Source organism: Oncorhynchus masou, chromosome 3 (genome assembly GCF_036934945.1).
Source record: "Oncorhynchus masou masou isolate Uvic2021 chromosome 3, UVic_Omas_1.1, whole genome shotgun sequence".
NCBI lineage: Eukaryota > Metazoa > Chordata > Actinopteri > Salmoniformes > Salmonidae > Oncorhynchus > Oncorhynchus masou.
The window spans coordinates 18,027,911-18,168,454 of NC_088214.1; the positions used below are offsets into that span (position 1 = coordinate 18,027,911).

The 140,544-nt window shown below is 42.4% G+C and overlaps 12 protein-coding genes and 1 pseudogene across 17 annotated transcripts; 9 read left to right on the forward strand and 4 right to left on the reverse strand.

The window, feature by feature from the left end:
- The first annotated feature begins 5,041 nt into the window (after positions 1 to 5,041).
- Positions 5,042 to 8,713, forward strand: LOC135511806 (zinc finger protein 3 homolog). 2 transcript variants are annotated; one of them, XM_064933284.1, is made up of 4 exons: positions 5,042 to 5,484; positions 5,576 to 5,697; positions 5,857 to 5,971; positions 6,173 to 8,713. In XM_064933284.1, exons 2-4 carry the CDS (start codon positions 5,587 to 5,589, stop codon positions 7,318 to 7,320), a joined length of 1,374 nt encoding a protein of 457 aa, XP_064789356.1. In that variant the 5' UTR covers positions 5,042 to 5,484; positions 5,576 to 5,586; the 3' UTR covers positions 7,321 to 8,713. The 2 variants fall into 2 exon arrangements, with proteins under 2 accessions (XP_064789356.1, XP_064789348.1); XM_064933276.1 differs by having other exon boundaries at positions 5,042 to 5,480.
- A 2,759-nt stretch (positions 8,714 to 11,472) lies between these two features.
- On the forward strand, positions 11,473 to 14,437 carry LOC135511825 (zinc finger and SCAN domain-containing protein 2-like). 2 transcript variants are annotated; one of them, XM_064933305.1, is made up of 4 exons: positions 11,473 to 12,268; positions 12,355 to 12,461; positions 12,534 to 12,648; positions 12,851 to 14,437. In XM_064933305.1, exons 1-4 carry the CDS (start codon positions 12,055 to 12,057, stop codon positions 13,984 to 13,986), a joined length of 1,572 nt encoding a protein of 523 aa, XP_064789377.1. In that variant the 5' UTR covers positions 11,473 to 12,054; the 3' UTR covers positions 13,987 to 14,437. The 2 variants fall into 2 exon arrangements, with proteins under 2 accessions (XP_064789377.1, XP_064789386.1); XM_064933314.1 differs by having other exon boundaries at positions 12,376 to 12,461.
- Positions 14,438 to 14,654: 217 nt separating this feature from the next.
- On the forward strand, positions 14,655 to 24,182 carry LOC135511797 (uncharacterized). Its single transcript, XM_064933263.1, is given in 15 exon segments — positions 14,655 to 14,725; positions 15,272 to 15,622; positions 15,704 to 15,806; positions 15,888 to 16,032; positions 16,251 to 16,333; positions 16,625 to 16,732; positions 18,450 to 18,568; positions 18,703 to 18,859; positions 19,078 to 19,175; positions 19,272 to 19,343; positions 19,537 to 20,499; positions 20,654 to 20,841; positions 20,943 to 21,619; positions 21,720 to 23,256; positions 23,258 to 24,182. Coding segments are annotated over 14 exon segments (4,803 nt in total). The 5' UTR covers positions 14,655 to 14,725; positions 15,272 to 15,534; the 3' UTR covers positions 23,723 to 24,182.
- Positions 24,183 to 30,070: 5,888 nt separating this feature from the next.
- LOC135511869 (zinc finger protein 160-like) lies at positions 30,071 to 34,872 on the forward strand. Its single transcript, XM_064933373.1, has 2 exons — positions 30,071 to 30,497; positions 33,229 to 34,872. Exons 1-2 carry the CDS (start codon positions 30,221 to 30,223, stop codon positions 34,275 to 34,277), a joined length of 1,326 nt encoding a protein of 441 aa, XP_064789445.1. The 5' UTR covers positions 30,071 to 30,220; the 3' UTR covers positions 34,278 to 34,872.
- Positions 34,873 to 44,195: 9,323 nt separating this feature from the next.
- LOC135511884 (zinc finger protein 160-like) lies at positions 44,196 to 49,472 on the forward strand. The gene is made up of 2 exons (XM_064933395.1): positions 44,196 to 44,631; positions 46,447 to 49,472. The coding sequence occupies exons 1-2, from the start codon at positions 44,355 to 44,357 to the stop codon at positions 47,475 to 47,477; spliced, it is 1,308 nt and encodes a 435-aa protein (XP_064789467.1). The 5' UTR covers positions 44,196 to 44,354; the 3' UTR covers positions 47,478 to 49,472.
- Positions 49,473 to 56,543: 7,071 nt separating this feature from the next.
- On the forward strand, positions 56,544 to 58,558 carry LOC135511877 (zinc finger protein 7-like). The gene is made up of 2 exons (XM_064933384.1): positions 56,544 to 57,239; positions 57,353 to 58,558. The coding sequence occupies exons 1-2, from the start codon at positions 56,981 to 56,983 to the stop codon at positions 58,399 to 58,401; spliced, it is 1,308 nt and encodes a 435-aa protein (XP_064789456.1). The 5' UTR covers positions 56,544 to 56,980; the 3' UTR covers positions 58,402 to 58,558.
- Positions 58,559 to 60,082: 1,524 nt separating this feature from the next.
- aldh9a1b (aldehyde dehydrogenase 9 family, member A1b) lies at positions 60,083 to 73,233 on the forward strand. The gene is made up of 12 exons (XM_064933337.1): positions 60,083 to 60,216; positions 60,429 to 60,643; positions 61,494 to 61,639; positions 61,892 to 62,021; positions 62,396 to 62,530; positions 62,733 to 62,929; positions 63,067 to 63,207; positions 63,342 to 63,530; positions 63,679 to 63,766; positions 72,079 to 72,220; positions 72,458 to 72,570; positions 72,793 to 73,233. The coding sequence occupies exons 2-12, from the start codon at positions 60,466 to 60,468 to the stop codon at positions 72,885 to 72,887; spliced, it is 1,554 nt and encodes a 517-aa protein (XP_064789409.1). The 5' UTR covers positions 60,083 to 60,216; positions 60,429 to 60,465; the 3' UTR covers positions 72,888 to 73,233.
- Positions 72,200 to 82,347, reverse strand: zte38 (zebrafish testis-expressed 38). Of its 2 annotated transcripts, none has more exons than XM_064933416.1 (12): positions 80,662 to 82,347; positions 80,271 to 80,415; positions 80,044 to 80,107; positions 79,880 to 79,916; positions 79,767 to 79,787; positions 79,613 to 79,639; positions 79,444 to 79,511; positions 79,215 to 79,363; positions 74,851 to 75,095; positions 74,626 to 74,674; positions 74,453 to 74,493; positions 72,200 to 72,258 (listed from the first exon to the last, which is right to left on the reverse strand). In XM_064933416.1, exons 1-12 carry the CDS (start codon positions 80,710 to 80,712, stop codon positions 72,214 to 72,216), a joined length of 942 nt encoding a protein of 313 aa, XP_064789488.1. In that variant the 5' UTR covers positions 80,713 to 82,347; the 3' UTR covers positions 72,200 to 72,213. The 2 variants fall into 2 exon arrangements, with proteins under 2 accessions (XP_064789488.1, XP_064789482.1); XM_064933410.1 differs by lacking the exon at positions 72,200 to 72,258 and adding an exon at positions 74,213 to 74,325.
- Positions 82,348 to 82,449: 102 nt separating this feature from the next.
- Positions 82,450 to 89,645, reverse strand: prdx1 (peroxiredoxin 1). 3 transcript variants are annotated; one of them, XM_064933445.1, is made up of 7 exons: positions 89,523 to 89,538; positions 88,508 to 88,554; positions 88,023 to 88,139; positions 87,630 to 87,783; positions 87,283 to 87,405; positions 86,879 to 87,009; positions 82,450 to 82,999 (listed from the first exon to the last, which is right to left on the reverse strand). In XM_064933445.1, exons 3-7 carry the CDS (start codon positions 88,126 to 88,128, stop codon positions 82,914 to 82,916), a joined length of 600 nt encoding a protein of 199 aa, XP_064789517.1. In that variant the 5' UTR covers positions 88,129 to 88,139; positions 88,508 to 88,554; positions 89,523 to 89,538; the 3' UTR covers positions 82,450 to 82,913. The 3 variants fall into 3 exon arrangements, with proteins under 3 accessions (XP_064789517.1, XP_064789509.1, XP_064789526.1); XM_064933437.1 differs by lacking the exon at positions 88,508 to 88,554 and having other exon boundaries at positions 89,523 to 89,645; XM_064933454.1 differs by lacking the exon at positions 88,508 to 88,554 and having other exon boundaries at positions 89,512 to 89,535.
- Positions 89,646 to 99,480: 9,835 nt separating this feature from the next.
- LOC135511951 (nuclear autoantigenic sperm protein-like) lies at positions 99,481 to 111,486 on the forward strand. Its single transcript, XM_064933489.1, has 14 exons — positions 99,481 to 99,588; positions 99,892 to 100,005; positions 100,118 to 100,198; positions 100,337 to 100,440; positions 100,662 to 100,886; positions 100,980 to 101,002; positions 101,098 to 101,189; positions 101,356 to 101,429; positions 101,555 to 101,743; positions 110,160 to 110,329; positions 110,479 to 110,544; positions 110,640 to 110,717; positions 110,797 to 110,909; positions 111,330 to 111,486. Exons 2-14 carry the CDS (start codon positions 99,899 to 99,901, stop codon positions 111,334 to 111,336), a joined length of 1,329 nt encoding a protein of 442 aa, XP_064789561.1. The 5' UTR covers positions 99,481 to 99,588; positions 99,892 to 99,898; the 3' UTR covers positions 111,337 to 111,486.
- A 771-nt stretch (positions 111,487 to 112,257) lies between these two features.
- LOC135511943 (vasculin-like protein 1) lies at positions 112,258 to 122,166 on the reverse strand. The gene is given in 12 exon segments (XM_064933477.1): positions 112,258 to 112,627; positions 114,822 to 114,924; positions 115,000 to 115,124; positions 115,349 to 115,507; positions 115,680 to 116,032; positions 116,168 to 116,243; positions 116,467 to 116,720; positions 116,723 to 116,803; positions 116,942 to 117,071; positions 118,820 to 118,934; positions 119,017 to 120,204; positions 121,509 to 122,166. Coding segments are annotated over 10 exon segments (1,488 nt in total). The 5' UTR covers positions 118,880 to 118,934; positions 119,017 to 120,204; positions 121,509 to 122,166; the 3' UTR covers positions 112,258 to 112,480.
- A 1,054-nt stretch (positions 122,167 to 123,220) lies between these two features.
- Positions 123,221 to 123,939, forward strand: LOC135506880 (transmembrane protein 69-like; annotated as a pseudogene).
- A 3,021-nt stretch (positions 123,940 to 126,960) lies between these two features.
- On the reverse strand, positions 126,961 to 135,549 carry ipp (intracisternal A particle-promoted polypeptide). Its single transcript, XM_064933467.1, has 10 exons — positions 135,465 to 135,549; positions 134,251 to 134,721; positions 133,935 to 134,146; positions 133,528 to 133,747; positions 133,174 to 133,329; positions 132,811 to 132,978; positions 132,504 to 132,641; positions 132,135 to 132,257; positions 131,778 to 131,998; positions 126,961 to 127,195 (listed from the first exon to the last, which is right to left on the reverse strand). Exons 2-10 carry the CDS (start codon positions 134,609 to 134,611, stop codon positions 126,971 to 126,973), a joined length of 1,824 nt encoding a protein of 607 aa, XP_064789539.1. The 5' UTR covers positions 134,612 to 134,721; positions 135,465 to 135,549; the 3' UTR covers positions 126,961 to 126,970.
- Between the last annotated feature and the right edge of the window lie 4,995 nt (positions 135,550 to 140,544).

Genomic DNA, 140,544 nt, shown 5'->3' on the forward strand with positions numbered 1-140,544 from the left:
GGCAACTGCTCGGCATCTGACCGTAAGGCGCTACAGAGCATAGCTATTTTTTATCTATGCATCTATTTATTTTGTATCTATGCATAGTCAATTTAACCCTACCTACATTTACAAAATAACTTGACTAACTTTACCCCCGCACTTTAACTCGGTACCGGTACCCCCTGTATATAGCCTCGTTACTGTTATTTTTGTGTTACTTTTTATTTTTACTTGACTATTTTTACTTTAGCTTATTTAGTAAATATTTTCTTAACTCTTTCTTTAACTGCATTGTTGGTTAAGGGCTTGTAAGTAAGCATTTCATGGTAAGGTAATAGCTGGTTTATTAGGAGCATTTGACAAATAAAATTTGATTTGATAACGTAAAGGCTGATGTTCTTCCTGGAGAGCAGAGGCCTAATGTCACCAGATCAAAGTGGGTTCAGGAAAGGAAGGGGAATGATGGATCCTTTACTGTGCCTAGAGTCAGTCATAGAGAAGGCACAGGCAAATAAGGAAGTGGTGGGAGCGGTTTTCTTTGATGTAGAGAAGGCCTATGATATGGAAGGAAGGCTTACTTATCAAACTGGGGGTTGGAGGAAGGGTTTTTAACTGGATAAAGGATTTTCTTTTTGGGCGATCAGTACAAGTGAGGGTGAGGATTTCTATGTCAGAAAGTTATGAGGTAGATAATGGTACCACCCCAGGGAACGGTCATTAGTCTTTTGTTCTCCATTATGATTGACGATGAATTCTCCCAGTTTTAGACCAGATATTCGGAGGTCATTGTTTGCGGATGACGGGGTGCTGGGGAAGAGAGGTTGAAATATTCCCCATACATTTTTATTATTTATTTCTGTAACCTTTATTTAACCAGGTAGGCTAGTTGAGAACAAGTTCTCATTTGCAACTGCGACCTGGCCAAGATAAAGCGTAGCAATTCAACACATACAACAACACAGAGTTACACATGGAATAAACAAAACAGACAGTCAATAATACAGTAGAACAAAAGAAAACAAAAAGTCTATATACAGTGAGTGCAAATGAGGTAAGTTAAGGAAATAAATAGGCCATGGTGGCAAAGTAAATTACAATATAGCAGTTAAACACTGGAATGGTAGATCGGCAGAAGATGAATGTGCAGGTAGACATACTGGGGTGCAAAGGAGCAAAATAAATAAACACCAGTATGGGGATGAGGTAGATAGATGGGCTGTTTACAGATGGGCTAGGTACAGGTGCAGTGATCTGTAAGCTGCTCTGACAGCTGGTGCTTAAAGCTAGTGAGGGAGATGTAAGTCTCCAGCTTCAGAGATTTTTGCAATTCGTTCCAGTCATGGGCAACAGAGAACTGGAAGGAAATACGACCAAAGGGGGAATTGGCTTTGGGGATGACCAGTGAGATATACCTGCTGGTGCGCGTGCTACGAGTGGGTGCTGCTATGGTGACCAGTGAGTTGAGATAAGGCGGGGCTTTACCTAGCAGAGACTTGTAGATAACCTGAGGCCAGTGGGTTTGGCGACGAGTATGAAGCGAGGGCCAACCAACCTAGCCTGGTTCCTCTCTAGGTTTCTTCCTAGGTTTTGGCCTTTCTAGGGAGTTTTTCCTAGCCACCGTGCTTCTACACCTGCATTGCTTGCTGTTTGGGGTTTTAGGCTGGGTTTCTGTACAGCACTTTGAGATATCAGCTGATGTACGAAGGGCTATATAAATACATTTGATTTGATTTTGATTTGATTTGAACCAACGAGAGTGTACAGGTCGCAATGGTGGGTAGTGTATGGGGCTTTGGTGACAAAACGGATGGCACTGTGATAGACTGCATCCAGTTTGTTGAGTAGAGTGTTGGAGGCTATTTTATAGATGACATCACCGAAGTCGAGGCCGACCGGTTTTATTGTGTCAAGAACTGCAACGCTGCTGGGTTTTTCATGCTCAACAGTTTCCATTGTGTATCAATAATGGTCCACCACCCAAAGGACATCCAGCGAACTTGATACAACTGTGAGAAGCATTGGAGTCAACATGGGCCAGCATCCCTGTGGAACGCTTTCAACACCTTATAGAGTCCATGCCCCGACGAATTGAAGCTGTTCTGAGGGCAAAAGGGGGTGCAACTCAATATTAGGAAGGTGTTCCTAATGTTTTGTACACTCAGTGAATTGCACTGTCAAGTTCCTCCCTGGACAATGGAAGTGTAGCATATGGATCAGAAGCTCAGACATCTTTGAAAAAGCTAGATGTAATCCAGGCTCAAGCTCTAAGAATATGTTGTGTAGCAATCAGGACCTCCCCGGTGGCAGCTCTGCAGGTAGAGTGGGGAGACATGGCCTTAAAGTTAAGACAACAACTAGCCTTGACATATTGGGTAAATCTACAAGGACTTAGGGTTACACATCCTACAAAAAAAGGTGCTCCTAGAGGGCTAGGAGCATGAACAAAATCTGAATACAAGTTTGGGGTGGATGGGTAATGGCATGGCGAGAGAGAGCCCCTCAGTGGTTCTTCCTGCTATCCCTTCCGGGTTGCTTAATGATATGCCTAGGGTTGCTTAAGAGGGTAAGAGCTGGTGAGAAAGGAGTAGATCCAGTAAATATTGTAAGTGAACATTTAAGAACACAGTACTATGCTGTCTTGAATATATTCACAGATGGATCTGAGCACCATAAAACAGGGAGGACAGGTGCAGCTTTTAGTGTTCCTGAGTTTAAGGTGGCAGTGACAAAAAGAGCAACTGATAATTTATCTGTTTACACAATGAAGTTGCTGGCCATACTATTGGCTGCAGAGTGGGTGGGGGAGGTGAGGCCAGACAGGGTAGTCATCTGCTCTGACTCCTGTGCAGCACTGATGACCTTAAATGCATTTGTGTCTCTGAGCAGACTAGATGTATTGTATGAGATTTTTCAGTGCTTGTATGGTGTGAGACAGATGGGGTAGTTGTGATGTTCCACTGTGAACCAGCTCATGTGGGAGCAGATGCCAAGTGGTTGATAGGAACAGTGGTTAATAACAAAATGCAAGAGTTGTGGAACAGGGATGGAAAGGGAAGACCTGTATAAGATCCAGGAAAAGGTGGAGGCAGGGAGGTCCTTAGGTCGAGAGAGAAGGGAGGAAAGTGTAATCACAAGGATTATAATGGGACACACAAGGCTCAACAGTACATTAAAACTGGTAAGAAAACTTCAGACTGGGAGGTGTGATCACTGTCAGCAGGAGATGGATACAGCGGAACACGTTCAATTTCAGTGCCAGTAATATGGGAGGGAAAGGGAGACATTTGTCTTAGATTTAATGAGTAATGGTGTTGAGTTTTTTTCCCTGTAGGTTTTTACTCTAATCCCAGTTGTAACTGATTTGATTCAGTTTATCAACCTGCTAATTATTAGAATCGGGTGCACTAGATTAGGGTTGGAGTGAAAACCTACAGGATGGTAGCTCTCCAGGATTGGGTTGCCCTGATTTAGACCCCTGTCTCTATTTCACACTCCAGTCCATTTGGTGGTAGTAATGCGCCTTAAAGTTTTTTGCCAACCACCATATAAAATCCACAGAAGAAAAAGATGAATGGAGTGCACCAGACAGAGTTCTGGAGGTAAAGTGTAAGTGAATGAGGGCTAGTTAAGTGAGGTGGAAAGTGTGGTGAAAATCTCGGAACCCGAGCTTGGCATCGATGGAAATAAAAAAGAATCTGGTCCAATAGAAGTAACATTTTTAGAGAATGTGTGGATGCCCTTTGGGCGGATCCATTTGTGGTTTCAGGGTGGGTGGGAAAGGAGTTGCAGTTGAATCCGTGAAGGTAACCTGTAGTGGACTTGTGATATTTGTTTGTGTTTCTTCTGGGCAGAGGGAGCAGGCGCTCCGTGTCAAATAACTTGGGTGAAGATATGTTTCTTGAAAGGAGTGATTTCTGGGGTAGATCGAGTCAGAGTAGTGCATTAGGTGTCATGCGGAGGCAGTGAAGTAAGTAGAGGTGGATGGGTCAAGGGAGAAGGATCCTGAGAGGATCCCTGAGAATAGTAAATCTATGCCAGCCAGTGGTGGAAAATTATTAAATTTTCATACTAGAGTAAATGTAAAGTAAATGCCTTAATAGAAAATGACTCAAGTAAAAGTGAAAGTCGCCCAGTAAAATACTACTTGAGTAAAAGTATTTGGTTTTAAATATACTTAAATATCAAAAGTAAATATAATTGCTAAAATATATTTAAGTATCAAAAGTAAAAGTATAAATCATTTCAACTTCCTTATATGAAGCAAACCAGACTGGACAATTTTCGTTTTTTTTTTTATTGACGGATAGCCAGGGCACGCTCCAACACTCACACATAATTTACAAACGAAGCATTTGTGTTTAGTGAGTCCTCCAGATCAGAGGCAATAGTGATGACCAGGGATGTTCTCTTTATAAGTTTGTGAATTGGACCATTTTCCTGTCAAAATGTAACAAGTACATTTGGGTGTATGTATGGAGTAAAAAGTACATTATTTTCTTTAGGAATGTAAAAGTAAAAGTTGCCAAAAATATGAATAGTAAAGTACAGATACACTAAAAAACTACTTAAGTAGTACTTTAAAGTATTTTTACTTAAGTACTTAACACTACTGATGCCAGCACAGAGCGATCGGCCAACGAGTGATATATCCTTCAGTAAGGTTGGCTTCTTAGCTTTCATAGCAATGGTTATCAACCTCATAAATAGAACGTAAATCACAGAAAATAGATGTTGTTGTGGCAGCTGCAGAGAAGTATTTGGGTATATGAGATTTGACTTCGGAAGACTTACAAGGTGTGTTGAGTGGTGGTGCACTGTCCTCCCAGGCCGCTGGCATGTTGCAGGAGCAGATAGGGTTAAAATAGTGGAATGGGGTAGTGGGTTTTTAGAATTAGTTGGATGGGTGTTTTTTTAAATGTTATATATTTTTTTTTATTTTTTTTTCCCCCTTTTCCAAATGTTTTCCCCTTTTCCAATATATTTATATTGTAGTCCATTTGGGGGCGGTAATGCAACATATTGGATACGAACCGCGCTTTAACACCGAATATGGTGACGAAGAAGAAGAAAACGGAAGCGCGATTGCGCACGCATCTCCGATTTGAGACATGGTGGCATTTATCAACATCGTTTGCCTTAAATAGATCTCTTACAAATGTCGAATTGGTCCAATATCAACATTTGCCATAGCGTGAGAACTGGAAATATACTGATTATTTATTGCTCATTGGCAAGCAAAAATTGTTTAAACATATTTACTTTGTCACGGCGAATAAATACTGGGCTGGACAGGATGGCGAGCTGCAATTTTCAGGAGCAGTTTGTATCCATTATGGAGGTATTGGCTAAAGCAGCTGTAGCAGAAATAAACAAACGTGTAGATGATAGCTGTGCTGTTATACGTTTGGAAATGACCCAAAGCCAGCGAGATATTGATGTACTGAAAAGAAAGTGTCAAATTATGGAGAGCGAGTTGAAGAAGACGCGTAGACGAAAGGGTAGGTGTGTTATTATTCATGGTAAATTTATTGAATATGCAAAATCCAAATGTGTGAATAGCCATAATATTTGACCAAATACAATTATTTTCTAGGTTTTTACTCCATGGCATCAGAGAGATCTCCATATCCAGTCAAGATTGTTTTGAACAAGCAGAGGAGTAGCTCACAGTGGAGAGACAGCGAGATGTCTGTTGAAGGGGACTCTCAACCCCATGTGTGATACATCACCTTTTACAATTACAGAGACCTGACATCTTGGATCAATTATGTTATTGGATTATCAGGAGAATTTACTGCTTTTGTGTGATTCATGAGCATGAAAAGGGTTAGATATGGTGTGTGTCCTGAGTAATAACCTCTTTCCCTGTTACAGCCTACTGATGTGGAGCAGAGAGTGGAGACTGAACCCATACTGATCAAAGATGAGGAGACAGCAGAGGACATGTGGAAGGCTGACCCTCAGGAAGAGCTCAGGATCACTGGAGAGGGTGGGTGCAACCATAAGGGGTACTGCTCTGTCTGTCTATGGAATACTGTGGATGTGGTGGTATGCACGTTCCAAATTACATTGGTGTTTTAGGTTCTGGCTTATAGAGTGCATGGACACAGTCAGTTCTAAAGCAGTCCTGTTTTGCCACTGTTAAGGGTCTTTTGTAATGTTGATTTTATGTTGATCCCCAAATCATTAGAGTCTGGTTCCAAGCCTCGGATACCACCATCCTTTGAGCAACGGCACTGTGGCGAGGACTTCATCACAGAACCCAATATATCTCCCAGAGACTCAGTGGAACATTACACCAATTCTGATTGTCCAGAGGAACCAGGAACACCCAGGCTCGCATCTACAGAGGTGTTCAGTACAGAGCAGCACCGGCCAGACGAGGACGACGACTCACTAGACCTAGTGATGGTGAAGGATGAGAAAGAGGAGGAGTTAGATCAGACCACGGCCCTGGCAGGACCTGACCAGTTTGTCATAGATGAGTCTGATGGGCAGCTGTGGACCTCTGTGGATCCAGGCAGAGACACTGACCCTGTCTGCCACCCAGATTTCTCCTTTCATTCCACAGAAGAGTACTCTCAGAATATCTCAATATTCCCATCTCATAGTGGGCTGCCATCTTTTCCTACTATGACAGATGAAGTTGGGCCATCGCTTCACTCTTCTATATGGAAACCACATGCTAACATGTTCAGTGCAGCAAAACACATGACCAGACATGTCAGGACATTGGCTGATGAGACTAGACAACAGATGCCAGAGGGACAGAGCAGTGAAAGGCTGAACTCAAATAATGATGGTAATAGTTTAGCTCTACAGTCAAGGCAGCATCAGTACAGGGCTTCAGAAGCAACAGTGAGATTGAGTGAGTGCATGACAGGGTCAAACATGGCCACCACCTCCACCTTCTCTGGATACAGCCTGAGTCGCAGTAGTTTTAACATGGTGAAGAGAATGAGGACTCAGTGGAGTTCTGGCAGCACCACCGAGAGGCGTTTCAGCTGCACCTTCTGTGGTAAGAGCTTCCCACGTTTCTGGCAGCTCAAAGAACACCTCCGGAGTCACACTGGAGAGAAACCGTACACCTGTGAACAGTGTGGCAGGAGTTTCACCAAGCAGTGCAACCTGATCAGACATGCTGTGGTCCATAGTGGAGAGAAGCCCTACAAGTGCACACAGTGTGGGAAATGCTTCACTCAGCGCTCCAGCATGAAGTCACATCAGAGAACTCACATAGACGATAGTCCAGTGTCTCAATATGTGGCACCCACATACCCTGGGGATCCACACACGTTTAATGTTGTCTCAGACCAGATGGAACAAATAGGAACATAATTGCATTATGCTTCGGAAACAATTTCAACGTCAATCAACCCTACTCGCTATCTTCTACACTATCTGATGTGCTTTCTTTTTGTATCTAATACCTCTACTGATACACTCCCTATGTATTTATTTGGACAGTGAAGCTACAACTTTTAATTTGGCTTTATACTCCAGGATTTTGGATTTGAGATCAAATGTTTTTCATGAGGCGACAGTACAGAATGTCACCTTTTATTTGAGGGTATTTTCATACATCTGTTTTACCATTTAGAAATGTAGGCCCTTTATGTATCTAGTTCCCCCATTTGAAGGTGGCATAAGTATTTGGACAATTTCACTTAGTGTATAAAAATCTGTCAGAAGTTTAGTACTTTGCCCCTTATTCTTAGCACCTAATGACTACATCAAACTTGTGACTCTACAAACTTGTTGGATGCATTTGCAGTTAGTTTTGTTTGTGTTCTGGATTACAGTGCGTCATTTTGGAGTCACTTTTATTGTAAATTAAGTATTGAATTTGTTTCTGAACCCTTCTACATTTTAAACCCTACCATGACTACGGGTAATCATAAATTGATCTTGAATAATGATGAGTGAGAAAGTTACAGAGATAAATATCATGCCCCCCAAAAAATGCTAACCTCCCTTGTTACTATTAATGGTGAAAGGTTAGCATGTTTTGGGGGCATGATCTTTGTACATCTGTCACTTTCTCACTTGTTATTCACAAATTCATTCATGATTATCTGTAATCATGGTAGCCACCACATGAATGTAGAAGTGTTCACATTCTATTCTTATTTACAATAAAAGTGACTCCAAAATGACACTACATTATTTACCATTAATTTCTATTGGGCACAAAATAATCTGAAACACAACTAAAACAAACTACAAATGAATCCAGCAAGTTTGTAGAGTCATGAGCTTGATGTAGTCATTGCGTGCTAGGAATATGGGCCAAATACTAAACTTTTGACTAAATTTAATACTAATGACACCTTCAAATGGGGGGGAGTAGATGCATTAAGTGCATTAATTTCTAAAATGTAAAACAAATGTATAAAAATACCCCCAAAGTAAAGGGTGACATTCTGTTATGTCGCCTCATAAGACATTTGATCTCAAATTCAAAATGCTGGATTATAGAGCCAAATGAAAAATATTTACTTCACTGTCCAAATAAATACGTCGGGAGTGTATATGCCTTAAAAACATTGAGAAGAACCTCTGAATGTTAATTAGCTATAACACATGTAGTATACAATAGTTATTGGAAATATGTAATGAAATTCAGTTTATTTGAAGTTTACATGAAACTGGTTTCATCGTCCATGTTCCCCAGCTATGTGTCAAACAAATATATCCCTTTTCCTTGATTAAATACCATACCACATCTTCAGACCGGTTTCATTAGGTTGTGTGGGTGAGAATCGAGATGACAATATTTGATGATGTATAAACCATTAGTTTTTATGAATGGTTGAAGAAAGTGTCTTAGAATTTTACGTTTCACCAGTGTGTCGTGCATTATGCATCTATAGCCTTTTAATGCATTAACAACCATGTGAGCCATTGCATTACAGTCTTTTCGCCTACATGTCGCCAAAGCTATTGAAAGAGACAAGAAGTTTTACGATCTGAATTATTTTAGATCATGAAACTAATTTCTTTAATCAATATATATAGTTACTCTACATGTAGTTCTCCGTAGGGTTTTCAGCAGTTAGCTTCGCCCATGACTGGCTCCTTGTGAACTACAATCCCGACTTTGTGTTTTAATGTTTAGGAACATCAATAATCATCACTTGCTAAACGGTTTTTGGAACATATGGACCTCATCTTTAATATCAGCGATAAGTAATCTTTCAAATCAAAAACAACCAGTTACTGTAGAAGATTATACAGATCCCATATGCTGTGTTCCTCCAGCCAACGAACTACACTTCCTCACCAGTTACGTTTACACACAGGAGTTCGGAGCACGATAGGTGGCTAATTAGCACAAGTGCTCGCCAATGTCTTCAGTCTGTCTTCTGTAAAAAGCGCTGTAACATGGCGATATGGCCGTGTAGAAACACTAACCGTAGTGCTATAAAGGTGTGTTGTAATTTGCCCTTTTTTTTGTGGAAAATTATTTATCGCTCATATGGAAGATACGTTTCTAATGTTTCCAAAACCGCTCCACAAGAGATGCGTGTTAACGTTCAGACCGAGCATCGGGGAGCTTAACAAAAGTCCCTACAGGAAGAAGATACTATTGTCAATGGGCGACGAAAAGTAGCTAGTTAGGTCTATGAATGGGCTACCCGAAATGCAGACAAGAATATACCAGGTATATACCGTTGAAATCGGAATTTACATACACCTTAGCCAAATACATTTAAACTACGCTTTTCACAATTCCTGACATTTAATCCTAGTTAAAAGTCCCTGTTTTCGGTCAGTTAGGATCACCACTTTATTATAAGAATGTGAAATGTCAGAATAATAGCACAGAGAAAAGTATTTATTTCAGCTTTTATTTATTAGGTCACATTCCCAGTGGGTCAGAAGTTTACAAACACTTAATTCGTATTTGGTAGCATTACCTTTAAATTGATTAACTTGGGTCAAACGTTTCAGGTAGCCTTCCACAAGCTTCCCACAATAAGTTGGGTGAATTTTGGCCCATTCCTCCTGACAGAGCTGGTGTAACTGAGTCAGGTATGTAGGCCTCCTTGCTTGCACACACTTTTTCAGTTCTGCCCACAAATTTTGTATAGGATTGAGGTCAGGGCTTTGTGATGGCCACTCCAATACCTTGACTTGGTTGTCTTTAAGCCATTTTGCCACAACTTTGGAAATATGCTTGGGGTCATTGTCCATTTGGAAGACCCATTTGCGACCAAGCTTTAACTTCCTGAGTGATGTCTTGAGATGTTGCTTCAATAAGTCCACATCATGTTCCATCCTCATGATGCCATCTATTTTGTGAAGTGCACCAGTCCCTCCTACAGCAAAGCACCCCCACAACATGATGCTGCCACACCGAGCTTCACGGTTGGGATGGTTTTCTTCGGCTTGCAAGCCTCCCCCTTTTTTCTCCAAACACAACGATGGTCATTATGGCCAAACAGTTCTATTTTTGTTTCATCAGACCAGAGGATATTCTCCAGAAAGTAGGAACTTTGTCCCCATGTGCAATTGCAAACCATAGTCTGGCTTTTTTATGGCGGTTTTGGAGCAGTGGCTTCTTCCTTGCTGAGTGGCCTTTCAGGTAATGTTGATATAGGACTCGTTTTACTGTGGATACAGATACTTTTGTACCTGTTTCCTCCAGCATCTTCACAAGGTCCTTTGCTGTTGTTCTGGGATTGATTTGCACTTTTGCACCAAAGTACGTTCATCTCTAGGAGACAGAACGAGTCTCCTGCCAGAGCAGTATGATGGCTGCGTGGTCCCATGGTGTTTATACTTGCGTACTATTGTTTGTACACATGAACGTGGTACCTTCAGGCATTTGGAAATTGCTCCCAAGGATGAACCAGGCTTGTGGAGGTCTACCATTTTTTTCTGAGGTCTTGGCTGATTTCTTATGATTTTCCCATGATGTCAAGCAAAGAGGCACTGAGTTTGAAGGTAGGCCTTGAAATACATCCACAGGTACACCTACAATTGACTCAAATGATGTCAATTAGCCTAACAGAAGCTTCTAAAGCCATGACATCATTTTCTGGAATTTTCCAAGCTGTTTAAAGGCACAGTCAACTTAGTGTATGTAAACTTCTGACCCACTGGAATTGTGATACAGTGAATTATAAGTGAAATAATCTGTATGTAAACAATTGTTGGAAAAATGACTTGTGTCATACACAAAGTAGATGTCCTAAACGACTTGCCAAAACTATAGTTTGTTAACAAGAAATGTGTGGAGTGGTTGAAAAACGAGTTCGAATAACTCCAACCTAAGTGTATGTAAACTTCCAACTTCAACTGTATACTGAACAAAAATATAAGCACAATGTGTTGAGTGTTAGTCCCATGTTTCATGAGCTGAAATAAAAGATCCCTGAAATGTTCCATATGCACAAAAAGCTTATTTTTCTCATATTTTGGGCACAAATTTGTTTACATCCCTGTTAGTTTCCATTTCTCGTTTGCCAAGTTAATCCATCCACTTGACAGGTGTAGCATATCAAGAAGCTGATTAAACAGCATGATCATTACACATCAAATCAAATTTATTTATATAGCCCTTCTTACATCAGCTGATATCTCAAAGTGTTGTACAGAAACCCAGCCTAAAACCCCAAACAGCAAGCAATGCAGGTGTAGAAGCACGGTGGCTCGGAAAAACTATCTAGAAAGGCCAAAACCTAGGAAGAAACATAGAGAGGAACCAGGCTATGAGGGGTGGCCAGTCCTCTTCTGGCTGTGCTGGGTGGAGATTATAACAGAACATGGACATCCGGCCTCATTACCTGCAGGATCGTCAGGGCCTGGCACCCACTATATTATTGATCAGTATACCTGCCTTGCCAGTGCTAATTCTACCAATTTTGTAGGGCTGTTGCAGTCTCATATTTACGGTAATAAATATTTACGTCACGAGTTGAACGGAAGTGCGATTGAAATTGCGCACGGATTTGTACATTGTTGCTATTTATCAAGGTCTAAGGATTGTTTTTGCACATTAGCTTGGAAATTGTAGACTATTGTCTTCAAACCGATAATACAAATCTGTAATTTGGGTATTACAAGATGGCCAGCTGCAGTTTTCAGTCGCAGTTGGTATCGATTATGGAGGTATTAGCTAAAGCCGCTGTAGCAGAAATAAACAATCGTGTAGATGATAGCTGTGCAGTTATACGTTTGGAAATGACCCAAAGCCAACGAGATATTGATGTACTGAAAAGAAAGTGTCGAATGATGGAGAGCGAGCTGAAGAAGACTCAAGGACGAGATAGGAGAAAAGGTAGTAATTTGATTGCATGAACAACTGAAGAAAATCCCAAATGTGTGAATAACCCTAATATTTCACTGAATACAATTATTTTCCAGTTCTTTACCCCATGTCAACAGAGAGATTGTCATATCCTGTCAAGATTGTTTTGAACAAGGAAAGGAGTAGCTCACAGTGGAGAGGCAGAGCGGACTCTCCGTGCCAGGTGTGATAAATCACCTTTTAAGTGTTAGACATGGTGTGTGCCCAGAGGAATAATTGCAGTTCCCTGTTACAGCCTACTGATGTGGAGCAGAGAGTGGAGACTGAACCCATACTGATCAAAGATGAGGAGACAGCAGAGGACGTGTGGAAGACTGACCCTCAGGAAGAGTTCAGGATCACTGGAGAGGGTGGGTGTGACCATAAGGGGGTACTGCTCTGTCTGTCTATGGAAGACTGTGGGTGTGGTGGTATGCACGTTCCAAATTACATTGGTGTTTTATGTTCTGGCATATAGAGTGCACGGACACAGTCAGTTCTAAAGCAGTCATGTTTTGCAACTGTTAAGGGCCTTTTGTAATGTTTATTTTATGTTTTTCCACAAATCTTTAGAGTCTGGTTCCAAGCCTGGGAAACCACCATCCTTTGAGCAACGGCACTGTGATGAGGACTTTATCACACAACCCAACATATCTTCCGAAGACTCAGTAAAACATTACCCAAATTCTGATCGTCCAGAGGAACCAGGAACACCCCGGCTCCCATCTACAGAGGTGTTCAGCACAGAGCAGCACTTGCCAGACGAGGACTCGCTAGAACTTGTGATGGTGAAAGATGAGAAAGAGGAGGAGCTGGATCAGACCACAAACCTGGCAGGGCCTGACCAGTTTGTCATGGATGAGTCTGATGGGCAGTTGTGGACCTCTGTGGATCCAGGCAGAGACACTGACCCTGATGGCCACCCAGATTTCTCCTTTCATTCCACAGAAAAGTACTCTCAGAATATCTCAATTTACCCATCTCATAGTGGACTGTCATCTGTTCCTACTATGACAGATGATGTAGCGCCATCACTTCACTCTTCTATAGGAAAACCACATGCTAACATGTTCAGTGCAGAAAAACACAGTAAAGGACATGTCAGAACATTGGCTGATGAGACTAGACAACAGATGCCAGAGGGACAGAGTAGTGAGATGCTGAACTCAAATAATGAAGGAAATAGTTTAGCTCTACAGTCAAGGCAGCATCAGTACAGGGCTTCAGAAGCAACAGTGAGATTGAGTGAGTGTATGACAGGGTCAAACATGGCCACCACCTCCACCTTCTCTGGATATAGCCTGAGTCGCAGTAGTTTTAACATGGTGAAGAGAATGAGGACTCAGTGGAGATCAGGTGGCACCACCGAGAGGCGTTTCAGCTGCACCTTCTGTGGTAAGAGCTTCCCACGTTTCTGGCAGCTAAAAGAACATCTCCGGAGTCACACCGGAGAGAAACCGTACACCTGTGAACAGTGTGGCAGGAGTTTCACCAAGCAATGCAACCTGATCAGACATGCTGTGGTCCACAGCGGAGAGAAGCCCTACAAGTGCACACAGTGTGGGAAATGCTTCACCCAGCGCTCTGGTATGAAGTCACATCAGAGAACTCACATAGGAGAGAGTCCAGTGTCTCAATACATGGCACCCACATACCCAGGGGATCCACACACAAGTTTAATGTTGTCTCAGACCAGATGGAACAAATAGTTCATCGTTACATAGTTTTTCTGGAACATTGTTTTGAGACAATTTGACAAGCTTTTCCTCCTAATTGATTTGTGAATTGGTTTTGATGTTTGACTGTTGACGGCTCTTCACTTTTATTTTAAACAACTAATTTACAACTGGTAACAATGTATTTTGTACTACAAAACTGTAAAAAAAACACGTTATTTTCAATAAAATGTATTTCATGAAAGAGTCAATCTGTGCTTTTAGATGAATAATATGTAGGAGCCATTTAGTCTGTATTGTCTAGGTAGTGTCTGACTATCTGGGATGTCACGTCTTGCCACAAGGGACAGTCTCATATCAGGTCAGGTTAATAACTCAATTCAACTTGATTTTCAGTTAGGTTTGGAAATTACTCTGCTGCCTTAAAATGTTGAGTTACTGTATGTCTTTTCAAAATGAGGCAATAAAATATGTTTCAGTGTAATAGGCTATATGTGTTTATACTGAAACATTTTGCATTGTCTAAACTGACCACTGTTTCTTAATAAAACTGGTCATCTGAATCAAAGATCATTAGATAAGAGAAATAGATTGGTAGTTTGAATGATTTACTCTTTCATTGATTTACCAATCAACAGAGGCAGAGCTAATGGAGGAGATATACAGAAAGAGAACGCGAGCGAGAAAGAGACTCAGGAAGTCGACAGGGGAAGTTTAGTGGTTTCTTGCGTCACTGCTTGCTGCTGCTTGGTTGTGCCGGTGCAGAGTGAAGGTAGGAACAGTCAACTTTTTATTACGCTTTTTTATTCTTGTTTTTACCTCAATGTCACCCGAAACTTGAGAGGAGTAGCAGTGACAGTGTGTTAGGGGTGGAATGGTAGGGGTCAGGGGGATGGAGAGGTAGGGTCAGGCTCAGAGGCTTCATGTTCTTCGACAGGCCTGCAGTCAGAACGACATACAATATAATTGACTTCCGCTGCAGTGAGAGGGCCACAATGGCTGCGAGAGGCAGGGAGGAGAAGGCCTTTATCGGTCACGGAGAACAGCCAGAGCCGGGGTTAGGGGTGTCAGTGTTCCATTAGCATAGGAAGACTAGGCGTTATTTACTTTAAGTCTCCCCAAATCACAGCACTGAGAGGGAGTCTAGGAGTATTGGGGTAAAGGGTGTGGCCTGTTTATTTTGTGAAGAAGACATTAAGGGGAAGTGAAGACTGATGCATGCTGTAGATTGTGAGCGATGCTCACAAATGATCACATTAAGTGTTGTGTTGGTGTACGTATATTGAGAAGATGATTTAGCTGGTTTCTTACTTTGCAGAGTGCCACAAAGACAGCATGACCGAGCACAATGCCTTAAAACACAGCTCATTATATCACAGTATATAGCACTGCACATCACAGAGTGGAACAATAACACTTAATGAAATGCAATGAAGAAAACACATTGTTGTATATTGTAAATGTATATGAGCACCTCATGGTCACGTTACCATTAACCAAGTTATACAGAAAATACATATATCAGACACACAAACACACAGGGCTGGATGTGCGAGAGGTTGCGGCAGGAGAAAAGAAGAGATGCGGAGACTCCGGAGAAAAGGAGGGAACAATGAGAAGGTGTTTGGCTGTGACCTGTTGGACCACTTGTCCACTACCTGTCAGGAGAGTAAGTCCCAAGTTTCCCCAGACAATTGACTAGAATATGTTAAATATTAGCTTGAAAACCATGGTCTTGTCTCCCTCTCAGTTCCCCAGGTGCTGCGAAGCTGCAGTGAATTCATTGAGGAGCATGGGGTGGTAGATGGGATCTACAGGCTATCTGGGGTGTCATCCAACACACAGAAACTAAGGTAAGTGTGGTGTGTGAGTTTGTGTGCTTGTGTTTGTGTGCCTGTGTACAGCAGTGAAATGTTGTGTTTGTCTCCAAACAGGGGTGAGTTTGACAGTGAGGGGACCCCGGATCTCAATAAGGATGTGTACCTGCAGGACATTCACTGTGTCAGCTCTGTCTGCAAGGCCTACTTCAGAGAATTACCCAATCCCCTCCTCACATACCAGCTCTATGACAAATATGCTGTGAGTACCTGTCTTGATAGTCATTCAGAGACATGGACAGACACCAGTGTTGCGTTCAGTAAGAACAAAAAGGAGAAAGCGTTTTGAAATTGATAATTCTTGTTTTATTAAGTTCGGATTAGAAAACATTTGCTCCCATTTCATACCTACTAAATGGGACCCAGAATAAAGATGGCATATGCCTTTTTGTATCAACCTCACACCTCTTTACCCATCAGGAAGCTGTGGCGATTCAGTTGGAGGAGGAGAGGCTGGTTAAGATTAAGGATGTGCTGAAAGAGTTACCCGCTCCCCATTACAAGTAAACCTCTACTATTTAACTCTCTTTCACTATAGATATAGAAAGTGTAAATGACTGCGGTATGTTTTCATATATTACATGGCCTGCAACCGTCTGTTTATAACTAGAGGTAAATTCTGCTTTTCTACATGCCATATCGCTTGAACTTACTAGTATATTTCAGGCTGTGCACTGCTTTTCTAGCCATGCATAGTTATTCTCAAACAGTTTCAAATGTTTTTAAACAGTTTTTAAATTAACTATCCCACTTCCATCTCTTTCTGCCCCTTCTCCCTCCCACTGGTTTCTCAGAACTCTGGAGTTCCTGATGCGCCACCTTGTCAAGATGGCTTCTCACTCCTCACACACCAATATGCATTCCCGGAACCTCGCCATTGTTTGGGCTCCGAACCTTCTCAGGTGTGTGGGTTTGTGTGTACACTACCATTCAAAAGTTTGAGGTCACTTAGAAATGTCCTTGTTTTTGAAAGAAAGCATGTTTTTTGTCCATTAAAATAACATAACATTGATCAGAAATACAGTATAGACATTGTTAATGTTGTAAATGACTATTGTAGCTGGAAACTGAAGATTTTTTATGGAATATCTCCATAGGAGAACAGGCCCATTATCAGCAACCATCACTCCTGTGTTCCAATGGCACGTTGCGTTAGCTAATCCAAGTTTATCATTTTAAAAGACTAATTGATCATTAGAAAACCCTTTTGCAATTATGTTAGCACAGCTGAAAACTGTTGTTCTGATTAAAGAAGCAATAAAACTGGCCTTTAGGCTAGTTGAGTATCTGAAGCATCAGCAGTTGTGGGTTCGATTACAGGCGCAAAATGGCCAGAAACAAAGTCCTTTCTTCTGAAACTCGTCAGTCTATTCTTGTTCTGAGAAATGAAGGCTATTCCATGTGAGAAATTGCCAAGAAACTGAAGATCTGGTACAACGCTGTGTACTACTCCCTCCACAGAACAGCGCAAACTGGCTCTAACCAGAATAGAAAGAGGAATGGGAGGCCCCGGTGCACAACTGAGCAAGAGGACAAGTACATTAGAGTGTCTAGTTTGAGATAAAGACACCTCACAAGTCCTCAACTGGCAGCTTCATTAAATAGTACCCGCAAAACACCAGTCTCCACGTCAACAGTGAAGAGGCGACTCCGGGATGCTGGCCTTCTAGGCAGAGTTGCAAAGAAAAAGCCATATCTCAGACTGACCAATAAAAAGAAAAGATTAAGATGGGCGAAAGAACACAGACAACGGACAGAGGAAGATTGTAAAAAAGTGTTATGGACAGACAAATCTAAGTTTGAGGTTTGAGGTGTTCGGATCACAAAGAAGAACATTTGTGAGATGCAGAAATAATGAAAAGATGCTGGAGGAGTGCTTGACGCCATCTGTCAAGCATGGTGGAGGCAATGTGATAGTCTGGGGGTGCTTTGGTGGTGGTAAAGTGGGAGATTTGTACAGGATAAAAGGGATCTTGAAGAAGGAAGGCTATCACTCCATTTTGCAACGCCATGCCATACCCTGTGGACGGTGCTTAATTGGAGCCAATTTCCTCCTACAACAGGACAAAGCACAGCTCCAAACTATGCAATAACTATTTAGGGAAGAAGCAGTCTATAATGGAGTGGCCAGCACAGTCACCGGATCTCAACCCTATTGAGCTGTAAGAGTAGCTTGACCGTATGGTACGTAAGAAGTGCCCATCAATCCAATCCAACTTGTGGGAGGTGCTTCAGGAAGCATGGGGTGAAATCTCTTCAGTTTACCTCAACAAATTGACAGCTAGAATGCCAAAGGTCTGCAAGGCTGTAATTGCTGCAAAGGGAGGATTCTTTGACGAAAGCAAAGTTTGAAGTACACAATTATTATTTCAATTAAAAATCATTATTTATAATCTTGTCAATTTATAATCTTGTCATTATTTATAATATTGTCTTGTCTATATTTCCTATTCATTTTGCAACTCATTTCATGTATGTTTTCATGGAAAACAAGGACATTTCTAAGTGACCCCAAAGTGTTGAATGGTAGTGTACATGAGAGAGAAAGACGTGAATATATAGTTAAAACAGGGTGTTTGCATTGTTCAATGTTGTTTAATCCTCTGAGTTTGTTTGCAGATCAAAGGACATTGAGGCGTCAGGGTTTAACGGTACAGCAGCCTTTATGGAGGTGAGGGTCCAATCTATCGTGGTGGAATTCATCCTCACCCACGTGCCCCAGCTGTTTCCTGATTCAGGTACATCACTTTTCCTCTCTCTCTTTCTCTCTCCCTGTCTCTCTCGCACTTTCTCTCTTTCTCAGCCATAGAGAATAGATACTCACTCACAACACTCATATCTCCTCCCTCTATTCTTCACCTCCTTATTAAAGGTATTACGGAGCGCCGGAAGTCACTCCCATCTCCCTCTATACACAATCCAGAGGAACCTTTCTTCCGGGCCATTCCATTCCAGTTAGGCAACATCAGCCCAGGGGACGGTCCCCCTGCCATGCGTTCCTACCACGCCATCATAGACGGGACAGACAAGTAAGCAAATTCACACAAAAAAAAAAAAAACATGGCCAGTTTATGCCAATTTATCATCAAGATAGTAGCAGTATAGTGGTTGAGGTTGGAAGAGGTTTAGTGTTTGTAATGGTAATGGATAGGTTAGTATTAGGGCATATAGTTTTTCCTACATGGCCATGTCACGTGGTGTAGAAAAATCCCGGCCAGAGTAACAGAAGTAACATTCTCTACTTCAGGAGGAAGGGATCTCTTAAGGGCAGGAAGTGGAAGTCCATCTTCAATTTAGGAGGCAGACTCCATGACCCGAGACGGAGGAACAAGAACTCGGCCAAAGGTGAGTGACACACTGATGTTATCTTTAATTCAATGCATGGCTTTGCAATGGTAATAATGATTATTTTGAGTTTGACAATCATCCTTCCATCTGTAGAAAAAGAGAGAACTGTCTTGAGGCCAGCAAAGAGCATGGATTCCCTGAGCTCTGTGCCCTATCCGCATGAAGGTGCATCTCCTTACTTGTTTACCCAGTCTTTATCTTATTGTATAGATGTTGGTGAATATGTTTTTATAATAATTAAATGAATGCATACTGGTAAGGCTAAGGAATCATTTATTTTCTGTGTTCAGTAGTACTATAGTCTTACAATTATGACAGTTTTGTGTAGACTAATGTGAATGTTTACAATACCTCTCAGGTTCCAGACAACGACCCCCTTCCACTGTGATGTCCCCCTTGGCTCAGCCCTCTCCCTGTACCCAGGGGGGTGCGGAGGGAGGGGCTTCCAGTAGTGGTGGTGATATGGGCAGCGGGTATGCTGTGACCTACCGGAGGGGTCAGGGGGCTAGTGTGAGTGTAGTGAGCGGAGGCGGGGGAACACAGGGCATATACAGTCGACTGGACAGTCACTGTGGTGGGGGCAACAGCACTGAGGCTCTGCAACCCCCATCCAGATCCCCAGGACTCTCCAGCAAAGCCGACCGGCGGGCAGGGATCCACATCTCCGGACCTTTCTCGGTCACAGTACCCCTTCACATCACATCAGGCCTGGCCTTTGGGGTGCTGCAGGGGGGTGGAGCGGACAGGGGCAACCATAGAGGAGGACAAGAGAGTGGAGATAAAGGAGAGGGCGGGGAGGGTGACAGACGGAAGGCAAGGGAGGGTGACAGACAGGAGGCAAGGGAGGGTGACAGACGGAAGGGAAGGGAGGGGGAGAGACAGAAGGCAAGGGAGGGTGACAGACAGGAGGCAAGGGAGGGTGACAGACAGGAGGCAAGGGAGGGTGACAGACAGGAGGCAAGGGAGGGTGACAGACAGGAGGCAAGGGAGGGTGACAGACAGGAGGCAAGGGAGGGTGACAGACAGGAGGGAGGGGAAGGGGAAAGGCACATCCGAGTAGAAGTTAAGAGGGAGGACAAGACTGACCTCGGCAAGAGAAGAGATGAAGAGGTAACAGGGGAGAGGAGAGGTGAGGCAGAGGAAGATAAAGTTGAAGAAAAATGGGGAAGAGGAGAAGAGGAGAGAGAAGAGGAAGTGAATGGGGACTGTGTATCTAAGCCATCAGAAGAGAGCATTGAAGAGAGTCAGGTTCAGGGTGAGGGTGGAGAAGGGGATGCAGAAAACCATGACAACGATGAGGATGAAGAGGGAGAATACATGGGTATGTCTAATCATTTATGTGTTTAAATAAACATAATTTGCGTAATAAGGGAAGTACAATAGTCATGGTAGTAGGTTTATAGATACCGGTTGGAGTGAAATTCACTTGGATAGGACATTTGTGTCAATCTGTAACATTTGCCTTTACTCCTCAGATATGAAATGCTCTGTGCAGACTGCCCTGGATGCCCCAGATATGTCAGGTGTCAAAAATGAAGTAGTTGCCATAGATTTGCCATTTCCTCTGATGGAGGAGGACGATGAACAAGACCAGGACTGTCCACTGGACTTTCAGGATACTTTTGGATTCCTTGACCTTATGGACAGCAGTGTCTCCAGCCAGGTGTGTATGTGTCTGTGTCTGTCTGTTTCTTTGTGTGTGTCTGTGTGTTTAATCATTTAGTTATGATCCTAACCTCTCTTTTCCATCCTCTCTCCTCCCAGATGTTCCAAGAGTTCTCGGTGGAGCCTCATCATGGGGATGATGAGTATGAAGACGAGGTGGAGCATAGATCCCCAGGACTCTCACATGACAGACCAGACCCTGTCACACGGCCACCTGTAGACGCACAGACACAAATACAGACACAAACGCCCATACACAGGCCTCTAAGCATAGATCAGTATGGGCGAGCCAACAAGTCAATGAGTCTGCCTTACATGTCCCGGCCCTTCCTGCCTGCTCTGTCTTCCTCCTCCTCATCTGAAGAAGAGGAGGATGAAGAAGGTGATGATTACGACAAAGAAGATGAGGAGGATGATGATGACATGTTCTGTAAAAGTCTACCATCTAGTTTGGTGTTCAACAGACTGACATGGAGTGGACCTCAGACTGACTTGGAGAACAGTTTGTCCCCAGCCCCTGTGCCCTCACAACCACTGGACGGTGCCTCTGATGACGGACCAATTCCTAGTTCTGAGGCCAGAATTCCCCCTGAGCACTTGGACATTGATTCCCCTGACTGCTGTCACCAATCAGTGGAGGTTTTGAGGTATAGCAAAGCTGAAGAAAAGAATAGTCTGGAAGCGATGAAACTGGTGGAGGAGGAGGATGCAGAACAGGATCGAGACAGCCAGGAGAAAAACCAGGCAGACACCCTGACCAATACTTGCACAGAAAGGTAAGCAGAGGCAGGTTATTTATAAAGTGAAGAACAGCAGATCAGGATAAATGTACTTGATAAATGTTACTTGTCATCATAGATCGCCTTCACTTTGCAGCACTGACATAGAAGAAAGTTGTCACTTGGTTGAAACCAGCATCATGGAGGAAGAGGAAACTCCAGATGACAATGAGAAGAGCCACGCTTCAGCATCCGCATCAACTGACTGTGAGGAGGCCTCACTGCAGACCACTAGAGTTCATCTGAAGCTCAAAGACGATGAAGAGGTCCTGAAGAGTCAATGTGCTGAAGAAGGTGTGATTTCAGAGGGTTATAATGGTGATACAGGGAGCGAAGCCGAGGCAGAAAACCCACAAGAGCATTTACTCACGGCCTGTCTTATTGTTTCCTGTGCTGAAGAGCCAGAGAACATAGTCAATGAGCGATCAGAGGAGGTTTCTAGAGATTCAGCTGGGGATGTAAAAGAGCATCCTGAAAAAAGTGCTAAGAGGGAGAGAGTGGGAGAGAAGGAAAACGGAGAGGAGAAGAAGGTAGAGGAAGTGATGGAGGAAAGAGATGATAGAAACGGGGGAGGATGGGACAAACAAGAGGGAGAAGAAACAGCATGTGAGAGCGAGGGAGATATGGGCAAAAGAGAGGAGAGAGAGGTATTAATGGAATTGGTAAAAACAGAAGAAAATGATGTGGGGGTTAGGGTGGGAGTGAAGGAGAAGGAACAAGGAGGAATGATTGAAGAAGAGGATGACAGGATAGCAGGTGATGAAAGGGAAGTAGGAGAAGAGGACACCAAGCCGGAAGAAGTCATTTATGAAGAGATGATGAGCATAGTAGTGAGGGATGACATGATGGAAAGTGGAGAGAGGAAGGATAGGGAAGGAGAGACTGAGGGAAGTACATTTATAGAAGAGGTGATAGAAACCAAAGAAGATGGAGAGATGATTGGAGTACAACAGAAAGAGATCATGAAAGAGATAGATGAGAGTAAGGCAAGTGAAGAGATGAATGCAAAAGAAGAGGTGAAGAAAGCGGTGGAAGGAGTGGATCCTATGGGAGAGACTGAGGAAGAGGCAGCTGAAGGAGTGGATACCATGGGAGAGACTGAGGAAGATGCAGCTGAAGGAGTGGATACCATGGGAGAGACTGAGGAAGAGGCAGCTGAAGGAGTGGATACCATGGGAGAGACTGAGGAAGACGCAGCTGAAGAGAGGGTGGAAGGTGTGGATACCATGGGAGAGACTGAGGAAGAGGCAGCTGAAGAGAGGGTAGAAAATATGTTGATTTATAATGAGAAACAGGACCTAGAGGCACAGCACGTTTTAGAGAGAAGACAAAGAGATATAGATCTTATAAAGGATGTTGTGGGAGAGGGATATGAGGAGGGAGAGAAAAAGATGGAAGTGGGAGATGTCATCTGGGAGGAAGAAGGAGATAGTATACGTGTGGTCCAATGGGAGACAGATGAGAAGAAGAAGAAAGGAGAGACGAAAGATCAACTAAAGACACCAACAATAGAGGAAAGAGAAGAAGAACTGAAAGAGATCCAGATAAACAACAACAAAAAATATGAGGGAGAAAACGAAGCGATGGATAGTAAAGTGGGGTCTGAAAAAGGGATAGGGAGAGTGCTGGTCGTGGTCTAAACAACAAACACCCCCTAAAGTGTATCAAGCCAGATCAGTGCCAGTGGTACCACCCAAGCCCCATCACTGCCGAATAACTGCACTGAACCTCAGACAACAGCAGCACCAGAGGGAGAGGAGAGAGACAGACAGTGGAAAGGGAAAGGTACACAGGACTCTGGGACAGCAAGATAAGGAGAGAAAGATGGAAGGAAAGCCAGAGCATGACAAAGTCAGCGAGACAGAACGAGGGTGGAATGAGGATGGGGAAGATGAGGGCACAGGCAAAAAGGAGGCACAGAGTGGGGGGGTGAGGGAGAGGAGGAGAGATGTGGATGAGGGGGGAGTGAAAGACATGATGAAGAACAGTCCAGTCAGTATGTGTTTTGATGAAGCTGTTGCCATGGGAATCAAGAGAGGGAGAGAGAAAGAGGGCAGTGAAAGGGAGAAAAAAAGAGAGAGAGGATATGAAGTACAATAAAGAGAAAGAGGTGGACATAAAAGCCAGTAAATGTTATAGTCATTGACTCTGTCTGGATGGTTAGTATACAAACGTGTCATTTACATATAGTTATATTTTCCATACTGCCTGTACGGCCTAGAACCCCGTCCCACTAATATTCAGGGCTACTCAGAAAACTGATCCCACGCAGACTCCCCCCCCCCAACTGTAAATGTCCTCCTTTTTTGTTGCTGTTTTCAACCTATTAAACTAACTTGCAATTTTAACTTGGTTTCAATCTACAAAGAGTTGTAAATTTACACCCAAGTATGTCAATCTCAGGTATCACATCTCATGCATAACCATAGGTATTGTGAGCAAGAAAATTGTAACTTCTTATGCGCAATGGCTCGAGATGTAATTATTTGTAACAATTCCATAAACCAATGCATTTTCTGTTTTTAATTCATTTTTGTGAATAAATTTATTCTGCAGACAAAAATAATTGTCTTATTTGTATTTTCAGAAATAATTTGACAAGTAGCTGTCCTTACTGATTTCACAGAAATATCACAATATAAGGACATAGGGGTGCTATACAGAAGATAACCCAATTTGGTAAAAGACCAAGTCCATATTATGGCACGAACAGCTCAAATAAGCAAAGAGAAACAACAGTCCATCATTACTTTAAGACATGAAGGTCAGTCGAACCGGAAAACTTCAAGAACTTTGAAAGTTTCTTCAAGTGCAGTTGCAAAAACCATCAAGCGCTATGATGAAACTGGCTCTCATGAGGACAGGAAAGGAAGACCCAGAGTTACCTCTGCTGCAGAGGATAAATTCATTAGAGTTAACTGCATCTCAGATTGCAGCCCAAATATATGCTTCACAGAGTTCAAGTAACAGACACATCTCAACATCAACTGTTCAGAGGAGACTGAGTGAATCAGGCCTTTGTGGTCAACTTGCTGCAAAGAAACCACTACTAAAGGACACCAATAAGAAGAAGGGACCTGCTTGGGCCAAGAAACACGAGCAATGGACATTAGACTGGTGGAAATCTGTCCTTTGGTCTGATAAGTCCAAATGTGAGTTTTTTTGTTTCAACCGCAGTGTCTTTGTGAGACATAGAGTAGGTGAACGGATGATCTCCACATGTGTGGTTCCCACCGTGAAGCATGGAGGAGGAGGTATGATAGTGTGGGGGTGCTTTTCTGGTGACACTGTCATGATTTATTTAGAATTCAAGGCACACTTAACCAGCATGGCTACCACAGCATTCTGCAGCGACACACCATCCCATCCGGCTTGTACTTAGTGGGACTATCATTTGTTCTTCAACAGGACAATGACCTAAAACACACCTCCAGGCTGTGTAAGGGCTATTTGACCAAGAAGGAGAGTGATGGAGTACTGCATCAGATGACCTGGCCTCCACAATCACCCAATCTCAACCCAATTGAGATGGTTTGGGATGAGTTGGTCCACAGAGTGAAGGAAAAGCAGCTAACAAGTGCTCAGCATATGTATGAACTCCTTCAAGACTGTTGGAAAAGCATTCCAGGTGAAGCTGATTGAGAGAATGCCAAGAGTGTGCAAAGCTGTCAAAAAGGCACAAGGTGGCTACTATTTTGATTTGTTTAACACTTTTTTGGTTACTACATGATTCCATATGTGTTATTTCATAGTTTTGATATCTTCACTATATTTCTACGATGTAGAAAATAGTATAAATAAAGAAAAACCCTTGAATGAATAGGTGTCCAAACTTTTGACTGGTATTGTATCTTATCACCAGTCTCAACATCAACAGTGAAGAGGCGTCTCCGGGATGCTGGCCTCCTAGGGAGAGTTCCTCTGTCCAGTGTCTGTGTTCTTTTTCCCATCTTAATCTTTTCTTTTTATTGGCCAGTCTGAGATATGGCTTTTTCTTTGCAACTCTGCCTAGAAGGCCAGCTTCCCGGAGTCGCCTCTTCACTGTCGATGTTGAGACTGGTGTGTTGCGGGTACTATTTAATGAAGCTGCCAGTTGAGGACTTGTGAGGCATCTGTTTCTCAAACTAGACACTCTATTGTACTTGTTCTCTTGCTCAGTTGTGCACCGGGGCCTCCCACTCCTCTTTCTATTCTGGTTAGAGCCAGTTTGCCCTGTTCTGTGAAGGGAGTAGTACACAGCATTGTACGAGATCTTCAGTTTCTTGGCAATTTCTCGCATGGAATAGTCTTTATTTCTCAGAACAAGAATAGACTGATGAGTTTCAGAAGAAAGTCCTTTGTTTCTGGCCATTTTGCTGCCTGTAATCAAACCCACAAATGCTGATGCTCCAGATACTCAACTAGTCTAAAGAAGGTCCGTTTTATTGCTTCTTTAATCAGAACAACAGTTTTCAGCTGTGCTAACATAATTGCAAAAGGGTTTTCTAATGATCAATTAGCCTTTTAAAATTATAATAAATCTGACGTTTACAGCTACAATAGTCATTTACAACATTAACAAGGTCTACACTGTATTTTGGATCAATTTGATGTTATTTTAATCAACAAAAAATGTGCTTTTCTTTGAAATACAAGGGCATTTCTAAGTAACCTCCAAACTTTTGAATGGTAGTGTGTATGTATTTTGTATTATTAGTCTTTTAAAAAATTCTCACAAACACTGCTGCTTGCCAGCTTCGACAAGCTGTACAATAGTAGAACTGATTATGTTATAAACATTTCACAGAGCCACTAGCACTACATATTCGTTTTTGTATAACAAGGGTGATTTTATTTGAAGAACAATGTCTAACATTGTTTCTTTCAGTACACAAATAGCTGCAATCATGGATGTGCTAGTAAAGGCAGCTGTTGCAGAAATAACCAAACTTGTAGACGAGGGCACCGTAGTGCTACGGCTTGAAATGTGCTGGAAAGTAAATGAGATGGAAGGCCTTCAAAATAGTTTGCAACTTATTTCTCTTAAATGTTTTGCACACATTTGTTTACATCCCTGTTAGTGAGCAGTTCTCCTTTACCAGGATAATCCATCCACCTAACAGGTTTGGCATTTCAATAAGCTGATTAAACAGCATGATTCTTACACAGGTGCACCTTATGCTGAGGACAATAAAAGACCACTCTAAAATGTGCAGTTTTGTCACACAACACAATGCCACAGATGTCTCAAGTTTTGAGGGAGTGTGCAATTGGCATGCTGACTGTAGGAATGTCCATCAGAGCTGTTGTCAAATAATTGAATGTTTATTTCTCTACCATAAGCTGCCTCCAACATAATTTTAGAGAATTTGTCAGTACGTCCAAGTGGCCTCACAAACGCAGACCACATGTACCCATCCAGCCAAGGACCTCCGCATCTGGCTTCTTCACCAGCTGATAAAACTGTGGGTTTGCACAACCCAAAAATTTCTGCATAAACTGTCAGAAACCGTCTCGGAGAAACTCATGTGCGTGCTCGTCGTCCTCTCCAGGGTCTTGACCTGACTGCAGTTTGGCATAGTAACCAACTTCAGTGGACAAATTCTTAACTGTGATGGTTACTGGGCATGCTGGAGATGTATGCTCTTCGCGGATAAATCCCGGTTTAAACTGGTTTTCTGATCCACGCCCCTACTTTACATTTTTTTAATCTGTGACTATCAGATGCATATTTGTATTCCCAGTTGCATGTTGCATTTATATTTTTGTTCAGTGTAGAAACATAAATCCCTCTACTTTCATATCACATCAAAATAATTTCACAAATGCAAAAAGAAATATACACCGTTTTAACCGGTTTTAACAATGTTTTTTGTTTTGTCTATATGAAAGATAACGTCCGTATGCATCCAAAACCATACTGCAAGTGATGCGTGTTAATGTTCAGACTGAGCGGAGCGGCTTTTAACAAAACTCCCCCCTGCAGAAGACGCCTTCGAACAATGACTTAAGTGTAATGTAATGGAACTGAGAGTCATGGTCAAGGCTGACTATGTGCAGAGCTTTTTGAAACATAAGCAATGGTGTGTATTCATAGATGCCAAGGGAAGCCAGGCTTCCCAAAAAATTGACCAAGAAAAAAAATAAAATGTATCTTTCATCACTCTGTTTTCATAATTTTCCTTCAATTCGTAGGAGGCTGAACATATGACCAAAAGTATGCTCGTCGAACATCTCATTCCAAAATCATGTGCATTAATATGGAGTTGGTCCCCTTTTGTTTTTATAACAGCCTCCACTCTTCTGGGAAGGCTTTCCAATAGACGTTGGAATATTGCTGCGGGGACTTGCTTCCATTCAGCCACAAGAGCATTAGTGAGGTCGGGCACTGATGTTGGCTGAGTAGGCCTGGCTCTCAGTCGGCATTCCAATTCATCACAAAGATGTCCAATGGAGTTGAGGTGAGGGCTCTGTGCAGGCCAGTGAAGAAATTCTAACACACCGATCTCGACAAACAATTTCTGTATGGTCCTCGCTTTGGGCACAGGGGAATTGTCATACTGAAATAGGAAAGGGCCTTCCCCAAACTGTTGCCACAAAGTTGGAAGCACCGAATCGTCTAGAATGTCATTGTATGCTGTCGCGTTAAGATTTCCCTTCACTGGAACTAAGGGACCTAGCCCGAACCATGAAAAACAACCCCAGAGCATTATTCCTCCTCCACCAAGCTTTACAGTTGGCAATATGCATTCGGGCAGGTAGCGTTCTCCTGACATCCACCAAACCCAGATTCATCTGTCAGACTGCCAGATGGTGAAGCGTGAATCATCACTCCAGAGAACGCTTTTCCACTGCTCCAGAGTCCAAAGGTGGCGAGCTTTACACCACTCCAGACGACATTTGGCATTGCGCATGGTGATCTTAGGCTTGTGTGTGGCTGCTCGGCCATGGAAACCTATTTCATGAAGCTCTCAACGAACAGTTCTTGTGCTGACATTGCTTCCAGAGGCAGTTTGGAACTCGGTAGTGAGTGTTTTAACTGAGGACAGACAATATTTCAGCACTCGGCGGTCCCGTTCTGTGAGCTTGTGTGGCCTATCACTTCCTAGTTGAGGCATTGTTGCTCCTAGACGTTTCCACTTCACAATAACAGCCCTTACAGTTGCCCGGGGCAGCTCTAGCAGGGCAGAAATTTGACAAACTGAGTTGTTGGAAAGGTGGCATCCTATGTCAGTGCCACGTTTTAAGTCACTGAGCTCTTCAGTAAGCCTATTCTACTGCCAATGTTTGTCTATAGAGATTGCATTGCTGTGTGTTTGATTTTATACACCTGTCAGCAACGGGAATTGCTGAAATAGACAAATCCACTAATTTGAAAGGGTGTCCACATACTTTTATATATATAGTGTATATTACCCATGTCCTTGTTCAGCCATGACTCAGAGAAGAAGAGTATATTACAATTCTTAATATCCCGTTGATAAGATAGTCTCGAATGGAGCTCGTCCAGTTTATTCTCCAGCGACCGCACATTCGCCAATAGAACAGAGGGTAGAAGCGGTTTATTAATTTGAAACCGTAGTCTCATCAGGGTGCCTGCGCGCCGGCCTCTATAGCACCGTCTTCGCCTGCTTCAAGTGTTGGGGATTATGGCCTGGTCCGGGATAATCAATATGTCTTTCACCTCCGACTCATTGAAATAGGAGTCCTCGTCTAAATCGAGGTTCTGATGTCCAGAAGCTCTTTTTGGTCATTGCGGAACGATGGTGGATGCACCAAAAACGATGGTGGAAGCACCAAAAACGATGGCGGAAGCACCAAAAAATACACAAAATTGCACAATTGGTCAGGAGACCGTAAAACAGACACCATTCCTTCCAGGGCCATTCTTCCATCTTCATACGGTATGCACATTCTGTTGGTTAACTTGAGTGTACTAGTCTGGAATGCATTAAAAGTCCGTTCATTTCCGTCTTTGGATTGAAGTCTCTGACTATTCATCTGATTATTAATTATACTGTGTGAATAAATCAGCCTGAGACTATAACCGTCCCACTAAGATTCAGGGCTACTCAGAAAACTCATCTCTCGCTTTCTATTCCTCTCTCGCACACGCTCTCTCCCTCAAATTACTTTTAATAAATCTGCAAAGAGTTGTCAATTTACACTCAAGTATGGAAATCTCAGGTATCACATCTCATGCATAACCATGGTGTTGTTAAGGATGAGCAAGCAAATGTAATAATTTATGAGCATTACCTAGAGATGTTTTGTGCCATTATTTATATAAATTCCATAAACCAATGCATTTTCTGTTTTTAATTCGTTTTTGTGAATACACTTCATAGGCATAGAACTAATTGTCTTTTTTGTGTTTTCTGATTCATTTCACAGAAATAGCCCCATATGTGGGCATTTATTGGAACGTTTACGGTTACCCTTTCTGTCGTCATTTCCGTTATTCGGCGTTTGGAAAGAGAACATATTTTTTCAGACAGTGCTACTTGCCAGCTTCGACAAGCTGTACAGTAGTAGAAACAATTATGTTATAAACATTTCACAGAGGCACAAGCATTGCATATTCGTTTGGTGTAACAACGGTGATTTTATTTGAAAACAATGTCTAACACTGTTTCTTTCAGTACACAAATAGCTGCAATCATGGATGTGCTATCAAAGGCAGCTGTCGCAGAAATAACCAAACTTGTAGACGAGGGCACCGTCGTGCTACGGCTTGAAATGTGTCGGAAAGAAAATGAGATAGAAGGCCTTCAAAATAGTTTACAGCTGATGGAAAGAGAATTGCGGAAAGCTCAAAGCGAAGTATCAGCACGAGTGGCAAATGACAGGCAATATGCTGAGGGAATTCGGGTTGGGAGTGGGACTCAACAAAAAGGTGAGGCGAGCTGACTCGACTTAGTGCTATCAAGTCAGCTTATTTTGTCACTGTTCACGGTTTGTTTGATACCTTATAATGGGTTCACAGCTTTGCAACCTATTGTTATTCTCATTTTTTTATAAAATCATTTATGCTTGAGTCAACTTTTTTCTCCCTAATTTGCCACATCGAAACAAAAATCCATGGTCTAAAGAAATGACACAATTGCCATATTATTATAACCAGCCTCACTTAAAACATATCTGTTGCCCCGTTAGACCTAGGATATTCCCTTAGAACACACCACCTTCATACAGTTACAACCAGAAGTGACGTATTCGTAGCTGGTTAGGAGCATAAACGTAAGAGGTTAAGAGAATTAAGTTAGGGTTAGCTAAAAATGCTCTCTTAACCTGCTACGGAAATTCACTTCCGGTCAAAGTTGGTGTGTTTTTAGGGAGTCCCTTTGAACTAGATACTTAGATTTTTTTAGGCAGATGTCATTCCTCGTGCTGAACAGAATTGCCTCAAGGACCCTTAAGGTCCTTCAGGATAGATTTTACAAAAAAAAAAAAAAGAAAAGTGTACTTCTCAAATAAAACAATGTATACATATAGGCCCAATATATATGTAGGCCCATGCTACATCTATTAACTAACCCGTAGCTTTTCTCAAACTACGTTAAGACATGGCTGAGTTATTGATAAAACAGGAAATTCGATTTTACTTGTTCATTTATGACCTTTTGTAAATCCACTCCACAAAGACTTTACCATGAATAACCATGTTAAGTTGGGCATTGATACTGTATTTTAAATAAGTAAACTAACAATTCACTTTTTTGATTATGCAACACTGATGCTTAATATAATCCTAAAAAAATGGACTTCTCATGATCTAAAAATCAGATTCACTCCAAATGTGGTCCTTGGACTAATCACAATAACCCCCCCCCCCCAAGTCAGTTTAGAACATTCTTATTTACAATGACGGTATACCCCGGCCAAACCCGGACGACGCTGGTCCAATTGCGCGCTGCCCTATGGGACTACCAATCCCAGCCGGATGTGGTTCAGCCTGGATTCGTACCAGGGACTGCAGTGTCGCATCTAGGACTGAGATGCAGTGCCTTAGACTGCTGTGCCACTCTACCAGTGATGGCCACACTACCAGTAGATGCATATTAGCACATATGCTAATATACTAATATGCATCAAAGGGTTTACTGGTACTCATTAAAGTCCTGTAGATCACTTCATTACTCCCTTTTTGTTTAGAAAGCTCTACTTTACAAGCTTCTGACTTAACTTCATTGTTAAAGTATAAAAACATGATACCAAACCTGTTCACAGGGTTGGTTAACTCTTGACATTCCTTGGGTCTCCACCAAACTAGGTAAATCCACTTTTAGTTTTAACGCTTGACATTTTTGGAATCACTTACAAAATTAATTACATTTGGATTCCCTGGTGCCACTAGAGCAGTTTAAAACCCTGATGATAAATTAGATCACTGAGGTGTGCAATTGTTTTGATTTACTTCAATAATTTGCGGGTGAAGTTTGACTTTCTAATGTAATGTTCTTGTTATTCTATCTTGTATCTTCCAGTTGTATCTTTTATGTTATGTCCTCAGGGAACCATTTGAAAATAACCCTGGTCTCAATTGGGCGCCCCTGATTAAATAAAATGTAATAATTAAATGCAATTTATTCAAATATCTTTCTTGTGAACCATCGGACCAAATAAAAATAGGCCCATGGTACATCTCTTAACATGAGCTTTTCTCAAACTAAGACAAAGGATTGGTCAAAAGATGGCTGAGTTATTGACAAATCAATAATCAGATTTTACGTGTTCAGTTATAAAACCACTGTAAATTCACTCCACAGTGGCCTATCAACTTAAAACTGTTCATCGTTATCATGTACGTCCCTAAGATGAACCACACTGAATTTGGTATTGATATCTCAAAGAACAGGGACACGATTAACGAATTATTTGCATATGTAATGCTAATGCTCAAAATCATCTGCAATAATCTCATGAATCATATGTCAGATTCAGTCCAGATTTTGTATTTAAAGTCATTGAATTAGCCTCTAATGAATTTGAGAATGATTTGTAGCTGATTTAAATAATGCAGACAAACAATGTGAAATATTGTTTTTAGAATAACGGTATAATCACATTGTTGCACTATTATGTGGTCTGAATGTATTGAAAAGTGGACCTTTTTCTGGATAATGTAAAACCTTAAGTACTGCTCTTTGCGCAGTCTATCTTTAAGTGCAATCAGTGAAAGCATTACCATGTTTATCTCTCAATATCACAAGGATGACGCAAGTGAACTTTAGTTTAATGCTGTACGTTTGAATGCAGCAGGTAATCATTCTTAATTCATTACTTAATATTTTGAGTGTATATATCAATTAGGAGGTCAGTTTGACTGGTTTATGTTAACTTTTGTGAAATATTTTCAGCATTAGTGTATTGGTATATTGAGGTCATCTTTGATTTCGGGGACTTTTATTATGTCTGTCTGTGTAAATGATTTAAATCTCAGTTGGTACACTCCACATTAGTGTTCCAAAATACTTCAATACTCTCACAGCTGTACTACTTGGTTTGTTATCCAAATGATCTTGTGTCCTTTCTGTCATCCTGTGAACTCCATTCATTGTTGCTCGCAGCAATATTTTAACTTTATAATTTCTAATAATTATATAAACTGTCTACTCTACTTCCAGGTGATGAAGAGAACCAAAAAGGCCAAGCCATGCCTGTAGAGGACCAAGTAGAGAGCTTCAATGAGCTGCAGCTTTCTGGACACCTTGAAGAGGCGAGGGGTGGACTGGAGTTTCTGGTGAAAGCAGAGCAGGTGGAAGAACATGTAGCCCAGGGAACCATACAAGGTCCAGGAATCACAGACAGTGTGGACTTTAGAATGGACGAGAGAGATAGTCAGCTGTGGTCCTCTGTTACACAAGGACTAAGTGGGAATAATTCTGGCCACCCAGATGGGTCTTACTCTACAGGGAGATGCTTACAGATGTTCTCAACTCAGGCAGATCAATATCCCACTCCCATCCCATCCCATCCTTCCTGTAACTCTTTGTCCATTGTAGGGAAACCACTGGATGACATATTCAGCACTGTCCCACTGAAAGTGGAGCCTGAGAGGCATCCTGTGTATCATGACAATGACATGTCTGAGTCCATACATGTTGTGCAGGGGCAGTACAGAGATACTCGGCATCCTGTTGTGATTGAGGGCTTGATTTTACATCCCAGACTGCAGCAGCCAGGACCTTCTTCACAAGGGCTCTTGAGAGCAACTGAGATTACATCAGAGTCTCACTCACACAACCAAGAGCATATTCTTAATAAGAACAGATTGAAAACAAAGAGGATGGTAAATGTTTGGAGAGCTGCGCCAAACCAAAAAGTGTTCATCTGCTCATTGTGTGGAAAGAGCTTCCACCGCCATTGTCAACTTGAAGCACACCAGCACTCTCATGCTGGAGTCAAGCCATACAGATGTCTTGAGTGTGGGAAAAGTTTTACTCAGAAAAAAAGACTTAAGTCACATCAGAGTGTTCACACGGGTGAGAGACCTTTCAGTTGCAGACTCTGTGGCAAGATGTTTACAAGGCAGGACAACTGCCAAAGACATGAGCGATTTCACAGTGGACAAAAGCCATTTAATTGTGTTCAGTGTGGTAAAAGTTTCACAGTTCTCAGTAATCTCAAACTACATCAAAAACATCAATGTAAATTTGCCAATGTCAGAATGTAAGATTACAACATGCAAAGTGTATTTCTCAGCGTTGTACACTTAATGAACTCTTAATATTGATTGTTGAGCCGTGTACTGAGATTATCAGGTTTAGGTTTCCAACATGACACTGGTTTCTAAATTATGAATTAAGTATTTTCTTTGCCTCACCAAGAGAGCAACAGTTGCATGATAGCTTGAATTTTCTTGCGCATATGCTCCTGTAGGTATGGTTAATTTTTGTGATCATAGCAGCAGTTTGAGCTAGTGCATTTTGGGGATAAAAATAAATTTGACATTGATTGCATTGTAAAACATCTTTAAAATTTCTTCAATGACTTCAGTATAAGTACAATGCAACAAAATGTGAAACTGTGCTTTTTGACAACTGTCAATGAACCCCTATTTTTGTTTACAGATAGTTGAACTGTTGCCACACAGTTCGACAGTAAGCTAGGCTGACTATGTAACTTAAATTGCATGATTAACATTATTGCTTGAGAATTTTGTATCGTGTTGGTTTTGACATGACTAATTGTTTCTTCCTGTTGTAGCCACTGTAGGTGTCCACTCCCAAGTGCGACTGTCAGAAAGATGCATTAAAGGCTTATTTTGACTTGGCGTCTGCTCTAGGTCTGATTTCCCAAAAGCCTCTTAAGGCTAAATTCATCGTTAAAACCTTCATAGGAGCATCATTAAACTTCTGCGCTGTTTCCCAAAACCATCGTTAACTAAAGTTGCACTTGAAAATGCTCATTATTTACCGACTACCTCAGACCACTGGTAGAACAGCTAAGTGCGTCATTAGATGCTTCCCCCCCCCCCTTCTGTGTCACTTTATACACTGAATATCTCTGCAAAACATAGAATCAAGATGTTTATCTCTGTGACCGACGATAACTTCAGAACGAAATCGACCACACATACTAAGTTGTCTTTTCAATTGTTGCAAATAAGCGAAAGTCGAAAAGATGCTTCAAATGACTGCATTAAAAGATAAATACAGTAGGATTATAGGCTTTGGTTAGATTCCTGGGACCACCCATACTAAAAGTGTATGCACCATTGGAGGCTGGTGGGAGGAACTATAGGAGGACGGCTCATTGTACTGGCTGAAATGGAACAAATGGGGTGGTATCAAGCACGCATGTTTGACTCTTTTCTAATAATTCCATTCCAGCCATAACAATGAGCAGTCCTCCTATAGCTCCTCCTACCAGCCTCCACTCAAATGCACACATACATGACTAAATCACTTTGGATAAATGCGTTTGCTAAATCGCATATTTTATACTTCAAATATGTTAATCAAATTCATGTTCACTCAATTGAGCTACTGTCTGTAATTTTTGCCTCAATATATTACATTATCTGTAATAACAGGTGCACAATGATGTGCCAAATGTGATTTAGCTAAGGCTAAGCTGACTCTATTTGCAGTCATGGGTTATAACAGATCTCTAGGAGTTGACCCATCATCAGTATTGGGGCATCAATCATATACTTTACGTATTTCTAAGCACCTCCAAGATGATGGCTACTGCAGGAACACCCCGAATTGCTGGTCTGGCAATACAAAGGTTGCATGTTCGTTTTATTCTAAACGTAACCCATTTCTCCTATGCTAATTCACCTAATCATTATCTTTATATTTCCCGTAACTGCCAAAGTAGATTCTTCCCATAATTATTCTTTGTTGTTACAGCGCAACAAGCAACCTGGTCTCAGATAAATACGTCCTCCAATATGTATTTTAAAAAAAATACCTTTTATTAAACTAAGCAAGTCAGTTAAGAACAAATTCTTATTTACAATGACGGCCTACCGGGAAACAGTGGGTTAACTGCCTTGTTCAGGGGCAGAACGACAGATTTTTACATTGTCATTTTTACAAGTATTCAGACCCCTTGACTTTATCCACATTTTGTTCATTTAAATAGATCAAATACAGTTTTCCTCAATCTATACACAATACCTCATAATGACAAAGAAAAAAAGTGGTTTTAGATTTTGCAAAGTAAAATAAACAGATGCCTTATTTACATAAGTATTCAGATCCTTTGTTATGAGACTCAGGTGATTTCAGGTGCATCCTGTTTCCATTGATCATCCTTGAGATGTTTCTACAACTTGGGAGTCCACCTGTGGAAAATTCCATTGATTTGACATGATTTGGAAAGGCACATACCTGTCTGTATAAGGACCCATAGTTGACAGTGGATGTCAGAGAAAAAAACAATCCATGAGGTCGAAGGAATTGTCCGTAGAACTCTGAGACAGGATTGTCGAGGCACAGATCTGGGGATAGGTACCAAAAACATTATGCAGCATTGAAGGTCCCCAAGAACACAGTGGCCTCCATCATTCTTAAATGGAAGAAGTTTGGAACCACCAAGACTCTTCCTCGAGCTGGTCGCCCGGCAAACTGAGCAATTGGGGAAGAAGGGCCTTGGTCAGGGAGGTGACCAAGAACCCGATGGTCTCTCAGACAGAGCTCCCAAGTTCCTCTGTGGAGATGGAATAACCTTTCAGAAGGACAACCATCTCTGCAGCACTCCACCTATCAGCCCTTTATGGTAGAGTGCCCAGATGGAAGCCACTCCTCAGTAAAAGGCAGATGACAGCCCACTTGGAGTTTGCCAAAAGCCACCTAAAGAACTCAGACCATGAGAAACAATATTCTCTGGTCGGATGAAACCAAGATTGAACTCTTTGGCCTGAATGTCAAGCGTCACGTCTGGAGGAAACCTGGCACCATCCCTACGGTAAAGCATGGTGGTGGCAGCATCATGCTGAGGGGATGTTTTTCTGCAGTAGAGACTGAGACTAGTCAGGAACGAGGGAAAGAAGAAGAGAGCTAAGTACAGGAAGATCCTTGATGAAAACCTGCTCCAAAGCGCTCAGGACCTCAGGCTGGGGTGAAGGTTCACCTGAATGTCATTGAGTGGCCCAGCCAAAGCCTGGACTTGAGCCTGATCGAACATCTCTGTAGAGACCGGAAAATAGCTGTGCAGAAAAGCTCCACATCCAACCTGACGGAGCTTGAGAGGATCTGCAGAAAAAAAATAAAGGGTCTGAATGCTTATGTAAATGTAATTTCAGTTTATATATATTTTTTAAGTAATACATTTTAGAATAAGGCTGTAACATAACAAAATGTGGAAATTGTGAAGGGGTCTGAATACTCTCTGAGAAAAAAGTTGTGAATTTCCTCAATACATGCCACTACGAGCGTTTCTGCATCTCACCGGTAGAAACGGGCCAGCTAAATTACCCTGGTTGTAATCAAACCCTAATATCCAGAATTCATGGCGATTTCGGGAGGTGAAGGACCTCCCCATGGAGGTGTGAGAAATATCATAATGTCTGTGTTTTTAGCCAGCACTTTAAGAAAGAGGATTTTGAAAACGGCACTGAAGTCTCAATTTATATAGTTGCCAGGTCATTGAACGTTGAAAAGTGATGCCATTCTATTGGTTTTCCCCTTCACTTCAAAGAGGGAGCTATCTGATCAGCCAGCATCAGCACAGCAGGAATTAAGTCAATCTGGGTTAATGGTTGTGGGATGTTGCTGGACATTGGCGGAAACTGGAACACGATGTGGTCCACAATGATCCAAAGCATCCCAAACATGCTCAATGGGTTACGTGCCTGGTGAGTTTTCAGAACATGGAAGAACTGGGACGTTTTTAGCTTCTAGGAATTGTGTACAGATCTTTGCAACATGTGGCGGTGTATTATCATGCTGAAGCGATCAGGATATCGTCAGCGTATCTCTGTGCATTCAAATTGCCATTTATAAAATGCAATCGTGTTCGTTGTCCGTAGCTTATGCCTGCCCATACCATAACCCCACCACCACCATGGGGCAGTCTGTTCACAACATTAAAATCAGCGAACCGCTCGCCCACACAACATTATACACATGGACTGCAGTTGTGAGGCAGGTTGGATGTACTGCCAAATTCTCTAAAACGACATTGAAGGTGGCTTATGTTAGAGAAATGAACACTCAATTCTCTGTCAACAGCTCTGGTGGTCATTCCTGCAGTCATCATGCCAATTGAATGCTCGATCAACTTGAGACATCTGTGGCATTATGTTGTGACAACTCTACATTTTAGTGTCCTTTTATTGTCCCCAGCAAAAGGTGCACCTGTGTAATGATCATGCTGTTTAATCAGCTTCTTGATATGCCACACCTGTCAGGTGGATGGATTATATTGGAAAATGAGAAATGCTCACTAACAGGGATGTAACCAATTTTGTGCACAGAATTTGAGAGAGATACGCTTTCTGTGGAAATGGAAATTTTTCAGCACCCTTATTTCAGCTCATGAAACATGGGATCAACACTTTACATGTTGAGTTTATATTTTTGTAAAGTATACATTTGTTTATCTAAACCAAAATCTAGTTAGCTAGCTTTCATAATACGCTTGCGAGACATTTCATAGCATATCAATGTAATTAGGCTGCTGCTATCTGGCTATGTGATTTGTAACTTATATTATATTGTTTTATATCTGTTGATGTTTCAATATTCAGTTTTTATTGTAATGTGTACAGGGCTCTCTTGTAAAAGAGATTCATCCTGCGGTTATGGTATGGGCAGGTGTAACAGTATAGCTTCTGTCCCTCTCCTCACCCCTACCTGGGCTTGAACCACAGACCCTCTGCACACATAGACAACAGCCACCCTTGAAGCATCGTTACCCATCACTCCACAAAAGCAGCAGCCCTTGCATTTCAAGGGGAACAACTACTTCAAGGTCTCAGAGCGAGTAACGTCACCGATTGAAACGCTATTAGAGCACACCCCGCTAACTTGCTAGCCATTTCACCATGGTTCCACAGGCATAAGCTATGGACAATTTTTTTTGCATTTTATCGATGGCAATTTGAATGCACAGAGATACTGTGACGAGATCCTGATCGCTTCAGCATGATAATACACAGCTACATGTTGCAAGGATCTGTACACAATTCCTAGAAGCTGAAAAAATGTCCCATCACCCAGATGGGCCAGTCGTGTGAGAAACTCGTCATCATGCAAGTGGTCAGACAAGTGAAAATGATGGTCAGTAAAGAACTTTAAGCTCGTCTCTCAATTAAAAAAAATGTATCAATACTTTGACCCTTGATAACCAGCGCACTTCTGTATGTTGTAAAAGCGTTACATGGTCGCTGCCCATATCATTGCATAGTGCAGAAAATACGAGAGTTTAGGGGCCTTGCCTTAACAAAATGTGTCCAAAATGTCTTTCAAACTGTCAGGCATTCCCTTGGCAGCAAGAGCCTCTCGGTGGATGCTGCAGTGGACCTAAGTGGCGTCGGGAGCAACTGCTTGCATGTGCATTACCACTCCACTATGTCCCAACACATCTTGACCACCAAAGTCCATTTGATGTCACAAAGCTGTCCAGCACATTAAAAATATCCGCTCCTGTTGTCCTGGTTTCCAGAAGAGGATGTATTCTTTAATTGACCCCCCCCCCCCCATAAACGCAACAGACATATACCAGGAGCTGTGCCAGGCCCGCCACATCTGTTGACTCATCCAGCTGTAACACAGAATTCACTGGCTTGTATGCGACGCAGTAATTGTTTCAAAACATCTCCTGCCATGTCACTGATGCGTTGTTAAACGGTGTTGTTTGATGAAGGCATTTGTCTGTATAGTTTTTTGGGGGCCTTTCCCCCCCACATTGTCTCAGCCATATCTATGGCAGCAGGAAGAATTAAGTCCTGCTTCTAGCCCCTTCTTATTAATGGTATCTGTTGCTGTTATACATGTCTTACTACTCTGAAAGTCGTCTTAATTCTCGATCAAAATTTTTCAAATTGGCATGTTGTGTTTCTAAATGTCTGTGCAAGAGTTAAGGTTTCATCAAGTTGTGAGATAGTACTTTTTCACATATAACACACTGTGGCTGAGGAAAGGCACGACTCCCAATATAAGTTAACCCCAAATCAATGTAGTTATCATATTTGCACCTTTTCGATGGTCCAATGTCCCTGTCTGTTGTTCGGTGCTGTCCGGGACAGTAGGTCTTCGGCTGCATCCGATTCACAACTGTCAGTGTCCATGCTAGCTGGGTTAACAACAAATGTAGAATTACTGATGCTAGCACTGAATGTGCTCCTGGAAGCAGAACAACGTGTGTCGTCGACAGCTGCAGGTGTAGTACTACTGGTTGTAGCAGTACTACCAGTAGAGTTGGTATGAGTCTCTATGGACGCAGGCCTTACTTTTTTTAACCATTTATCCATTTTCGACCAAACGGAATGAGCAGCTGCTACGTTTGGCTACATACGGACCGTTAGTGGAATTCCCGCGTGATTGGATGTTTATTATTTAACTAGGCTACCTGTATTTGACATTGTTATTTTGCTGAACACTAGATGGTTTAATTTTATTTTTGGTAGTGAGAAGAGGCTACTCAGGCGATTTAAAAAAAACTCACCCAAATGTATAGCCCTGTTGTAAAATATAAATGGACTGTTTGAAAATGTGACTAATTAAAACAATTTGATTTTTTATGTGAATCACATTTTTATATGGCGTAGCTCCGACGGCATTGGGGGTACACGTACCCCAGTTTGGGAATACCTGAGCTCAGACGACCTGCCATCTGTCTTTGCCCGCCTTACATCCAGTCATAAATAAACCTGTCACTACAACCTAAATACATTTTAAACCAGACAGGAGATAAAGGGGGTAAAGAGGAGGGCACTTGCGATCAGCGAATCTGCAAGAAAACGCTAAAATGCCTGGTGATGACCTGAGAGAATATTAAGTTTAGTACATATCTGCTGTTGAACGTACATCTCTGCTGACCGAGATCGATCATCTAAGAGAGGGAGAAAATGTCCTGCAAAATAAAGGTAGATCGGCTGTCCATTAATCAAGCAAGTTTCAAGAACGATGACAAGAGTGTCCAGGAGTTGACAGGCCTGCCATCCTATGCAAAATTGATAAATTCCGATTAGAGCACAAAGCCGCGCTTGTGGACATTTGTGGATGTCCTTTGCTAGTTAGCGAGGTATACGTCCAGTTATAGGTAAGAATAACAATTCTTACTGCTTCCTACAAGGACACAAGATGTGTAGGCTACATTTCAAGCTGCCTTGCCTAGTTAAATAAAGGTTCAATTAAAAAAAGCAGTCTTTGAAAAGCCAGTCAGGTAAAAAGCTTATGCCTTAATTAATTAAAGGGGCAGTGTTGTATTTTGAGACAGGTTTGAATATGCAAATACGCCAATAGACAGAGAGGTAGGCTATATTGTCTAATTCTCTGGTTGTTAATAAAAATACATTTTATTTTTTAAAGTGGTTTCTGGCGTCATACAAGACAATACAATGCAATGCACAGTCACCTATTTGGCCCATGGTGTTACAGACCATGTAAAAAATAAATCATGGATTAATGTCAAGACCTTCATATGGTAAAAACGGTTTTATAAGTCTCATGCAATTTAGGCCTGCATTGAACACCTCATACTGTAAGCTATATCATAGAAATCAAAAGCTATTTCATGTGAATGGTATGGGATTTGCTCCATTTGATTTGTTGGTAGGCCTACATTATGCTCAAAAGGCCACAAAAGCCTATTTGCTACTGTCTAAAACTGTAAGGGTACACTGTAAAAACGTGCCGGAAGTTGTACAGAATTCTCCCAATGTTCAAATTTTTGCTCACAAGACCTAAAATTTACTCCATGCAACAAAAGATTTGAGGGAACATTTGTTACAGCATGTATTGAGTGGTAGAAAATATGTGTACAACTAACCCAAGAAAGTTAATCTGTGTAGTTTACAGTGGGAGAAAATTAAGCATAGTGGGCAGAACATGCAAGGAGGGGGGCAATGCCGAGTTTGAGCTCAGTGTGTTCTGTGGTGGGGCAAGCAAGTAGAAAATATGGAGTGTTGCGCCGTGATTGGCTCAGTGTTCTGTCACTCATGGGGACACTACAGCACTGCCAAGTCTAAGGGGAGAGCTACAAAATCCTAGCCCCTTGGGTGATGCCATAGAGTTACATTAGTAGTGCCCATCCAAGAAGGCTCAAGGTCATTGGCCACAGATAAAATGATGTCAAATCACGTTATATGTACAGTAGCTTTGATTGGACTGATCATGTCAACATCATACTTTCAAAATCTTAAACTTTAAACCACAAGTTGGAAATCACAAATTCAACAATGAGTGATTTGGAAGGAATCAGTGACAGTGGCTAACATTAACTGCAAGCATTGCAAAGCAAACATTAGCCTGTTATTCAGTGGAGTGGCTGTGTGGTGCCAAATCTGGGATTAAGGGGCTCTTTTCCAAATGTAAAATGATAGTCAGTCAACATTGGCCATGCTGTCAATGAAGCATGATTTGTGCCGCGCTCAAAACAACTATTAACTTGGAACTGCGAAAACTTGACTTAAGCGAGTCCAGGACAACTGGGAAGTCAGGAAATAAATAAGCTCCAACTGGGAAAATAAGTTTTGAACGGTCATCCAACTCTGAATTGTAAATCCAGGCTCTTTCTAGAACTACGACCTGAAGATCAATGACGTCATCATGATTCGACCTGAGTTCCCAGTTGTTTTGAAAGCAACATAAATCCAGAGAATGCCAGACTTTGAGGACAAAATTTGCCCTCGAAGGACCACCACACCACCCTCCTGTTCAAGTGAGCACAGCACAACAAGGTGAGTCAAAAAAATGTATTGTATGCTGCTGCATAAATTATGTAATATGCCAGGGAGATATGTATACTGTAGCTAAGAAAGTAATACTAAGTGTATGTTGTGTAGGAAGAAGTTAGTAGCCCATGTGCCTCAACCTAATAATTTGGTCTATTTACCCCTCTTAATTTCACCTACTGTTCTGACTTGGTAGTGCACATGTAGTCTATAACCCGTTTTAGAGAAATGTAATCATTGAATATTGTAAGAACTTTCATTGTCTGTTTATATGCCTCCTTTATTTATCTTACGGTTCTGACTTGGTGTACAGGGTGAACACTGTAAGAACGGCCTATGTTCTGAAGTTTCTCGCTGTACGTTTAAAAGGTGCTAAACAAATCGTTATATTGCCTACGTCCGTCCTAGCTTGCTCATTAATGTCTTACTTGAAATTACGGATTGCCTCTTATCTGCTTCACGTCCACTTTATGCCATAGTTTGTACATCTTAATTGTCATTAGAAACCACATTTGTTTAAGCAAGTCAGCCATATCAGCTATGTTTTTTTAAGGCAGTAAATGAGACTGAATGAACTGTTTTGCTGCCAGACAAGACTCTGCTGATAGCCAGGTGTAGCAGTGGTAAGATGTTGAGACTGCTGTTGGGTCAGCTTTATGTAGGCTGTTTGTGGGCACCGTTTGTCACCGTTATAGTGCAATTAATGTATTGTTTAGTGTTGTGGCATTGCTGGCATGCATCCATCCCAATTTTGTTTTTTTCCCCCACCCATTTTTACATCCTAAAATCGGCACTGCCTCAGGCTGTTGACCTGATTCAGATTGGGTTAAAGTAGTGGAATAAGGTGTTGGGTTTGGATGAGTAGTTGGTTAGTTGGTACGGTAATTAAAAATGTATACTATTTTTTTCTGGTTCCCCTTGCACATTTTGTTTCAACAAGTGTAGTGGGGTGGTCGTGAGGTAGACTAGTGGTTAGAGCATTGTGCCAGTAACTAAAAGGTTGCAGGATCGAATCTCCAAGCTGGCCAGGTTAAATCTGTCATTCTGGCCCTGAATAAGGCAGTTTACCCATTGTTCCCCCGTAGGCCGTCATTGTAAAGAAGAACTTGTCCTTCAGGATTGACTTGCCTAGTTAAATAAAAAATAGTTCAGTTGGATGCGGTAATGTAATGTATTGGATGCCAACCTCCGTTAAACCTCACCGAAGAAGAAGTTTAGGGAAAACCTTTGTCGTCATTTCCGTTATCCATCTTTCCAGACTTTTTTTTTACCAAACAATGTGGCTTGCCAGTTTCGATAAGCTGTACAGTTGTCGAAACGATTCTGTTATAAACATTTCCCAGAGGCACTAGCACTACATATTCGTTTTTGTATAACAGCAGTGATTTTATTTGAAGAACAATGTCTAACACTGTTTCTTTCAGTACACAAATAGCTGCAATCATGGATGTGCTATCAAAGGCAGCAGTTGCAGAAATAACCAAACTTGTAGACGAGGGCACCGTCGTGCTACGGCTTGAAATGTGTCGGAAAGAAAATGAGATAGAAGGGCTTCAAAATAGTTTACAGCTGATGGAAAGAGAACTGAGGAAAGCTCAACGAGAAGCAGCAACACGAGTGACAAATGACAGGCAACATGCTGAGGGAATCCAGGTTGGGAGTGGGACTCCACAAAAAGGTAAGAGTATGTGCTTTTAGCAACGCGGGTAAATTTACATACACTAGCGTTGCTTTCCATTGTATCCATAAAAAGGATGCCAGCTGATTCATGATTTCGACTGCCTGAGAAACACTGTCTCGTCCCGACTCGTTAATTACTATGGGACAGCTGGAGATAGAATTTGAATATGGAAACAATCGACAGACAAATCTCTGCTGTTGAAATCTAAATGATAGTCTAAAAGAAATGTGAGATAATGGCTAGATGCTTTTTGTAGTGGATATTAAGTTTATAAATTGCCTGGCTAGGTTGATGAGACAGCGGATTGCACAGTCAGATGGAACAGAGTAAATAGGCATTTTAAACGTCATTGATTTAGCTGGTGGTAACTTGTGTAATAGACACAGGCAGAATGCGGTTTTAATCATTCAGCATTCAGGATAAGACCAACCCGTTGTATAAGTAGAACATAAAACAATTTGACAAATAGTTGCATCCGTGAGTTTTATTGACTAATGTCAATAAAAGGTCCGCCAAAGCAAATCCTGATTTTAAAATTAATTGATATTAATGCTGTCAGTACAGAAATGTGTTCTCTCACTGGGAAATTAATATCCAACTAGGCAGTGAAAACTGTAGTTGTGAGCTTTTTGAAGTATTAGACACAATGTCCTGGGATTTCCTATGATCTTCTATGTAAAATAACCCCATTAGCATCTAACAACTTGTGTAGCTTGTGAAAAATGTTACGTGTGTTTTGGTGAGGGTCTAACATGCTGACCAGACCGGACACGTCGCGTGCGCGAGCGTCGTAAATTAAATTTAGAAATCCATGTTATTCAATTATTGCACCCACACTGCTCGCGAGCGTCTGCGCAACCAATGACTAAAATAGAACTCATTCCTGTTTCTGATGGCAGATCGCGCTGAAAGTCCTGCCTTTCCCATCTCCTCATTGGTTTATAGAAGCAGGTACCCACGTGCCATCTCCTCATTGGTTATACCCACGTGGGTGACTGAAAGACCAACTGTTTTGCTGGTAGTTGTGGTTACACAATGAAAGTTTAGATGCAATCACCATATAAGTTAAACATGAAAAAGCCTGGAAGAAGGAGAGATGACTAGAAATGATTTGGTTGGCCGTTTTATGTGTGGAATCATTGTCAGAGTAGAGGTCCTTGTGCATTTCAGGTAAAATAACAACTCAATGTTTATATCCCGGGACACATTAGCTAGCAACAGCAAGCATTGGGTTAAACAGGTCTGTTGTAACTTCTGGCTTCCCACAGATACAATTGAAAGCAATATGCAGTATGTAATAATATATATATATATATATATGCCATTTAGAAGACTCTTATCCAAAGCAGCTTAGTCATGCATGCATATATTTTTTTGCATGGGTGTCTGGGAATCGAACCCACTACCCTGACGATACAAGCACCATGTGTAACAGTATAATTTTAGACCGTCCCTTCGCCGGGCGTGAACAAGGAATCCTCTGCACACATCAACAACAGTCACCCATGAAGCATCGTTACCTATCACTCCACAAAAGCCGCGGCCCTTGCAGAGCAAGGGGAACTACTACTTCAAGGTCTCAGAGCAAGTGACGTCACCGATTGAAACACTATTTAGCGCGAACGCCGCTAACTCGCTAGCCATTTCACATCCGTTACACATGCTCTACCAACTGAGCTCCAAAGGACCACACCCCTTGTTGTAAATAAACCCGAGGCATGCTGACATTTGGTGCTATCAAGTCAGGTTATTTTGCATTGTTCAAGGTGTTGTTTTATTGCTTATTTGACTTTACAATTACTCTACTTCCAGGTGATGAAGAGAACCAAAAAGGCCAAGCCATGCCTGTAGAGGACCCAGTAGAGAGCTTCAATGAGCTGCAGCGTTCTGGACACCTTGAAGAGGCGAGGGGTGGACTGGAGTTTCTGGTGAAAGCAGAGCAGGTGGAAGAACATGTAGCCCAGGGAACCATACAAGGTCCAGGAATCACAGACAGTGTGGACTTTAGAATGGACGAGAGAGATAGTCAGCTGTGGTCCTCTGTTACACAAGGACTAAGTGGGAATAATTCTGGCCACCCAGATGGGTCTTACTCTACAGGGAGATGCTTACAGATGTTCTCAACTCAGGCAGATCAATATCCCACTCCCATCCCATCCCATCCTTCCTGTAACTCTTTGTCCATTGTAGGGAAACCACTGGATGACATATTCAGCACTGTCCCACTGAAAGTGGAGCCTGAGAGGCATCCTGTGTATCATGACAATGACATGTCTGAGTCCATACATGTTGTGCAGGGGCAGTACAGAGATACTCTGCATCCTGTTGTGAGGGAGAGCTTGATTTTACAGCCCAGAATGCAGCAGCCAGGACCTTCTTCACAAGGGCTCTTCAGAGCAACTGAGATTACATCAGAGTCTCACTCACACAACCAAGAGCATATTCTTAATAAGAACAGATTGAAAACAAAGAGGATGGTAAATGTTTGGAGAGCTGCGCCAAACCAAAAAGTGTTCATCTGCTCATTGTGTGGAAAGAGCTTCCACCGCCATTGTCAACTTGAAGCACACCAGCACTCTCATGCTGGAGTCAAGCCATACAGATGTCTTGAGTGTGGGAAAAGTTTTACTCAGAAACAAAGACTTAAGTCACATCAGAGTGTTCACACGGGTGAGAGACCTTTCAGTTGCAGGCTCTGTGGCAAGAGGTTTGCAAGGCAGGACAACTGCCAAACACATGAGCGATTTCACAGTGGACAAAAGCCATTTAGTTGTGTTCAGTGTGGTAAAAGTTTCACAGTTCTCTGTAACCTCAAACTACATCAAAAACATCAATGTAAGTAAATTTGCCAATGTCCGAATGTATGATTGCATGTTCTGTGTTTTCCTCAGCATTGTACAGTTAATGACCTGTTCATATTGATTGTTCAACTGTACTGAGATTAGCAGGATTAGGTTTCCAATCAAGTATTTCAAGATTTCATCCAGTGATGTATAAGTACAGTAAAGTACACCACAAACTAAAGGGTAACACATTTTTACTTGTGCTTTGTCATGACTTACCTGGACCACCTATTGAGATGTGCCTTTAGTTTTAATGTTTTTATTTCACCTTTTTTTAACCAGGTAGGCCAGTTGACAACAAGTTCTCATTTACAACTGCAACCTGGCCAAGATAAAGCAAAACAGTACAACACAAACAACAACACAGAGTTACACATGGAATAAACAAACATACAGTCAAGTATGTAGTTACACATATATAAGTATGTAGTATATACAGTGCCTTGCGAAAGTATTCGGCCCCCTTGAACTTTGCGACCTTTTGCCACATTTCAGGCTTCAAACATAAAGATATAAAACTGTATTTTTTTGTGAAGAATCAACAACAAGTGGGACACAATCATGAAGTGGAACGACATTTATTGGATATTTCAAACTTTTTTAACAAATCAAAAACTGAAAAATTGGACATGCAAAATTATTCAGCCCCCTTAAATTAATACTTTGTAGCGCCACCTTTTGCTGCGATTACAGCTGTAAGTCGCTTGGGGTATGTCTCTATCAGTTTTGCACATCGAGAGACTGAAATTTTTTCCCAGTCTCTCGATGTTGCATCAACCATTAATATAACTATTTCCTGTGCAGGGCCTTGGTGTAGTGGTTACACTTTCCACCTGAGACCAGAGTTTAATCCCTGCTTCCAATCTTCCCACTGTTTTTCCCAATTTCATTATTGTCTGAAAAAAAGTGTCTAACCACCAAAAAAACATGGTTAAAAAATATATTAGGTGGTGCGCTGGTGACCGGCAACATGTGAAGACGCGTTTTCTTGGTGCGCCGATCCAGGGCAAACAATTTACTATTAATACTTGAACAACACCTCCCCCACTGTGTTCATTTTGTAACATTTAATTTGGAATCATACCCAATTTACTACTCTTGACTTTTTGGGGGTGAAAATGTTGGCCTTTTAATCGTTAAAATGTCTTGACAAGGTGGAGGTGGAAAGTTAAGTTCCTAGGCGTACACATCACAGACAAACTGAAATGGCCCACCCACACTGACAGTGGTGAAGAAGGCGCAACAGCGCCTCTTCAACCTCAGGAAGCTGAATAAATTTATTCTGTCACCCAATTCCCTGACAAACTTTTACAGATGCACAATCGAGAGCATCCTGTCGGGCTGTATCACAGCCTGGTACGGCAACTGCACCGCATTTGTTGTAGTTATTGTTACATATAGAGACAGATATGACACTATTGAGCAAAGATAGGTATACATTAGACCACAAACAGAAAGCGGACAGGAAACCAAAGATTAAACAGACATAAGTGTAATGGCCGAAGCCATACGTGCCTTAAAGTGCAGAGGAGGAGGTGACCCTTAAATACATGGTCTATTATGGAAAGAGCAGGACACCATTATAAAGACTAGATAGAGAGGAACAAACATAAGTGCTTAGGGTAAAGGCCATAAGTGCTTAGGGTAAAAGCCATAAGTGCTTAGGGTAAAAGCCATAAGTGCTTAGGGTAAAGGACATAAGTGCTTAGGGTAAGATAGACATATATTAATTTTAGGACACGAGAGGGTCCTGCCACCATTGTAATCTAATCAAGAGCGGATACAGGCGTTATTAGGCATGAACAAGCTGGAAGCCTGGACTGAAAGATAATGGTGGCCGATGACCTGAGGGAAGTAACTTCATTAACACACATGGAATGGACTCATATACTGTGAGTGTATAAATACAGAGCCAGTGCTCTGGGAAAGTATGTGTTCCGCGGACCATCTAGGCTTCTGATATGTTTGTATTAAAAGCCTATATTGAATTCACAAGGTCTTGTAAGTGTTATATTTTGAAACGATCCTCCACGACACCTTCAACCGCAAGGCTCTCCAGAGGGTGGTGCGGTCTGCACAACGCATCACCGGGGGCAAACTCCCTGCCCTCCATGACATCTACAGCACCCGATGTCACAGGAAGACCAAAAAGATCAGCAAGGACAACCACCCGAGCCACTGCCTGTTCACACCACTATAATCCAGAAGGCGAGGTCAGTACAGATGCATCAAAACTGGGACTGAGAGATTGAAAAATAGCTTCCATCTCAAGGCTATCAGACTGTTAAATAGCCATAATTAACTCAGTGAGGCTGCTGCCTACACTGAGACCCAATCACTGGACAATTTAATAAATGGATCACTAGTCACTTTAAACAATGCCATTTTAAATAATGCGACTTTAATAATGTTACATCTCACATTACTCATATCACATGAACAGTGGGGCAAAAAAATATTTAGTCAGCCACCATTTGTGCAAGTTCTCCCACTTAAAAAGATGAGAGAGGCCTGTAATTTTCATCATAGGTACACTTCAACTATGACAGACAAAATTAGGAAAATAAATCCAGAAAATCACAGTGTAGGATTTTTTATGAATTTATTTGCAAATTATGGTGGAAAATAAGTATTTGGTCACCTACGAACAAGCAAGATTTCTGGCTCTCACAGACCTGTAACATCTTCTTTAAGAGGCTCCTTGATTTATTTTCCTAATTTTGTCTGTCATAGTTGAAGTGTACCTATGATGACAGGCCTCTCATCTTTTTAAGTGGGAGAACGTGCACAATTGGTTACTGACTAAATACTTTCTTGCCCCACTGTAGGTATTTATAGTTGTCCACATATTCTAGGTCGGAACGTCCAGGGTGGTGATGCTAGTTAGGCGGGTGGGTGCGGGCAGCGAACGGTTGAAAAGCATGCATTTGGTTTTACTAGCGTTTAAGATAATTTGGAGGCCACGGAATGAGGTCCGGACAACATGCCCTCCGATTTGACACACTGAACTCTGTCTGCAAAGTAGTAGCCAGGAGGAAGGCATGGCCAGCCGTTGAGAAATGCTTATTGAAATTTTAGATTATCATGGATTTATCAGTGGTGACTGTGTTACCAAGCCTCAGTGGTCCAAACATACCAAGACAGTCGTGAAGAGAACACAACAAAACCTTTTTCCCCCTCAGGAGACTGAAAATATTTGGCATGGGTCCCCAGATCCTCTAAAGGTTCTACAGCTGCACCATCTGCCTGGCATGGCAACTGCTCGTCGTCTGACTGTAAGGCGCTACAGATGGGTAGTGCATACGGTCCAGTACATCACTGGGGCCAAGATTCAATGTAACAGTATAATTTTAGACCGTCCCCTCGCCCATACCCGGGCGCGAACCAGGGACCCTCTGCACACATCTGACACCCACGAAGCATCGTTACCCATCGCTCCGCAGAGCAAGGGGAACTACTACTTCAAGGTCTCAGAGCAAGTGATGTCACCGATTGAAACTGTTTAGCGCGCACCGCTAACTAAGCTAGCCGTTTCAACCCCCCCCCCCTCCCCCCAAAAGCCATAAGACTGCTGAACAATTAATAAAATCGCCACCGGACTATTTACACTGCTGCTACTCTCTGTTTATTATCAGTGCATTGTCACTTCAACCCTACCTACATCTAAACATTACCTCAACTAACCTGTACCCCCGCACACTGACTCAGTACCGGTACCCCCTGTATATAGCCTCGTTATTGGTATTCTTATTGTGTTACTTTTTTATTATTTTTTTACTTTAGTCTATTTGTTAAATATTTTCTTAACCAACAGTGCAGTTCAAGAAGAGTTATGGGCTTGTAAGCATTTCACGGGAAGGTCAATACTTGTTGTATTTGATGTAGTGTTACATATTTACCTACAGAATAATACAAATTGCCCCGAGACCACGTTAAATCATTCTGATATTAAGGTAAGATTTGAATGGATAAAGCTGATCTGAGAGCAGCACTGCCTTTCTTTCGATCCCATCAGAATCAACACATGTTTGAATGTTAAATGACGAGACAGAGGTATTGATGCGAGTAACCAGTCTTGTTCAGTACATGACAACACATCCGGGTATCTCAAGCACCCCGGTAAAACACAAGAGTTGCAGTAATGAACATTTAACAACAGATGGCATCACTGTGCCATCTTACACCCATAACAACTTCCATTTAATACAATAGGACAGGAGGTGTCAATTCACTAACAAAACAAACCTAGTAACAATTTCCAACATGAACAGTTTTTTTTCAGGTAACAACAACACATTTTTATATTCTCTTCACTTTTATCTCTGTCAACAATCCCTGATGGAAAACCTACAGATTAAGTATTTTTGGTGGCTGGGACAGATGCCCGCAGCGTGAAAAGGCAGGGGGCTTGTCTGCGAGGACTGCGGGTTCCCGCACAGGCGTGTCACCTGAATGTCTAAGGGGAGAATTGATGGGCGAGGGAGCGGCCTACCTGTGATCCCCTGGCTCTTCGCCCAGTGCCTCAGGCCCCATGTGACTTGCTGGGGTTTTGTCTTTTGTCATGCGACCCCTTTGGGCATCAGGGTTCTGAGTAGGTGCTGGCTCAGCAATCCGAAGATCAACCCTGTTACGACGGTACAGTGATCCATTCACTTCGACCAAGTAGGAGCGTGGTGCCACTTTCTGTACACAGGATCCGAGTCTCCAGAGGCCCGTCCAGTCCCCTGGTAGTGGCTTCATTCGCACCGTTTCACCCACCCTGAGCTCAGGTAAGTCTTTTGCTGATTTGTCGTAGATGAACTTGGAGACCTGTCTTCTGTGACGTAGCTTCACCAGCACATCTGTCACCACACATGGCACCAGGAGAGTGCTTGCTACTGGCAGAGCTGCTTTTAAGCGCTGTGCCATGAGGCGCTGTGCCGGGCTGCTGTCCATGCCTTCTGTCGGGGTATTGCGCCACTGCAGGATTGCTTTCCAGGCATCTTTGCCCTCTCGCAGATCCTTTTTGCAGAGGTTCTTTGCGATTTTTACTGCGGACTCCGCCTTCCCATTAGCTTTAGGGTGTCGTGGTGATGAAGTGACGTGCTTGAATTCCCATCCTGCAGCAAATTTTCGGAACTCAACTCCGGAGAATTGGGGTCCATTGTCAGGGTAATTTCAATCTGGGTGGCCATAGCGGGCAAACTGAGCCTTGCAGCGTTTGATCGTTGTCTCTGCTGAGAGGTCGGGGAGGAGGTCAATCTCCCAAAAGTCTGAGTAATGCTCGACTACCAGAAGAAAGTCTGTCACTGTGCTGGAAGAGATCTAGACTTACTATCTGCCAGGGCCGCATCGGTAGCTCGTGGGACATCATCGTCTCTCTCTGTTGCTCAATGGCATATTCATTGCAGATTGTACATTTACTGACATAGTCTTTGATTTCACTCTGCATTCCTGGCCAATACAGTGTGTCACGTGCTTGTCTGTAACAGGCCTCACCTCCTATGTGACTTGAGTGCACGGGTGCCAACATCTCAGGGCGCAGAGACCGGGGAATAACGACTCTCTGACTCTGGAATATTACTCTGTTTTTGTACACTGAGCTCCTCTTTGACTGGCCAATATTCTCTGACGGCTAAAGCAGTTTCTTCCCTGCAGTCGGGCCAGCCCATCAGAATCACAGACCACAATGCCTGAAGTTGCCCGTCCCTGGCTGTGTGCTGTCTGATTTGTATAAGGCGCTGGTCCGTAACATTAAGGTAGTCAGCCTGGTTGATGTGTTCAATATCCACTTGCTCTGTTTGTAAGCTGCACACTGCGTGTTGTTCATGCATGGAGCATGTGTGAGTGCCTGATGCAGTAGCCCTGCTGAGCGTGTCACTTTTACATTTACATTACATTTAAGTCATTTAGCAGACGCTCTTATCCAGAGCGACTTACAAATTGGTGAATTCACCTTCTGACATCCAGTGGAACAGCCACTTTACAATAGTGCATCAAATCATTTAAGGGGGGGGGTGAGAAGGATTACTTTATCCTATCCTAGGTATTCCTTGAAGAGGTGGGGTTTCAGGTGTCTCCGGAAGGTGGTGATTGACTCCGCTGTCCTGGCGCGTGAGGGAGTTTGTTCCACCATTGGGGGGCCAGAGCAGCAAACAGTTTTGACTGGGCTGAGCGGGAACTGTACTTCCTCAGTGGTAGGGAGGCGAGCAGGCCAGAGGTGGATGAACGCAGTGCCCTTGTTTGGGTGTAGGGCCTGATCAGAGCCTGGAGGTACTGCGGTGCCGTTCCCCTCACAGCTCCGTAGGCAAGCACCATGGTCTTGTAGCGGATGTGAGCTTCAACTGGAAGCCAGTGGAGAGAGCGGAGGAGCGGGGTGACGTGAGAGAACTTGGGAAGGTTGAACACCAGACGGGCTGCGGCGTTCTGGATGAGTTGTAGGGGTTTAATGGCACAGGCAGGGAGCCCAGCCAACAGCGAGTTGCAGTAATCCAGACGGGAGATGACAAGTGCCTGGATTAGGACCTGCGCCGCTTCCTGTGTGAGGCAGGGTCGTACTCTGCGGATGTTGTAGAGCATGAACCTACAGGAACGGGCCACCGCCTTGATGTTAGTTGAGAACGACAGGGTGTTGTCCAGGATCACGCCAAGGTTCTTAGCGCTCTGGGAGGAGGACACAATGGAGTTGTCAACCGTGATGGCGAGATCATGGAACGGGTAGTCCTTCCCCGGGAGGAAGAGCAGCTCCGTCTTGCCGAGGTTCAGCTTGAGGTGGTGATCCGTCATCCACACTGATATGTCTGCCAGACATGCAGAGATGCGATTCTCCACCTGGTCATCAGAAGGGGGAAAGGAGAAGATTAATTGTGTGTCGTCTGCATAGCAATGATAGGAGAGACCATGTGAGGTTATGACAGAGCCAAGTGACTTGGTGTATAGCGAGAATAGGAGAGGGCCTAGAACAGAGCCCTGGGGGACACCAGTGGTGAGAGCGCGTGGCGAGTCACGTGGCGAGTCACTCACATACATCTCTGGCCCTGGCTTATACACCACCTTGAGGTTGTAGTTTTGTAGGGCCAGTAGCATGCTCTGCAGTCGTTTTGGGGTATTCAGGAGAGGCTTGCTGAATATAGCAATAAGGGGCTTGTGATCTGTCTCTGCGGTAATATTGTCGCGCCCATACAGGTAGTGGTGCAAGCGTTGACATGCAAACACAATGCTGAGGCACTCTTTCTCTATCTGGGCATAGTTCTGCTCTGTTGGGGTGAGTGCCCTAGAGGTGAATGCCACAGGCTGGCCCTTCTGCATGAGGCAACAGCCAAGTCCATACTGGCTTGAGTCACTCTGAATCGTGACAGGTTTTGACACATTGTAGTATGGCAGTACAGGTGTCTGGGTGACCAGTTGTTTTATTTCCCTCACTGCTGCGTCATGTTTTGGGAGCCAATGCCAGATGGTGTCCTTGTCCATGAGCCTCCTTAGTGGCTCACACACTTCAGAGAGCCGCGGTAGGAATTTGGCCAGGTAGGTGACGAATCCGACGAAGCGCTGCACTCCCTTCACGTCAGATGGGTGGGGCATTTCCTAGACAACCTTCACTTTTTCAGGATCCGCCTTCAATCCGGTGGAGGACAAGATGTGCCCATGAAAGCAGACCTCTGTCACTTTAAACTGAAGCTTTTTTATGCTTAGCCTTAGCTTGACCTGTCTGCATCTGACCATCAGGGCCAGCAGCTTGGCGTCATGGTCACATTCTGCCTCCTCATCACTGTCCCCACAGCCCACTACGAGGATGTCATCTGCTATGGGTTCCACGCCACTGAGTCCCATCAACAGCTCATGCTGTTTCCGCTGATAGACCTCTGGAGCCACGGAGACACCAAACGGAAGCTTCAACCACCTCTTCCTGCCCCAGGGTGTCCAAAAGGTGGTCATGTAGCTGCTGGGCTCGTCGAGCTTGCACTGCAGGAAGGCAACTCTGGCATCCACGAGCGTGAAGACTCTGGCCTTTGGGAGCTTGTAAAGAACATCCTCCAACGTGGGCATAATGTAATGTGAACGTCGCAGAGCCCGGTTGAGGTGTTTAGGGTCAATGCATATCCGTAGCTTGTCTGGTTTCTTGAGTAACCATATTACTTATCCAGTCCGTAGGCTCGGTGATGGATATGATGTGGCCATCTGCTTCGTATTTGTCAAGCTGAGCCTTCGTAGCTGCTTTCATGGTCACTGGTACATTGCGGGGTGCACACTGGACAGGCTGGATTGATGCGCCAACGACACACTTAGTGAACGTTTTCTCTATGTGGTATTTTGGGTAATGCAGGTGACTACGATGCAACGGACACCAGTCCCTACTCTCTGCGGCTCTACATTGCGCCTCATCCTGGACTGCAAAGTCCCGCTGAACTTCTGGTGCAGCGACAGAGTGAAAATCAAAGATGTAAACCACTGAGCCGATTTACGAGCTACCTGGTTTCTAAAGTGTAGTCTCAAAGCTCTCCACTTTTATAAGGGTTTATTCAAACATATATTGATTTTAGGCCTATATTAAATTATGACAACCCCAAATGCTTTATTTTATTGATTAAGCTCCACTGTTGGATTTTGATTAAAAGTCACTGTCATTTTATTCAGCTGGTTGAAAACCACTTGTTTGTCACACTCACACATCATGTATCATGTTTATCATGGCCACACCAAGCTGAATGACTATTAGGCCTAGTTGTTGGGTATTATAACCTACATCAGAATTGGAGGAATACACAATTTAATTGTTGATATAACTTGTCATGTTTCTCATAGCATGTCAGATAGTTTGTCCAGTATGTGTGTGTTTTATATGACTAGTGCTGCTGTTTTGTGCTGGCAGGTTGGGTTCTGTGCGAGCTTGAACCCTGTGGGTCTCTTCAGTCTGGGCCTAGAACCGTCCCACTTAGATTCAGGGCTACTCAGAAAACTGATTTTCTCTCTGTAAATGTCCTCCCTTTTGTTGCTATTTTAAACCTATTAAGTTAACCTAACTTACAATTTTAATTTGGTTTCAATCAATCTGCAAAGGGTTGTCAATTTACACTCAAGAATGGAAATGTCAGGTATCACATCTCATGCATAACCATGGATTTAAGGATGAGCAACCACATTTAATAACTTCTTAGGAGCATTGTCTAGAGATCTTTTGTCATAATTTGTATCAGTTCCATAAACCAATTATTTTTTAAATTGTTTTGGGGAATTAACTTCTTCTGCAGAGAACTGATTATCTTATTTGTGTTTTCAATTTTATAAGTAGCTGTTTGACTGATTTCACAGAAATATCGACAAAAAAAGGGCATTTATTAGAAAGTTTATGGTAACCCTTTCTGTCGTCGTTTCCGTTATCAAGCTTTCCGGAAGAACTTTTTTTCCACAAACAATGCTTCCAGCTAGCTTCAAGGAACTATACAATAGTAGAAACGATTGTTATAAACATTTCACCGAAGCACTACATATTCGTTTTTGTGTAACAACGTTTATTTTAAAAAACAATGTCAGTTTCTTTCAGTACACAAATAGCTGCCATCATGGACGTGCTAACGAAGTCAGCTGTTGCAGAAATAACCAAACTTGTAGACGAGGGCACCGTAGTGCTACGGCTTGAAATGTGTCGGAAAGAAAATGAGATAGAAGGCCTTCAAAATAGTTTACAGCTGATGGAAAGAGAACTGAGGGAAGCAACAACACGAGTGACAAATGACAGGCAACATGCTGAGGGAATCCAGGTTGGGAGTGGGACTCCACAAAAAGGTAAGAGGCAAACTTACTCTTAGTGGTACAAGTCAGGTTATTTTGCATTGTTCAGTGTTTTATTGCTTATTTGACTTTATAATTTCTCAAAATGACAAACTGTCTACTTCCAGGTGATGAAGAGGACCAGAAATCCCAAACTATGCCTGTAGAGGACCCAGTGGAGAGCTTCAATGAGCTGCAGCTGTCTGGACACCTTGCAGGTGCAAGGGGTGGACTGGAGTTTCTGGTGAAAGCAGAGCAGGTGGAAGAACATGTAGCCCAGGGAACCATACAAGATCCAGGATTCACAGACAGTGTGGACTTTCGAATGGACGAGAGAGATAGTCAGCTGTGGTCCTCTGTTACACAAGGACTAAGTGGGAATAATTCTGGCCACCCAGATGGGTCTTACTCTACAGGGGGATGCTTACAGATGTTCTCAACTCAGGCAGATCAATATCCCACTCCCATCCCATCCCATCCTTCCTGTAACTCTTTGTCCATTGTAGGGAAACCACTGGATGACATATTCAGCACTGTCCCACTGAAAGTGGAGCCTGAGAGGCATCCTGTGTATCATGACAATGACATGTCTGAGTCCATACAAGCTGTGCAGGGGCAGTACAGAGATACTCTGCATCCTGTTGTGAGGGAGGGCTTGATTTTACAGCCCAGAATGCAGCAGCCAGGACCTTCTTCACAAGGGCTCTTGAGAGCAACTGAGATTACATCAGAGTCACACTCACACAACCAAGAGCATATTCTTAATAAGAACAGATTGAAAACAAAGAGGATGGTAAATGTTTGGAGAGCTGTACCAAACCAAAAAGTGTTCATCTGCTCATTGTGTGGAAAGAGCTTCCACCGCCATTGTCAACTTGAAGCACACCAGCACTCTCATGCTGGAGTCAAGCCATACAGATGTCTTGAGTGTGGGAAAAGTTTTACTCAGAAAAATAGACTTAAGTCACATCAGAGTGTTCACACGGGTGAGAGACCTTTCAGTTGCAGGCTCTGTGGCAAGATGTTTACAAGGCAGGACAACTGCCAAAGACATGAGCGATTTCATAGTGGACAAAAGCCATTTAGTTGTGTCCAGTGTGGTAAAAGTTTCACGGTTCTCCGTAACCTCAAACTACATCAAAAACATCAATGTAAATTTGCCAATGTCAGAATTTAAGATGGCATGTTGTATAGTGTTTTCCTCAGCGTTGTACAGTTAATGAACTGTTTACATATGTTGATTGTTGAGCCGTTCAACTGTACTGAGATTAACAGGTTTAGGTTTCCAAATTGTCATTGGTTTCTACATTATGAATGAAGTATTAAAGATGTTAATCCTCTTTTTCATGTTATTTTCCTTTGCCTCATCAAGAAAGCAACAGCTCCACTTGTTATTTTCTACCCATTAACTCAATTATCCATTTTTACTTGGTTTTAATCAATCTACAAAGAGATGTCAATTTACACCCTAGTATGGACATCTCAGGTATCACATGTCATGCATAACTATGGGTATTAAGGGTGAGAAAGCAAACGTAATAACTTCTTCGGAGCATTGTCTAGATACACCATATATACAAAAGTATGTGGACACCGTTACAAATTAGTGGATATAGCTATTTCAGCCACACCTGTTGCTGACATGTGTATGAAATCAAGCACACAGCAATGCAATCTCCATAGATAAACATTGGCAGTAGAATAGCCTTACTGAAGAGTTCAGTGACTTTCAACGTGGCACCGTCATAGGATGCCACCTTTCCAACAACTAAGTTTGTCAAATTTCTGCCCTGCTAGAGCTGCCCCGGTCAACTGTAAGGGCTGTTATTGTTAAGTGGAAACGTCTGGGAGCAACAACGGCTCAGCCACAAAGTGGTAGGCCACACAAACTCACAGAACGGGACCACCGAGTGCTGAAACGTATAGCGCGTATAAATTGTCTGTTCTCAGTTGCAATACTCACTACCGAGTTCCAAACGGCCTTTGGAAGCAACATCAGCGCAAGAACTGTTCGTCGGGAGCTTCATGAAATGGGTTTCCATGACCAAGCAGCCGCACACAAGCCTAAGATTACCAGGCACAATACCAAGTGTCGGCTGGAGTGGTGTAAAGCTTGCCGCCATAGGACTTTGGAGCAGGGGAAACGTGTTCTCTGAAGTGATCAAATCAAATTCAAATCAAATTTATTTACAGTATATCACAAAAGTGAGTACACCCCTCACATTTTTGTAAATATGAGTATATCTTTTCATGTGTCAACACTGAAGAAATGACACATTGCTACAATGTAAAGTAGTGAGTGTACAGCTTGTATAACAGTGTAAATTTGCTGTCCCCTCAAAATAACTCAACACACAGCCATTAATGTCTAATTCGCTGGCAACATACAGATGTCTTGAGTGCGGGAAAAGTTTTACTCCGAAAAATAGACTTAGGTCACATCAGTGTTCCCACGGGTGAGAGACCTTTCAGTTGCAGACTCTGTGGCAAGATGTTTACAAGGCAGGACAACTGCCAAAGACATGAGAGATTTCACAGTGGACAGGAGCCATTTAGTTGTATGCAGTGTGGTAAACGTTTCCCAGTTCTCTGTAACCTCAAACTACACCAAAAACATAAATGCAAATTTGCCAATGTAAGATTTGCAAATGTAAGATTGCATGTTGTTCAGTTTTCCTGTTTGCTAATTGTTGATCCATTCAACTGTACTGAGATTAGCAGGTTTAGATTTTCAACATGTCATTGGTTTCTACATAATTAATCAACTATTTAAGGTGTTGAACCTCTTTTTAATGTCATTTTTTCTTTGCCTCAAGAGCCAAACAGCTACATAGATTGAATTGCTTTGCGCGTGTTCTCTTGTAGTTACGGTTAATTTCCATAGCAGCATTTCTCGTAGCAGCAGTTCGTGCATTTTGGGGTTAAATATAAAGTTTACATTTGATGATCACATTGTAAAACATCTTTAACATTTCTACAAGGACATGTTTGTGTAAGTTCAATGCAACGACATGTGGAACTGATATTTTGTTACAACTGTCAGTAAATTGCTTTATTTGTTTACGGATAGTTTAATTGTTGCCACAGTTCGACTGCCAGCTAACGTTAGCCTGCTACATTTTGTAACATAAATGCATGATTATTTGCTTGAGGGTTTTGTTCACTGTTGTTTTTGACTTAACTACTGTTTTTTTGCCGTTGTAGCTAGGTGTCCACTGTCCGAAGTCCGACTGTCAGAAAGATGCTTCAAAAGCTTGTTTTGTTCCGGTTTCTCCGACCTGCTGCTCTACTCTCTGCAGCTCTACGTTGTGCCTCATCGGGGACCGTGGACGTCAAAGTCCCGCTGAACTTCTGGTGCGGAGACAGAGTAAAGATCAAGGATGTGTCAACCACTGAGCCTGTTTACGAACCTGCAACTGGTAGCTACCTGGTTTCTAAAGAGTACTCTCTGAAAGCTCTGTCGACTTTTATAACGATTTATTTGATCAGAACTTGATTTTTACATGTTCATACACCCAAAGTGCTTTTTCTTTTATTGATCAACCTCCACTGTTGGACTTAGATATGAAGTCACTGTAATTTTATTCATCTGGCTGAAAACCAATTGTTTTGTCACATGACACATCATGTATCCTGTAATAAACGTTTCATTGTTTCCTTGTTACAGTCACACTCCGTGGAATGGGTATATAGTTGATGGGTGTGCCCACATCAGAATTGGAGAAATACACAATTTACTTGTTGATATAACTTGTCATGTTTCTCATAGCATGTCAGATAGTTTGTCCAGTGTGTGTGTATATGACTAGTGCTATAATGGCACAGATACGAAGATGAGTCCTTTATCTCTATGGTTGCGCCTCATTGGGGACTGTAAAGGTCAAAGTCCCACTAAGGGTTAATGAAAAACTGAAATTGATCTTAGGTCTACATTAATTGATGTTAACCCCAAATGCTTTCTTATATTGATTCATCTCCACTGTTGGGCTTTGATCTGAAGTCATTGTCTTTTTATTAATCTGTCTGAAAACCAATTGTTTTCATGTATCCTGTCATAAACTTCGTTTCCTTGTTATGGTCACACTAAGCTGAATGGGTATAGGCATAGTTGATGCGTATATACCCTACACTGGAGTGGAGGAATACACAATTTCATTGTACTACGTTGATATAACTTCTGTCATGTTTCTCATAGCATGTCAGATAGTGTGTGTGTGTGTGTGTGTGTGTGTATAAAATATGACAAGCCCTGCTGTTTTGTGCTGGCAGGTCGGGTCCTGTGTGAGCTAGAGCTCTGTGGGTCTGTGGAGGTGAACCAGGCAGTGCAGGCAGCCCAGTCTGCCTACCAGACCTGGAGCCGGAGGTCAGGGATGGAGAGGGCACACATCATGATAGAAGCTGCCCGTATCATTGAGGTATCCATCCCAGAATGCATCTCTTTTTGATACCAGATGTTGATGATCAGTCACTCCAAAGTCACAGTCTATTCTTCCCCCCACACAGTCAGAACTGAAAACAGAATCCATCTCATTGCTCAAGATTATACTGTTTGCACATGCTGTAGGTTAACTTGAGTGTACTAATTTGGAATGCACTCAAACGTCAGTTCATTTGAGTTTTTGGATTAAAGTCTCTGACTATTAAACTTGCTCTCCTGTTGTGGACAGAACAGGAGAGAGGACATTGCGGAGATGGAGGTGGTGAACAACGGGAAGTCCATCACAGAAGCCCGAATGGACGTGGACTCTGCCAGACTGTGTATAGAGTATTACGCTGGAGTGGCCAGCACTCTGGCAGGTTGGCATGACGATGGATAGGGGGGTTACACTGGGTCATAATAGGAATTCTGATGCAGTTGGGGGGAGGATAGCCAGAAGAGGACTGGCCACCCCTCAGCCTGGTTCCTCTCTAGGTTTCTTCCTCGGTTTTGGCCTTTTCTAGGGAGTTTTTCCTAGCCACTGTGCTTCTACATCTGCATTGCTTGCTGTTTGGAGTTTTAGGCTGGGTTTCTGTAAAGCACTTTGAGATATCAGCTGATGTAAGAAGGGCTATATAAATACATTTGATTTGATTGTTGGCATTAGTGTGTAGTAAAGATATCAAGATGACTAGGTATGCCGCTGACCACGAATGGTGTTGATTGACACTGTTTGCCCGTTCTGTCCATCTAGGCCAGCATATCCAGCTACCCGGAGGCTCCTTTGCCTACACACGGCGGGAGCCTCTAGGCGTCTGTGTGGGGATCGGTGCATGGAACTACCCCTTTCAGATAGCAGCCTGGAAGTCGGCCCCAGCCCTGGCCTGTGGTATGACCACACACTCTTTTTTAAGTTACAGTATAAAGTCAAAGACACACTTTATTGCCATAATTGTTACTATGCAAAACAATGCAACAGTAATCTTTTAAACTTGCTCAATTTACATTGACACAAACACAATTGATAGAAGAAAAAAAATCAATAATACACAAACATTCCTTTTCCCTCTGTCTTGCTCTCACCCCATCAGGCAACTCCATGGTGTTCAAGCCTTCACCCGTGACTCCAGTGACGGCAGTGATGCTGGCGGAGATTTATGCCAAGGCCGGGGCCCCAGAGGGGCTGTTCAACATAGTTCAGGGTGGGCAGGAGACAGGCAACCTGCTCTGCCACCACCCGGACGTGGCTAAGGTCTCCTTCACCGGCAGTGTGCCCACGGGCAAGAAGGTAAATCTAAAAATCCCAGAATAAGATCGCAACTTAAGTTTTTTTGTGTTGAGACTATAATTCATACAATGTCCATTGTAATTGTGGGAAAAGTAGTCTTTGGCATTAACATATAACAAATCACTCTTAACCCTCAGATTATGGAGATGTGCTCCAAGGGGGTAAAGCAAGTGACTCTGGAACTTGGTGGGAAGTCTCCTCTGCTCATCTTTGAGGACAGTGACCTGGGGAACGCAGTGAAGGGGGCTCTCATGGCCAACTTCCTATCCCAGGGCCAGGTAGGGTGTGGGGTTTTACAAGTTTCAACGCTTTTGATCCCAAGTTTCAGCTCTTTCAACACGGTGACACAGTCCTTAACACCAGCTCCTCTATGAATGTACTTTTTTTTCTTGTGTGTTTTTGTTCAACCCAGGTTTGCAGCAATGGGACCCGGGTGTTTGTTCAGAGGCAGATGTTGCCTGAGTTCCTGGAGGAGGTTGTGAGGAGGACCAAGGACATTGAGATAGGGGACCCACTACTGGAGAGCACTCGTATGGGAGCACTGGTCAGCCGGCCACACCTTGACAGAGTCCTGGGCTACGTCGAACAGGCCAGGAAAGAGGTACAATTCAAAGAGACTAAAAGTACCTCTTTTCAATAGTATTATCTTAAGTTCCTGGTAAACTGTAAGAATCAGATCAGACCAATAATAAGGGGCAAAAATGATGTCACTGACAAGTAAATTGAAGACCATTTTACTCTGACTCTAGGGTGCCAAGGTGTTGTGTGGAGGGGAACCCTTCGTTCCTTTAGATCCCAAACTCAGAGGTGGATACTACATGACACCATGTGTATTGGGTGAGCCTAGTTTTTATTATTATGGACTATTGGAAGTACACTCCCCTACCTATGTATTTGGACTCTCTATACTCGAGCATTTTGGATTTGAGATCAAATCTTTTATATGAGGGGACTGTATGGAATGTCACCTTTTATTTGAGGGTATTTTCATACATATCTCATTTAGAAATTAAAGCACTTCATAGATCTAGACTCCCATTTGAAGATGTGAGTATTCTGACAAATTTCACTTATAGTTTACCAAAGTAGTCAAAAAGTTGAATATTTGGTCCAATATTTCTAGCACGTAATGACTACATCACGCTTGTGACACTACAAACTCGTTGGATGCATTTGTAGTTTGTTTTGGTTGAGTTTTAGGTTATGGTTTGCCCAATAGGAACTGAATGATGACTGGGGTAATTTACTTTCTAAGTGAGTAGATAAGATGTTTCTGAACACTTCTAATTAAATCTTAATAATACCATGATTAAGAAAAATCATGAATGAACAATGATGAGTGAGAAAGTTAGAGGCTATAACAAATCATGCTAACCTCTCACCCATTACCAATAATGAAGAGATTAGCATTTTTGGGGGGCTATCATCTTTCTCCCTCTAACTTTCTCACTCATCATCATTCACGATTCATTCATGATTATCCATAATCATGGTAGCATCTACATTCACGTAGAAATGTTCACAAACATCTTCTATTCTTACTTCCAATAAAAGTGCCTCCAAAATGAGACAATACATTATTCACCATTTACTTCCTATTGGACAAAACATAATCTGTGACACAATCAAAACAAGCTGTAAATGCATTCAACAAGTAGAGCCACAAGTACAGGACTTCACGGGTCCAAAAAGTTAGCGCTGGGGCTTTCCCACCCAGACCTGATATGCATAAATACATTTTTAAAACCCGTTCTGAATTGACCCAAGGACAACTAGAACCCGTGCCGTATAGACCTGGTTGGGTCTGAGTGAGGGAAGCGGCAGAAAAGTATTATTTTTTAAAGCTACTTTATTAACCAGAGCTGATAACTTGTGAGAGGAGGGAGAGAGAGGTGCTGCTCTAGCAGGCGGGGGAGAGGCCATACTGTGAGCCAGTGACACGGGTGCAGGGAGGGAGACTGCAACCAACCAAGCCTACTACTATAGTAGACTAATAGCTGCCATAGCTAGGTTATTTATCCTCAAATATGATTATGTAGTACCTGTCTTGACTGTGTTAAACCAAGAAAGTGTAGCAGTCAAACTTGTTTGTCTTTGTCTTATCCCGTGTAAATAGCCGGTTCTTTTTGTGTATATTTTTAATCTCACTTTCTATCTACAAACTAAATCTACGAACTAAATATACTTTCCTGCAGTCTGCCTCCTACAATATGGTACGGATCTGATATTTTTATAACCGGAACTTCCATCAGGAGCTAGTCAGCTAACGAGCTACTAGTCTTTGTTAGCCACGGCTAGCGGTCTATACCTTTAGCTCGGATACCAGCCAGAATTAGCCCGAACAATACCTGCCAGTCTGCACAGAGCGATATCAACCCAGAGCATATCGGACTGCTTCTCTCTACCACATCACCGGATTCCTGCCACTCTGGATCATTACACCGGATCATCGCCACTAGCTAGCTGCAAACGAGTGGCTACTGTTAGCTAACGCCTCTGTCCCGAAGCAAGCACCAGTTAGTCTTGAGCTAGGTCCATATACCAGCTAATTCTAGGGCTACAATACCTCTTTTGCCAATTGGCCTAGACCCTTTATTGTCGACACGGAGCCCCGCCGATCCATCACGACTGGTCTGCAGACGTAATTGCCCGACGTGGTCTCAACAGGCTATTCCGTTACGATGTCACCAAAGAACCATCTGCTAGCCCCGGCCCGCTAGCCTTCTGAATGCTGTGTTCCCCGCTCGCCTAGCATAGTAGTGACTACCAAATGCCCCCCTGACTCACCTATTGCAGTTCATTGGACCCTATGATCACTTGGCTACACAGCTGATGCCCCCTAGACTGTTTCAATAATACAGTACCTAATTTAGTTTATCTGTCGGCCCCAGCCTCGAACTCAGGCCCTGTATGTACCTAACTGACCCGCTCTGCCCATTCATCGCCATTTACCTGTTGTTGTCTTAGCTCTCCCGATCAACACCTGTGATGCCTCTCTCTATTGTCAATATGCCTTGTCTACTGCTGTCTCGGCTAGTTCTTAGTGTTTTGTTTCACTGTAGCCCTCAGTCCTGCTCAACATGCCTTAGATGGCTCTTTTGTCCTACCCCACACACATGCAGAGACCTCACCTGGCTTAACTGGTGCCTCCAGAGACGAAACCTCTCTCATCGTCCGTCACTCAACGCCTAGGTTTACCTCCACTGTACTCACATCCCACCATACCCTTGTTTGTACATTATGCCCTGAATCTATTCTACTACGCCCAGAAATATTCTCCTTTTTATTGTTCCCAACGCACTAGATGACCAGTTCTTATAGCCTTTTGCCGTACCCTTGTCCTACTCCTCCTCTGTTCCTCTGGTGATGTAGAGGTTAACCCAGGCCCCGTAGCCCCAAGTTCCACTCCTATTCCCCAGGCGCTATCATTTGTTGACTTCTGTAACCTTAAAAGTCTTGGTTTCATGAATGTTAGCATCAGAAGCCTCCTCCCTAAGTTTGTTTTACTCACTGCTTTAGCACGTTACGCCAACCCAGATGTCTTAGCCGTGTCTGAATCCTGCCTTAGGAAGGACATCAAAAATTCTGAAATTTTCATCCCCAACTACAACAATTTCCACCAAGATAGAACTGCCAAAGGGGGTGGAGTTGCAATCTATTGCAGAGATAGTCTGCAGAGTTCTGTCATGCTATCCAGGTCTGTGCCGCTTGTTATCCAGGTCTGTGCCGCTTGTTATATCAGCCACCAGCTGTGCCCTGGACACCATATGTGAACTGATTGCCCCCCATTTATCTTGAAAGTTCCTACTGTTAGGTGACCTAAACTGGGATATGCTTAACACCCCGGCCGTCCTACAATCTAAGCTAGATGCCCTCAACCTCACACAAATTATCAAGGAACCTACCAGGTACAACCCTACATCCGTAAACACAGGCACCCTCATAGATAGGAAACACCCATCCGTAGCACGCGCTCCAGCAGGTGTATCTCACTGATCATCCCTAAAGCCAACACCTCATTTGGCTGCCTTTCGTTCCAATACTCTGCTGCTTGTGACTGGAACGAATTGCAAAAAATCCCTGAAGTTGGAGACTTTTATCTCCCTCACCAACTTCAAACATCTGCTATCTGAGCAGCTAACCGATCGCTGCAGCTGTACATAGTCTATTGGTAAATAGCCCACCCATTTTCACCTACCTCATCCCCATACTGTTTTTATTTATTTACTTTTCTGCTCTTTTGCACACCAATATCTCTACCTGTACATGACCATCTGATCATTTATCACCCCAGTGTTAATCTGCAAAATTGTAATTATTCGCCTACCTCCTCATGCCTTTTGCACACAATGTATATAGACTCCCCCTTTTTTTCTACTGTGTTATTGACTTGTTAATTGTTTACTCCATGTGTAACTCTGTGTTGTCTGTTCACACTGCTATGCTTTATCTTGGCCAGGTCGCAGTTGCAAATGAGAACTTGTTCTCAACTAGCCTACCTGGTTAAATAAAGGTGAAATTAAAAATTAAAAATAAAAATTAGCATTGAATAGCCCCCGCAATATGCAACTTTTCAGGGAAGTTTGGAACCAATATACACAGTCAGTTAGGAAAGCAAAGGCTAGCTTTTTCAAACAGAAATTTGCATCCTGTAGCACAAACTCCAAAAAGTTTTGGGCCACTGTAAGTGGAGAATAAGAGCACCTCCTCCTAGCTGCCCACTGCACTGAGGCTAGGAAACACTGGTACCACCAATAAATCTACGATTAATTTCAATAAGCATTTTTCTACGGCTGGCCATGCTTTCCACCTGGCTACCCCTATCCTGGGCCAACAGCTCTGCACTCCCCACAGCAACTTGCCCAAGCGCCCCCGCTTCAACCCAAATCCAGAAAGCTGATGTTCTGAAAGAGCTGCAGAATCTGGATCACTACAAATCAGCCGGGCTAGACAATCTGGACCCTCTCTTTCTAAAATGATCCACCGCATATCGTCTGAAATCCCTAAAGATTGAAAATCTGCTGCGGTCATCCCCATTTTCAAAGGGGGTGACACTCGAGACCAAACTGTTACAGACCTATATCTATCCTGCCCTGCCTTTCTAAAGTCTTCGAAAGCCATGTTAACAAACAGATCACCGACCATTTCGAATCCCACCGTACCTTCTCCGTTATGCAATCTGGTTTTCGAGCTGGTCATGGGTGCACCTCAGCCACTCTCAAGGTCCTAAACGATATCATAACTGCCATCTTCATCGACCGTCTTCATCGACCTGGCCAAGGCTTTCGACTCTGTCAATCACCGCATTCTTATCGCCAGACTCAACAGCCTTGGTTTCTCAAATGTCTGCCTCGCCTGGTTCACCAACTACTCCTCAGATAGAGTTCAGTGTGTCAAATCGGAGGGCCTGTTGTCCGGACCTCTGGCAGTCTCTATGGGGGTGCCACAGGGTTCAATTCTCGGGCCGACTCTTTTCTCTGCATATATCAATGATGTCGCTCTTGCTGCTGGTGATTCTCTGATCCACCTCTACGCAGACGACACCATTCTGTATACTTCTGGCCCTTCTTTGGACACTGTGTTAACAAACCTACAGACGAGCTTCAATGCCATACAACACTCCTTCTGTGGCCTCCAACTGCTCTTAAATGCAAGTAAAACTAAATGCATGCTCTTCAACCGATCACTGCCCGCCCGACTAGCATCACTACTCTGGACGGTTCTGACTTTGAATATGTGGACAACGACAAATACCTAGGTGACTGGTTAGACTGTAAACTCTCCTTCCAGACTCCCATTAAGCATCTCCAATCCAAAATTAAATCTAGAATCGGCCTCCTTCACTTATGCTGCTAAACATACCCTCGTAAAACTGATTATCCTACCGATCCTTGACATCGGCAATGTCATTTACAAAATAGCCTCCAACACTCTACTCAGCAAATTGGATGTAGTCTATCACAGTAACATCTGTTTTGACACCAAAGCCCCATATACTACCCACACCTGCGACCTGTATGCTCCCGTTGGCTGGCCCTCGCTTCATATTCGTCGCCAAACCCACTGCCTCCAGGTCATCTACAGTTGAAGTCGAAAGTTTACATACACTTAGGTTGGAGTCATTAAAACTCATTTTTCAACCACTCCACAAATGTGTTGTTAACAAACTATAGTTTTGGCAAGTCGGTTAGGGCATCTACTTTGTGCATGACACAAGTAATTTTTCCAACAATTCTTTACAAACTGATTACTTCACTTATAATTCACTGTATCACAATTCAAGTGAGTCAGAAGTTTACATATACGAAGTTGACTATGCCTTTAAACAGCTTGGAAAATTACAGAAAATTATGTCATGGCTTTAGAAGCTTCTAATAGGCTAATTGACATAATTTGAGTCAATTTGAGGAGTAGCTGTGGATTTATTTCAAGGCCGACCTTCAAACTCCAAATTTCCAAATGCCTGAAGGTACCACGTTCATCTGTACAAACAATAGTACGCAAGTATAAACACCATGGGACCACGCAGCCGTCATACCGCTCAGGAAGGAGATGCGTTCTGTCTCCTGGAGATGAACGTACTTTGGTGTGAAAAGTGCAAATCAATCCCAGAACATAAGCAAAAGACCTTGTGAAGATGCTGGAAGAAACAGGTACAAAAGTATCTATATCCACAGTAAAACGAGTCCTATATCGACATAACCTGAAAGGTCACTCAGCAAGGAAGAAGCCACTGTTCCAAAACCTCCATAAAAAGCCAGACTACGGTTTGCAGCTGCACATGGGGACAAAGATTGCTCTTTTTGGAGAAATGTCCTCTGGTCTGATGAGACAAAAATATAACTGTTTGGCCATAATGACCATCGTTATGTTTGGAGGAAAAAGGGGGAGGCTTGCAAGCCGAAGAACACCATCCCAACAGTGGAGCACGGGGGTGGCAGCATCATGTTGTGGGGGTGCTTTGCTACAGGAGGGACTGGTGCACTTCACAAAATAGATGGCATCATGAGGAAGGAAAATTGTGTGGATATATTGAAGCAACATCTCAAGACATCAGTCAGGAAGTTAAAGCTTGGTCGCAAATTGGTCTTCCAAATGGACAATGATCCCAAGGATACTTCCAAAGTTGTGGCAAAATGGCTTAAAGACAACCAAGTCAAGGTATTGGAGTGGCCATCGCAAAGCCCTGACCTCAATCCTATTGAAAATGTGTGGGCAGATCTGAAAAAGTGTGTGTGAGCAAGAAGGCCTACAAACCTGACTCAGTTACACCAGCTCTGTCAGGAGGAATGGGCCAAAATTCACCCAACTTATTGTGGGAAGCTTGTGGAAGGCTACCGTAAACGTTTGACCCAAGTTAAACAATTTAAAGGCAATGCTACCAAATACTAATTGAGTGTATGCAAACTTCTGACCCAATGGGAATGTGATGAAAGAAATAAAAGCTGAAGTAAATCATTCTTTCTACTATTATTCTGACATTTCACATTATTAAAATAAAGTGGTGATCCTAACTGACCTAAGACAGGGCATTTTTACGAGGATTAAATGTCAGGAATTGTGAAAAACTGAGTTTAAATGTATTTGGTTAAGGTGTATGTAAACTTCTGACTTCAACTGTATAATTCTTTGCTAGGTAAAGCCCTGCCTAATCTCAGCTCCATAACAACGCCCACCTGTAGCACTCGCTCCAGCCTGTATATTTCACTGGTCATCCCCAAAGCCAACTCCTCCTTTGGCCGTTTGTCCTTACAGTTCTTTGCTGCCAATGACTGGAACGAATTGCAAAAATCACTGGAGCTGGAGACTTATATCTCCCTCATTAACTTTAAGCGTCAGCTGTCAAAGCAGCTTACCGATCATTGCACCTATACACAGCCCATCTGTAAATAGCCCACCCAACTACCTCATTCCCCATACTGTTATTTATTTTTGCTCTTTTGCATCCTAGTATCTCTACTTGCACATCTATTACTCCAGTGTTAATGCTAAATTGTAATTATTTCGCCAATACTGGCTATTTATTGCCTTTCCCCCCTTATCCTACCTCATTTGCTTACACTGTGTATAGATTTTTCTATTGTGTTATTGACTGTGTTTGTTTATCCCATGTGTAACTGTGTTGTTTTTGTCCCACTGCTTTGCTTTATCTTGGCCAGGTTGCAGTTGTAAATGAGAACATGTTCTCAACTGGCCTACCTGGTTAAATAAAGGTGAAATAACATTTTTAATTTAAATTAAATAACCGGGAGAAGCTAGTTAAGCTAAATGAGGCTACTGTGCATCCGCTTTCTCATCCTACAGTTACAAATAACAACTCCATTCAGAATATTAAGTAGCAGCCTACCTGTTGGCTCTTGGTCATTTAAGCCTGTCTTTGTCCTTTTAACTTTTAATACTGTCATTTTAATTCCATCTTCCATTGATTAGATATCTCTGAACTGTTGCCACACGAGGAGGCTTTATGACTGAAGCCTATTGGCTCTTTGATGACTTGTGATTTGTCGATGACAATAAACTACACGCTTCAGACTCCACTCTTGTGAAAAGCAAGATCAGCAGCATAAATTATAGAATTTGTCTCTCTACTGCAGCAGTCACATTCAGATCTGTACGGGTCCTTCCGGATAAGTTATTTAAAATTGCACATACCTGAGACCCGTGACAATCATCATATTAGAGCCGACCCAGACCCGTGACATTATTCTGGATTCGGAGCCACGTGGGCCCCGTCTCGGGTATTGGGTTACAGGTGGATGTAGACCTCTAGTCACAAGTTTGATGTAGTTTTTGTGTGCAAGAAATATGGTACCAAATACCAAACTTTTGACTACTTTAATACACTAAGTGAAATTTGTCAAATCTTCAAATGGGGGGAGTATATATATATAAAGTGCTTTCATTTCTAAATCAGATATGTATGAAAATACCCTCAGATAAAAGGTGACATTCTGTACTGTCACCTCACATGCAACAAATATCAAATCCAAATGCTGGAGTACAGACAAATTTCAAAAATGTTCATCACTGTCCCAATACATACATAAGGGAGTATTTATAGTCTCTTTAGTCAATACTCATTGTACTGGTTTACTATTTATATACCTCTTTCTTTCTCTCCCTCTTGTCCCTGCATCTCTTGGCCATAGGCGACTGCACGGACGACATGATATGTGTGAAGGAGGAGATCTTTGGGCCTGTGATGTCTGTGTTGTCCTTTGAAACAGAGGAGGAAGCTTTGCTGAGGGCCAACAACTCCGCCCTGGGCCTGGCTGCGGGAGTCTTCACCAGGTGATGATGTCATATAACACAGTTATCAGGGTTGTGTTCTGTAGAAAGAACATTTTTGAAACTGAGTGAAACAGGACGGTACTTCCTGGAGTTGTCCAATAAGAACAGTCAGTGTTCCTTTTTGAGTTTCAAAACATTTTGCTACATTATACCATGAGCACCATCCTTCAGCTTGAGGTACACATTTAATCCCACTTCAGTGTTTGACCTGTTTCTTGCCATGTGTCTGGCCTGTAGTGACGTCAAGCGAGCACACCGTGTAGTGGAACACCTGAAGGCTGGATCCTGCTTCATCAACAACTATAACATCACCCCTGTGGAGGTGCCCTTCGGAGGTTTCAAGATGTCAGGTACAGTCCTACCGTATTCACACCAGATACCTGTCGTTTTCCTCTATGAGAGTATCAGAATTTAAACACGTAGGGGTTATAGTAGTGTAGTAATCACGTTGGTTTGTTTGAATGCCTTTTTCATAAACATTTTCCACAGTATTTTCTGTTAGGTAGACTGCTGTCAACAATAGTAATAGCATGTGTCAAGAAGAATAAACATTTGCTGTTGTCTCTCCACAGGCATCGGGAGAGAGAACGGTCAGGTGACTGTAGAGCACTACACACAAATGAAGACTGTGTTTGTGGAGATGGGGGACGTTGACAGTCTCTTTTAAACGTCAAGCCAGACCAATGGAGTCATGCAACTCCGAGATGTTCTGGGGGATGAAATACCAGCATCCTGAGACAGAAAAAGATCTCAGGACGCTTTTTCTGTCTCAGAAAAAGGTCTCTGGTACGTAGATAGTTGAATGAAGGATATACAGTAATATTGCCATCCATCTCTGATAGAGTTTAGCTTAGTTAGTTATTCTCCATTAAAAAAAATAGTGTGATAAGATCTCCGTTCTGAGCCAAATGGATAAATCGAAAGTCGTGCCTTGATATTTTGTAACAAAATATTTATTAAATTGATTCTCATAACTATGGATGCCTTACATTAAAAAAAAGTACTTGACATTATGCAGCATGTTGCACTTTTTGTCACACTTTCACTGTTTGCCAATGGATGTAGGTTACAACAGGGTAACTGTGGTGCAGTCACCTGTCAGACGTTTGCCATTTCTGTAACTTTTTGGTCACTTAGACGCTCTTATCCAGAGCGACTTGCAGGAGAAATTAGGGTTAAGTGCCTTGCTCAAGTGCACATCGTCAGTAAAAAAAAATATATATAGTCAGCTCGGGGATTCGACCCAGCAACCTTTCGGTTACTGTCCCAACCTCTTAACTGCTAGGCTACCTGCTGCCCCATTTCTTTGTACAATTGTATTTTTACTAGTACTTTGTATGTATCACCAAATCAATGTTTACCATTTCAAAGCTGTGTGCATGTATTTTCATTTCACCCTTTTTCATTTCATCATTAATATGCATGACAAGTTTATAAATGGGCTTTGAGGTAAAGCTTTAATTCCATAAATATCATACTTACAATATTGTATATTTCAGGCATCACATATGGAACCAGCATGTCATAAGTTTTTTTATTAATTTCATCAAAAATAAAAGTTAAAGAACAAAGTATAAAAAAAATATACAGCTACAATGAAACAAATAGATTTTTTTTTTTTTTTTTTTTACCTTTATTTAACTAGGCAAGTCAGTTAAGAACAAATTCTTATTTTCAATGACTGCCTAGGAACAGTGGGTTAATTGCCTGTTCAGGGGCAGAACGACAGATTTGTACCTTGTCAGCTTGGGGATTTGAACTTGCAACCTTCCGGAAAATATATTAGAAATGTCTTAACATATTGTAGCTATATATTATGTGTTGTACAGGCAATGAACCTCAAAAGAAATACCGTAAGGCTGGCTTTACTACTCGGGTTTTAAAAATGTTCAAACAGGCATAGAAATTAAACATTCATGTAAACATGCTTGGTGAGTAAAATCCTTGTAATCTAATGAGGAAGTTACATCCTCGATCCATATTCATGTTTACGGTGTCTGACTGGAAGCTGAAAAAGCAGGTTCTTCATTGCTGTCTTCATCAAAACATTTTTATTGCTCTTTTCTTCCTTTTTTCTTTGCCAGTTTATTGGCAGCACCTTTACTCTGTTTGAAAGAATATAGTTTTTACACCATTGAGCTGTTGTTCATGTAGCTCTATCTTCTCTTTCTCCAAAAACACAACACGCAAACCATTGACCACAACCAACCAACTGCCCACAAACTCACTTACCTTTGCCACAGGTTTCTTGGGTTTCTTGAACTGTGCAGACTCTTAGAGAGAAAAAAATAAGCTATTATCGATATGTTAAATTAGTTAATTTATTGTTATTTATACCATAAAACGCATCCAGGTTTCATACGAAGAAAGTAAAAGAGATTGATGTGATTATCATTCCTTATTACCATCTTCAGAGGGAAGGTCATCTTCTTTGTATCTCTCATTGTCAGGATCCTGTGAATAATCAAACAAGACAGTAAATATCAGCAATCTACTGTGACTGAAACCTTGGCAGTTAGATCAATGCAAATAATGAAATGTGCTAAGTGTGTGGAGAGAAGACTCCTGTCTTCAGATCAAACATGTTCAAGTTAGCCATTTTATTTGTGCTTTAGTTAAGAACAGCCCACCTGTGCACCGGTTGCCTCCAGCCCTGGCAGAGTCCTCTGCGTAGCCATGGAGACCTGACTCTCCTTCAGGTAGTTCTCCTCTTGCAGCTTCTCCACGCGGCCCTGCTCCGCCGCCACCCTCACCTTCAGGGCGTGGAAAGGGGTGTGCACCTCACCCACTCTGAAGTGCACCGCCATGCCCTCGAACCACAGGTTGTCGTTCACCCCCTCCTTGAAACCTGGAGGCTCATAGTCAGCAGGGGTGACTGGGTGGAGAGGAAGGGAAAAAACGGAATAATTAATGATTGATTGACTGACTCACTGAACATCATGCTTTGTGAGCTTTTTAAGTCCTATTAAACAACTGCATAATGTAATACAACCAAGAGACATCGTATTTGACTAAAACTACAATGAATTTAATGAGAAGCATTTGCTTTCATCAATTTCGAAAGACGTGACCCAATAATTAATTTCTGTATTGAGGTTCCAATACAGACATACTAAAGGGCTGTGGAGATCATGAAATTTTGTCAGCCGGTGATTGTCATTCAAATAACTACCGGTCTCGTTTAGCAGCTCTGGCTTCCACTCATAGCCTACAAGCCACTGATGTGGACCTTTGGAACATCTACATTTTAAAACATCTAATAAATCCATATAATATAGCCTACAGCATCACAATAAATCCATTCTTTTAGATAGGTCTAAAGAAAGATGATAAGAAGAAAATCAGAAGAGCATATTCTGAGTTATGTTAGGCCCTGATCTGGCTATGGGCTACACTAGTTCATTTAGCAGGCAAGATTTGCTTATAATTCCAGTGACATTATTTTATAGTACTAACAATACAATTGAACATAGCTGATTAAAATGGAAAGGATATTTTTCTCCAAACAATTTGAGGGAGTGCGCACATGGGGCCATTCTGTGTTGAGCAGTTAAAGAAACAGGTCCTCCTATATGCTTAAAAGTTATTTATGCAACTTTAGTTGTTATACAAACCTTAGGCTATATGTTTGATTTCTAATACATTCTAGCATGCTGACCACTCCGCTTGCGTCGTGCACGCATTGCAAAATAAATGTACACATACATGTTATTCAATCATTGCACCCAGACTGCTCGCGTATGTCAACGAGCATCTCCTTAGCCAGGCGCTAAAATAGAATGTGGTTCTATTTGTGACGTGTGACGCACTGCAAGTCCCGCCTCTCCCATCTCCTCATTGGTTTTAAGGAGCATATTCCCACGTGGGTGATTGAAAGACGAACTGAGGTCAACACTCCAGTCCAGTTGTTGGTGGTAATGCACCTTAAAGTTGGTTGCCAACTGCCATATAAAGTCCAAAGAAGAAGAATCCTGAAGGAGGAAATTACTAGAAACAAACTCTGTTTAACCTTTTATCTGTGGATTATATGTTGAAGTAGAGTAACTTGTGCATTTCAGGTAAAATAACAACCCAATGTTAATATCCCAGGACAAATTAGTTAGAAACAGCTAGCTAGCTAAATTGCCATAAATGTTTAATGCTTTTCGACCTATCCCCAAATGAATACAGTTGGTTCAGAGTTTGTTTTTATATTTCAACATGTGTCCTGATCACGTCTGGTGTGGGGTGGACAATATCAACATGCGCGCAAGCAAGTGGTTTGGTCAGCATGTAAGGCTGCATGATGCGACAAATTATTATTTGAAAAAAGTTGCATGAAAGGGAAGTGCTCTGCTCTGTTTCTTGCGCAGGCAGCACACACTTCATCAGTCTCTCATCAGTCTCTCATTCCAGCATTGTCAGGGTTTAGCCGTGGTAGGCCATCATTGTAAATTAGAATTTGTTCATAACTGACTTGCCTAGTTTAATAAAGGTTAAATAGAGGCTCTGTAGTCTATGGGCTGGCTCTCCAATCATGTTCCAGGGGTCTTGGGCCTATATAAGCTATGTTTGGAGTTATTTGGCCACTTCAGTTGTGATACAAAACTTAGCAAAACATACAGTGCCTTCGGGAAAGTATTCAGACCCCTTGACTTTTTCCACATTTTGTTAAATTACAGCCATATTTTTAAATTACAGCCTTTCCCTCTGGAATCTACACAAAGCGAAAACAAGTTTTTAGAAATTGAGCTCAGGTGCATCCTGTTTCTATTGACCATCCTTGACATGTTTCTACAACTTTGATTGGAGTCCACCTGTGGTAAATTCAATTGGACATGATTTGGAAAGGCACACACCTGTCTATATAAGGTCCCACAGTTGACAGTCCATGTCAGAGCAAAAACCAAACCATTGGGTTGAAGGAATTGTCCGTAGAGCTCCGATACAGATTGTGTCGAGGCATAGATCTGGGGAAGGGTACCAAAAAATGTCTACAGCATTGAAGGTTCCCAAGAACACAGTGGCCTCTATCATTTTTAAATGGAAGAAGTTTGGAACCACCAAGATTCTTCCTAGAGCTGGCCCGCCCGGCCAAATTGAGCAATAGGGTTAGAAGGGCCTTGGTCAGGGAGGTGACCAAAAACCTGATGGTCTCTCAGACAGAGTTCTAGAGTTCCTCTGTGGAGATGGGAGAACTTTCCAGAAGGAAAACTATCTCTGCATCACTCCACCAATCAGGCCTTTGTGGTAGAGTGGCCAGACGGAAGCCACTCCTCAAAAGCACCTAAAGACTCTCAGACCATGAGAAATAAGATGCTCTGGTCTAGCGAAACCAAGATTGAACTCTTTGGACTGAATGCCAAGCGTCACGTCTGGATAAAACCTGGCACCATCCCTACGGTGAAGCATGATGGTGGCAGCATCATGCTGTGGGGATGTTTTTCAGCTGCAGGGACTGGGAGACTAGTCAAGATTGAGGCAAAGATAAATAGAGCCAAGTACAGAGAGATCCTTGATGAAAACCTGGTCCAGCTCACCTTCCAACAGGACAATGGCCCTAAGCACACAGCCAAGACAATGCAGGAGTGTCTTCAGGACAAGTCTCTGAATGTCCTTGAGTGGCCCAGCCAGAGCCCGGACTTGAACCTGATCGAACATCTCTGGAGAGACCTGAAATTAGCTGTGCAGCAACACTCCCCATCTAACACGACAGAGCTTGAGAGGATCTGCAGAGAAGATTGGGAGAAACTCCCCCAAATACAGGTGTGCCAAGCTTGTAGTGTCATACCCAAGAAGACTTGAGACTGTAATCACTGCCAAAGGTGCTTCAACAAAGCACTGAGTAAAGGGTCTGAATACTTTTGTGATATTTCAGTTATAAATTTGCAAAAATGTTTTTTTTAAGAAAAAGTTTAATCAATTTAAGAATAAGGCTGTAACGTAAACAAAATGTAGAAAATGTCAAGGGGTCTGAATACTTTCTGAAGGCACTGTATAAGCCTATGGGCTAGGCTACAGGGTGCATACAACTATGATTTGAAAAAGCCACAAGAAACATGCATGCGCTGTGCATCATTCACAAGTGATAATATTCTTACCATTCAGACTATTTTCAATTTAATCTTGTCTTTACATATACTAAATAATGTGTGTAAAAGTAGTTTTGATTTAGAATGGGCCATTATCATGCACCTGTCGGAACAGGGGCAAGGTAAAAAAAAAATACATGTCATCTGTATGCACTTGAAAAGCAAATGGGAGTACGCTTTTCCAGTGGTTAATTTTCAGGCCAGCCAGGTAGGCTTATTTTATTGTAAAGCGAAGCAATGTGCTTAATATTAGGAAAGTTGGGAAATACATACAGTAGGCCGAGCCTATAGAAAGCTCATGAGATCTTCCTTTTTTAATAATATAGGCCATCACAACTCTGTTTTCTCACACAATTGCATTGCCTATACAAATGTTGCGCAACAGGAACATTTACTTTATTCCATGCATCAACCAGCTATGAGGCGCTGGCGCTCACTGCGCAACAGGAGATCCTTTCCCACTCAAACTCAATGCCAGGGCTCTCATGAGAAGCATTTCGATACATTACAAGCATTTCACTACACCCGCAGATAGGCATTTCACTACACCCGCAGACAAGCATTTCGCTACACCCACAAGAACATCTGCTAAATATGTGTATGTGACCAATAAAATTTGATTTGATTAAGTGTTTGTTTTGATTTTCGAATGCATTTGCATTGATGTCAGAGTGATTAGTGGGACACTAGAATGCTGAGTACCAAATATTAACAACTGGCCGTTAGCAAGTTTGGTAGGCTACTAATGACCATCAGAGCACAGTTTTGGAGAAACCTAGTTACTGTGACTCATGGTCACATGGAATTTAACTGCAATCGTGACTCCTGACTGCCGGTGTGGCGGTAATACGGTCACCGTAACAGCTGTAGACATATACAGTAGTAACCCTTACTATCAACAAAAACAAAGGGATTTGCCTTACTGTCGTCAAAGTAGTAGAGCTTCATGGTGAGGCAGACATCATTGGGGAGCACGTCCAAGTTCTGCATGAGGAGAAACAGCTTCCTGATCAAGAGGACAGAGGCCTTTTTGGTATCCTCCATCGTGACCTGCATCTCCACATTCTGGTTTCTGGGGATTCAAAAGGAGATCAGATATTTACCTTAGGCTGAATCAAAGCTTAAATGAGAAGATTGAAGCCACAAATTCACCTCAGAATGTCCATCTGTGGTCCTTTGTCTGTGTATGTGAACTTGAACTGGTATGACTCGATGATGCACTAATGGAGGGAGAAGCAACCATGAACATTTTAGAAGCAATGGAACTTCAGGGAACTTAGGTCTGTGTGTGTGTGAAGGGTTTTAAGAAGTGATAACTTACGTTGGGATTATCTGGATTGGTGCAGACCTGCATATCATATTATACAAATTATAAAGCTTCCATTTCATTGAAATAGTGAGACCATTTTTAAATACAACAGTTGAGGACAAAATATGTATTTAGAAAAGACACATTGTTGCCTAGATTCACCTACCCCAATGAACACAACCTGAAGCTGTAAAAAGATAAGAAAATAGCCACAAATTGTCTGTTAAAACAAAACAAAATGATGAAACATTTAAAAGAACCATAAGGTCCTGTACTTACATATCCTCTCTCTAATGCGTCGAAGCACCCCATCAGCCTTCAAAATAATAATTTAATGTCAGAATATGACCACCATCAAATGTAATTTGAGTGTTGTCTGACGTGGGAAGCTGCTGTTTTGTATGAACTGGAAATATGTCTTTCCTGCAAAATAATGTACTTACCACTTTACAATTTTGCAGACACCAGGTGTTGTGCAGTCTTCTCGTAAAACTTTGATGCATAAATCTGGTGGATACATAAAAACAGTTGCTGAAAAAGACACTATGATAAAGACAGTATTATTTTTGGTTGTGTGGTGAGTGGTGACACAATTAACGTTATGCATGTGCTTGTTTACAACATTTTTAAACATGTCTTTGAAAAATAACCTTAACTGCCCTCACATCACCTTCAAGATATCGAGATCTGTAGGCGTCCTCGGGGAATATTCCTCTGAGATATGTGATGGAAGAAACGGCGAGGGCCATCATTCGCTTGACAAAGACCAGGGACTTTTCTTCAGTTTTCAGTTCGTTTTGAAATAAGCTGGTCCACTACAGAGAGGGAAAATAATTTCCGAATCTGGTGGGATGTTCAATGACAGTGCAGTTCTCATGCAAGACCACTTGAGTACGCCAGATGACTGACTGATGACAGAACTGACATAAAATAGCTAACTATGCCAGCTAATATCATTGCAGATTGAAAGTACGTTTTCTCCGTTTCACCGAGTGAAACGTATATTAGTTTCGATATACATTTACACAAGCTCATATTAATCAAGTGTTCCGTTGTCATACCTCTGCTGTCTCTTGTTTTTTTGGCCTACTACACATCTTTCCAGCTGCCATCGTGAACGTTGTTGGTTTGTCGTTAGCTAATTTCCAGTAGCTAGCGGCCTAACTTTACAGTACTGTCAATTATTTAAAACGTATTTATATATTGTTAAAATAAGTGTTTATAGGTAGCTAACGTTCATCTGATATACTTTTGTCATAGACAAAACCACTAGGTAGCTAGCGTACCTACCCCCTTGTTCAACCTGAGGTAAAAAGTACCGCGAGACTGAGTTTAACTGCACTCTTTTTTTTCCTAATGTAGAATAGTGTGTATACATACAAGTACACAAATAGACAATGATTACATATGCTAGGGGGTACAACAAATGACAGATTATACAAAGACCAACAAAAAACACACACATATTTATTGTTTTAACAGCTTTCTTATTAGAATAATGTTGAATGGTCTTAATGTACTGCTCGAATTCCTTATAGAAAACACGGAAGGGTGTTTTTTATCAGTGAATTTACATTTATGAATATGACATTTTTACATTAGCACAATTACATTTACGATGTAAAATTGTTTTTCTTTATCTTTGGTTAAGGAGACAGAGCAGCACATTCTCCCATAAAAAAAAAAAAGTCATCAAGAATATTAACAATTATGAAACTGAATATCTTTCCATAATTGTTTTACATGTAGACAATGGCTAAATAAATGCGAAACTGTTTCTGGATGCTCAACACAAAAAGTACAATCAATGTACAATCAATGTCTTTTTTGATTTTCTTCAGGTAATGATTCGCAGGGTAATACTTATGGATCATTCTGAAAGAGACCTCTTTGACCTTGTTAACAAGCATGTGTGGTAATAACCAGACTTTTTCCCAACAGATATTAGTGACCAATGTATTCCAGTAACTTGTGACATAAGGAATGGATGCAATATCCCTTTGAAAAAAGCACGTATAGATCTGTTGTTCTGAGGGAGCAAGGAGAAACATATTTTCCCTATTGGAGAGTCAACTGGATTAAGCGAGGATAGGTCAAGAAGGTGAGGTCTGGCTACACCTCTAAATAACATGAGAGTTCCAGATGGAATAGCATCAAAGACTATGGTGAACTCTAGGTGTTACAGGGATATTGTAATGAGATAAAGAATTCCTCATAATTGAGTAACAATCCTTCTGCATTCAAAAGTTGACTCACCAGGAGGATATGATTATTGAACCAGTTCTTAAAAATTCAAGACTTGTTTCTATACAAAATGTCCTTATTGTTCCAAATGAAATACCTATGTGGGGGAAATTATGTTTATATATTAATGACCACGCTAAGAATACTTGTCTATGAAATGCAGATAATTTTGCAGGAATCTTATCACTGTTATAGTTACAAAGTAACATCAAATTGAGGCCACGTTAACTGCAGTTGTGATGTGCAGTTCTCGAACGATTTGTTCTTTTTGAACGACTCCTTTTACTGACTCGAGTCATGATTCATTTTTCTGAGTGACTTGTTCATTTTAGTCGTTCATTTGGCTAGTGCTGGCCGCAATAAATCCTACATGATTAAACCGGAATGAACCCACATATGAATATACGTACAGTATGTGAACATGAGTAGATGACTTTGAAATCAACGGTCGGACATCTTGGACGCAGTTCTTACGACTGTTTTACACATTTTTCAATTCATCCATATTATATTTCATTTTCATCATAAAAAGTAATACAGCACGAATTCAAAAACGTGTTTAGTGTATTATTATTATAAAGCATGGCAATAAAAAAACGTTAGCGTTCTTTGCCTTTGTAAAAGTTTTTATTTAGAAGATGAAATGACATTGAGTTGTAAATAAAGAGACAAAAAGCTAACTGAGTTTTCGCCACAAGTTTTGTCCTGTAAAGCTTCTGTTCCTCATTCAGACTATCCCATCTGTGGCCTAAAGGCAAAAACTCATGTCCACCTCAGATGTTACAAAAATGATACAGCAGAATAAAATAGGCAGACATCAATGACACTAAGATAAGTGTCTGCTAAATGACTAAAATATAAAACATCTCCAAGCTATACGTTAATATAATCTTCATAGTTTGGTCATAATAATTTCCACTCTACCCAAACACATGAGATAAGGGGATGCTGAAGATGTTGTTCTACAGTTCTCAGGCACAGAGGTAGGCTACTGCTCTTCACCATTGTTCTCTTGAAATGTACTGTGTAATTCTAGCTGTCCTACAGCAGGCTTCAGACATGTGTCGTCTTACTGCTGCTTGGAGAAGAAGTCTTTGCTCTTCTGCACGTCGGGCTTGATGGTGTCATTTCCTGGTTTCCAGCCGGCAGGACAGACTGAGAGGAAACACCAGAAAAGAAGTGTGAGTCTCAGAACAGTGCAGCATGATAAGCAAAACACACTTTGAACCTGAGCTTCTAACTTTTATACCCTCTGATGATATCTACTATCAGCCTATCATTCCCAGTCCATACAAAACTGGGATGTTACCTCCAAAGGGAGAGTGGTAATAGTGACCTAATTGCTATTCACATAGTGTATGTGACTGCTGATGGTACATAGTGAAATATGCAACCTGGACTCAGGTAACATATATATTTTTAATTTTTAAATTGAACCTTTATTTCACAAGGTACTTACCCTAGTAAAACTGACTATCCTACCGATCCTCGACGTCGGCGATGTCATCTACAAAATAGCTTCCAATACTCTACTCAGCAAACTGGATGCAGTTTAACACAGTACCATCCGTTTTGTTACTAAAGCACCTTATACCACCCACCACTGTGACCTGTATGAACTAGTCGGCTGGCCCTCGCTACATATTCGTCGCCAGACCCACTGGCTCCAGGTCATCTACAAGTCCATGCTAGGTAAAGCTCCGCCTTATCTCAGTTCACTGGTCACGATGGCAACACCCACCCGTAGCACGCGCTCCAGCAGGTGATCATCCCTAAAGCCAATACCTCATTTGGCCGCCTTTCGTTCCAGTTATCTGCTGCCTGTGACTGGAACGAATTGCAAAAATCGCTGAAGTTGGAGACTTTTATCTCCCTCACCAACTTCAAACATCTGCTATCTGAGCAGCTAACCAATCGCTGCAGCTGTACATAGTCTATCGGTAAATAGCCCACCCAATTTACATACCTCATCCCCATACTGTTTATATTTATTTACTTTTCTGCTCTTTTGCACACCAGTATCTCTACCTGTACATGACCATCTGCTCATTTATCACTCCAGTGTTAATCTGCAAAATTGTAATTATTGCCTACCTCTTCATGCCTTTTGCACACAATGTATATAGACTCTCTTTTTTTTCCTACTGTGTTATTGACTTGTTAGTTGTTTACTCCATGTGTAACTCTTTGTTGTCTGTTCACACTGCTATGCTTTATCTTGGCCAGGTCGCAGTTGTAAATGAGAACTTGTTCTCAACTAGCCTACCTGGTTAAATAAAGGTTAAATAAAGGGAAAGGAAAGTCAATTAAGAACTAATTCTTATTTACAATGACAGCCTACTCCAGCCAAACCAGGACGATGCTGGGCCAATTGTGCACTGCCCTATGGGACTCCCAATCACAGCCAGGATGTGATACAGCCTGGATTTGAACCAGGTACTGAGATGCAGTGCCTTAGACCACTGCGCCACTTGGGAGAAATTGTTACAAATTTCAATTTGTTGTGGCTAATGTTAGCTAGGTTGCTAATGTTAGTTAGGTGGCTAATGTTAGCTAGGCCAGGGGTTAGGGTTAAGAGTTACTTAGGTGAAATGGTTTTGGTTAGAGGAAGTGTTAGCTAACATGCTAAGTAGTCGCAAAGTACCAAAAAAGTAGTAAGTAGTTGCAAAGTTGCTAAAGTTGTCTATGATGAGATTCAATCACACAACCTTTGGGATGGTAGATGTTTGCGTTATACATAGGGCTGTGATGATACCAGTATCATGATGTTTCCATGGCAAAAATGAAAACACAATACACACCAAACTCTGGTCCTTTAAAAACCTGCAGTATGTAAAATGTTGTGTGCTATAGCTTGGAAAATAAATCAATGTGACTCTAGATGTCAACATAATGATTTTGTTTCCTACATTAGGGCTGTTTTCCTAAAGAAAATAAATACGCTTTGTGTTTTGTTTCCTTGCCACGATTAGAGTGACCACATTTAAAATACCCAAATGTGAGATAACATGATAGTTTTGCGGGACATTCGCTGGACAGTGTAGCCTACGTGCAAAAAAAAACATTTGACAGCCGCCACCCCCAGACACACACACACAAATCCCACGCAAGGAGCAGTGCACATTTTTTATGTTCCAGGAGAGCATTTAAAATTACGTCATCCTTTCTCAGCTTGTACCGACAGATTTAGCCTATTGAATATCATTATAGAATATGCAGAAAATGCATTCTCCAATCTGCCTATGCCCACACATATTGTCTAAATTTAAAAAATATATTTTTAATACCCTCAAACACCAAGTTAGGCATTGTCACACCCTGAATATAGTTTGCTTTGTATGTTTCTATGTTTTGGTTGGTCAGGGTGTGAGCTGAGTGGGCATTCTATGTTACATGTCTAGTTTGTCTAGTTCTATGTTTGGCCTGATATGGTTCTCAATCAGAGGCAGGTGTTAGTCATTGTCTCTGATTGGGAACCATATTTAGGTAGCCTGTTTGGTGTTGGGTTTTGTGGGTGATTGTTCCTGTTCCTGTGTTAGTTTGCACCAGTTTAGGCTGTTTCGGTTTTCACGTTACGTTTTTTTGTATTGATTTGTGTTTTATTAAACATGAATCTAAATAGCCGATGCTGCATTTTGGCCCGACTCTCCTTCACATAAAGAAAGCCGTTACAGGCATACCTAATTTCAAAATAGGTCATGGCATCATCATTGTCAATCGTGAATAATAATTATTCACGTTTTAACAGTGAAATCTCCAAAACTTCGTCTGCATGCCAATCATTTGATCTCAATCAGTTTCATGGGAATATGCATTCAAGATCTTCTTGAATTACTTTTTGTAAGCAAATTACAGCAGATGGTGTTAATTAACAAACAATTTAGCCTTCCTGTTCTTTGTTCCAATCAAAGCAAATTCTGCCTATTTTTTGGGACTATTCAACTAACCATCTCATAAGAAATTAGGTAGTGTTTTTGGTGTAATAGTGAAGTTATACAATGCTATTATATTTGGTTATGTTATGAAGTTATGTTATGTGATCTTCCAAGACATTGATTCAGCTTTGATGTAACTTTACTAAACAAGCACCATTGTGAGAAGTGGTGGAGAAACTCCGGTGCGCTCTGAATCAAACAAGCAATTGAAGCGCTCCCAGCCTACTCCATTGCCTCGCACAAATTTTGGTGATGCAGAAATGAGAAATTACATGTGTGGCTGTTTTATGAAAATCTGGGAAACATTTCTGTTTGGTGAGTTTCGTAGTAGCAAATATGTTGAATGAGCAACTAATGAGTATGGAGAGCCTCACAGGTTTGACGAAATTACCTTATCTTTCAATCTAATACGTCTATTTACTTACTTCATCAGACACACTTTTTGTAAGTCGCAAGGCTATCATCTTGTCTTGCGCAGAATATGAGATTGGAGAAGTGTTTAACATCTCCAGTAGGCTACCAAATCCTTATGATATACTGTATATATTTTCATAAGCACAACGTGACTGCAAGACCGGTTGGAATGTTTGAAATAAACCTTTTTTTCCCTAATGAGTTGTCGTTGAATTTGTTGATAAAATGCAGGACATGATTGTTTGGAAATGCGGGACTGTCCCGCACAATCCGGGACATGTGGTCCCCCTAACCACGATACTAACGAGTATTGTGATACTGGTATGGTTACGGCCCTATTTATACGCCCACCCATCCTCCCCGACCAATCACCCTCCTTTCGTTTTTGCCTCAAATAACCTTTTGTTTTATGTAACCATACCAGACATAACATATCATACTAACTTGGGTGTCTCAGATTTTTGTTTACTGTGTTACATCTAGTCTATGAGACCAGGCTGAAATATGATAAGTAATCCTTTACTTAAATGATTTAGATCTAAAGTGGCTGTTCCACTGGATGTCAGAATGAGACCAGGCTTAAATGTAAATGTAATATGGCACTGCAGCAAGTTGGGCTAATTCCATGCTGGATAAGGTGGCATGGTTTTTGGAGAAAAAAAAGTCAGCAGGGGTAGTCATGTACCTTCTCCGTGTTTGTCAGTGAACTGAAAGGCCTGCACCAGACGCAGGGTCTCGTCAACGGAGCGTCCCACCGGCAGATCGTTGATGGTGATCTGCCTCAAGATGCCCTTGTCGTCAATGATGAAGAGGCCCCTGAAAAAGCAAACAGGGAATAAATGGAGTGATTTTTTTCTAAACCTACAGGATCAGATGTATGTAACAGAGGTGGTTCGGTGAACAATGCTTGCGTGATATGTAACCTTGCCTGAAACCTGATGACTTGTGTTAGCTACCCAAACCAATGCCTAGGCTTTAGCTTAGCAGGCTATTAACACAGTCTTGTGTTGTGCACGTTACCCAGGTTTGGACCTTGTCGGTCAGAGACACTGAAGTTTGACCCTTGAACTTTTTCTGTTGTGAACCCACCTGTAGGCGATGCCCTCATCCTCCTTCAACACCCCGTAGTCCGTGGAGATGGAACGCAGTGTGTCGGCTACCAGAGGAATCTTCATGGCACCCAGACCACCCTGCTTACGAGGTGTGTTGGTCCTTTAAAAACACACACAGAGAGCGTAAGAGACTGACTTTTTGTTTTGTGTGAGACCAAGCATCCCTGCAAGTCATGGTATGCAGACGGGACAGGGATAGTAGGAAAGGGGTTTCTGTGAGCATGGGGAATAACTGCAGTAGCTGCACTGTAACTTATTCTGTGTCACCTAGGGCTTCATTTTCGGGGGGCAAAAAAAAATTCAAAGTGAAAAAGCCCCAAGTACCAAGCAAGATGGCAGAAGTGGGAATCGACAGAGGCACCAATGACCTCACAACCGATCTTCCTAAACTCCTCGGCAGCGTCACTGAAGGCGATGATCTCAGTGGGGCACACAAAGGTGAAGTCCAGCGGGTAGAAGAAGAACACCACATACTTCCCTGCAGGCAGGCAGCACAGGACACAAACACAAGATAGACACACTATTAGACACTTATTGAATTCCAATGGAGCCTGGAAGCAATGAATACATTCAGTGTGCATTCAAGGTAACTAATAGGTCATTACTGTAATAATAAACTGTAAAATCATGAAACCAGCCACAAATCCTAGCACACAGAGCCAAAAAAATCCAGTTCAGGTTCAGAATAGACTGAAGCGTTGTAGTATGCCTACCAACCTCTGTAATCAGACATGCTGATGTCTTTGAACTGGCCGTCTGGCATCACTGCTTTGGCCGTGAAGCCAGGGGCCAGATGCCCGATGCGTGCTTTACCTGCAGCCATCTTCACTTTGCCTGGGGGAAAAAACACTTTACTTGTTTCCTACTGTTTATTTTAAATGTATGTAGCTCTGTCCTTGACCTGTTCATTGTCTATTATTGTTCTTTATTATGTCATGTTTTATGTAGACCCCAGGAAAGTTAGCTGCAGCCTTTGCAATAGCTAATGGGGATCCTAATAAAATAACAAATATGTATGCGTCAAATGTACAGTATAGCAACATTAACTACTAAATGGCAGTACACAAAAACACTCTGTAAAATAACTGGACATGAAGGATGAACTGGAAAGCTCGCTCCATCCTCTTTCTCTATACATAAGTCGCTCTGGATAAGAGCGTCTGCTAAATGACTTAAATGTAAATGTAAATGTACATATGTACCATTTAAACTTGATCCCCCTGCTGCAGGAAAACTTTCTGTAACAACCCTTATAAAAAGAAAGGTCCAAAATAATTATAATCCACATAATAAGTATGCAAGATGATTTTTTGCTACAAGATTTTTTTACTGCTGATTACAGATCGTACATCTGCAGATATTTTCAGCATTGAAGCTATAAATATAATGTGTACAGAACTGAAAGCAATACAAGGAAGACATAGATTCAAATGAAGAACTCACTTCTTTCATTTCCAACACCTAATCAACAGGTGTTTCCTCAATGAGCATTTATGGCTTTATTTTACGCATCAATCAAAGAGTTCAACTGGTTGTTCTTGCCTGACAAAACTTCACTTTTTCACGCACGCAGTTATTTTTCCTCAATGTGCATGTAGGCTAAACTTTCTCTAGTGCAGACAATGTTCTCGAACAGGGCATTCGAATACTTGAGTTCACTGTTCAAGGTGAACTGACGCTCTGGCGCACTTTGGAATTTACTCAGCCAATAAACGCACCGCGATTTAGCCGCGTAGGCCTGTGACAGTCCTCTTTTTAATAGGAATTTGATTGTAGTATACATTAATTAAATCATATATGAAAATGTGTCGTTTGCTTTAACTTATTTCATAAAAAATATTTATTACTGAACTAACTAAAAGTGAAAGCAAAACAGGTTTGTTTCACAATGATCTGAGTTTTTTTCTCGACAGTGATTTTCCTCATCTGATTTTGTTGTCCAATATTCCATTGAACAAATGGTGTAGGCCACTTTGACATCCTCCCCCAAAAAACGATTGTAAAAGCTAAACAGCATGTATTCTGTCGTCAATGGAAATGTACAATAAATTGAAACACATAAAATTGCACACAAAGAAAATTAGAAGGCAATAAAAGTGTAACTAAACAGTCATGGTATAACTAAGTTTTGACTTTCTTTTTCCCGTAACCGAAATAACCGAAATAATTATTTTTCCCTACTTTTCAAGTTAAATTCAAAGCGTACAATACACAAACCTCTACTTCGGTCCCACTGCGGCAGCTTGAGAGGAGGAGTGCAAAGAATGAGAAGAATCGCTTGAAAATATATACGGCAGCTCAAATTCTCGCGATGTTATAACACCGGCTATGGCCACAGCGCAGTCATTCAGTTGTTATGAGTATTTGACTACCTCACACTGCACCATGACTTTGCACATTTCCTTCCTCATTCCAGTAACCTGCGGTTAAAAACTTGTATGAGTAAGGATGAGTAAGGACTAAAACACAGTAGTAAATAAATTATGCACCCCACCCTTGTCTTCTCTTATCATCTTTTCTCATTTCTATTCTTCACAACATGCAAAACTTGTGTTAAAACTTATGTTAAGCCTACATAACATAAGTGACAGTTATTGCATAACATATTGTGGTCAATAATGGCTGATCTCTCGTGAGGGTATCTGCATAAAACATTTTTCCATATCACACATGTACAAGCACCCCCTATTTGATCTTTTGATATCTAAATTCTTATAACCCTACAATTAAAAACTTGATCTTGTCATCTTCAAAGATACTGTATGTTTCTCAGTGATTCTCAGGGAGAGCAGCAGAAGCCCACATCAGCCCCCTCCTACGAGCCCCTATCCTAATCCAAGTGAACAGTCATGCTGGGGTCAATATGTTCAGGGGTAGAAAACTCCAGTCCTCGGGGGCCTGATTGGTGTCACACCTTTTCTCCATCCCTAGCAAACACAGCTGATTTCATCAAATTGCATTCTAAACTGCAGATCATGATTAGTTGATTATTGGAGTCAGGTGTGTTAGCAGGGGCTGAGGCAAAACTGTGACACCAGTCAGGGCCCTGAGGACTGTAGGTGCCCACCCTGTGTCACACAGTCAGGAAGCTCCCATCATGTGACCAGTGGTGGAAAAACTACTCAATTGTCATACTTGAGTAAAAGTAAAGATTCCTTATTAGAAAATGACTCACGTAAAAGTGAAAGTCACTCAGTAAAATACTACTTGAGTATAAATCTAAAAGTATCTGGTGTACTTATGATGTACTTATGTTTTGTGGTGGTAAAAGTACTCAATTGTCATACTTGAGTAAAAATAAATGCTATAAATCAAATTCTTTATATTAAACAAACCAGATAGCATGATTTTCTTGTTATTTTCATTGCGAACAGCCAGGACATAATTTACAAACACGGTACTGGTGTTGAGTCCGTCAGATCAGAAGCAGTGGGGATGACAACACATTGTATTGATAAGTGTGTAAATTAGACCATATTGTTGTCCTGCCTGAGTATTCAAAATGTAATGAGTACTTTTGGGTGTCAGGGAAAATGTATGGGAGTAAAAAGTTGATAAAAAAAGTTGATAGCGTACTACTACTATAATTGACTTTAATAAAAAATAATATGTTTCTTGCCCATGATAAAACTATTTATCAGTGTCATTGACCTCACAATAAGCCAGATTCAAGTAAATTGCACTGTGGTGCTGAAACTTGAAGTGGCACAATCAATCGGAAATATACAGCTCATAGTGCTGAAAGTAGGCAACTGTCTTCATCTTAATTAAAATGTATATTAACAACAAGAGGGCTTTGTGTTGGAGCCCATTTCTTCCTATTTAAGAAGTAAGAGGTAGGCCTGCCTGTTTGACGTATTCATTATCTCCAGCACCAAACCATGGCGCGTTTCTATGACCTGTGGTTAAAAAGACAAGATAAAAGGTCCTAGAAATGCTTCTCTGGAACATCACAGGGTAGGATTAAAAGTAAGAAAAACAGTGATTTTCTGAACCTGCAATGTGTTTCTACCTAGAGGGAGAGTATTTTCTTGCTCCTCATGTCACTGCATATCTCATAATGTTTGAAATGTAGAAATGCGTCGTTTTCACATATGTAGACACTGGTTTGGTGCTGGACCTCCACATCTGGCTTCTTCACCTGCAGGATCGTCTGAGGGGGGGGGTGGAGGGGAGTGCTGAGAAATATTTCTGTCTGTAATAAAGCCTTTCGTGTCGAAAAACTCATTCTGATTGACTGGGCGTGGATCCACCCATGGCTGCACCCCTGCCCAGTCATGTGAAATCCATAGATTAGGGCCTAATTTATTTATTTCAATTGACTGATTTCCTGAACTGTAACTCTGTAAAATCTTTGAAATTGTTGTGTTTATATTGTTGTTCAGTATAAGAAGAGTAGCCAGCAGTTAAAGTGTACATTTTTCTGCGTCGGTACTCTGTCTGGGGTGGAAAGGTAGGCCTAACTTTTGAAAGTACCATGCTTAGCTTCATAATGACCTCTCAGATTGAATTATTTACAAACAGGGACATTTTCATTGCAAACAAGACTCACTGATTTGGCATTGCAGAAATATGATAAGATGAATGCATAGGCCTATCTCTCAGACTCTGTCCTTCTTAGCCTGTAATTGTGCGTGGTATTAAAAAATATTCTGCTAAGGTCTGCAGTCATGTAAATTGATGTAGAATTGCATGACGATTACATCCATGTAACCCTTATTATAAATAATGTACACTCTCCTTCTTACACCACTGCATGTGACCTAACACGGACGCCCCTATAATCTACACACACACACCACACACACACACACACACACACACACACACACACACACACACACACACACACACACACACACACACACACACACACACACACACACACACACACACACATACATAATCCACATTATACAGCAGAGGGTGTCCAATTACTACCCAACTTTATTACCTCACGTTGAAATGACACTTTATGACATCCACTTTATTCCCTCATCTTCAACCTCGGATTGTTTAGTCTATTGACCTTCTTCTACTACTACTAGTACTACTAGTGTATGGGGTCACACTAACAATGCCATAGATGGGGTGGTGGTAGACCATTGACCACCTTAGCATACTTACTCTGAGAATTCCAGTAAGGATCTGTTAGAATAGCCTCATATTACCAGACTGATTACAGAATGTAAGCTCCAAATAATTATGTATGGTTTTACGAGGTTACTGTTGTTAGAATAGAATGGACTAGACTAGAAGATAACTTTAAATGCTCTGGAGAGGGAATTTACCTTGCACATGGAATATATATGTTAGATCTGTGTTGGCATTTAGGGTTGTGGTTAATCGTAACAATACTCTGTACTTAACCACAGAAGGATTGTTCTCAGTTTTACTTCCTCTTCACCCCCTCTACTAGTGTTATGTTGCCTATGTTGGCTTAGTAGTAAAAGATCTCGAAGGAACACACCTAGGTGCATAGTCCGTTACAATATCAAATACCTTAATGGTGGCAGCACCTTGTAATGGAGACATTTTAAGATTAATAAAGTTTATATTCGGTTAAGAGTCATTTTCTGTGTTCTATTTGAGACACTAATTTGTGTACGGGTTAGATTAGAGAGTTTAACAGTCACTTGTACAGGGTTGCAGATGTAATTGCATGGTACAGTGAAATTCTTTAGCGCCGAGCACCAACAAAGCAGGACAAAGTGAAATAAAACAATACAAATATCATGCAAATGTAAATAATAATATATAGTGTACATATTAACAACTGTGGGGTGGGGCAGGGTAAATGTCAGTTGAGGGGGTGGGGCTGTGTGTAAATGTACATTTGGGGAGAAGAAGCGAGGACAGGGGGAGCAGATTGCTGACGAGTGGTTGCTATTCAGTATTATTATTTTTTTTAACTAGGCAATTCAGTTCATTTAGAAAAAAATATTATTTACAATGACGGCCTACTCCGGACAACACTGGGCCAATTGTGCGCTGCTCTATGGGACTCCCAATCACAGCCAGATTCAGCCTGGATTCAAACCAGGGACTGTAATGACACCTCTTTCAGTGAGATGCAGTGCCTTAGACCGCTGCGCCACTCGGGAGCCCAATGGGTATGATGGGTTGATGGACACTAGACTTGATGCTAGACTTGATACTGAATGTTCATGATTGTTAAGGACTATCTGTTGATAGTGATTGACGCCAGACTGGAGGTACCAGGACCAAGGACACTGATTGATATTGTATTCTGTGACACTGTGATTCTGTAGCAGCTGATTTTGTGACTTCCTACAAGCCTCTCAATGGGTGTTTACAGAACATTGGTGCTGTCCCACTGGACAGACATCAACTCAACTTTCATTGAAATGACGTGGAACAACATTGATTCAACCAGTATGTGCCCAGTGTGGTGAGATTTGAATATAAGGACCTGCTTAGAGAAGGTGAGTTAGTCATTTGCTCTGCTTCTGTGCTGGAGGTGTCTCCCTGTTGCAACTTGTAATTTACTTTATTGAAGGGAGCAGTATTCGAAAGTACGGATGACTGAGGTGCCCAAAGTAAACTGCCTGTTACTCAGGCACAGAAGCTAGGATATGCATGTAATTGCTAACACTCTGAAGTTTCTGAAACTGTTAAAATAATGTCTATGAGTATAACAGAACTAATATGGCAGGCAAAATTTCCTAGTAGAATCCATCCAGATTTTTTTTGGGGGGGGGTCACAGGCCATTTCAATGCTTGTCTGTGGGATATTCAAAGGAATTCCTCCCAGATTGCAGTTCCTATGTCTTCCACTAGATGTCAACAGTCTTTAGCAAGGGTTTCAGGCTTTTGTTTTGAAATATGAGCAAGTAGTTGTAGTTTTTCAAAGTGTCTCTCATTAGGACTCTAGTCCTGTGGCGCGCATGGATGAGGGCGCGCACTTCATTATTTATCTCCGGTATTGAACATACTACATGCAGTCTTAAATGTTATTGTTTATTTACATATTAGGGTATCTGAGGATTGATTACAAACATTGTTTGACTTGTTTGGACGAAGTTTACCGGTACCTTTTGGGATTCCTTCGTCTGCATGTTGAACGAGTGGAACGATGGATTACTGAATCAAACGCACCAAATAAACAGACTTTTTTGGGATATAAAAAAGGACTTTATCGAACACATCAACCATTTGTTGTGTAGCCTGGGACCATTGGGATTGCAAACAGAGGAAGATCTTCAAAGTTAAGTGATTTATTTTATCGCTATTTCTGATTTTTGTGACGCCTCTGCTGGTTTGAAAAATGTTTTTAATGCTGGTGTATGCGTGGTGCTGTCCTCAGATAATTCACATTGTATGCTTTCGCCATAAAGCCTTTTTGAAATCTGACAACGCGGTTGGATTAACAAGAAGTTAAGTTTTTAAACGATGTAAGACACTTGTATTTTCATGAATGTTTAATATTATGATTTTTGCATTTTGAATTTCGCGCTCTGCAATTTCACCGCATGTTGTCGAAGTGGGACGCTAGCGGAACACCTAGCCCAAAGAGGTTTTAACGACCACTCTCATTTTTGTCCAGCTATTACACAACTACACTAAGAAATCATATGTCTCCACAGTGGTCATGTAGCCTGATCCCAGATATATTTGTGATGTCAGCTCCTAAGGCCAATGGGACCAGGCTAGTCATTTTCTGCCCTCAGATGAAAAGATGCTACAGAGATTAATGTGTGCAATCTGAAGAGCCCAGTGCCTCCCCTCCTCTCTCCTTCACCTCACCCTTCTGCTGCTGTCACTGGGATGATGTCTTTACATGCCATTGCCATGGACACCACATGAAGGGCCAGATAGGAGGGGACCAACACAATAAACTCTTATTAAATTAAACCTGCAGGCAGCAATCGGTGGGCTACAGATCAAAAAGAGGCCTTTCAGCTTTCAAAAACACATTAATACAGACATAAATAGTACCTACCTATATCAGCATCATCAAAACACTAATTACATTGTATTTGACTGTTTGAAACGCACTAGACCTTAATCTGTTCTCTATTCTCATATACTGACTGCCAATGCAAATGTGTTCCTTCTGCTGTTGCTAGGGACCTATAGAGATAAAATGTTATATTATGGGAATATGAAGCAACTTATATACTGCCATGTACATGTAAACAGGATATTACACACTATGTCATCCAGACTTATATAATTGAGCCCATCAGCTGACTATTTTCCTCACAACAACAAGAGCCTCGTGGTGCTCAACAGCCCCTCTTGTGAATGAAGACAGGTCGGGATGATTAATTTTCACCATAGTAGATCAAAATGGTCAGCTTTCTAAGACCTGTTTTACTTGAGTGCAATAGATTTTAGTTTATTAATTTGACCATTTAAAAAAAAGCACATGTAAAACATGAAAAAGCCATACATGCACATGAGTAAAATCATTGAGGATAACACACAAAGTCTGGGACTTATGGTTACGTCCGTTGTTAGATTAATGAGACCAAAGCGCAGCATGGAAAGTTTTCATGAATTTTAATAAAACAACAAATTACAAAACCGAACGTAAAGTTCTGCAGGGCTAGACAGCAACTATGCAAAAAACAAGATCCCACAATCTAAGGTGGGAAAAAGGGCTGCCTAAGTATGATCCCCAATTAGAGACAATGATAAACAGATGCCTCTGATTGGGAACCATACTAGGCCAACAAAGAAATAGAAACATAGATTTGCCCACCCAAGTCACACCCTGACCTAACCAAATAGAGAATAAACAAGGCTCTCTAAGGTCAGGGCGTGACACTTATTTCCATTGTGGTCCTCTTCAGACAAGATGGCTAGACAAGATCGAACACAGTATGGCAGTGAAATAATAAAACAAAAACATAGAAGAAGAACATCTATCTCATCATTCCAGTTACATCATAGGGGTTATTCATATGGGTACAGAAGACATCAACCATATTTTTACTTTCTTTTTAAAGCTGCCCAGAGAGGACTTTATTTTATGGGATGAGTCAACTCATTCCATTCTGAAGCTCCAGTATACAAGAAAGTACCTTTCCCAGCATTACTCCTGAACCTGTATAAGCACACATCAGCAACACCTGATCTGGTGTTGTGATTGTGTGCATACCTAACACGAGGAAAGTAATCACTTAGATATCTGGGCGCAGGACCATAAATACTCCTGTAAACCAAACCTAGTCTAATCTGGGACACCCTAGCCTCAACAGGCAGCCAGTTAAGTTCCTGAAAGCAGCTCCTGCCTATGTCACCCTGACATCGGCTCCTGCCTAGCTCCTGCCACCTTCAATACTACCCTGATCAGATTATTCTTGGCTATCTGGAGCTTCCCCTTTATTAGTTTAGATACACCCCCAAACCAGGAAGTACTAGCATAGTCAAAATGGCATTGAATGTGGACAGTAGCTAGCACTTTCATGGAGTCCTTATCAATCAGCTTGGATTTTCTAGCCAAAAACTTAGTCCTGGCATTAACCTTCCCTAGCACTTTATTGGCCATGCTCACACCTCCTAAGCTTCCATCAAGGATACATCCCAAGTAGCTAACAGAGGTTTTCGTAGTCAGCACCCCACCCCATTATTCCACACTGATTTCAGAGGACCTACTCAATTTAGGTCTGGATCCTAAAATAATTGCCTCAGTTTTCCCAAAGTGCAGAGATAGCTTATTATCTCCAAGCCATTTGCTAATGTTAGGCAGCTCTGTGCTAAGTATGCTCTCCAATATAATTTTACTTTAGTGAGACACCAGAAGTGTAGAGTCATCCGTATAAAGAAAAAGACTGCAAGAACAAGCATCTTTCATATCGTTAATATACAATAAAAACAGCAGAGGCCCAAACACGCTCTCCTGTGGAACACCACAACTCATTGGTTTTGCCTGAGACAGTGAAACATTAACCTCTACTACTTGCTCCCTTCCTGATAAATAGGACTTTACCCATCCTAGAGGGATACTGCTTAACCCCAGTGCCTCCAGTTTGGAGATTAGGAGACAGTGGTTAACTGTATCAAAGGCCTTCTGTAGGTCAAGCCGTACCATTCCACAGAGATTTCCTTCATCTTTCCTGATGAAGTTAGTCAAGTAAAGTAGACATGAATCATTGGAGTATGTTTTTCTAAAACCCAACTGAAAACCATACATTAGACCTTGTTTGTTAACATATTCATACATTTCCTCATGTACAACTCTCTCCAGGATCTTTGATGTTACACAGAGGATAGATACAGGCCTATAATTCCCAGGGTCAGACTTTATCCCCTTCTTATACAGAAGTATAACTTTAGCTTGTTTCATGTCCCTGGGAAAGGTACATTGTTCAAGAGAGAGATTAACGATATGCGTACTACAAGGGCCAATTTGCTCAGCAGATCCTTGCAGGAATATTATCCAGGTCTGTGGTTTTGGAGCATTTAAGCTCTGCCAGCATACTGACTATTTTGGCTGTTGCTACCTTTGCAAAAGAAAAAGAGTTTGGCTGAACCCCTATCTCTACATAATACTTATTGACTCCTTTGCTTCCATACAAACCAGAACTGGTGGGCAGCTTGCTAACCAGCTTGCTGGCAACACAAGTAAAACAAATAGTTGAATTCATTGGCAACCTCTGCTTTTTCATATATCATCTCCCCCCCTGATGTTCAATCCAATACTGTTTAGTTTGTTTTTGGTAATACTACTACAGCCTAGTTTCTTAAATGATTTCCAAAGCTTTTTAGGGTAATTTTTGTTCTCAATTATTTTCTCAGCAAAGTAACCCCTTTTAGCTTCATCCATCCTGCTCTGTGCTTAATTTCTGTGACGTTTATATAGGACAAAATCAGGCGGCTCTTGAGAGTTCTTACATTTTTTAAAGGCCTTATTCCTTGCTTGGATAGATTCTAGAATCTCATGATTAAACCAAGGGCTAGATCTCTGCTTTACCCTGACCCGTCTAATGGGAGCCATCACATTCACCACATCAAGGAATCTACATTTAAAGACTTCCCAGGCACTGTCTACCCCCACACTATCTAGCACAGGTGACCATAGGACACATAATTCACATTTACATTTCAATTACATTTACATTTACAATTAACAATACACATTTTCATTTCAATTACATTTACAATTAACAATACACATTTACATTTCAGTTACATTTAAAATTAACAATACACATTTACATTTCAGTTACATTTACAATTCACAATACACATTTACATTTCAGTTACATTTACAATTCACAATACACATTTGCATTCTACAATTCATAGGACACAGGGTATTAGAACAGAAGTATTATGTTGATGAAGATGTATGACCAAATTGGTGTGATGGGTCTCACTGTGAGCCTGATTGGCGGTGTCATGTCCAGGCCTGCCCTGTGATTGGTTGTTATTTCCAGGCCTGCCCTGTGATTGCCTGTCATGTCCAGGCCTGCCTTGACAAGGCTGTAACAGGGGAGCTCGCAGGGGTTCTTCAGTGAGGGGGTTGATATTAGAGCTCACCTCACAGCAGCCACTGACAGCAGGGCTGCTCTCTCTCATCTCCCTGGACAGAGCAAGAACAGCAAGTTATTTACAAGGGCCTTCACACCTGTCAGCTGATGTCTCTGATTTAATTCAATTCAATACAACTTTATTGGTTCCATTAGGACAACTAGTATTAACATTTTGTGAAGTGAACCGAGCTGACTAAATGCATCTTGAGAGAAATGTGTGGTGTGGTGAAAGAACACTTCTGAGTTGTTTTGAACCTTCATCTTCTCTGATCTCTAAGTCCCGAGGCTTGCATCTCATGCATACTGGAGTTCAATCAAATTATTGCATGGCAGGTGCCATTGTGAAGGGCTCAAAGAGGCAGTCTCAATGAGGGTTCCTTTGATCAGAGGTGATGTGAGATGGAGAGACTTCTAAATCCCCACTTGTAGGCAAAGTAGAACAGTATCACACTGATACTTTCTTACTGGTAAATGCACAAATCATTTGCTTTGCTACTGGCGTTTGTCACCATACTTTCTCCCATGTAAATTAAACCAGGGGTTACCAAACGTTTTCACTCCGGACCTCCCTTCCAGTTGGACCGAGTCCCCCCCAGTATTCGACGGATATAAAAATGTGTCACTGCAACTTTAATTTTTCTCCCGCGTCTTCTCCAAGAGGAAGTTGATAGGAAATTATTATCAAATTTGGCGCCATTTTTGGAACAATTAGACCGAGAGAGCTGTGCTTGTTTTTCCTTGTTTCTTCTGATATACTTTTATAGCTACTCGCATCCACGGTATGTACATGTTTACCATAAGATGTGTTTAATGCTTATGGCCAGGAAAGTATCACTGAACAGGGTTTGCGAAAACGCGTCAACGTTACTGAGATGAGAAGCTGGAAGTGGAGTTGCAACCACCGAATTTCACCGCTTAACGTTGGTTATTGCGTTCGTAAACGAATGCCTGATTCGTTAGCTCGCTACGGGTCTTTATTCAAGACAGTTGAATATTGTTTCCAATGTAGCTAGATAGCCACTTTGTTAGTGCCGACATTAACAGACAGCAAAAATTACTTGGTTATCAATGTTTTCTTCTAGTTGCAAAATGGTTATGGAGGAGGCAAACAAACTCATTGGCACAGGGAAGAGACATCTTGTCATGGGGGACGTGGTATCAGCGGTCAACTACCTTCAAGAAGCCTGCGGGATGTTGTGAGTAGGGGTGGAAGTCAAGTGACACACTGAAAGAATTGGTCTGTAAAAATATTCGCGATTACTTATTCATTTATTAATAAATAACTTTACCTTTTTTTTCTTCTCCCAGAGCCAAAAGGTATGGTGACACAGCAGATGAGTGTGGGGAGGCTTTCTTCCTGTGTGGTAAAGCTCTCTTAGAGCTTGCTAGGTAGGTGTTCACTGTCCTTCACAGTATTTTAGTGATGTACCCCACTGAATGCTGGTCGTAAACAGTATTTTGGTCTCAGAACCACTGCTGTTACAGTTGTAACTAAGACTTAAATGTAATGTTGTCATTGTGTCGCAGGATGGAGAATGGTGTCTTGGGGAACGCTCTGACAGGGGTTCCAGAAGAAGAGGAAGAGGAGAAGCCCAAAGACTCCAACATTGAAAGCACAGACAATGTTGATGGTAAGCATTTTGCGTCGTTAAGCCACATGTAGTTGATGCTTGCCTAAAGGTGCAGCGGTCATGTTGAAAAAAAGTATACAATTTGGCCTAGTGGTTGTTGATCTCTCAGAAAATGCAGATAATGCTGTATATCAGATAATCCTGTGTAATGTGGTAGTCACACTGTTTAAAAAATATATATATTACACGCTTCTCAATATACCTTTTTGCTATTATCACAGAGAAGACCAGGGATGACCTGAGAGTTCAGGTCTATGATGCCATGGCAGAAGAAGAGAAGAACGGCGAGAATGCAGATTCAGATAAGAACACAGTGGAGGAGACTGTGAACGGCCATGTTAACGGTTCTGACACCACGAACGGCGAGGAGAAAGTTATCGGAGAGAAGAAGGGTGACAAAGCCGAGACTAAAGAGTTATCAGACAACCCAGAAGAGGAGGATGGAGGTTTGAGGCAAACCCGTCATAATGTTTACACAATATCTTTGATGCAAGAAAATAAATGTTGTGCACTCACACACACTTCTGTCAATGTTTCAGATGGTGAGGATGTGGAAGAAAAGGTGATACTTCATCTACTACTGACCTATGTGTTCCTGCCAATGGTTTAGCTGTTGTAAAGTCAGTAAGTTAACATTCGATTACCGTTTAACCTAAGGAGGACATACCGGAGGACAGTGATGATGAGGAAGTGGGCAACCTGCAGTTAGCCTGGGAGATGCTGGAGGTGGCGAAGGTCATCTACAAAAGGTACGGTAGGAAATAAATACCCACTCGTCCCTGTTTTACCCTGCTATCCTCCAGTTGTTGTGTACGTGCTCAAGTCTATTCCAACAAATCAATTTGAGCTGTTGGATTGATGCATATGAGAGACTTAACAGTTTGAGAGCCTGAGTTTGTTTGTGTTCTATTGAAGGAAAGAGGGTAAGGAGGACCAGCTCCTGGCAGCCCAGGCCCATCTGAATCTGGGAGAAGTAGCGGCTGAATCAGGTACTTTCTCAACCACCGCTGGTACTTTGGGTTGGCCCATTTTTGTATGGATTGATATGGGGTTGGCTCATACATTGTGCTTCTGTGAGGTGTGTTCCTAACTACCTGGTCGATTTCCTCCCCAGGCAATTACAGCCAGGCGGTGGATGACTTCCAGGAGTGCCTGTCCCTACAGCTGAAGCACCTGGCCTCAGACAGCCGTCTGCTGGCCGAGACTCACTACCAGCTGGGCCTCACCCTCTGCTCTGACTGCCAGTACAGCCAGGCCATCGAACACTTCAACCACTCTGCTAGGGTTATCAAGAGCAGACTAGGTGAGGTGAATGTGATCAGTGTGATTCTCATTTCGAAATGAATTGTTTAGATCAGTGGTAACCAATCTTTTCTGAGTAGAGATTACTTTCGCAGTCAAAAAGCAAGCAGAGATCTACTATATTTATCTAAGCAAAAAAAGGACCGTCCTCACTGTCAACTGCGTTTATTTTCAGCAAACTTAACATATGCAAATATTTGTATGTACATAAGATTGAACAACTGAGACAAACTGAACAATTTCCACAGACATGTGACTAACAGAAATGGAATAATGTGTCCCTGAACAAAAGGGGGGTCAAAATAAAAAATAACAGTCAATATTTGGTGTGGCCACCAGCTGCATTAATAAGTAATGCAGTGCATCTCTTCCTCATGGACTGCATAAGATTTGCCAGTTCTTGCTGTGAGATGTTACCCCACTCTTCCACCAAGGCACCTGCAAGTTTCCGGACATTTCTGGTGGGAATGGCCCTAGCCCTCACCCTCCGATCCAACAGGTCCCAGACGCACTCAATGGGATTGAGATCCGGGCTCTTCGCTGGCTATGGCAGAACACTAACATTCCTGTCTTGCAGGAAATCACTCACAGAACGAGCAGTATGGCATTGTCATGCTGGAGGGTCATGTCAGGATGAGCCTGTAGGAAGGGTACCACATGAGGGAGGAGGATGTCTTCCCTGTAACACATGTCATTGCAGGCAATCTCAATGCTAACAAGCTCAGTCCGATGATGCTTTGACGCACCGCCCCCAGACCATGACAGGCCCTCCACCTCCAAATCGATCCCGCTCCAGAGTACAGACTTCGGTGTAATGCTAATTCGACGATAAATGCGAATCCGACCATCACCCCTGGTGAGACAAAACCGGGGCTCGTCAGTGAATTTTTGCCAGTCCTGTCTGGTCCTCTGGCCCAGCAACGGTGGGTTTGTGACCATAGGCGACATTGTTGCCGGTGATGTCTGGTGAGGACCTGCCTTACAACAGGCCTACAAGCCTTCAGGCCAGCCTCTCTCAGCTTATTGCGGACGGTCTGAGCACTGATGGAGCGATTGTGCGTTCCTGGTGTAACTCAGCAGTTGTTGCCATCTTGTATCTGTCCCGCAGGTATGATGTTCGGATGTACTGAACCTGTGCAGGTGTTGTTACACGTGGTCTGCCACTGCGAGGACGATCATCTGTCCGTCCTGTTTCCCTGTAGCGCTGTCTTAGGCGTCTCACAGTACGGACGTTGCAATTTATTGCCTTGGCCTCATCTGCAGTCCTCATGCCTCCTTGCAGCATGCCTAAGACGCGTTCTGTCGTGGAAATTTCCTCTATTTACCAAATCGTGAGACAAAGTCCATCTTTAATTATATGAGCTCTATCACAACCCTGTGACTCTCAGATCAATTCATGGTCTATCAATTAATTCTCTGAGAGTCCCTCACACATTGTTACTGAGATCCTTTATAGCAAAGACACACATCCAGACAGCATAGGCATAATTTATCGTTCAGCTTTGTCTCCTAAACTATGTTCTTTTCTCAAACTCAGAACCATAAACCAATCCTCCATATCAACAGGCATATATCAAATCCATCCTATCTTGACAAGATCACAGAGACACACTGACTGGCACACAGACATTGTGGATTCAAGAGATACGTGCTTGACCTCTCTCCGGCCCAAACAACTTAGTCTTGACATAGAACAGATACTGCAACCCCGCCACAGTATTATTCAAAAATAACATTCTGATGAGAAGTAACTTACAAACATATGATGAATATAAAACATCTTACCTATGTTACCAACCAATTCTGATTATTCCCCAACAGTTCACGCAGATGAGCAGGAACTAGAGGTCGACCGATTTAATCGGAGTGGCTGATTTAATTAGGGCAGATTTCCAGGTTTTCATAACAATCGGTAATAGGCATTTTTGAACACTGATTATGGCTGATTACACTGCACTCCGTGAGGAGACTGCGTGGCAGGCTGACTACCTGTTATGCGAGTGCAGCAAGGAGCCAAGGTAAGGTGCTAGCTAGCATTAGACTTATCTTATAAATAAACTTAACATAATCACTAGTTAACTACACATGGTCTATTACTAGTTTATCTAGCTTGTCCTGCGTTGCATATAATTGATGCGGTGCCTGTTAATTTATCATTGAATCACAGCCTACTTTGCCAAACGGGTGATTTAACAAGCACATTTGTGAAAAAAAGCACTGTCCTTGCACCAATGTGTACATAGGCATTGATGTTTTTCTTAAAATCAATACACTTATATATTTTTAAACCTGCATATTTAGTTAATATTCCCTGCTGACATTTCTTTTAACTAGGGAACTTGTGTCACTTCTCTTGCGTTCTGTGCAAGCAGAGTCAGGGTATATGCAGCAGTTTGAGCCGCCTGGCTCGTTGCAAACTGTGTGAAGACCATTTCTTCCTAACAGACCGTAATTCATTTGCCAGGATTTTACATAATTATGATATAACATTGAAGGTTGTGCAATGTAACAGCATTATTTGGGCTTATGAATGCCACCGGTTAGATGAAATACGGAACGGTTCTGTATTTCACTGAAAGAATAAACACTTTGTTTTAGAAATGATAGTTTCCGGATTTTACCATAATAATGACCAAAGGCTCGTATTTCTGTGTGTTATTATATTATAATTAAGTCTATGATTTGATAGAGCAGTGGTAGGCAGCAGCAGGCTCATAAGCATTCATTCAAACAGCACTTTACTGTGTTTGTCAGCAGCTCTTCGCAATGCTTCAAGCTTTGCACTGTTTATGACTTCAAGCCTATCAACTCCCGAGATTAGGCTGGCAATACTAAAGTACCTATTAGAACATCCAATAGTCAAAGGTATATGAAATACAAATGGTATAGAGAGAAATAGTCCTATAATAACTACGACCTAAAACGTCTTACCTGGAGATATTGAAGACTCATGTTAAAAGGAACAACCAGCTTTCATATGTTCTCATGTTCTGAGCAAGGAACTTAAACGTTAGCTTTTTTACATGGCACATATTGCACTTTAACTTCTAACACTTTGTTTTTGCATTATTTAAACCAAATTGAACATGTTTCATTTATTTGAGACTAAATTGATTTTATTGATGTATTATATTAAGTTAAAATAAGTGTTCATTCAGTATTGTTGTAATTGTCATATATACACTGCACAAAAAAATAAAGGGAACACTTAAACAACACAATGTAACTCCAAGTCAATCACACTTCTGTGAAATCAAACTGTCCACTTAGGAAGCAACACTGACAATATATTTCACATGCTGTTGTGCAGGTGGAAATTATAGGCAATTAGTAAGCCACCCCCAATAAAGGAGTGGTTCTGCAGGTGGGGACCACAGACCACTTCTCAGTTCCTATGCTTCCTGGCTGATGTTTTGGTCACTTTTGAATGCTGGCGGTAATTTCACTCTAGTGGTAGCATGAGATGGAGTCTACAACCCACATAAGTGGCTCAGGTAGTGTTGCTCATCCAGGATGGCACATCAATGCGAGCTGTGGCAAGAAGGTTTGCTGTGTGTCAGCGTAGTGTCCAGAGCATGATGGCGCTACCAGGAGACAGGCCAGTACATCAGGAGACGTGGAGGAGGCCGTAGGAGGGTAACAACCCAGCAGCAGGACCGCTACCTCCGCCTTTGTGTAAGGAGGAGCACTGCCAGAGCCCTGCAAAATTACCTCCAGCGGGCCACAAATGTGCATGTGTCTGCTCAAACGGTCAGCAACAGACTCCATTAGGGTGGTATGAGGGCCCGACGTCCACAGGTGGGGGTTGTGCTTACAGCCCAACACCGTGCAGGACGTTTGGCATTTGCCAGAGAACACCAAGATTGGCAAATATGCCACTGGCACCCTGTGCTCTTCACAGATGAAAGCAGGTTCACACTGAGCACATGTGACAGAGTCTGGAGACGCCGTGGAGAACGTTCTGCTGCCTGCAACATCCTCCAGCATGACCGGTTTGGCGGTGGGTCAGTCATGGTGTGTGGTGGCATTTCTTTGGGGGGCCGCACAGCCGCCCTCCATGTGCTCGCCAAAGGTAGCCTGATTGCCATTAGATACCGAGATGAGATCCTCAGACCCCTTGTGAGACCATATGCTGGTGTGGTTGGCCCTGGGTTCCTCCTAATGCAAGACAATGCGAGACCTCATGTGGCTGGAGTGTGTCAGCAGTTCCTGCAAGAGGAAGGCATTGATGCTATGGACTGGCCCGCCCGTTCCCCAGACCTGAATCCAATTGAGCACATCTGGTACATCATGTCTCGCTCCATCCACCAACGCCACGTTGCGCCACAGACTGTCCAGGCGTTGGCGGATGCTTTAGTCCAGGTCTGGCAGGCCCTACACCCAAACAAGGGCACTGCGTTCATCCACCTCTGGCCTGCTCGCCTCCCTACCACTGAGGAAGTACAGTTCCCGCTCAGCCCAGTCAAAACTGTTCGCTGATCTGGCCCCCCAATGGTGGAACAAACTCCCTCACGACGCCAGGACAGCGGAGTCAATCACCACCTTCCGGAGACACCTGAAACCCCACCTCTTCAAGGAATACCTAGGATAGGATAAAGTAATCCTTCTCACCCCCCTTAAATGATTTAGATGCACTATTGTAAAGTGGCTGTTCCACTGGATGTCATAAGGTGAATTCACCAATTTGTAAGTCGCTCTGGATAAGAGTGTCTGCCAAATGACTTAAATGTAAATGTAAATAAATCCCTCAGGAGACCATCCGCCACATCATCAGGAGCATGCCCAGGCGTTGTAGGGAGGTCATACAGGCACTTGGAGGCCACACACACTACTGAGCCTCATTTTGACTTGTTTTAAGGACAATACATCAAAGTTGGATCAGCCTGTAGTGTGGTTTTCCACTTTAATTTTGTGTGACTTCAAATCCAGACCTCCATGGGTTGATACATTTGATTTCCATTGATTAATTTGTGTGATTTTTGTCAGCACATTCAACTATGGAAAGAAAAGTATTTAATAAGAATATTTCATTCATTCAGATCGAGGATGTGTTATTTTAGTGTTCCCTTTATTTATATATACACTGCTCAAAAAATAATCTCGGCCGATTTAATCTATCGGCTTTTTTTGGTCCTCCAATAATCTGTATTGGTGTTGAAAAATCATCAGTCAACCTCAAGCAGGAACCCTGGGCATCTTTCTTTTTTGTTTTTGAGTCAGTAGAAAGGCCTCTTAAGTGTCCAAAGTTTTCATAACTGTGACCTTAATTGCCTACCGTCTAAGCTGTTAGTGTCTTATCGACCGTTCCACAAGTACATGTTCATTAATTGTTTATGGTTCAATGAACAAACATGGGAAAGTGTTTAAACCCTTTACAATGAAGATCTGTGAAGTTATTTGGAGTTTTAAGAATTTTCTTTGAAAGACAGGGTCCTGAAAATGGAACGTTTCTTTTTTTTGGTGTGTGTGTCACGTGCACACTACCGTTCAAAAGTTTAGGGTCATTTAGAAGTTTCCTTGCTTTTGAAAGAAAAGCACTTTTTTGTTAATTTAAAATAACATCACGTTGATCAGAAATAGTGTGTAGACATGGTTAGTGTTGTAAATTACTATTGTAGTTGGAAACGGCAGATTTTTAATGTAATATCTACATAGGCGTACAGAGGCCCATTATCAGCAACCATCACTCCTGTGTTCCAATGGCATGTTGTGTTAGCTAATCCAAGTTTATCATTTTAAAAGGCTAATTGATCATTAAAAAAGCCTTTTGCAATTGTCAGCACAGCTGAAAACTGTTGTGCTAATTAAAAAGCAATAACACTGGCCTTCTTTAGACTAGTTGAGTATCTGGAGCATCAGCATTTGTGGGTTCGATTACAGGCTCCAAAAGTCCAGAAACAAAGAACTTTCTTCTGTAACTTGTCAGTCTATTCTTGTTCTGAGAAATGAATGTTATTCCATGTGAGAAATTGCCAAGATCTCATACAAAGCTGTGTACTACTCCCTTCACAGAACAGCGCAAACTGGTTCTAACCAGAATATGAGGAGTGGGAGGGGAGGCCCCAGTGTCTAGTTCATTGTCCTTTTGGAAACCCATTTGCGACCAAGCTTTAACTTCCTGACTAATGTCTTGATGTTGCTTCAATATATCCACAATTTTCCCTCCACCTGCTGCCATCTATTTTGTGAAGTGCGCCAGTCCCTCCTGCAGCAAAGCACCCCCACATGATGCTGCCACCCCGTGCTTCACGGTTGGGATGGTGTTCTTCGGCTTGCAAGCCTCCCCCTTTTTCCTCCAAACACAACGATGGTCATAATGGCCAAACAGTTCTATTTTTGTTTCATCAGATCAGAGGACATTTCTCCAAAAAATACAATCTTTGTCCACATGTGCAGTTTCAAACCGTAGTCTGGCTTTTTTATGGCGGTTTTTGGAGCAGTGGCTTCTTCCTTGCTGAGCGGCCTTTCAGCTTGTCAATATAGGACTCGTTTTTACTGTGGATATAGATACTTTTGTCCCTGTTTCCTCCAGCATCTTCACAAGGTCCTTTGCTGTTGTTCTGGGATTAATTTCCACTTTTCGCACCTAAAGTATGTTATTCTCTAGGTGAACAAACGCGTCTCCTTCAGGAGCGGTATGACGGCTGCGTGGTCCCATGGTGTTTAAACTTGCGTACTATTGTTTGTACAGATGAACGTGGTACCTTCAGGCGTTTGGAAATTGCTCCCAAGGATGAACCAGACTTGTGGAGGTCTACAATATTCTTGGCTGATTTCTTTTGATTTTTCCCATGATGTCAAGCAAAGAGGCACTGAGTTTGAAGGTAGGCCTTGAAATACATCCACAGGTACACCTCCAATTGACTCAAATAGTCAATTAGCCTATCAGAAGCTTCTAAAGCCATGACATAATTGTCTGGAATTTTCCGAACTGTTTAATTAAAGGCACAGTCAACTTTGTGTGTAAACTTCTGACCCACTTGAATTGTGATACAGCGAGTTATAAGTGAAATAAACTGCCTGTAAACAATTGTTGAAAAATGACTTGTCATGCACAAAGTAGATGTCGTAACCGACTTGCCAAAACTATAGTTTGTTAACAAGAAATTTGTGAAATGGTTGCAAAACGTGTTTTAATGACGCCAACCTAAGTGTATGTAAACTTCTGACTTCAACTGTACCTGTGGCGCTGATGTTTAAGGAATGTGTCGTTTTTTTTGTGTGCTCTCGGGCAATGGTGTCTAGATGGAATTTATATTCGTGGTCCTGGTAACTGGACCTTTTTTGGGAGAAGCCGACACCTCACAAGTCCTCAACTGGCAGCTTCATTAAATAGTTACTGCTTAACACCAGTCTCAACGTCAACAGTGAAGAGGTGACTGTGGGATGCTGGCCTAAGCAGAGTTCTTCTGTCCAGTGTCTGTCTTTTGCCCATCTTAATCTTTTCTTTTTATTGGCCTGCGATGTATATTTCTTTGCAACTCTGCCTAGAAGGCCAGCATCCCGGAGTCGCCTCTTCACTGTTTCTAAGTGATCCCAAACTTTTGAACGGTGGTAGTGTGTCTATGTGTATGTATAAATAGGATTTCAAAAGTCTATGCAACATTAATCTAATAAAACCAGTTGTGTAGGAATGAGATGTGTGCAGTAGGCCTAATACATTATCACAGCATATTAGCTATATGCCTGGCCTGCCAATGTTCTTCTCAGATCATATATTTCACAACTCTAGCTTTGATAACAAAATAGATCAGTTGTATAACTTGGCGAGGCACAGCTGAGCATAAATTGAAATCTGATGGTCAGTCTACGTAGGGAGAGAACAGCGGAGGGTCCACCTCTCCCGGTCCCTGTTCTCTCCTTTCTTCCGGTGAGACTGACCAGAGGGGATAGTCTTCCACCTGATGGCGATGCTTGAGTGGCACCTCATTATTTCTGCCTCATGCACAAATTCATGTTCCTATGACCAGAGAAAGTGAAATATTCCTGGATATTAAAATGGACACGATGCAGGCTTATCGGTAGTTGGCTACTCATTCATTGCAGCTACAGCGTGAGTGGAAGTAAGGTGAAGCGTGTTATTAATTTGAAAGATCAGCTCTTTGTGGTATTTTGTCTCTCTCTGGTCATGGTTTCAAAGGTTATGAAATCTCACATAGGCTAGTTTCAAACTTTGCTGTACGGTCATGGAAGCAGTAGGAATAGTGATTTGAGCTATTCGATTGGCCAGGGCAGCAGACATAGTTGATTTAGCAGCCGCTCTACTCGACAAATGCAATGGTTCAAAATGGGAACACTTCTGAATCAAGTGCACCTACCTCCAACAGCAAAAGACGACCGGTTGGTGGCTGCTGGTTTTATTCTTGGAAAATGTTACTCTTCTACCTTGTAACACTCTTGTATCGTTTGTCTCCCAGCCAAGGTGCTGGAGAAGGCAGGGGGGCCAGAGGTGGCCCCTGAGGAGAGAAAGGAGATGGAGGAGCTGAAGGCTCTGCTGCCAGAGATCCAGGAGAAGGTTGAGGATGCCACCGTGGGACAGAAAATGGCTGCTGCTGTTGCAGCAGAGGCTGTGGTGCAGGAGACACTGGTGAGAAGGGGATTGAGATGGTGGCTCTAACCAGTGATTGACCCAGTCCTAGCCCACTTTTTTAGGCTCTCTTAATTAAGGTTTGAATTTATGCAATACGTCGAGCTTGAAGTTTGATTCCACTTCGTTGTTTTTGGTTTATTTTTCAGGCAGGTGGTTCAGCGTTTCCAACTCCAAGTGGAAGTTCTCAAAACGGAGGGGCGTCTGCATCTATAGTAAGCCTGCGCCTCATGATTTTAGTCAGCTTTATTTGTTGTCCTTTAAACAACGTATTCTAAGGGACATGTCGGTGTGTCCTCCCCTCACTCAGATTCAAGTCAGATCCACATACGGAAACGCCCCCTCAAAGTCTCCTGCCTCTGACATCTCACACCTGGTCAGAAAAAAGGTCAGTGAAGTGAAACTATTTGCGTCCAGATCTCTCCCCCCCCCAGTATCCACAAACACATTTTTGTATTGTTTAACAGAGGAAACCAGGAGACAGTCCAGTAAAGGAGAACGACTCTAAAAAGGTTAAACAGGAGACTCAAGTTAACAGCAACAGAGACAACGGTGTCAAAGACAAAATGGAGGTTGAACGGTATGTATGGAGTATGTGTTTTCCACTGCAAGTAGTGACTATTTATTTATCCTTTAACTAGGCAAGTCAGTTTAGAACAGTCTGATTTACAATGATGGCCTACCCTGGCCAAACCCAAACCATGCTGGGCCAATTGTGCACCGTCCTATGGGACTCAAAATCACAGCCAGTTGTGATACAGCCTGGAAGCGAACCAGGGTCTGTAGTGATGCCTTTAGCACTGAGACCGCTGCATCACTCGGGAGCCCAAGACAACCTGTAAGGTTGTCATGGAATACCTATATGTACTACTCAACTTTTTATTTTTTTAAATTTATGAAGTAGTTCACCCTCTACTCGTTTCACATTCAATAGCATGTGTGGCTTTTTGTGACTTCAGTGATGCATTCATTGTGATTATTCTCATGTTTCCCCCTGCAGCCAGTGAAGCCCCGGTGACTTATGCCAATTCCCGATTGTCATCACATCGTGCTACTGCAGATCAAGTTGTAAATGTGTCATCTTCCTATTCTGTGCCTCTGATTTTTTTTCATATTTGTAAGGTTTTGTACCAGATCATTAAAGACTACCTACTTGATCAATGTCAGCTTTGATTTGCGTAGAGACTTCAAGAAGACTCACCTCTTGGAAAAACAAACTACTGTCCCAGTTCCTCCTCGCATTGATCAGTGGAGTACTCTAAACATGTATGCTTATAGAATAGATATCCTGGCTGTGGCCATCCCAGCTGAATTCACTGATGACTGGGTTGGTGAGACACTTTGGCAAAGGAGCAGAAGGTCACACTAGTGTCAGATGCACAACGCTAAACCACTAACGGCTCATTTCAATTCCTATCGCTGAAGTACAGTGTGGTTGAAATTAAGGTAAATTCCGGTTGAGCCGACATGCAGGGTTTACTGTGAGTGCAGGCTCTGAACGGAGGGATATTGCCTTTAAATTTCAACCGCACTGATTGAATCTAGGCTTAAGTCTCTGGCTTAGTGGTAACAAGTCTGCATGGTTTGTTCATTTTTTCATTTGATTTATAGGAGAGGTGAGAAAATGGGAACTATTGACTGTCATGTTTGTGTACTGTTAAGCAGCTGGATTCAATCCGTATAGCAGATCTGTTAAAATGAAGGTTCTCTCCGATTGAGCTGACATGCAGCGTTCACCGTGAACTTCGCCTTTAAATCGAGGTATAACAGAACTTGGATACAAATTGAATCCAGCCCTAACTGCTAGACCACCCAGCACGGTTAACACTATTAGACAGTTGTCTATGGTGACTGAATCCACATATCATTGATTAACCATGATCGCAATCCAACTCATTCATAGACACAATCAGAACACCAAGGCCTGATTCCTATTGAAACATGTCAGGATACCATTTTAATATTGTTAGTCTCTTAAATCAGATGGGCATTGCCCTTTTCTTGACGAACACTCAGTTCCACAAAGCGAGGGAAGAGGTGCAACGCAGGAAAAATACATCTGCATGGCTGAGCAGGAACTTCCACTGGAATTTCCCCTTGTGCAAGAATAAGTCAAACAGGTGTTCTGAAGATGAGGGGTGTGTGTGTTCTTTAAAGCCACTTCGTCAAGTTGACATCATCATCGTCTGAGGTCTGGCTGCTGGTTTCAGACTCGGAGCCCTCGTCCTTTTCTAAGTGGGCCTCGGCAACACACCTCCAGTGGGTGAAGTGGAGGGGGATGATCCCATTCCTCTTCAGCTAGGAAGAACAAGAACCTAAGTGAAAACACAAACCTAAGCCTTATTTATACCTGGTGTTAACATGCGTCCTTTGTCCTGATCTTATCCACATTCTGATGGTGCCCACACTAGCCGTTGCATCTACACATTGTAGTATTGTGTGTCTCATATCCGTCTGTCCACATTGTGACCAGATTTGCCGGTTACTCCCTGTACATAAATTATTTTACAGATTCTTTCAAAATATGAATTGATTGTAAGCTATAAAAAGAGTACCAGTCAAAAGTTTGGACACCATTTATTTGTACTATTTTCCCCACGTAGAATAATAGTGAAGACATCCAAACTATGAAATGACACATGGAATCCTGTAGTAACCAAAAGTATCAGACCAATCCTGGTCCCTCAAAATATATTTTTGATTTGAGGTTCTTCAAAGTAGCCACCCTTTGCCTTGCACACTCTTGGCATTCTTTAAACCAGCTTCATGAGGTAGTCACCTAAAATTGCATTCCAATTAACAAGTGTGCCTTCTTAAAAGTGAATGTGGAATGTCTTTCCTTAATGCATTTGATCAATCAGTTGTGTTGTGACAAGGTAGGGGTGATATACAGAAGATAGCCCTATTGGGTAAAAGAACAAGTCCATATTATGGCAAGAACAGCTCAAATAAGCAAAGAGAAACAGACCTTTACTTTAAGACATGGTCAGTCAATTAGGAACATTTCAATAACTTTGAACATTTCTTCAAGTGCTCTTGCAAAAAACCATCAATTGCTATGATGAAACTGGCTCTCATGAGGACCACCACAGGAATGGAAAACCCAGAGTTACCTCTGCTGTAGAGAAGTTCATTAGTTACCAGCCTCAGAAATTGCAGCCCAAATAAATGCTTCAGAGTTCAAGTAACAGACACATCTCAACATCAACTGTTCAGATGAGACTGCCTGAATCAGGCCTTCATGGTCAAATTACTGCAAAGAAACCACTACTAAAGGACACCAATAATAAGAAGAGACTTGCTTGGGCCAAGAAACTCAAGCAATGGACATTTTGGAAATCTCTCTTTTGGTCTGATGAGTCCAAATTTGCCATTTCTGGTTCCAACTGCCGTGTCTTTGTGAGATGCAGAGTAGGCGAACGGATGATCTCGTGTGGTTCCCACCGTGAAGCATGGAGGAGGTGGTGTGATGGTGCTTTGCTGGTGACACTCGTGATTTATTTAGAATTCAAGGCACACTTAACCAGCATTCTATAGCGATACACCATCCCATCTGGTTTGCACTTAATGGGACTCATTGTTTTTCAACAGGACAATGACCCAACACACCTCCAGGCTGTGTAAGGGTTATTTGACCAAGGAGAGTGATGGAGTGCTGCATCAGATGACCTGGCCTCCAAAATCACCCGACCTCAACCCAATTGATATGGTCTGGGATGAGTCGGACTGCAGAGTGAAGGAAAAGCAGCCAACAAGTGCTCAGCATATGTGGGAATTCCTTCAAGACTGTTGGAAAAGCATTCCTCATGAAGCTGGTTGAGAGAATGCCAAGATTGTGCAAGGCTGTCATCAAGGCAAAGCATGGCTACTTTGAAGAATCTAAAATATATTAAAGATTTTTTAAAACACTTTTTTTGGTTCCTACATGATTCAATGAATTTCATAGTGTTGACGTCTTCACTGTTATTCTACAATGTAGAAAAATAGTAACAATTAAGAAAAACCCTTGAATGTCCAAACTTTTGACTGGTATTGTATAGATGTATAAAAACTCCCAGTATTTTATTTTTCCAAGTATTGATGCCATAAGTCCATTGTACTAAATGTCAATGATTTTAGAGGCCAGTATGATGATGATTTAAATGGTTTGACCATGCAGATCAGTCAGATCACAAGGAGACTTTTAATAATCTACACCGGTCAAAATATTTGGGCACAATCAGAATGTGGACAAAGGATGCATGTTAGACCCAGGTATAAAATGGGTCTCCAGACACAAGCCTGGTCCCACACTATGTGCTTGAGACAACTCTACCGTACAGCATGACAGCAATGGAAGAGTTGGCAACAGCACATACACTAGGCTACCCAAGCACTAGCCATTTTCATTATATTTAAACATGTCACTTACTAAGAGGTTTAAAGCAGTCACCGAAGATGCTCATAACATTAATGATATTATTGTAAGATTGTGTCACAAACTCAGACGTACATGTTCAGTTTTAGTCTGGAACTCTCTGAGCTCTTCCTGAGTCAGGGGCAGGAAGCTGTCATCGTTTTCTGGGTATTCCTGCCAGCCCATGGCCTTCAGTAACCTGCAACGAAACAGTGAACACTGCTTAATAGAATGATGGTGTGTGTGTGTGTGTATATATATATGTCAGTCATACCGGTGTTCTGCCTCCAGTGAGCTAGACAAGTGATCAGTGTCTGAGTCGCTGAGGGAGTGAGACAGGCCGTTCTCATTGCAGACTCCCTGGCTGTAGGCTTTGGGCTCTGGGGTGCTGCTCTCGCCCTGAGGAGTTATTTACACCAAAGAATAGACTCCAAAATAAAACAGGTCACTTCTGCTTACATATGTAGTGAGACATGTGACGCTCCACATTTGACATGCCTCTGGTTTATTTTCGTTCAGTCAGACTGTGAATATACCTTCAATTGGTTTGAATGTAACATTTTGGATGTTGTTTTGGAGGGCCTTTGCGTCCCACTAGGACATTTTCTAGGGGTGTTATGTACCTCTCCAGGTGGCCCAGGGCTGCTGCTGGAGGTCAGGTCACCGGTGACCTCGTCCTTCAGCGTCCGCAGGAAGTCACTCTTCCGGTCTGGTCCACGCCGCATCAGCTTCAGCCGTGACGACGAGGCGATGTCTATGGGAGGAGTCGTACTGAAAGGACGCTGATAGAAAAGAGAGGGAGGAAAAATGTTGAGCCCTTGCTTGTGGTTTCTAACAGTTACGTAAACCCTTTCTCCCTTTATTTTGTTCCTCGGGACTGGATTTGTATGGCCTGCTATACGCTCTCTATGAACCGCTTTGGCCTGTGTAGAGGGTCTGGAGAGCTGCCCTCACCTCTTTGGGGGTGTTGTGGCTTTGTAGCTGGGTGGCGGGTTTGGCTGCAGACACAGGGCTGGTGAAGACAGAGTCTCGTCCTGACAGGTGGAGGCCAGGCTTGGTGGAGTCTCTCCCACTCGGCTTCCCCCACTGAGGGGGCTTGGTGGGCACCATGGCAGACTTAGGCACCAGGTTCTTATAGACTGAGGGGGTAGAGCTAGTGATGGTGGGCAGGGCTTTACTGCCATTGATGGGCGGGGCTCCGGAGCTGGCAAAGCCAGTAGAGAACACAGTGCATCCTGGGTCCTCCTTGGAAACCTTCTTGATCACCAGCATCTTAGACACCATCTGCTTGCCACTAGGCGGGTTCTCTGGAGAGATGGGAGCAACTAGTTAGGATGGGTGTAATGACATGGAGACAAAGGGAGTGGGCTGAACTTTGTGAAGATGTTACTGGTGTCAACTTTGTAATGTCAATAGATCAATTCATCTATTAGAGGGATTACCCCATACTCCAGCGTGAGGAGCCACTGGCCTCATCTGGTTCCCAGGCTTTCCAGTTGTTTCAGGGTTAAGGGAGGGCTGGTAGGAAAACATTGACATTATTTCACAAGTTTGTATACACAGTATATTTCCTATGATGTTTTATGTTTAGCTGTACCAATCCAGGTATTTTCCGTTAGGTCTTAATGTCACTATGCCCATTGACTAATATGTGACAAATGGCACAGTACCTCAAGACTGTAAAATGTGACAAGAAGTTGTCAATAGGTTTCAAGGAATGGAGGATGAGATTATTACTTACAAAGTCCTCTTCCACAAACTTCAGATTGTCCTCCCTGCTGTGTTCATCATTGGGGAACTTGTCCTGGTAGAGGGTCCCAGGGGCGCTCTTGCGGGGATGGAAGTTGCCGTTGCGCTGCCGGTGTCCCCCATGCCTGTCCCCTCCTCCCGTCCCATGGCGTTTGGGTTGGCGCACCGGGTGGTGGTGCCTGTCCTGTGCTGCCCGTGGCGCCCCGTGCCAGGTGGGATGAGCCTCCTTCCAGCAGGACCCCCCGCTAGACCACCGTGCCCCCCCTTCGCCACCCCAGAGTCCACAGAGTCATGTCTCAGGAGGAGAGAGGGCTGCTGCCACCCATCACCTGCAGACACACACAGGACAGTAAGTTTAATACTATGTAACGAAACAAACACCGCTCTTTCAAGCAGGCTGTCAACAAACCACATATCACAAACACGTTTTGGGGGGGCGCGCAGGGGGTTCTGATCATCAGGGATACCTGCGGGGGCATGCAGGGGCCCGTTGTTAAAGAAGCCATCGGAGGAGTTGTGTCGGCGGCGGCTCACGGCAGAACGGCTGTTCCGGTGATGATGGGGGTCGCCATGCTTCTCTAGGCTGGCTGCAGGGGACTGGATACAAAAATAAAACGTTTATATTTCTATCACGTGCACAAGTACAGTGTAATGCCTTTCTTGTAACCGCATTCCCAACAATGCAGTAATCAATAGTATTATAAATAGAACAAAAACACACTAGAAATAACAACACTAGAAAGTAAGTAAGCCATGTACGGGGTAAAAAAAAAAGTCAAAGAAAAACGCCAAAAGAATCACAAAAAAGTTGCGTCGGAGCTCGCAAGACTGCAGCCAGAGTACGACGTCATCATTGCCAACACAAAAAAAAAGGGCAGTGAAGTGAAACCACGTGCTCCCAGATCATACCCCTAGTCTTCTAGTACCTCCATACACACAATTATGAAACAGGAACGAATTACCCACATCTGATTTATTTAGCACACAGGTACATAATACACATACACTATATATACAAAGTATGTGGACATCTTTTCAAATGAGTGGATTCAGCCATTTCAGCCACACAAGTTGCTGACAGATTTATAACATAGAACACACCACCATGCAATCTCCATAGCCAAACATTGACAGTAGAATGGCCTTATTGAAGAGCTCAGTGACGTTCAAAGTGGCACCGTCATAGGATGCCACCTTTCCAACAAGTCAGTTCATCAAATACTGCCCCGCTAGAGCTGCCCTAGTCAACTGTAAATGCTGTAATTGTGAAGTGGCAACGTCTAGGAGCAAAAACGGCTCAGCTGCGAAGTGGTGGGCCACACAAGCTTACAGAACGGGACCACCGAGTGCTGAAGCGCGCAGCTCATACAACTCGATGGGACTGACCTCAACCCCATCGAACACCTTTCAGAATAATTGGAACACCGACTGCGAGCCAGGCCTAATCACCCAACATCAGTGCCTGACCTCACTAATGCTTGTGGCTGAATGGAAGCAAGTCCCTGCAGCAATTTTCCAACATCTAGTGGAAGGCCTTCACCAGAAGAGTAGAGACTGTTATAGCAGCAAAGGGGGGACCAACTCCATATTAATGCCCATGATTTTGGAATGAGATGTTTGACGAGCAGGTGTCCACATACACTACATGACCAAAGGTATCTATGTAATATAGTCATGTGGACATTAAGCAGCTTAGGTTTGGTGTTTATGTAATAACTTTGTGTTGTCCATCAGTCACTACTATCAGCTTGATCTTACTGGACTGCCAATTAATTTGGCTGGTGTACAACCTGAAAAAAATAAAATAAATCACCTGGTATAGGCTACACTCTGACGACCAGATTACTCCAAGCTCTTGCTGAGAGTAAAAAAACACGGTTCTCATTTAGCTGAATCTCAATCCCATGTCTAGTAGTCCCATGAGCAAGACAACACCACAACAGGCTCTCCTGCTTTTTACACTTCTGTTTCTGTCCATTCACCTTCCCTTTCTAGTTAAATAAAGGTTAAATAAAAAATAAAATTTATTCTACTGCTTTCACTTACCACAGAAAAAAACACATTACAAATCAATCATACCTGGAAGATAGCAACTCTATGAGGAATGATAATAAAACAAGCAAAATCCCCTTTACTCCCTGTCAGTTTCTTCATCCTCTCTCCATTATAGTCTACATTCATTCAATATGACTTCCTTGTTTTTTTCCTGTCTGTTTCCCTTCATACAAACTGTATCCCTGACTATTTTTCCCGTGCTGATTGCAGTCAGTCTGCCCCCAATAAGCCTGCCCCTGCTTGTACGCACACACAAACGTACATAAATACCCACACAAACACGGTCTCACCTTGGCAGGCTGGGGTGTGGAGAAGTTAAGCCAGGCAGGAACAAAGTCATGCTGCGCCATTTAGGTCCAGTGTCTCCTGTCAGTGGATCGAGGCATCAAACCTCATGGCAAGGATCTGACACAGAGTAAAATGAATGAGAAATATTGGATTTTGGGACAAAAGAAACACATTGTGACATAAGACTTGTCATTATTACCCCAGAGTCTTTGGCTCTGAAGTCCTCTCCTCTTCCTCTTGGTCTCTGCCTCCTCTGTGGGATTGACTCAGAGTGTGTGATGGGGAGCAGCACCTCACTGCCGAACCCCCCTCCTCCAGGACAGAACAGCCCCTTTCCCCAGAGGCAGACCCCGTCGTCCAGGGTGAAAAGTTGGGAGTCGGGTCACAGGATTCTGGGATTATCTGGAATGGTGATCCAGAGGCGCGTTGTTACCCCCAAATTCGTCCTGATCACTCTACCGAAGCAGGTAGGATTCTTTGTCAGGGGAAGAGACACATGGAACCTGCTTGATCCGTTTTGTGAAACAGAAGGTTCTGATTGACGGGCTCAGTAGACAGGCAAGTGAATTGCCCAATGGGAGAGGCAGGTGCAGGTTGTCTGCTGAGATTGGAAGCTCTGGGGCATCGAGCCCTGTCAGTGTGAACGGGACAGTTTCACTATGACATCAGAAGTGTGGTGGAAGGAGGTTCTGGCTCTTCTCCTGCCACTATGAGTGCCAGCTCTTAGTCATTTTAAGCTCTACCCAAACACATGCAGAAAATAAATAAATTCAGAGACCTCTTTTATTCCAATGGAGGTCACTGAAAACCACAGCTCACCTCATTAAACTGGTGAAAAGACTGTCTGGGGTTGAAGGGAAAAAAGGGTGTTGAGTATTACAGTCACATGACAGTAAAGGCAGTAGAATCCACTGTTATATTTCTGACATCTTCAATTCCGGTCAGTGAAATGTTGATACTGCAGAACAACGCATTATAATGCAGCTTTTCAATGCATGCTAAGGACAATGGTGTCTCAACGGCTGATTAGATTGGTTGCTTTCTTCATCTGTTCTATTATATTTGCTGGTATAATTAGCTGTAGTTGTGTGGTTGAAGGATGAGAGTGCAAAGGTTTTTAAACAGTATAACAGCAATTGCTTACAATCAGTGTTCTGTGTGTCACAACACACCTGGGACACTTTGTTGAAAGACAAAAAATAAACTTGTCCATAAAAGAGGGAACCTCTGAAAGGCAAATATCTTCCTTTCTTCAAAGCAAAAAAGTGTAGGAACATATGGAGCATGTGTCAGAAGGACAGGTGCTGTATAGTTACTCCTAGTATTTTCCGTCCTCTTGTAGCGTTGCTTTCACATGTAGTGGTATCTGCACTTATGCAGACCGGACCTGCAAACACAAAAACAGAAATACTTTTGAATCTCAGACACACCGGTAAGGTTGTAATGCACAGACACTAGCTTACAAGTTTATGCAGGTGTATACCTGAGTCATGTTTCCAGCACAATATGTAGTGTACGTCAAACTTGATGAATAGTTCTCCCAGAACACCTTTGATGAACCCACAATATAGCTTCTCATTCAAAAGACAGCAAACACATTGCAATGGTAAAAAGAAACGTTTTGAAGCAAAACATAATCAAAAACCGGAGCTCTTAAGACATTTTATACTCTCTTATAAAACTGCAAGCTTTTGTCAAATATGTATACCAGTCTAGAAATATTCTAGACCTGAAATGTTTCTCTCTCTCCCAGCCCCTGATCTAAATCGGGCAGTGAGTGATTGTGTTGTAAACTACTAAGAACTGCAACCCACTCCTAGCATGTCATCATCATTAATGATCATAAAGCTGTAGTGCTTCCTAAATACAAAAAAATAAACATGACTTGCCTAGTTAAAAGGTACAATTATATATTTTTTTATTAAAATATCCTTTATAGCACTGTGATAGGCTGTCCAATGGCTTCCATTGTGTATTGAGTTGACCAAGTTATTGTGGACACATTCACTTTTACAAACAAGTTAAGGCACTGTCAAAATTCTTAGCAAGTTAAGAAATAATTTGAGCAGATTCAGGAAGCAAAAACTTCGATCACTGCTAGCTAATTATCTGGCTAGCTACAAAAGTATGGACACCACTTCAAATTAGTGGATTCGGCTATTACAGCCACAACTGTTGCAGACAGGTGTATAAAATTGAGCACACAGCCATGCAATCGCCATAGACAAACATTGGCAGTAGTATGGCCTTACCGAAGCGCTCAGTGACTTTCAACGTGGTGAAGTGGAAACGTCTAGGGGCAACAACGGCTCAGCCGCAAAGTGGTAGGCCACACAAGCTCACAGAACGGGACTGCAGAGCTCTGTAGTGCGTAAAAACCGTCAGTCCTCTGTTGTAACACTCACTAGCGAGTTCCAAACTGCCTCTGGAAGCAATGTCAGAAAAATAACTGTTCGTCGGGAGCTTCATGAAATTAGTTTACATTGCCGAGCAGCAGCACACAAGCCTAAGTTCCCCATGCACAATGCCAAGCGTTATCTGGAGTGGTGCAAAGCTTGCCGCCATTGGACTGGAGCAGTGGAAACGTGTTCTCTGGAGTGATGAATCGCGCTTCACCATCTGGCGGCCCGACGGCCGAATCAGGGTTAGACGGATGCCAGGAGAACGCTACCTACCCAAATGCATACTTACAACTGTAAAGTTTGGTGGATGAGGAATAATGGTCCGGGGCTGTTTTGCATGGTTTGGGCTTAGTTCCAGTAAAGGGAAATCTTAACACTGCAGCATACATTGATATTCTAGATGATTCTGTGCTTCCAACTTTGTGGCAACAGTTTGGGGAAGGTATTTTATCAGGACAATTCCTCCTGTGCACAATGCGAGGTCCATAGAGATCGGTGTGGAAGAACTTGACTGGCCTCCACAAAGCCCTGACCTCAACCCCATCGACCACGTTTGGGAAGAATTGGAGCGCCGACTACGAGCCAGGCCTAATCACCCAACATCAGTGCCGGACTTCACTAATGCTCTAGTGGAATGCCTTCCCAGAAGAGTGTAGGCTGCTTCTGCAGCAAAGGGGGAACCAACTCCATAGTAATGCTAATAGGCTATGATTTTGGTATGAGATGTTCAACGACTAGGTATCCACATACTTTTGGCCATGCAATGTACAGTATATTCCTTGTAAACTCGTTGTAACCAAGTTGTTAGCAAGCTAGCTAGCCACGACTATCACCAAAGCTAGCAAGTCAACTAGCTAACATACAGTAACTCGCAAAACTACGACCCAGTCTCAAACACATACAATATATTTTTGCAACAGAGTAACGTGAAGTTGTTTCTAATATTGCTGTCAAATTTGTGCAAATAAAAGGTAAACAGACCTTCGCTTCGTTGGCACAACACGGCTTCAAAATGGCTACCGCGTTAGCCCACACCGGGTCGGGGGATTCGGGCGCTTGCTAGCTAATAACGTTAGCTTGCTAGATTTTATAGGATGATGCCAAAACTTACTTATATCAAACAATATCTTCACGAAATATGATTTAAAAAATATATATTGACTATTAATATTCCTTTAGCACTGCAATACTTTCATCCTGCTATGTGCCTCCAGATTAAAGTGGCGATTGGGTGTTTGTTTGGATTTTTGGTGCGCTCGCGGAGTTTACTTATCTGGGGTACGTTCAAGTTCTTATAATTTTGCAACCTCAGGCGCGTAGCATTTTGTTTCAAATTGAATAAGAGTGGGATTTTTTTTGTCGAAACAGATTAGAAATAAATTATAGTTAAAACATTTTGCGATCAAAATTGTCTTTATTTCTTTATTTAACCTTTATTTAACTAGGCAAGTCAGAAACAAATTCTTATTTACAATGATGGCCAACAGGGGGTTAACTGCCTTGTTCAGGGGCAGAACGACAGATTTTTACCTTGTCAGCTCGGGGATTCGATCCAGTACCTGCCGTCCCTGTTTAACTAGTACTAAAACAAAGTACTACTAGCTAGCTACATATTTGTGATATTGAATGTGACACACTATTTTCCAGAAAGGCGCACTAATCAATCGTTGCGGAAATCAAACTTTCGTCAGACACAGTGAATCGAGTAATTGACCTTACAAGCCTATGCAATGGCTAATTTTATTATTGATCTGCACAACATCAAGATCGTAAAATGCATATTCACCTCTTCCCCTTTTAGTTACATTTTTTAAAATCTCATTTGCATTGAATAGACAATTGCATCCTTGTGTGGTAAGTAGAAACATTACACCAGCTTCTATGACACCATCATATTGGTATATCTGTCAAATTGACCTTGCAACAAATAGCCAAAAACACCAGTGTTCTCTGGACCAGGATAGACACAGTGGGCCAGATCATATTAAACCCTACTGAGAAATGCTTTCAGCAACACTGTCTTTATTTTACTCCCAGGGTCCAACATGGCGATCTCTGCAACGGATACTCTGGGGGTCCAGCTGCACAGTGAAGAGGGAATGTTTTTACACCAGTTCCAACCACTTGATATCTCCACAAGTTTCCATGGTGACTTCGATACTGTTCTGGAGACGAGCCTCCTCCAGGTTCCGCTCCCAGGACCCCTGGGAGGAGAGAACCAACATTGCCTCAGCATGAAAACCCTGGTCAATGCCTTGGCTTCTCCGCCCTCCTTCCAGTCCTGGGTGCCCCCTGCTGATAGCCGTGACCCAGTCCTACCTCCCTGAGGTGGCCTACGCCCAGGTGGTCTATGGGGCCTCCATAATGTCCTTCCTGGGCCGGGGCCTACTGGGGCTTTCCCTGCCCAGCACGACTGGATGAACCTGGGTAACAGTGTGGTGCCCTTCCTGCTGGCTCTGCACTCTAGGGACAACATCGCAGAAGGAGCCCTGGTGGTTATCATGGGGCTGTGCCTGGCCCTGCACAACAATCAAACTCTGCTGCCTGGCTACCCCGGCTAGTTAAAAGCCTTGGAAACCATACTTACTCTGGTGGCTACCTTCTCCCTGGATGCCACATTGACACTGAAGGAGATGTGCCCGGAGAAGAATGGATTTTCTTTTAATCAATGTGTTATTCATGACACATCTGTTCCTCAACAGGTGAGAATTGAAATATAAATTTACTTTAATCTAGTGCCGTTGCTGAATGAAGGTGATACAAGCTACAGTATTTTCAAACAAAGGGACATTTCTCAATGTTTTTGGAATGGTGATTACTGACTAAAAAAGGCACTGATATTTACAGTGTTTTTTTTATATATATACACACACACACAATGGCTGCGTTTGTCAATGCGACATATTAAACAGAAAAACTGAGTGCAACAGTTCTACTACAGAGTAATGTACCTTAGTGATCATTTAACAAACGCTGTGAGCACAGCAGAACGATACCATAAGCTTACCATTTCCAACCGTAACAAAGTTTCACATGAGGGGCCATAAGTAACATTTTGCTCATAGTAGCTTCTTCCTTCAGCAGTCAAGTAAGTGCAGTACAAGGTATAATATAACTCAGTGTAAACACATGAAGCTCATCGCACTAGAGGTCAGTCAACCTTCAGTCAACATGGATAACTCACAACAATCATGGAAGTTAAACATAGTTTTGGTGGTAATTGAAGTTGGGCAAAATTAACATAAAAATTTCCATTAAAAGTGCACAGGTTGAAACAATTCATAGGATATCACAAAGAGTGACAGCCAGCCATCCCATTCTCAGAAACAGACAAACATCCTTCGTACACTTCAGTGGAGAATATAATGGTCCTGAAAGTGCCAATGTTTTTAAGTTCACACAAATAAGCTGAGACAATACAGTAACAATGAAAGCTATTGACCATCCAGAAACACTGGCACACTTCTCTGAAACAGAACAGTGAAGTGACTGACTGATGGAGACAGATGGGTCTGCCATGTGACTGACTGGGAGTAAGTACTGTAGCCTCGCCAGCTCATTTGAGTCAACAGTTTCTTGGTTGGCAGTGTCCCAGTCATCCGTTTGGCTCAATGTACGTCTAGTTCAGTTACATAAAAGCAATAAAAAAAAAAACAATCCAGAACAACAAAACAATCCAAACATTCCGAAATCCATCTATTCCACTCGAAGTCCACAAAAAGTGATTTGTCTGGTATTTTGAGAAAACACAACTCTTCTAGCTAAAAAAAGTCTGTGTTCATGCTCTGTGAAGAGCATAAGAGTATTCTACAAGTCTCATCCCAACTGTAGTTCACCCTCTATTAGCTAACAGAGTACAATGTGTGACATTCTGCCACTGCTGTTCAAAAGTTAAATACATTGCTGGTGAAGGCCATGTTGATAATAAACTTGAGGACTCGTCTTTGATATGGCTAAGAACATCATATGCAGTTGTCTAGTGTGTCCAACCTGGGTAGCAAACCCAGTCTCCTGCTGCACCACAGAGTCAGCCCGCTAAGGGCAAATTCATGATAACGGAATTACGCTGAGACTCACTTTAAAATATGTCAAACAAAAACCAATGATTACAAAGTTAAACCATAGAACTCTATGCACAATGCCTACTTTGAACAATTTCCAATGGATTTTTTTTTATAAAAACACATTTACATTAAGAACTGTGCCATTACAAAGTTTGGTAACAGAATAAAACTGAGGGAGATCTTACTGTAATTCTGTTACGAAACTTTGCATCTGCACAGTTTTTCTAGTAAATGTATATCTTGTTACTGTGTAAATTGTTCAAAGTAGTAGTTGTACATAGAGTTCTATGGTTTGTTAAACTTAGAAATATGTTTTTTATTCACTCATGACTGCATGGCCAGGCACGACTCCAACACCATCATTAAGTTTGCTGATGACAACAGTGGTAGGCCTGATCAGCGACAAGGATGAGACAGCCTATAAGGAGGAGGTCAGAGATCTGACTATGTGGTGCAAGGACAACAACCTCTCCCTCAGCGTGATCAAGACAAAGGAGATGATTGTGGACTACAGGAAAAGGAGGACCAAGCACGCCCCCATTCTCATCGACGGGGCTATAGTGGAGCAGGTTGAGAGCTTCAAGTTCCTTGGCGTGCACATCAACAAATTAACATGGTCCAAGCACACCAAGATAATCGTGAAGAGGGCAAGACAAAACCTATTTCCCTCAGGAGACTGAAAATATTTGGCATGGGTTCTCAGATCCTCAAAAGGTTTTACAGCTGCACCATTGAGAGCATCCTGACGGGTTGCATCACTGCCTGGTATGGCAACTGCTCGGCCTCCGACCGCAAGGCACTACAGAGGGTAGTGCGTACGGCCCAGTACATCACTGGGGCCAAGCTTCCTGCCATCCAGGACCTCTATACCAGGCGGTATCAGAAGGAAGCCCTAAAAATTGTCAAATAATCCAGCCACCCTAGTCATAGACGGTTCTCTTTGCTACCGCACGGCAAGCGGTACCGGAGCGCCAAGTCTAGGTCCAAGAGGCTCCTAAATAGCTTCTACCCCCAAGCCCTAAGACTCTTGAACAGCTAATCAAATGGTTACCCTGACTATTTGCATTGCCCCCCCCCCCACACACACACACTGCTGCTACTCTTATTATCTATTATCTACTCTCCCTACATTTTATTTTATTTTTTATTTTACCTTTATTTAACCAGGCAAGTCAGTTAAGAACAAATTCTTATTTTCAATGACGGCCTGTACATATTACCTCAATTACCTCGACATCGGTGCCCCCGTACATTGACTCTGTACCGGTATGTCCTGTATATAGCCCCGCTATTGTTATTTACTGCTTCTCTTTAAATTATTTGTTATTCTTCTCGCACTTTGTTGATAGGTATTTTCTTAAAACTGCATTGTTGGTTAAGGGCTTGTAGTAAGTAAGCATTTCACAAAGGTCTACACCTGTTGTATTTGGCGCCTGTGACAAATACAATTTGATTTGATTTGTTTGGCATACATTTTAAAGTGAAAAATCTGAGTCTTCTGATACCATGGAATTGCCCCGAAGCTAAAGCCATTTTGGCATTTATAGCTCTGTAGCTAACTCAAGTATCCAGAGCTCAAGCAAGGTTACTCATCATGTAATCTCACGGTGCCAGACATAAAACCGCATTCTCGCCTGAGAATGAAATTTGTTCCAGAAAAAAAGAAAACGGCTACTACGGCTCAATCTCAGAGCACGGCCACGCCCCCGTCACAGCGACTGGTGATCATGTTGCCAATCTCCGTCCAGGTGTCCAGGTGGGGGTCGTAAATCTCCACAGAGTCCACCGTCACGGGGGCCGAGAAGTCTCTGCTGGAGGCCCGTCCCCCCACGGCGTACAGCAGTCCGTTAACGGCTGACACGGACACCCCGGCCCTCGCCACAGCCATGGGTGCCACCTCCACCCATTTCTCCTATTAGAGGGAAGGAGTAATGGATACATATTTGAAGTCGGAAGTTTACATACACCTTAACCAAATACATTTAAACTCAGTTTTTCACAATTCCTGACATTTAATCCTAGTAAAAATTCCCTGTCTTAGGTCAGTTAAAATAAAGTGGTGATCCTAAGAATGTGAAATGTCAGAACATTAGTAGAGAGAATTCAGCTTTTATTTCTTTCATCACATTCCCAGTGGGTCAGAAGTTTACATACACTCAATTAGTATTTGGTAACATTGCCTTTAAATAGTTTAACTTGGGTTAAACGTTACGGGTAGCCTTCCACAAGCTTTCCACAATAAGTTGGGTGAATTTTGGCCCATTCCTCCTGACAGAGCAGGTGTAACTGAGTCAGGTTTGTAGGCCTCCTTGCTCGCACGCGCCTTTTCAGTCCTGCCCACAAATTTTCTATAGGATTGAGGTCAGGGCTTTGTGATGGCCACTCCAATACCTTGACTTTGTAGCAAAATGGCTTAAGGACAACAATGTTGGAAGTATGCTTGGGGTCACTGTCTATTTGGAAGACCCATTTGCAACCAAGCTTTAACTTCCTGACTGATGTCTTGATGTTGCTTCAATATATCCACAATGATGCCATCTATTTTGTGAAGTGCACCAGTCCCTCTTGCAGAAAAGCACCCCCACAACATGATGCTGCCATCTCCGTGCTTCACGGTTGGGATGGTGTTCTTCGGCTCGCAAGCTTCCCCCTTTTTCCTCCAAACATAATGGTCATTATGGCCAAACAGTTCTATTTTGTTTCATGAGACCAGAGGGCATTTCTCAATAAAGTACGATTTTTGTCCCCATGTGCAGTTTCAAACCGTAGTCTGGCTTTTTTATGGCGGTTTTGGAGCAGTGGCTTCTTCCTTGCTGAGCGGCCTTTCAGGTTGCCGATTATAGGACTCGTTTTACTGTGGATATAGATACTTTTGTACCTGTTTCCTCCAGCATCTAATGAGGTCCTTTGCTGTTGTTCTAGGTTTGATTTGCACTTTTTTGCACCAAAGTACATTAATCTCTAGGAGACCCAATGCGTCTCCTTCCTGAGCAGTATGACGGCTGCGTGGTCCCATGGTGTTTATACTTGCGTAGTAATGTTTGTACAGATGAACGTGGTACCTTCAGGCGTTTGGAAATTGCTCCCAAAGACGAACCAGACTTGTGAAGGTCTGCAAATGTTTTTTCATGAGGTCTTGGCTGATTTTTAAAATTATTTTCCCATGATGTCAAGCAAAGAGGCACTGAATTTGAAGGTAGGCCTTGAAATACACTGCTCAAAAAAAGAAAGGCAACACTAAAATAACACATCCTAGATCTGAATGAATATTCTTATTAACTACTTTTTTCTTTACATAGTTGAATGTGCTGACAACAAAATCACACAAAATGTATCAATGGAAATCAAATGTATCAACCCATGGAGGTCTGGATTTGGAGTCACACTCAAAATTAAAGTGGAAAACCACACTACAGGCTGATCCAACTTTGATGTAATGTCCTTAAAACAAGTCAAAATGAGGCTCAGTAGTGTGTGTGGCCTCCACGTGCCTGTATGACCTCCCTACAACGCCTGGGCATACTCCTGATGAGGTGGCGAATGGTCTCCTGAGGGATCTCCTCCCAGACCTGGACTAAAGCATTCGCCAACTCCTGGACAGTCTGTGGTGCAACGTGGCGTTGGTGGATGGAGCGAGACATGATGTCCCAGATGTGCTCAATTGGATTCAGGTCTGGGGAACGGGCGGGCCAGTCCATATCATCAATGCCTTCCTCTTGCAGGAACTGCTGACACACTCCAGCCACATGAGGTCTAGCATTGTCTTGCATTAGGAGGAACCCAGGGCAAACCGCACCAGCATATGGTCTCACAAGGGGACTGAGGATCTCATCTCGGTACCTAATGGCAGTCAGGCTACCTCTTGCGAGCACATGGAGGGCTGTGCGGACCCCCAAAGAAATGCCACCCCACACCATGACTGGCCCACCGCCATACCGGTCATGCTGGAGGATGTTGTAGGCAGCAGAACGTTCTCCACGGCGTCTCCAGACTCTGTCACGTCTGTCACGTACTCAGTGTGAACTTGCTTTCATCTGTGAAGAGCACAGGGCGCCAGTGGCGAATTTGCCAATCTTGGTGTTCACTGGCAAATGCCAAACGTCCTGCACGGTGTTGGTAAGCCCAACCCCCACATGTGGACGTCGGGCCCTCATACCACCCTCATGGAGTCTGTTTCTGACCGTTTGAGCAGACACATGCACATTTGTGGCCTGCTGGAGATCATTTTGCAGGGCTCTGGCAGTGCTCCTCCTTGCACAAAGGCGGAGGTAGCGGTCCTGCTGCTGGGTTGTTGCCCTCCTAAGGCCTCCTCCACGTCTCCTGATGTACTGGCCTGTCTCCTGGTAGCGCATCCATGCTCTGGACACTACGCTGACAGACACAGCAAACCTTCTTGCCACAGCTCGCATTGACGTGCCATCCTGGATGAGCTGCACAACCTGAGCCACTTGTGTGGGTTGTAGACTCCGTCTCATGCTACCACTAGAGTGAAAGCACCGCCAGCATTCAAAAGTGACCAAAACATCAGCCAGGAAGCATAGGAACTGAGAAGTGGTCTGTGGTCTCCACCTGCAGAACCATTCCTTAATTGGGGGTGTCTTGCTAATTGCCTATAATTTCCACCTGTTGTCTATTCCATTCACACAACAGCATGTGAAATGTATTGTCAATCAGTGTTGCTTCCTAAGTGGACAGTTTGATTTCACAGAAGTGTGATTGACTTGGAGTTACATTGTGTTGTTTAAGTGTTCCCTTTATTTTTTTGAGCAGTGTACATCCACAGGCACACCTCCAATTAACTCAAATGATGTCAATTAGCTTTTCAGAAGCTTCTAAAGCCATGACATCAGTCAATTTAGTGTATGTAAACTTCTGACACACTGGAATTGTGATACAGGGAATTATAAATTAAATAATCTGTCTGTAAACAATTGTTGGAAAAATGACTTGTGTCATGCACAAAGTAGATGTCGTAACCGACTTGCCAAAACTATAGTTTGTTAACAAGAAATGTGGGGAGTGGTTTAAAAACTAGTTTTAATGACTCCAACATAAGTGTATGTAAACTTCTGACTTCAACTGTACATAAAGCTATGATGAGGTATGGTGACAACGTGTGGCTTTTTAAACAAGGCAGTATTTACAGTGCATTTCGGAATTATTCAGATCTCTTGACTTTTTACACATTTTGTTAGGTTACAGTCTTATTCTAATATTGATTTACATTTTTTTTTATTATGCTACACGCTTGGCACATCTGTATTTGGGGAGTTTCTCCCATTCTTCTCTGCAGATCCTCTCAAATCCTGTCAGGTTGGATGGGGAGCATTGCTGCACAGCTATTTTCAGGTCTCTCCAGAGATGTTCGATCAGGTTCAAGTCCAGGCTCTGGCTGGGCCACTCAAAGACATTCAGAGACTTGTCCCAAAGTCACTCCTGCATTGTCTTGGCTGTGTGCTTAGGGTTGTTGTCCCAGTCTGAGGTCCTGAGAGCTCTGGAGCAGGTTTTCATAAAGGATCTCTCTCTGTACTTTGCTCCATTCATCTTTCCCTTGATCCTGACTAGTCTTCCAATCCGTGCTGCATAAAAACATCCCCACAGCGTGATGCTGCCTCCATTATGCTTCACCATATGGATGGTGCCAGGTTTCCTCCAGACGTGACGCTTGGCATTCAGGCCAAATAGTTCAATATTGGTTTCTTTAGACCTGAGAATGTTGCTTCTCATGGTCCTTTAGGTACCTTTTGGCAAACTCCAGCTGGGCTGTCATGTGCATTTTACTGAGGAGTGGCTTCTGTCTGGCCACTACCATAAAGGCCTAATTTGTAGAGTGCTGGAGAGATAGTTGTCCATCTGTAAGGTTCTCCGATCTCCAGAGGAACTCTGGAGCTCTGTCAGAGTGACCATCAGGTTCTTGGTCACCTCCCTGAACATGGCCCTTCTCCCCTGATTGCTCAGTTTGGACAGGCAGCCAGCTCTTGGAAGAGTCTTGGTGATTCCAAATGTCTTCCATTTAAGAATGATGAGGGCCACTGTGTTCTTGGGGACCATCAATGCTGCAGAAATGTTTTGGTGCCCTTCTCCAGAGCGGTGCAGCGACACAATCCTGTCTCTGAGCTTTACGGACAATTCCTTTGACCTCATGACTTGGTTTTTGCTCATGCACTGTCAACTGTGGGACCTTATATAGACAGTTGTGTGCCTTCCCAAATCATGTCCAATCAATTGAATTTACCACAGGTGGCCTCCATTCAAGTTGTAGAAATAGCTCAAGGATGATGAATGGGAACAGGATGCATCTCATAGCCAAGGGTTTGAATACTTATGTCTAAGGTATGTTTTGTATTTTTTTTATACATTTGCAAAAATGTCTAAAAACCTATTCTCGCTTTCTCATTATTTTAGAATAAGGCTAACGTAACAAAATGTGGAAAAGGGAAGAGGGTTTGAATACTTTCCGAATGCACTGTATAAATCCACCACAACTCCCTCACCTCTTCAGGGCAGTATTTCTCTACTGTCTCCAGGGAGCCCAGTGCCTCGTTCCAGCCCCCCACAGCGTAGATGCAGTTGTTGAGGCAGGCCACGCCCACGTAGGCCCGCCGGGTCACCATGACGGGCAGGCCACTCCAGCGCCGGGAAATGGGGTCGTACACCTCTGCAGAACGCAGCTCCATCCCCTCATCACTAATCCCCCCGATCACATAGATGAAGCCTAGACATAGGGGAGATGGGAATGATCAGCGGCCATTCAGAAATTCTGACATTGAGACAGCGGAAGCAATTATATTGATACAGTACATTCTGTTGTAAATGTTTTATGTATTGTTGTTATGTATGAATTGAATTACCTTGTAACTCGCAGCATCCAAAGTAATACCGAGGCACTGCCATGCTTCCAATGATCTCCCACTTATTCTCTGTCGGGTCGTAGCGCTCCATTGTCTTCCCTATCTCTGATCCAACCCAACCACCTGCAGGAACACAGCAACATGGTATTAATACCTTATCCCATAGACCCAAGTGACAGAGTCTTGGACACTAATTTCTTCATTCCCTTCTTTAAAAAAAAAAACTGATCTGACATGACTGTTTTGGTGAAAGCTATGCAGTGGAAACCTTGCTTTCACCTGTTCAATCATGTTAGATCTGTGATGACTTCAAGGAGGGGAAAAAATAAGCATATATTCCCAATCAAGGCCTTTGATTCGTTAGTTTACCCAGTGCGTAGAGAGCCCCGTGACAGGGGCAGACCCCGACACCACAGCGAGGGAAATTGAGAGAGGCCACAGCTGCCCACTGCTTAGTCACTGGGTCGTATCTCTCTGTGCAGTCAAATATCATGGAGTCCTTCTCCCCTGGAAAATGACAAGAAACAGAATACTAGACATATAACTGTATTGCCCTGAGGAAGACACAGGTTGAAACACATGGTATGTTCTCCTTACAAACAAACACAGAACCACACAGACAGGACTCATTAATGAGTGGACTATCCTGGTTAAATAAATAAAATGAGAGTCTCACCTCCAACGACATAGATCATGCCCTCCAGCACAGCCACTCCCAGCCCGCTACGGGCCTGGTGCAGGGAGGACACAGTGGTCCAGTACTGACTGAATGAGTCAAAGCGTTCCACGCAGCTCAGGGCCCGGCTGTCACTCCAACGGCCGCCCTGCAGCCGAGTGTAGCCTCCTGAGACAGGGGAAACCAACCGTGACGCAAAAGCCTGGATCACTTCATGAAATGGAATAATTCAATTTGGATCGAGCTGGTACTCATATAATCTGCTGAGTTTACACTGAAGATGCTACAACAAAATTGATCACCCCAGTTCTGTTGTCATCAACATATAAAGGTGGCCAGGTGCTGAACTGAGGTTTGACCTACCTATGGCATAGAGGTATTTCCTGGCCTTTCTCCTTGGCCTCATCTTGGCTGGCTGTAACAGGCTGTACACCTTATTCTCTTTGGGAGACTTGCTGACCTCTGTGTATTCCCTCAGCAGTGTCTGCAGCGCTACCCGCAGGCTGAAGTCAGAAATGCCTACACAGAGAAATTATATGATGTCATCGATTAGCAGCACAACAATAAAAACAGGGGGAAAGATACTGGTTTGGGGATAAGTACATTTTAATGATGTGAGGAATAAAAAAGGATTTAAGAAAATCAGTTCTTGATAAATCAGGAGAAATAAGGACATTCCTTCCTGACAAATCAGGAGGCAACATCTTTCCATCTAACCTTCGATGTACTTGAAGAGTCTCTGTGGGGAGAGCAGGGGGAACCTGACTGGGTCCAGCACCTCCACCACATGCTTCTTCCTCTTGGTCACGTCCTGTAGGACCCAGTCCATGGCCGCCGTGAACACCTGGTACTCATCCTCGATTCGCAGCTCCTCGCTCCGCAGCAGCTTCACCAGCTGGCCCTTGGACAGGCCCCAGAACTCGTCCGACACACACACCTAAAGGTCAGATGTTTTGAATGTGATTTAGTTTTTTGATGTCAGTTTTGATGTTATTCACTTTTGTTATACACCCTTAGCAGATTAGAATGAGATGAAAGGAGAAAAGAGCCTCAGAGTGGCAAAGAGGGAAGAGAGAATCTGAAGACAGACAGAGATGGAGGAAGAAAGAGACCATGCGTAGCACCTCCAGAAAGTGGACCTGGATGTAGTTCTCAGTGAACGCCAGCATGTCCATGCAGGCGATCTGCTCAAGGAACTGGTATACCCCCACACAGTTGGACGGGTCCATGTGGCCCTTGAGGAACTCTCCACAGATAGACACCACCTCACTCAGCTGCAGCATGTCTGCTGCCACCATCAGCTCCTGCATGTTCTCCACCGTCACGTTAATCATACCTGGACGGGTTGAGTTCAAAGAAACACAAAGAAATCTGTATCATGTATTACTGTTCTTTGTATGAACACACTCAGTAAATGGTACATTTCCTGACAGGGCGAACCTGTGTATATGAACTCCAGCAGGACCTCAAACACTGGTGCCTCCACCCCCAGGATCTGGACCTCTTCCTTGTCTGCCTCGCTCATCCCCCCAGAGAAGAGAGCGGAGAAGTAGGGGCTGCTTGCAGCCAGGACCAGCTTGTGGACACTGAACACACGGCTTCCCAGCCTCAGCCTTACATCACAGAAATCTGTCCGGAGGCGCATCTTGTTCATCTGGGCCAGGATGAGTCGGGCGTAGCGGTCCGATGCAAACAGAGCCTGCTCAGCGGACTGGGTCGTCACACTAGTTGCAGGTATGTCACCGCCGCCAGAGCCACTGCTCCCAGGTGGGGAGCGAGGTGGAAACATCACAGAGGACATGGTGGCTCAGTCACAGGGAGGGAAAGAGACGGGGGCGGTGTCACAGACACGGTCTACCCTTACTGCAGCTTCATGGTGCAGGACTCTTCAAGTGGACACATCATCTGACTCTAGGGAGAAGAGCACGAGAAACATGAAAGATGATACAGTATGTTATGTTACATTTGAGATTGTAACAAGCTGGTATAACATTACAATACAAAATAACATCATTATGATAAAAAGTTCCAAATATTCGATGCTGGTGTTCTGTTTGTTGCTTTTGTCTTCAACTGTGTTTGTGAGAACAAGAAATAGAGGGGGGTGAATTATTTCCTCTATTGAGTTCAAGTGATGCATTATATAACTGTTCATGTATCAGTTATCAAAAAGGTCCCTTGTTTTTATATCACCACCACCATCTGGACTAGTTCAAACTGTACAACCAGCTCATGACAACATATTTGCTATAAAACACAGCATTTCATCCACCATTGATCTGTGACTTTGCTCTATGGATGCTAGCTAAATATTGGATACAAAAAGAATGAAGTTAGTTCACCTCACTTACTAGCAACCAGACCGAGATGGATTTACAATAATGTTAATTTTGTTCACGGTATAAAAAGTATAGCGGCATCATCAGATGGATTGGTGTGTCCCACTAGTCTGGCTACTAGTGTACCGTCGCCCTAGAGATCAGTTGGTTGGTAAGCAAACATACCTGCAGCTAACGTTAGCTAGCTAACGTTAGCGCCTGCTAAATTATGTGACAGATAGGGTCAGACCATTTTATTATTTGAATGCTAAATTACGATAATCGAAAATGTTCAACTAGAACCTTGTCTACACAAAGGAAATATAATACGCCAACCTGTACAGTTGCATGTTAGTCCACATTAAGTTTTCAAATTAGTTAATTTCCAGCAGGCAACTTCCGCAAACAGATCTGTCAATCTTTTTTCTGGATCGACTGTATGGTCTTAAGTGGAAGGAATACTAGGTCTAACTAAGCAAATACCAAACGTATAATGAAGTCAACACCAGTAGATGGCATCATTGCCCTTGGCGTGCAAGTGAAGCACATGCAAAAAATAACCAGGGTTGGGACCAAAGGCCTGCATTGCTGCCTGCTTGCCTACCAAAATGAAGGACACAGTCATTGAGTTAAAACCACATGATTATTATATCTAGAATTCTGCATGTAGCATGTGGTTGTAAGGAAAAGCAAGACATGGCCCATAGTTTGCAATATCTCTATCTTTTCTGTAATTTGGTTATAATTTGCCCACAGTGCTGTTGATTGTTAAATGAAAGGGCACACAGTGAGTGTTAACATTTTTTAAATAGGGTTTAAGAGGTCATGGACCCTAGCCTTGTATATAATCCACCAGACTGATTTCCGCTGCGCTATTGGTTGTGAACCATTCATGTAAGCTTGCGAGATCAGACGGTTTACATGGCCCCTAAATGCACTTACTGCACACTTGCCTGTAGCCCGTGCTTCGTGTGAAACAACTGGCTAATCAGATATGTAAATTAGAGCAGAATCAGGACAGTAAGCCTATAACAAGCTCGTTAATGTTTTTTTGTAGAACATAGGCCACTGTACGAAAAGTGAATTCATTCAATTTACTTTTTGAACCTGAACCTGTTGACTATCGTTAAATAGACTTTCTTTGGCCTGACGACACAGGGCGGACATTTATAGCCCACCAACCCATTACTTCTTTCATTTTTGGGACATTTGGATGATTTGATTGTCTGGAACCCTGTTCACTGTGTCTGAAACCTGTTCCTCTTTAACTTTAAGGTTTAAAAGGTCAATTAATCAAGACAATCAAGAAATTGGTTCAATTAGCTCATTCGATTTAAAGAAGATCTTCAAATCCCTCTTCTTCTCCACTAGTCATCCCTTTTTATAAATAGAATCTATAAATCAAGTCAAAGTTTATTGGTTGCGTACACAGTTTAGCAGATGTTATAGTAGGTGCAGTGAAATGCTTATGTTACTAGCTCCTAACAATGCAGTAAAATGTCAAATTTTTTGAAATTATAAATTAAATCAAGAAATGGTGGAACTAATTCAATTAACAATTCAAATAGCACTGTAACAGTAATCCAAATGCAATCAGAATGTATATACAGCAAATTAATTTACACAAGAATGATATGTACAGCAGTAGATGTATTAGAGTGAGCTATGTCAAGAATCCAGTATATTTATGGATATATGTGTATTAACAGTGTAACTAAAATGCAATGTACTGTACAGTAGTAGAAATATTAGAATGAGCTATGTCGCAAATACAGTATTTAAATGCACAGTACAAAACCCCATGGCAAAATGGACAGAATTGCAGGAAATTAGCTTCCGGTCCAGAATACGGAATATAGAAAGTATGGACAGCATTAGAATAGAAAAGGTATGTACAGCAGTAGTTGTATAGGATGAGCCATGATACAATTTATACATATAAAGTGGGTAAAACAGTATTTAGTGACCATTGTTCAATGACTCTATGGACATAGGGCAGCAGTCTCTAAGATGCAGGGTAGAAGGGTACACCTGATATCCATGCAGGTGAAGGGTACACCTGATATCCATTCAGGTGCAGCGTACACCTGATATCCATTCAGTGAGGTTTTGTATCTCGTGTATCTCCCTAATGTCAAATGCAGTCCGTTCTGTGGCCTTGTGGGGGATATCATCAGTAGAGTATCTTCGCCTGACTGTAGGTCTTATATCCTTTTACTCCTCCTGGCTGATCTCGCCATCCTTACACTTCCAGCTCTAATTCCTCCGTGATTAGTCCCCAGCGGCCCTCCAGCCATCTGCATGTAGCTAATGGTTTCCAATCCCAGGCCACATCCAAGTGACACTGGCCCTGTGCCAGCCCAATGGCCATATTAATCTTTCAGAGCTGAACACCTTTACACGGTTGACTGTCGAGGTGGACGGAGGTTCTTGTTCACAGACAGAGGTGAGATAATTTTGTGAGGATTATGAGGGGGCCCGGGCCAATTGGGTTCCGCAGTTAAATCAGACGTCATACTCAGTGCAAGTGGACTCAAACTGATCAGGTGAGACTCGTGAGAGTAACTGGTATGGAAAAGAGGACTCCCGGGTAAACTGTGGCAATTGTAAGTGGATTTTCCTGGATAAATAAATACATTCATAATTATAATTATATGATGAGGGTGAGAGAAGAAGGGTTATGAGGTTTAATTAGAGGAGGACAGACAGTGTGTGAAAGACGGATCCCCTGGCTGCCAAACTAGCTCCTACAGAACTTATTTGCTGGATTAGCATCCCCCTGGATGGTTTGTTAGCAAGCATAGGGCGGTCAGTCAGGAAGTAGTAGCCTACTAAAACTGCTGAACCAGCAGAACGTCTGGCCTCAACCCTCTACCTGACCAGAGATGCCAGAGGTAGCCTTTGCCAAAAGGTCAAGCCGAAAACAACCATGTAAGGTTACATAAACATGGGACAATGTAAGACTTCATGGTAAAACTTAATGAAAGGATTCTAAGTAGTCTATAAACAGTTAATTGTTTGCTTATAGATTTTCTTTATAAGTAAATTAGATCCCTGAGGTAGTAATGCCCTGGGATAGACAGTCACTTGACTAATATAATTCAGCAATAAGGCTGTGGTACATAGCCAATATACCATGGCTAAGGTTTGTTCTTAGGCACGACGCAACGCCATATAACACAAATCCCAGAGTTGCCTTATTGCTATTATAAACTGGTTACCAACATAATTAGAGTAGTAAAAATACATGTTTTGTCGTACCTGTGGTATACGGTCTGATATACCACGGCTGTCAGCCAATCAGCATTCAGGCCTCGAACCACCCAGTTTATAATACCAAATAAATAGGATAAATGATTCAGTTCACACTGGCGACAAGAACGGTTCAGCAATGGAACAATGTGTGCACAGTAGTGATGAAATACACAGCAGGCCTGGATAAAATTGAGAAGACAAGTAAAAATCTAAGCAAGCATGTATATAATAAAATTACAGTTAATAAAATAATATTTTTACTGGGTTGAAATGACATTAAAACAAATTGTATAATGAGGATAGGCCTATTCTTTGTAATTGTGTGAGCATTGACTGGATGTCAGTTAGGACAATTTTTGTTTAATGTTTGGGGACCTCCAAGATTCTGCAGGATTACAAAACAGACAATGTATGCATAACTAACCACATTTTTTCATGCCTTCCACAAACCATCCAAGTGTATATATGCTTGTGAAAGTAAAGTGTCAGTATCAGTCACTGGGCTACAGTCTGCCACCAACATAGCAACTGGCTGCTGATTGGCTGCCAGTCAGAGATCAGCTCGCCGTTTCATTGGTGGACCAGGTTGGTGTGGAACCGGAGAGGCAGACAGAGACAGAGGGAAGAGGGCCGTCATTGGCTCAATTGCCAATGCCTGAGAGCAGGTTTGACGGTGTCGTTTAGGGTTGTCACTAGTTACCAAACCACAAAGTCATAAACCCCGCCTATTTCATATATTCCTCGGCTCAAAATTTGATTTTAAACCTAACCTGAACCACACTGCTAACCTTATGCCTAACCCTAACCTTAACTTAAAACAAAAAAGCAACATTTTGTTTTCATTATATTTTACGATATAGACCTTTTTTTAAATTACTTTGTGACTATGGTAACTAGTGGAAACAGTATTTTAGGTATGACGATAAAGGTAATTCATTCTCCTCAAGCCCTCCTTGCTCTGAAGTTATTTCGAAGGGGGGATGGTGATTGTAAGAGAGCAAAGGATTGCAAAAAAGTCAGTCAGAGTTCAAACTAGGTAGCATTGATTATTAGGCTCAAACTGTTGAAGTGAAGTTCGGAGGAAGTTAAGGGTTAAATTAGAGGTGTAATCGGAGCTGTCCTTCTGTCACTCAGTGTTGCAGTGCAAAATGAACTTGTGCAATCTGTCTCGTGTAATCTGTCTCGGTGATGCTTTGCCTTCTGTCCACTTTATAATCAGGAACACTCTGACACACAGACACACACCCTGGTAGTGAGTCAGCAGCAGCTCATGGTGGCTGGCACGGTTGCAGTGAGAACATACAGGCTGTCCTGACTCCACTGCATCTGGTCCATCCTTCCCGCCAAGCAGGCTGTCCTGTCCACTCTCTAAACCCTGCCCATTTCTACAATTTCTCTTCTTAAATATGCACTCTGCAAAAATTGTCCCTCCATTTCCTGGTTGCTAAAATTGTAATAGTTTGCCACATAAACTTCAGTTTATGTGACAAAACAAGCAATTATAGTGTAGAGAATCATTGTACCATCTAAACCACTGTGAAATTGCTTTTCGATAACCAAAAATATAGTATTTTCAGCTGTTTTAAACTGGTATGCAAAACCGGGGAGCATAGAAATAGTGCACATAGAACAGATCTACTGCTTCTTCAACCTGGTCTCAGAGCATTTTGTATTATTCTGTACGTATATCTGTGACACTCCATTTAGTATGATATGTTACGTTTCGTATGGTATGTATACATTTCCATCACTCATTTTGAGTGATTATGTTATGTTATGTTACGAATTTACAAAATATACAATATATGTTTACTAATTTTCAAAACGTACAAAATGTTTACGAATTTGCAAAACGTATGATATGTTACAAATTCTAGCTAGGTGGCTAATGTTAGCTACTGTAGCTTGTTAACGTTAGCTAGGCTCGGGGTGAGGGTTAGGTAGGAGTTAGGTAGGTTAAAGGGTTAGGGGAAGGGTTAGCTAAAAGGGTTAAGGTTAGGGTTAGGGGAAGGGTTAGTAGTTGCAAAGTAGCTAAAAAGTAGTTTAAAAGTTGTTAATTAGCGAAAATGTTAAGGTTGTCCGTGATGAGATTTGAACACACAACCTTTGGGTTGCTAAACGTTCATGTTATACACCCACCTCAACCAACCACTCTCCTTTC

What these genes read in the sequence shown, in the direction of transcription:
- LOC135511825 (XM_064933305.1), top strand. Translation starts at nt 12,055, where the DNA reads ATGGCCAGCTGCAGTTTTCAGTCGCAGTTGGTATCGATTATGGAGGTA. An exon ending in AGGACGAGATAGGAGAAAAG is followed by an intron (nt 12,269 to 12,354) that starts GTAGTAATTTGA and finishes ATTATTTTCCAG; the next exon opens with TTCTTTACCCCATGTCAACA. An exon ending in GTTCAGGATCACTGGAGAGG is followed by an intron (nt 12,649 to 12,850) that starts GTGGGTGTGACC and finishes ACAAATCTTTAG; the next exon opens with AGTCTGGTTCCAAGCCTGGG.
- zte38 (XM_064933410.1), bottom strand. Translation starts at nt 80,712, where the DNA reads ATGGCAGCTGGAAAGATGTGTAGTAGGCCAAAAAAACAAGAGACAGCA. An exon ending in ACGCATTAGAGAGAGGATAT is followed by an intron (nt 79,788 to 79,879) that starts GTAAGTACAGGA and finishes ATCTTTTTACAG; the next exon opens with CTTCAGGTTGTGTTCATTGG. An exon ending in TTCAGGTTGTGTTCATTGGG is followed by an intron (nt 79,640 to 79,766) that starts GTAGGTGAATCT and finishes TATGATATGCAG; the next exon opens with GTCTGCACCAATCCAGATAA.
- LOC135511806 (XM_064933276.1), top strand. Translation starts at nt 5,138, where the DNA reads ATGTCGAATTGGTCCAATATCAACATTTGCCATAGCGTGAGAACTGGA. An exon ending in GAAGACGCGTAGACGAAAGG is followed by an intron (nt 5,481 to 5,575) that starts GTAGGTGTGTTA and finishes ATTATTTTCTAG; the next exon opens with GTTTTTACTCCATGGCATCA. An exon ending in GCTCAGGATCACTGGAGAGG is followed by an intron (nt 5,972 to 6,172) that starts GTGGGTGCAACC and finishes CCAAATCATTAG; the next exon opens with AGTCTGGTTCCAAGCCTCGG.
- LOC135511877 (XM_064933384.1), top strand. Translation starts at nt 56,981, where the DNA reads ATGTCAGTTTCTTTCAGTACACAAATAGCTGCCATCATGGACGTGCTA. An exon ending in GAGTGGGACTCCACAAAAAG is followed by an intron (nt 57,240 to 57,352) that starts GTAAGAGGCAAA and finishes GTCTACTTCCAG; the next exon opens with GTGATGAAGAGGACCAGAAA.
- LOC135511884 (XM_064933395.1), top strand. Translation starts at nt 44,355, where the DNA reads ATGTCTAACACTGTTTCTTTCAGTACACAAATAGCTGCAATCATGGAT. An exon ending in GAGTGGGACTCCACAAAAAG is followed by an intron (nt 44,632 to 46,446) that starts GTAAGAGTATGT and finishes CTCTACTTCCAG; the next exon opens with GTGATGAAGAGAACCAAAAA.
- LOC135511951 (XM_064933489.1), top strand. Translation starts at nt 99,899, where the DNA reads ATGGTTATGGAGGAGGCAAACAAACTCATTGGCACAGGGAAGAGACAT. An exon ending in CCCAGAAGAGGAGGATGGAG is followed by an intron (nt 100,887 to 100,979) that starts GTTTGAGGCAAA and finishes TCAATGTTTCAG; the next exon opens with ATGGTGAGGATGTGGAAGAA. An exon ending in CTGTGGTGCAGGAGACACTG is followed by an intron (nt 110,330 to 110,478) that starts GTGAGAAGGGGA and finishes TTTATTTTTCAG; the next exon opens with GCAGGTGGTTCAGCGTTTCC.
- aldh9a1b (XM_064933337.1), top strand. Translation starts at nt 60,466, where the DNA reads ATGCTTCAAAAGCTTGTTTTGTTCCGGTTTCTCCGACCTGCTGCTCTA. An exon ending in AAGCTGCCCGTATCATTGAG is followed by an intron (nt 61,640 to 61,891) that starts GTATCCATCCCA and finishes TGTTGTGGACAG; the next exon opens with AACAGGAGAGAGGACATTGC. An exon ending in AGTGGCCAGCACTCTGGCAG is followed by an intron (nt 62,022 to 62,395) that starts GTTGGCATGACG and finishes CTGTCCATCTAG; the next exon opens with GCCAGCATATCCAGCTACCC.
- ipp (XM_064933467.1), bottom strand. Translation starts at nt 134,611, where the DNA reads ATGTCCTCTGTGATGTTTCCACCTCGCTCCCCACCTGGGAGCAGTGGC. An exon ending in CATGATCTATGTCGTTGGAG is followed by an intron (nt 132,642 to 132,810) that starts GTGAGACTCTCA and finishes GTCATTTTCCAG; the next exon opens with GGGAGAAGGACTCCATGATA. An exon ending in TGGATGCTGCGAGTTACAAG is followed by an intron (nt 131,999 to 132,134) that starts GTAATTCAATTC and finishes CCCTATGTCTAG; the next exon opens with GCTTCATCTATGTGATCGGG.
- prdx1 (XM_064933437.1), bottom strand. Translation starts at nt 88,128, where the DNA reads ATGGCTGCAGGTAAAGCACGCATCGGGCATCTGGCCCCTGGCTTCACG. An exon ending in CACTTCTGCCATCTTGCTTG is followed by an intron (nt 87,406 to 87,629) that starts GTACTTGGGGCT and finishes GTGTTTTTAAAG; the next exon opens with GACCAACACACCTCGTAAGC. An exon ending in GATGAGGGCATCGCCTACAG is followed by an intron (nt 87,010 to 87,282) that starts GTGGGTTCACAA and finishes TTGCTTTTTCAG; the next exon opens with GGGCCTCTTCATCATTGACG.
- LOC135511869 (XM_064933373.1), top strand. Translation starts at nt 30,221, where the DNA reads ATGTCTAACACTGTTTCTTTCAGTACACAAATAGCTGCAATCATGGAT. An exon ending in GAGTGGGACTCAACAAAAAG is followed by an intron (nt 30,498 to 33,228) that starts GTGAGGCGAGCT and finishes CTCTACTTCCAG; the next exon opens with GTGATGAAGAGAACCAAAAA.